The sequence below is a fragment of the Zalophus californianus genome, chromosome 4, assembly GCF_009762305.2.
Source record: "Zalophus californianus isolate mZalCal1 chromosome 4, mZalCal1.pri.v2, whole genome shotgun sequence".
In the NCBI taxonomy this organism is placed as follows: Eukaryota; Metazoa; Chordata; class Mammalia; order Carnivora; family Otariidae; genus Zalophus; species Zalophus californianus.
In genome coordinates, this window is record NC_045598.1 from 18,087,882 (window position 1) to 18,230,713 (window position 142,832).

The following is a 142,832-nucleotide window of genomic DNA, read 5'->3' on the forward strand; positions in this document are numbered from 1 at the left end:
AACCTCTGTCCCTGGCCCGTCCTCTGATGGCAGCTCATACCACCCCACGCCCCAGAAAAATCTTGCACCAGCCACGCTGTCCTTTGGGTAGTTCCTACGAAATGCCAACCTCGTTCTGCTCTCAGGTGTTCCCTCTGAGCTCTCTCTGCCTCCAGATCTGAACCAAAACTGGCTCTTTCTCCTCCTTGGGGTCTGGGCCCAAATGATCTGTAAAATGGGCATGAGGTCAAAGTCTCACTCAGGGGGTTATTGCGAGGATCTGAAATGAGATGCGTGTAAGTGAAAAAGTGTAAGCTCCAAGCACGTGTTGATTACATTTATTGCTTACTGTATACAGTTGTACATTACCGAAGCACTCATCAAGTGCTAGGCTCACTAGGAGACCTTAGGCATTGCGGAGCGGCGGACGCGCTGGGAGGGTTGGCACATAGCGCAGCCAACAGGCGTTAGGGGAGGGCCCGCAAGGGAATTGTATATGCACCCCATCCCACCCCCCGAGTACTCAAGAAGGCTTTGCGGGGAGCCGGGTCTTGAGGGACGTAAAGGATTTGAAGGCATGGTGAGAGTATAAGGTGGAGGAACAGCAGGAGCAAAGCCCGGGAGGTGGCGCTGAGAATTGGAAGATGGACTCCAGGCAGGCTGCCCACCTGTCGGGCAGGGGAGGTGAGCAGTCACCCGAGCTCTCCGGGACAGGCAGAGAGGGGGGGAGGTTGTTCCAAGGTCCTTGGCGCGGCCACTAGAGGGGATCCCCTCCAGGTGAGCGCAAAGCTCGAGAGGGAGGCCCCGCCCCGAGGCGCCCCACTACGCTTCAAGCAAGCTTTGCGGCGCAGCCAATAGCCGGAGGCTGTCCCGCCCACCCACTCCTCGCAGCCACTCGCCTGCAGGAAGTCCCCGCCAGCTTCTGACTGGCAGGCGGCCTGGCAAATCAAATCGTGGCCTTTGAAAGCAAAACACTGCAGCACTCGGGCAGCTCCTGAGTTGAGGAAGGAATGAAGGAGGCTGTGCCTCCGGGTTGCGCGGAGAGTCCAAGTCATTTCTCAGAAACCTGAGATAGGTGGGCCTTAGAGGAGACACCGCCCGGTGAGTAGTGATTAAACCTGAGACAGGGGGGACTTCAAATCAGCCTTCGTTTTTTCAGGAAAGGTAATGCATTTGGAATCATCTGACGCCGCCTAGTACAAATACCCTTCCTTCTTGCTGTCACCAGCCTTGCGGGTCTGAGTCTCGCTGCCTCGGAATGGTTTTTTTCCCCGTTTTTGCAGGGGGGCATGGGTTTGCCTTAATATAGGTGATGGCAGGCTTTACCAAATCAGGAAGTGAAATGCAGTAACTTTGCCAAAATTATTCCTCTACACGCCGGCTCGGGCTTCCTGGCAATAGCCGATGGTGGAGTTAGCAGGTGGGATACGGGGAGGCATTCTTGATCTACATTGTCTGCTGGAAGTTATAGTTTCCAGCTCAGTGGGAGGGGAGGACTGTAACCCAGGAAAAGGAAAGGGCTTGGCGTAACTGGCACTCACCACCAGCCAGAAGCCCAATCGTCAGGTGGTGGGAAAGGGCGTGTTTTACTGATTTTTTTCAGATAGAGCCAAATTCTTTTTTTTATAAGTTTTTATTGTTATGTTAATCACCATACATTACATCATTAGGTTTTTTTTTTTAAGATTTTATTTATTTATTTGACAGAGAGAGAGACAGCGAGAGAGGGAACACAAGCAGGGGGAGTCGTAGAGGGAGAGCAGGCTTCCCGCCGAGGAGGGAGCCTGATGTGGGACTGGATCCCAGGACCCTGGGATCATGACCTGAGCCGAAGGCAGACGCTTAACGACTGAGCCACCCAGGCGCCCACATCATTAGTTTTTTTTTTTTTTAAAGATTTTATTTATTTATTTGAGAGAGAGAGAATGAGAGATAGAAAGCACTAGAGGGAAGAGGGTCAGAGGGAGAAGCCGACTCCCTGCTGAGCAGGAAGGCCGATGTGGGACTCGATCCCGGGACTCCAGGATCATGACCTGAGCCGAAGGCAGTCGCTTAACCAACTGAGCCACCCAGGCGCCCCCCACATCATTAGTTTTTGATGTAGTGTTCCATGATTCATTGTTTGTGCATAACACCCAGTGCTCCACGCAGAATGTGCTCTCTTTAATACTATTCACCAGGCTAACCCATCCCCCCACCCCCCTCCCCTCTAGAACCCTCAGTTTGTTTTTCAGAGTCCATTGTCTCTCATGGTTCGTCTCCCCCTCTGACTTACTCCCCTTCATTCTTCCCCTCCTGCTATCTTCTTTTTTTTTTCCCTTAACATATAGTGCATTATTTGTTTCAGAGGTACAGATGTGTGATTCAACAGTCTTGCACAATTCACAGCGCTCACCATAGCACATACCCTCCCCAATGTCTATCACCCAGCCACCCCATCCCTCCCACCCCCCACCACTCCAGCAACCCTCAGTTTGTTTCCTGAGATTAAGAATTCCTCGTATCAGTGAGGTCATATGATACATGTCTTTCTCTGATTGACTTATTTCACTCAGCATAACACCCTCCAGTTCCATCCATGTCGTTGCAAATGGCAAGATCTCGTTCCTTTTGATGGCTGCATAATATTCCATTGTGTATATATACCACATCTTCTTTATCCATTCATCTGTCGATGGACATCTTGGCTCTTTCCACAGTTTGGTTATTGTGGACATCGCTGCTATAAACATTGGGGTGCACGTACCCCTTTGGATCCCTACATTTGTATCTTTGGGGTAAATACCCAGTAGTGCAATTGCTGGATCGTATGGTAGCCAGATAGAGCCAAATTCTAATACAAACCCTACTCTTAGCAGCCATGAGCTGTGGTCCTCTCATCTGTCCAACCTGCTCTGTGGGTTGGTGAAATAATTCATTGAGATAAGGTCGGGGGGTGGAATGGAAGCAAGTACCTAGAATTATCTTTACTTTTTTGAGTCAATGACCCTGTTCTTATTGATGGCTGTGAGGGCCTCAGAATTAAGGGGTCGCTTGCCTCTTGGGCATATGTCTCAGGGTTGTGAGTTCAAGCGCCCATGTTGAAAAAAAAAACAGACTTTGTAGTAGAATCCAAATTTGTGTGGATTTTTTTTTTTTTTTTTTTTTTTTTTTTTTTTAATGTTCGAGGACTTCAGAGAAAGCCTTAGCACTCTGGTAAGGTGCTCTGGCCATGCCTCCCAGAACCCTAGGAGCATATACTTCATCTTTCTTCCTTATTTGGTAGAAAAGCTTGACCTGTGCTAAAAATTATCCAGCCCGATAAAGTGAACAATGACAGTCCGAATTAGTGTCATTGCCGATTTGTGCTGAAAAAGTGCTTTGAAGGCAGAAAAGGAGATTCACTAGGTAAACAGTGTGTGCCTTAAAAGGGAGAGCAACTTGCAAAGGTTCCTGCAAAGCTTTCTGTCCTAACTCCTACCTAGCTGAGGGAAAGCCTCCTGCCTTTGCAGGGGATGCCTCAGAGGCCTTTGCCCTGAGGCAAAGAGGGAAGCTGCTTTTTAAAAGGGAATTAAATGACTGCAACGACTCCACAAACAAAAGCAAAAACAGACGCCCACCTGAACAAAGCAGCTGGTCCAAAGAAGGTTAGGAGGCCTGGGTTTCCATCACCCCATTGGCATGTCCTCAAGGCCTGTTTGCTTTCTCTGGCATCCTGTAGGCGGGGCTGGCTACTGCTGTTGTATCTCTGGAGTTGTGGTTGATTAGGCCTGAGTGAGCCATTCCATTCTTGACCTCCAGCTGCCCCAGGTGTTCCACAGGCCTACCTTTAGCCAGTCAGTAGGTATGTTTGGAGGTCACCATGCCGGGCTCTGGGCCGGAACTTGGCAAGCTGCAACTGAACAGGGGATTCAGCAGACACCCTCCCAGTTTGGGCTCCAGTGCCCCCTTCAGGTCCAGGCCAGGTTGAAAGCCTGCAAGGGTCTCTCGGAGGTCTCTCCCCGGGCCACTCTTTACTATATTCAAAACATTAAAATACATAAATTTAACACTGTCATGCTCTTCACCCACACAAAGAAGTATAGTGAAGAATAATTACACTTTTCACGAGATTGCAAATATTCATAGGTCTTTACAGTCAGGGAGGTCTGGTTCTGGGATGTGAGTTATAAAATTGTCTGATGAGTGTACCTTGTATATATTGTATATATGTACCATATGTATATGTGTATATATATAATTAAGGTATTGAATATACAGCGAATGTATAATGTCATCTGGAGGCAGCAGCAATAATTTAATTTTGAGGCCCTTCAACAAAGTGAGACCTGAGCCAAATGGTCTTCTTGGCTGCCCCGGTGCTAAGCCCTGCATCCAGTGTCTCCTAGATGCTGGACACAGTGTTAGCCCTGTGACATATGACTGTGCTGTTCACCCCAGGAATGAGGATTCCTGGGGGTAGGGCTAGATAACAGAAGGAACTGGAAGTTACAGCACTCAGAGGCAACTTTCTAAAGCCTTAGGAGCATAGCAGAGGCTGCATCTGTTTGACACATAGTAAGCCTTCCATAAATATTTGTTGCATGAATCCATGAAAGAAAGGAATATCTGTGGGTAAATTCAATAATTAAACTGATGAGAATAAAATTAATACTAATAATAGCTGCCATTCATTGGCCATTTGCTGTGCATGCATTTTACACGCATTATTTCATCAAATTCTCACAACAACCCTGAGGGGTGAGATAGGAATGTTATTTGTATTTTACAGCAGAGGAAACTGCCTGGAAGGTTAAATGACTTGGCCAAGGCAAACAGGTAGCATATAACAGATCAAAAGCTGTAACATTTTTATATTAAAATAAACACTGAGTGGTGTCTGGGTGGGCTCAGTCAGTTAACCATCTGACTCTTGATCTCAGCTCAGGTCTTAATCTCAGGGCTGTGAGTTCAAGCACCCACGTTGAAAAAAGAAACAAACAGACTTTGTAGTAGAATCCAAATTTGTATGGATTTTTTTTTTTTTTTTTTTTACTGTATGAGGACCTCAGAGATAGCCTTAGCACTGCAGTAAGGTGCTCTGGCCATGCCTCCCAGAACCCTAGGAGCATATACTTCATCTTTCTTCCTTATTTGGTAGAAAAGCTTGACCTGTGCTAAAAATTACCAGCCCGATAAAGTGAACAATGACAGTCTGAATTACTGTCATTGCCGATTTTACTTGAGGCCACACTATTACCCCCACTTTACAGATGAGGCACCTGAGTCTCCCAGAGCTGATGTGATCCGGTTACATGGGTCTTCTCTCGGCACCCACTGTTACCTCACCTGTGCTCGACTGACCCTGGGTAGCAGCTCGGTTCTTCCACCACCCGCAGAGGTAGCTTTTCTTCTCATTCTTTCTTCCCTAAGTCAGAACACAGATGGTTCCTGTTTTGTGGCAGCAGGACATTTTTTTGGAGGCCCGCAGAGGTAGACAAGGGCAGTATCCCACCTCTTATGTGTAGGGGAGCCTCTGGAAAAGGGAGGATTTAAATCAGGATGTGATGGGAGGAAAGAAACAGGGGGAAGAGAAAAGGTGAGTTTTATGGGGGGGCGGGGGGGGGAGGAAAGGGTCTGAGGTAGATGAGCCACATCTTTATTAAGGGAGCCAAAGGCATGATGCAATTTTTTTAAGGGCTTCACTTCTCATGATAGGTTGGTTTTTGTCCTCATAGTATTCCCTCCTCGGGTAACAAGGATGGGCTCTGTGTCACATTGTACATGCATTTTTTTAATGCTCCTCCCCACCCCCCTAGAGCACCGCCAGGATAAGGAATTGCACCCTTGTCCGTCTGCTTGGGAGAGACAGAACTGGGCACTTCTCTGCGTGGAGGTGAGGGAGAAGCTGTCAGCCAGCCAGAAGAGCCTTGAAGTCCTCCGATGGCTGGTGGGAGGAGGTGAACACCGCCAGGGAAGATGGTCTCCGGTTGTGGCCCCGCGTAGCAACAGCTCCCCGGCCAGGGCCAGGGATGTGCCTCTAGAGCACCATGGACCGAGCCCACAGCGCAGCCCTGCAGCTGCACCAGCTGCCGCCCACAAGCAGCGCCGACCCGCTCAGCGAGCTTTCCTTCTCCTACAAGGCAAGAGCTTTTGTGGTTTTGAACTGTTGTGTTTTTCTAACAAGAGAGTAACGCAGCATAGCGCTGGCTAACAGATGTGTCCAGGGGCTGTGTGCCTGTCACTGGCAGAAACGGGCAGCGCCCCCCCCCCCCCCCGTAGGAGAACGTGTAATCCAGAGGAAAGACACGCTCATGGAAATACATAAAAATAGGGGGTTAGAGAAAGACATAAAAATTGCAAGGTAGAGAAATATTTTTAAAGGGATGCTTTCCCATTTGGAAGATCTGTTGTTGTTGTTGTTGTTTAAATCACCTACTCTGTTACTTGGAGACAAGCTTTGTTCATATTTCAGGATATTTCCTTCCTGTCTTTTTTTTGGTGTTACACATTTGGCACCAGATTGTACAGAAAGTTTTGCATCTTGGTTGTTTCACTTAAGCCTGTGTGTGGGGTATTTCCCCATGTGGTGATTTAACGCATACTTTTTTTAATTTTTTTTTAAAGATTTTATTTATTTATTTGAGAGAGAGAGAATGAGAGATAGAGAGCACGAGAGGGAAGAGGCTCAGAGGGAGAAGCAGACTCCCTGCTGAGCAGGGAGCCCGATGCGGGACTCGATCCCAGGACTCCAGGATCATGACCTGAGCCGAAGGCAGTCGCTTAACCGACTGAGCCACCCAGGCACCCCACGCATACTTTAAAAAATATATATATATTTTATTTATTTGACAGAGAGAGAGAGACAGCGAGAGAGGGGAACACAAGCAGGGGGAGGGGCAGAGGGAGAAGCAGGCTTCCCGTGGAACAGGGAGCCCGATGTGGGGCTCAATCCCAGGATCCCGGGATCGTGACCTGAGCGGAAGGCAGATGTTTAATGACTGAGCCCCCCCAGGTGCCCCTAAAGCATACTTTTTGAATGATTGCCCAATAATCTGTTGAGTTGCCATATCAAAATTTTCTGGACAGATTCCCTATTGCTGGCTGTTCAGGTTGTTTCTAAGCTGGGGTGACTGTAAACAGTGCTGCTGCGCATGCTCCTTTGCTATTTCTAAGAATTGGCTGGCCTGGCAGGGGGGGTCTGGTGCCTGGTGAGCGAGGCCACACATGCCAGAGCATCAAGCATACAGAACATAAGAAAATACAGTTAATACAGTTGGTTCTGTGATGAATGGATGCCAAATAGACAAAAACAGAATCTAAGAAAACACAGAACACTCTCCCAGATGAGGCTTCTAGTAAGTTTCCATTTTAATTACAAATTAACTCAGTTACTTATTACAGAAATACCTTCGTGCCAGAGCAGAGATAAATCAATCATGGTGACTCTACCAACAAGAAGAACTGAGGCGGGAGGAGGCGCCTGGGTGGCACAGTGGGTTAAGCTTCTGACTCTTGGTTTCGGCTGAGGTCCTGATCTCAGCGTTGTGACATCAGACCCGCGTTGGGCTCTGCACTCAGCATGGAGTCGGCTTCAGACTCTCTCTCCGCTCCCCCCCCCCCGCCCCTCCCTGCTGTGTGTGCACGCGCGCTCTCAAATAAATAAATCTTTAAAAAAAAATAAAATAAAAAAGAATTGAGGTGGGAGACAAGCACATGGGCAAAGTTAGGAACTAACTGAAGTTCCGGGGCCGGGGGGCGGATAAAGGGAAGAAGACCTGGGTTCCAGTCCCTGCTCTGCTTCTTCCTAGCTGTGTCATTGGACATATGGCTTAGCCTCTCAGAGCTTCTGTTATGGGTAGAATGGTGTAGTAATACCTGCCTCCATCCCGCATCCCTGCAATCATGTGGATCAATGAAAAAGCACCTAGCCCATGCAGGAGGCAGAAGTGCCTGTCGTTACAAAGAGGAGCAGATGAAGGTGCTTAAAGCAGAGGAAGGTGTACTTAATTCTGCCTGGGGAAGTTGTTTTCCTCCTCCTTGATTTTGTTATGGCTATTTTGGTTGCAAGGAATAAAAACCCATTTCAGAGGCGATGAGGCAAAAGAAAAAACTATTAGAAGACTACAGGGTAGCTCCTAGAACCAGAGGTAGCGAGGACAGTGGAGATTGGAAGGATCGGGACTCTTAGCCCACCTTGGAAGGAGGGAAGACCTGATTGGCCAGCTTGAGTCAGGTGTCTACCCTGGTCCAATCTGTGGCGGGCAGGGGGGTGGAGTCACACAGCGAACAGGTTTCTGGGGGTTCCGTGCCTGTGGGTGGCCCTCAGTGGAAGGTGGTTATATGGGCTGGGCAGGCTGCCCCGAAGTCATCTATCTTTGGGGCAAGGAAAACATTAAGAGGGCTCAAGTCCAACTCGATCAGTGGGGTGAAGTCAGTAGCAAGCCGTTTGCCCTGAATGGCAGCCCTGCTCTCTGCCCTGGTTGTTGGGATGGGGAGGGTGGGGGGTGGTGTGGTGTGGAGGGGGGATTTGTGAAAGAGAGGCCAGGAGGCCAGCTGCAGAAGGCAGCGTAGCCTGGGGTCCCTGGAGGCTTGGCCTCAGCCCGGAAGAGTCGGGCTTCAGTCTCTTCTATTCAGCAAACAGGCATTTCGGCTGAGCACCTGCTATCCATGCCTGGGAGGGGGCTCTATAAATAATTGAGCTATCTCTTCCCGGAAGGGGTTTACAGTCTAGGGAGGGGGAGCTATTTCTGTCAGTACCTTACCCTTCAGGACAGAATTTGATAAAAAGATGGGAGATACAACAGGTGTTAAGAGCATGGCCTTTAGAATCAGAGACCTGACTTCAAACTCCAGCTTTCTCGCTTTCTATCATTATAACTTGGGGGAAAGCTGTGCAGCTCTTCTGCAGCTCAGCTTTAAATCCATCCTACAGGGGTGGTTACGAGGATGGCCTGAATGTGCAGATGAAGGAAACTGAAGCTGCCTGCACCATCCCCTGTTTCTACTGATAGAAATCCTACCTATCCTTTCAGCTCCAGCTCAGGTATCACCTTTGGCAGTTTTCCTGGCAGGAAAATACAGGTCCTTTATCATGCTTCCGTAGCCAATTCCAATTACTATAGTAATCATCATGATCATAATGGCAGTGAACATTGGTTGAGTGTTTACTATATGGCCGGGACTGTGCTGATCCCCACAAAGCCCCATAAGGTAGATACTATTATAATCCCATTTTACATATTGGGAAGCTGGCACAGAGAGGTTAATTAACTTATCCAAGGCCACACAGTCAATAGGTAGTAAAGCTAGGATTCGAATTGAGTCTGTGCGTTGCCAAGGCCCTTGCTTTTATCCACCAGCTTTTATCCACCACTCCCCGCATTGTGCCAGCCATTCTGCAAGGCCCCTTCTCTCCCTGACATTGGTTATTAGGTGTTGAAATAGCAATCCTGGGGAAGATAATGCCTCCCCTACTGGAGAAGGTAAGTGTCAGGGAGCTGGCCTGAAGCCAGGTTACAGGGCAGCAGAGCCTGGTTCAACCAGACTGATGCATCTCTTGTATTTGAATGTGAGTAATCCTCAGAGCAAGCCAAAATGCAGTTTATACTTAGCTCTTGGCAGTTGCAAGCCCAAGGGATTGTGGGAGGTCAGTTTAAATAGCAAGTGATGACTGGTCTTATCACCGTAGTGTTTAAATAGAGGCTCTCGTTGGCAGATGTTGGAACTGGAGATTTGAGCTGGTTTCACTCAGATACCACCATCCAAGCAAGGTTTCCCGCCTCTGTGACCTTTGGCTGCTTTTCTGGAAACCGTTCTTTCCCAGAGTTGCAGCTGATAAAAGATCAATTCTTGGAGCCAGAAGGGTCCTTAGAGCTGTTGCTAATAATAGTGATAATAAAAAAGGAAATTTTAAAAATAATAGTCACGAGCTAGAATTGTGTTAGTATTTTTTATGTGCTGGGTGGTCTTTCAACACGTGCCTTATATCATGTAACGTGACAATCCGTGAGCGTTTACAGTCACTCCATTTTTCAGAGGGGCAGCTGAGGCCCAGAGAGTTACAGTAACTTTCCTGGAGTCACACAGCAGTAAGTGGCAATGGCAGGACCCCAGCCCAGAATTGCTGGTCTTCAACGTCGACGAAGTGACTTTGGTCTTGCTGCCCCACCCTTGACATTGAGGTCTGTTGACGCCACGCCGAGAAAACCCCTGAGTCTGAAACCTTGCTGCCTGCTTCTAGTGTTGCCCTGAGCCTACTTCCCTCACTAGTGGCACTTCCCATTCCGAGACTGCGCTATGAGTACAGTGGCTGGAAGTCCTGGCTTCATGTCCATGTATATTAATAGAGCCTCCTTTATTCTCACAGTGTCCCAATTGGGCCTACCTATGTCCCAAAGACAAGGTTCCTGAGAGTTGGGAGACCTCACTACTACCTCACCTGCAGTATATTGGAGACCAAAGTGTTGGGAGGACCTGATCAGGTCTGGCCTTTTCCCTTTCCTGCTCTGTGACTTTGGCCAAGTCTTGGTCCTTCTCGGGTAGTTGAGATCCTCCACTGACAGCAGCCCCCGCTGAGGTATTTGCCTTCAAAATGAGGATGGCCCTTGCCTCCTTCCCCCCCTCCCTTCCACCTCAGTGGACTCTGCCCAGTGAAGTCGAGAGCCAGTTGGGAGCCGGACTAGATGTGGCCTCAGACGCACCCTCCCCATCTGACATTGTGGGTGAAGGAACTCAAGAACCAGAGATATCGCAGGTGAGGGCGCTGGCCTAAGGCCAGCACCAGGTGGTTCTCACAGCCCGCCCCTCAGTGGGAAACCATTGTTTCACTCTGGGACAGAGTCCAGGGTCGAAGCCCTGCTCTGGGTTAGCCGTCCACGTACGTGTGCTTGTTGAACGCTTACCACTTTAGATAACTTCTGTGAACACACCTGGTGTGGTTCCTCTGCAGAAGAGGAACACGGTGGCTTGTCCAGAGGCGGAAGCCACCCAGGCAGGGGCCCTCACTTCCCTCCCTGCCAGCAGACCCAGACACCGCCATTTTACAGTTCTCAAGCTCTGGGCTCTGGAGGAGGGGCTTCATGTCAGGAGCTCTGCGCACCTCAACTCTTTGGCCAGACACTTGAGGGCTGCTAATAGGTGTATGTTCAAACTGTGTAACCCCTGGGCCGGTGGCATCGCCTTTGCTTGACTTTAAATGCTCATAAAATTGAACGAAGCACCACTTCACAAGGGCTTGGGGCATAATTAACATTGATGAAGCCCTTTGAAATGCCTGGATGAAAGGACATTTAATTATATTGCGCTGTTACTAACCAGGTCTGTCCGTAGCCAGTCATTATGCATGGAGATGACTATGCTTGTGGAAATGGCCTTTAAAAGAAACCTCAGCTGCCCATGTCACTGGTGGGAATGGAGCACTTACGAGGCGGGGTTATTTTTTTTCCTAATTCACTTTGCCACCTTTAAAGGACACCTGAGAGAACACAGCAGGAGATGGTCTGGAGGAGTAGTTACCATCAGGAGACTGGAAATCAGGCCTCGAGCCACACAAATCCTCCCCATCCCCACCTTGGGCAAGTTCTTGCACTTCTCTGGGCCTTCCTTTGTTCATGTGTAAAGTCCTTCCGACTTGTGTGCAGAAATTCAGACTCATAATAGTCCCCACTTCGTCAGTTGGTTGTGGCCCAAAGGCAAGGCATGGAAAGGGCTTTGCACCACACCTAACATGTAGATATGAAAATACTCCAGAAACACCCACCTTTATTATCATAGTAACCTTGCGGGTTAAGTCTTTCAACCATTTATCATTATCGTAGGTAAACTGAGTTTCTGCCTGAGCACCTGTCTGTTCCCCAGATCTCTGCCTCCGTGAGGCTGAGGTTCTTGCTCTGTATTCTTAATGAGCCACCCTTAGTGAAGGGCTTCCTTTGGGGTCTTCAGACTTGACCCTCTAAAGAAACACCGTGTATCGCCTCACTCATTCCTTTGGTTGACATCTGAAACTTAAAACTTGTGTTACAAGTTTATATTTGCAAAGTATGTCATTTCTGGCACATTTTAATACTAGTATTTTTTTTATAGCCCCTGGAATATAAAGCCCACTTGATACCTACCATCAGCCTTCTGAAAAAGCTCTTCCTTAGCAGTTGGAAATTTTACATCATTCCTTTTTCTCCTTAATTTTGTATTTCCCTTATGTTTCCCCCACAGGATTTTGTCCCCGAAGAGTGTCTATCTTTTAACACTTAAACATTTTATGGACACTTATCATACTTCTCTACAAGAAGGAATGTAAAATATGCACTCAAATTTCACTTTTTAATATTTTCTTTTGACATAAGGTTTGTGAAATAACAAAAATTCAACTAAGTAAATTTTGAAGCTCTAACTGGCTTTATTAATTGATTCATGAATCAGGCAGCATCCCATCTAGCAAGTGGAGGGGAGCTCCAAAGGGCTACAGAAAGAGAAGAGGTCTTTTTTTTTTTTTTAAGATTTATTTATTTGAGAGAGTGTGTGTGCATGTGTGTGCAGGGGGCAGGGCAAAGGGAGAGAAAGAAACTGCAGACTCCCGGCTGAGTCCAAAGCCTGGCATTGGGCCCCATCGCATGACCCTGAAATTATGACCTGAGCCAAAATCAAGAGTTGGACACTTAACTGACTGAGCCACCCAGGTGCCCTGAAAGGGAAGACTTTTTAAACTCAAGACAAAGTTATAAACAGAAAAAAGAATTACTTCAGGTGAAGTGACTTTCCTTTGGGGACAAAAGAGTCTTATTAGATGGATTACCTTATCTTCCTTTGGGGGATAGAGAGGCCCCATGTGACAGATTACCTTACTGGTGCTGATCAGAAGATTCCTGACCAGTTAAGATTACCTTCCTGGAGGAGGTTAGAACTTCAGTAAGGTTAGGTATTTAGGCCCAGTTTGGTGATTTGACTAAGTGATGCCATTTTGGGCCTCAGGCTTTCTTTTTAACAGGTTTGGAAGTACTGACTCAATCCAGAAGTTCTTTATTCATACAATTGAATAAAAGCAATTGGTGAATGCAATATATAGTTTTATAATAATTATTAAGCATAAAATAACATTGTATTAGGAATGAATATCTGAGAAGAATGGGACTTTTTTTCCCCCAATATTCAAGAAAAATGTTACTGATTGCTAGAATGAGACAGATTTTAACATCAGTTCTGTTGCAGGTTTTGGGCCTTATAGCTGAGGTGCTGAGAACGTGTTCACCTAAGTACCTGCAATGGAAAGAATGTTCTTATAGAAGCATCCCTAAATTCTTTCAAGTCCTCCCAAGTTATGTGCTAAAAATCGCATAGTGATGGGGCACCTGGGTGGCTCAGTCAGTTAAGCTTCCAACACTTGATCTCAGCTCAGGTCTTGATCTCAGGGTCATGAGTTCAAGCCCCGTGTTGGGCTCCGTGCTGGGTGTGAAACCTACTTAAAAAAAACACATAGTGATAAACTATTTTTATTGACTTATCAGCTAACAATATGAGTAGAGCATCCTTTATTTTTCTGCAAAACAAAGTACTGTATACAGTTAATTTAAAACAGGATTTATTTTGCTTTCACAATATAGGTTCCCTTCCCTTCTAGATTCTTCCATTCTAGATTCTGCTGGTCTAATAATTAAATTGACATAAGACAGATTCACAGGAGAAAAATATAATTTCATACATATGGGAGCCACAAAGATATGATGCTCAAAGAAGTAACCAAAGCAGGCAGCTTTTATACCTTTTAGACAAAGAAACAATAAATTTGTGACGAATTGAGAAAGGGGTTTGGGCTCGGGGTAATAAATTAATGAGGTAGTAACAAGGTTTGTTTATATAGTCTTCTTGACCCTAAATTTCCTATCTCTGGTGATAAGGATGTCTCGTTTCCTCCTGGTACATACTGGGAAAATACCTTTCACAGGGGAGATTTATTTCCTGCTTTCAGGGGGACAAAAGGGGACTCAGAGTACCCTTCTTGTACTGACTGTTTCTTAAGTAATTTTAATTCAAAATAATCAATATGCCAAAATGACATATTTTGGGGTGGTGTGTTCTCCTCAACAGTTTCTGTGAAGTTTACCAAAAAGGCATTATCAATTATGCTGATAAATTTTCACTTAGAGGCACATTGGATTAACCTCTCTAATCTAGAAAGGGTTGGGGAAATAGACATCTGTTAATTTTACTACACCATTGCCTATACTGTATTGCAATACATATATTTTATTTAAAAATATTTTTTTAAATAAGCTCCACGTCCAGTGTGGGGCTTGAACTCAAAACTCTGAGATCAAGAGTGGCATGCTCCACTGACTGAGCCGGCCAGGTGTCTCAGTACTGTTTTCAATAGTATACATACTATACATATAATACTATAGTATCTATACATACAATACATACATATAAATACTGTAGTATTTGTAGACACAAATGTAATTATAAATGCTTTATCACATGTTTGAATATGGTAATTATAATCCCCAGCACAACCACTAAGAAAATAACTCAGAAATAAGTAGTGAAGGAAATGATAAGGGAATTAAAATGGTACTGTAGAGGGGCGCCTGGGTGGCTCAGTCAGTTGAGTGTCTGACTCTTGGTTTCAGCTCAGGTCATGATCTTATGGGTTAAGAGATCAAGTCCCACACTGGGCTCTGTGCTCAGCAGGGAGTCTGCTTGAAGATTCTCTCCCTCTGCCCCCCTCCCTGCTCAAGTGTGCATGCTCTCTCTCTCTCTCTCAAATAAATAAATCTTTTTTAAAAAAATGGTACACTAGAAAATATCTGTTTAACTCAAAAGAAGGCAGTAATGGAGAAACTGAGGAACAAAAAGAGACATGACATGTAGAAAACAAAACAGCAGAAATCCTTCCTTATCAGTAATTACAGTAAATGTAAATGACTTAAACTCTCCAATTAAAGGGGAGAGATTGACAGAATAGATTTTTTAAGAAACATAATCCAAGTATATGCTATTTACAAGACACTCACTTTAGATTCAAAGACAAAAATGAGGGGATTGCCTGGGTGACTCATTCAGGTAAGCATCCAACTCTTGATCTCAGCTCAGGTCTTGATCTCAGGGTCATGAGTTCAAGCCCCGCATTGGAGCCCACTTAAAAAAACAAACAAACAGGGGTGCCTGAGTGGCTTAGTTGGTTAAGTGGCTGCCTTCAGCTCAGGTCATGGTCTCAGGGTCCTGGGTTCGAGTCCTTCTTTAGGCTCCCTACTCAGCAGGGAGCCTGCTTCTCCCTCTCCTCCCTGCTCATGCTCTCTGTCACTATCTCTATTTCTCTCAAATAAAAATTTTTTTTTAAAGGGAGGGTAAAAAAAGGCGAAAAGATATTCCATGCAAACAGTAACCAAAAGAGAGCTGGACTGGCTATACTAACATTAAACAAAATAGACTTTAAGATGAAAATTGTTATGAGTGACAAAGACATTATATAATGGTAAAAGAGTCAATCTATCAAGAAGATATAACAATAATAATATATATACCCAAATACATGAAGCAAAAATTGACAGAATGGAAAGAAGAAATAGGCAGTTCAGCACTTACCCCACTAGCAGGAGATTGGTAAGGAAATAGAAGACTCGAACAACACTACGAACCAATTAGACCCAACCGTCATCTATAGAACATCACACCCAACTGTAGCAAAATACCCATTCTTCTCAATGGCATATGGAACATTCTGTGGGATAGAGCATATGTTGGGCTACAGAACAAATGTGAATAAATTTAGAAGACTGAAATCATACAAAGTATGTTCCCTGATCACAATGGAATAAAATAAGAAATCAATAACAAAAGGAAATTCCTAACAATAAAGTGGGAAGTTGACAAATATGTGAAATTTATTTTTTTTAATATTTTATTTAATAGAGAGAGAAAGAGCACAAGCTGGGAAGGGGGGCAGAGGGAGAGGGAGAAGCAGGCTCCATGCTGAGTAGGGAGCCTGATGCGGGCTCGATCCCAGGACCCTGAGATCATGACCTGAGCCGAAGGCATACGCTTAACTGCTTAAACGACTGAGCCACCCAGGCAGCCCCGTAAATATGTGAAATTTAAACAACACACTCCTGAATAACCAGTGGGTTGGTGAAGACATAGGGGAATTTAGAAAATACCTAGAGACAATCTCATCCTAATATTCACATGGTGATGCAGAGAACCCCAAGTAGCCAAAGCAGTCTTGGAAAAAGAACAAAGTAGGAGGATTTCAACTTCTTGATTTCAAAACTTACTGCAAAACTACAGCAATCAAAACAATGTGGTACTGACATAAGGATAGACCTACAAATCAATACAGAGTCTGAATATAAACCAACACATCTATGGTCAATTGATTTTCTACAAGGGTGCTAAGACCACTCAGTGAGGAAAGAATAGTCTTTTCAACAAATGATGCAGGACCAACTGGATATCCACATGTAAAAGAATGAAGTTGGTCTCCTTCCTCACATCATGTACAAAAATAACTCAAAATAGATCAAATACCTAAATGTAAGAGTTAAAACTATAAAATTCTTGGAAACACAGATAGAGGCACACCTTGGAGACATTGCAAGTTTGGTTCTGGATCATCACAATAAAGTGAATATCACAGCAAAGTGAGTCAAATGAATTTTTTGGTCTCCTAGTGCGTATAAAATTATGTTTATACTATACTGTAGGCTATTACATGTGCAATAGCATTATGTCTAAAAAACAATGTACATACCTTAATTTATACTTTAGGGGCACCTGGGTGGCTGTCGGTTAAGTGGCTGACTCTTGATTTCGCTCGGGTCATGGTCTCGGGGTCCTGGGATCCAGCCCCGCATTGGGCTGCACGCTCAGCTGGGAATCTGCTTGAGATTCTCTCCCTCTTCCTCTGCCCCTCCCCCTGCTTGTGCACGCTCTCTCTGTCTGAAATAAATAAATAAATCCTCAAAGAAAATAAATAAAAATACAAATACTTTATTGCTTAAAAATGCTAATCACTATCTGAGCTTCAGCAAGTCACAGTCTTTTTGCTGGTGGAGGGTCTTGCCTCTGTGGTGATGGCTGCTGACTGATCAAGGTGCTGGGTGCTGAAGATGGAAGTGGCTGTGGCAGTTTCTTAAAATAAGAACCCCTCACAGTCAGGCACCTGGGTGGCTCAGATGGTTAAGCGTCTGCCTTCGGCTCAGGTCATGATCCCAGGGTCCCGGGATCGAGTCCCACATCGGGCTCCCTGCTCCTTGGGAGCCTGCTTCTCCCTCTGCTTCTCTCTCTCTCTCTCTCCCTCTGTCTCACATGAATAAATAAATAAAATCTTAAAAAAAAAAAAAAAAGAACCCCTCACAGTCATCCACGAGGGTGGGAATCAGTTTACTCCTGTGAATGTTGATATTTTGACCTCTTTCCATGAATGTTCTTAATGGCATCTCAAATGGTGAATCCTTCCCTGAAGGTTTTCAGTTTACTTTGCCCAGATTCATCAGAGAAATCACTCCCTATGATGGCTATAGCTTAAGAAATGTATTTCTTTTTTTTTTTTAAGATTTTATTTATTTATTTTAGAGAGAGCAGGGAGAGGAGCAGAGGAAGAGGGACAAGCAGACTCCATGCTGAACATAGAGCCTCATGTGGGGCTCCATCTCACAACTCAGATCATGACCTGAGCTGAAATCAGGAGTAGATGCCCAAACTGACTGAGCCGCCCAGGTACCCCAAGAAATGTATTTCTTAAATAATAAGATTTGAAAGTTGAAATTACTCCTTGATCCATGGGCTGCAGAATGGATGATGTATTAGCAGGCATGGAAATAACATTAATCTTGATGTACATCTCCATCAGAGCTCTTGGGTGACCAAGTGCATTGTCAATGAGGAGTAATGTTTTGGAAGAAACCTTTTTTTTCCGTGCAGTAAGTCTCAACAGTGGGCTTAAAATATTCGATAAGCCGTGTTGTGAACAGATTTGCTCTCATCCAGGCTCTGTTGCTCTATTTATAAAGCATAGGCAGAGTAGATTTTTTTTTTTAAAGATTTTATTTATTTGAGAGAGAGAGAATGAGAGATAGAGAGCACGAGAGGGAAGAGGGTCAGAGGGAGAAGCAGACTCCCTGCTGAGCAGGGAGCCCGATGGGGGACTCGATCCCGGGACTCCAGGATTATGACCTGAGCTGAAGGCAGTCACTTAACCAACTGAGCCACCCAGGCGCCCAGCAGAGTAGATTTAGTATAAGTCTTAAAGGCCCTAGGATTTTTGGAATGGCAAATGAACATTGGCTTCAGCTTAAAGTCACCAGCTGCATTAGCCCTTACAAGACAGTCAGCCTGTGCTTTTTTTTAAGTAGGCTCCAACCCCAGAGTGGAGCCCAGTGTTGGGCCTGAACCCACAACCCTGAGATCGAGACTCTAACTGAGATCAAGAGTCAGATGCTTAATCAACTGAGCCACCCAGGCGCCACTGTCCTTTGAAGCTTCTAAACCAGGCATTGACTTCTCCTCTCCAGCTATGAAAGTTCTCAATGGCATCTTGGTCTACATTGCAAATCTGTTGTTTTGTTAGCCACCTTCATCAATTATGAGCTAGATCTTCTGGAGAACTGGCTGCAGCTTCTACATCAGCACTTGCTGCTTCAGCTCCACTTTGTACTTTTATTTTATGGAGATGGCTTCTTTCCTTAAACCTCATGAACCAATCTCTGCTACTTCAGACTTTCCTTTTGCAGCTTCTTCCCCTCACTCGACCTCATAGGATTGAAGAGAATGAGAGCTTTGCTGTGGATGAGGCTCTGGCTTAAGGAATTTGGTGGCTGGTTTGATCTTCTAACCAAACCACTCATACTTTCTCCATATCAGCAATAAGGCTGTTTTGCTTTCTTATCATTCATGTATTCACTGGAGTAGCACTTTTAATTTCCTTCAAGAACTTTTGCTTTGCATTCACAACTTGGCTAACTATTTGGTTCAGGAAGCCTAGCTTTCAGTCCATCTAGCTTTTGAACATGCCTTCCTCACTGAGCTTAATCATTTCTAGCTTTTATTTTTTTAATTGAAAAAAATTTTTAAGTAATCTCTATACCCAATGTGGGGCTCAAACCTACGACCTTGAGATCAAGAGTTGCATGCTCTACTGACGAAGCCAGCCAGGCGCCCCAGTCGTTTCTAGCTTTTGATTTAAAGTGAGAGACATTTGGTTTTTCCTTTCACTTGAACACTTAGAGGCCATTGTAGGCTTGTTAATTGGCCTAATTTCATGATTGTGTCTCAGAACATAGGGAGGCCCCAGGACAGAGAGAGAGACAGGCAATCACTTCTTGATAGAGCAGCCAGAAGATACAAAGCATTTATTGACTAAGGTCATTGTCTTATATGGGCATGGTTCATGGCACCCCAGAACAATTACAGTTATAACATCAAAGATCACTGATACAGATTACCTTAACAAATATAATAATAAAGCAAAGTGCACTAAAGGAAAGCACAGTGAAACAAGGTATGCCTGTATAAATTTTTGTGAACTTGGATTAGGATTAGTTTTCTTTTCTTCTTTTTTTTTAGAAAAAGAAAAAAAAAACTGGTCTATGGCCATACCACCCTGAACACACCTGATCTCATCTGATCTCGGAAGCTAAGCAGGGTCGGGTCTGGTTAGTACTTGGATGGGAGGGGAAAAAAAAAAAAAACTGGATTATGACACCAAAAGCATAGCAACAAAAGAAAAAATAGATAAACTTCATCAAAATTAAAACTTACATACATCAAAGCACTTTATCAAGAATAAAAATATGACCCACAGAATAAAAGAGAATATTTGTAAATCATATATTTGGCAAAAGTTTAGTATCCAAATATATAAAGAACTCTTAAAACTCAAAATTTTCTTTAGTGTGCAGAAGGTTGCACAACATTGTGAGTGTACCAAATGCCACTGACTTGTACTCTTTAAGATGGTTAATGGTCAATTTTTATTATATGTGAGTCTTACCTCAATTTTTAAAAAATAGGCAAAGAAGATAAATGGGTAGTAAGCATGTGGAAAGATGCTCAGCATCGTTAGTCATTAGGGAACTACATTATCAAAACCACAACTGGATACTTCTGCATACCCATTAGGGTGACAATCATAAATTTTTTAAAAAGGAAAATAGTGGGGCACCTGGGTGGCTCAGTTAAGCACCTGACTCTTGATTTCAGCTCAGGTCATGATCTCGGGGTTGTGAGATCAAGCCCCAAGTCAAGCTCTGCGCTCAGTGGGGAGTCTGCTTGAGATTGTCTCTCTCCCTTCCCTCTGCCCTTTCCTCTGGTGTGTGCTACCCACCCCCTTAAAATAAATAAATAAATCTTTAAAAAATAAGTAAAAAGGAAAATAACAAGTGTTGGCAAAGATGTGGAGAAATTGGAGCCCTCCACTGGTGAAATTGTAAATAGGTACAGCCACTATGGAAAACCATTTGAGAGTTTCCCCCCAAAAGTTAAAATAGTTACTGTAGATACCCAAGAGAATAAAAAAATATATGTTTGTATGAAAACTTGTACAAGCATATTAATAACATTCTTTGCAATAGACAGAAAGTGGAGATCACTCAAATGTAACTGGTGAATGGATAAAACAAAATGTGTTATATCCATTGATGGAATATTATTTCACCATAAAAAGGAATGAAGTACGGGTACATATTATAACATATGAACCTTAAAAACATTATGTTCAGTGAAAGAAACCAGACACAACCACATACTGTAGGATTCCATTTATATAAACGGTCCAAAATAAGCAAGTCCCTAGAGACAGGAAGTAGATTAGTGGTGACCAGGGGCCCGGGTACCGGGGAGTGGAGAAGGACTGCTAATGGGTTTGGGGTTCCTTTTTTGGGATGGTGGGAATGCTTGGGATTTAGAGAGTGGTGTGGTTGTACAACACTGATGAAAACTGGTCATTTCGAATATTACGTTGCAAGTGTAGAAATCAGATCTTGCACCCCGTTTGTTGTTGCTGCTTGTTGTGGTTTGTTAGTGTTTCTTGTTTTGTGATTTTTCTAAACTCTCTTTGTAAAGTCTGTGTCCTCTATGTGGGCAGCCTGATGAAGTCTGTTCCTCTTAGTGGTCAGCTTGAGTTTTGACAGTTTCCTTAACCACTTAGAGCTGAAAAAGGGGGAAAAAAAAAAAAAGAGGAAAATACCTCCCCAAATTCTCCCAGTCTTTGCAGATTGGTTGTGTTGGGGCCTTCCACTGCTTAGCCAGGCTGTTTACCACTCACTCTGCCTTAGCCTTTGCTCCCTGCTTGTACCCCACCTGAAGGCCAGCCAGGGGTGAAGGCTACTGTTTTCTCAGGTGTTTTTGGAGCGTGCATCCAGCCCTGGCTACATGCTTGGCCTTTTCAATTCCTCAGTGTGTGTGGAGACTTAAGAAAGCTCTTATCCTCTATGTATCTCTTTTCCCAGACTGTTCCTGCCCAGGCTTTTCCTTCCATCTGTTGCTCATCCTGAGTACTGTCTTTTTCCCCAGGCTGTTACACAGCCTTTAAAGGCTTAGACCATAAACAGCCTAGGAAGCTCTCCCCAGCCCTGGTTATCCCTCCGTGTCAGATAAAACAAAGACAAGCCCTGTGCCAATCCTGCAGGGGTTACCAGACAGTAAAAACCCACAACCACGGTTTAAAAAAAATAATAATAGGTTTCATTTATTGCTCTCTCTGCATCCTTGTGGCTGCCACAGATCTGGGGTGTAAAGGAAGGGAGGCAGGCAATTTAAAATGCCACTGTGTTTTTGTACCATAAAGCAATGGCTTCTTTCTTCACCATGCCTTCCTCTGGTTGTTATACGTTTTTGGCTAGACTGCGGAGTTGTATAAAAATGTGATTCTGATGGGTTTGGCCAGCTCATTAGTTTTTTTCTGAAGGGATGGGTTCCTGAAATTCTCTGTGCCACCACTTTTTCAATGACATCACTCATAACATTGTGAATATACCAAAAACCACTGAATGGGATACTTTAAAAAGGTCAAAATGGTAAATTTTTATGATTTATGAATTTTACCTCAATAAAAAGGTAATGATACATATATATATATACCTTTATATATATATATCTTTATATATATGTACACACACACATATATATACCTTTATATATATATACCATTATACATATATATAATGGTATATATATGCACCTCAATAAATAAAGGTATACTAGGTTTATAGAACGGCCTTAAAGAACATTTAGAGGCAGGCATTAAAATGGGAAGACATTAAAATACCTTAGCTGGGCAAAGAAAGGGGTGGGGGAATTAAGCAGTAGAATCATACACACTTGAATCAGAGGGAAGATGAAAGTCGCCTGTTAGTGATTATCTGGGATAGAATCAGATCTTGAGTCCCAGACAAAAATTGCTGGATCGTTAAGCAACCCTGATTTACTAAGGAAGTGTGTCAGTTAGCTACCGCTGTGTAACAAACCACCTAAAAACCTAAACTTAAAAACAACAACCATTTTACTGCTCATAATTCCATAGGTCAAGAATCTGGACAAGATCCAAAAGAATTGAAATCAGGATCTAAAAGAGATACTAGCACTTCAATATTGATTGCAGTACCTATTCACAATAGTCAAGATGTGGAAATAACCTAAATGCCCATTGATAGATGAATGAAGAAAGAAAACATGATGCATACACACAGTGGAATATTATGCAGCCTTGTAAAAGAAAGACATCCTGCAATATGTGACAACATGGATGAATCTTGAAGACATAATGCTAAGTAAAATAAGTGCTGTGGGCTAAATGTTTGTCACCACCCCCCATTTATATGTTAAAGCCCTAATCCCCAGTGTGATGCTTTGGAGGTAGGAACTTTGGAGATAATTAGCTCATGAAGGTGGGGCCCTCATGAATGAGATTATGCTCTTTTTTTTTTAAGATTTTATTTATTTATTTGACAGAGAGACAGCGAGAGACAGAACACAAACGGGGGGGGGGGGTGGTGGGAGAGGGAGAAGCAGGCTTCCCGCTGAGCAGGGAGCCCAATGTGGGGCTCGATCCCAGGACCCTGGGAGCATGACCTGAGCCGAAGGCAGGCACTTAATGACTGAGTCACCCAGGTGCCCCGAAATTAGTACTCTTATAAGAAGAGATACAGGAAGGGGATAATCTCTCTCTGACATGTGAGGATACACTAAGAAGGTGTACAGCTGCAAACCAGGAAGAGAACTCTAAGCAGGAATAGAATCAGCCAAAACCTTGATCTTGGACTTCCCAGCCTCTAGAACTGTGCGAAATAAGTATTTATTAAGTCACCCAGTCTGTGGTATTTGTTAGAGCAGCCTGAACTAAGACAGTAAGCCAAATACTGTATGATTCCACCTCTATGAGCAGTCTACCAGAGTCAAACTCATAGAATCAGAGAGGAGGATGGTGGTTGCTGGGGCTGGTGGGGTGGGGAAATGGGAGTTGCTGATCCACAGGAATGAAGTCTCAATATGGAAGATGAATACGTTCTAGAGATCTTTGTGCCTATAACAGTACTACATTGTACACCTAAGTGGTTAAGAGGGTAATCTTATGTTAAGTGTTCTTATAATAGTTTTTTTTAAGAAACAAAGAATGTGGGCAGGGCTCAGCAGCAATGACTCATCTTTGCTCCGTATAGTATCGTCTAGGGTACTGGGCCGGGGCTGGGGCTGGGGCTGGAGAATCCGAGATGGAGTTACTCATGCTTGGATCCTCAACTGGGATGGCTTACTCAGCTGGCAGTTGGCTGAGATGGCTGGGCCTGTCTCTTCTCTGGGTGTCAATCAGGCCCACTTGTATATCTGTTTGGTCTTCCACAGGTGCCTCTCTCTTCTTACGCATAGACAGGACTTCTTTATATGTGGTTGAGTTTCCTTCTGTGCAAAAGTAGCAGTTACATGGCCTGAACCCAGAATTCCCCCCCCATCCCCTTGTCATGCTGTTGATCACAAACCCATCCAGGTTCAAGTGTTGGGGAGTTGATGGGAGTTGTGAGAGAAATGGTGGCCATCACTGCAATTTACTACAAATGGTAACCCCAGCTTCAGGACAGTGTAATTGTGAAAGTTAAGGGAAAAAATCCTGCCTCTCCACCAGGCCTCCACTGACACCACCCAGTAGGAGAAGAGTGTTTCATTGCTGCCAGCCAGGGGTAGAGGTCCAGGCTCCCCATGTGGGCTCTTTTCACTCTATGGGGCCAGGGGTGGGGGAGGCCTCATCACTGGACCCCAGATCCCTCCTTGGCTTTCTCTGATAGTCCCAGAATGTGAGTTGAGGTGCCTTGTAATAGCCATGAAAGGTTGGAAATCTAGGCCCCCTACTTGGCTTATGCTGGTGTGGAGTGGGTGGGGTATCTTTTTTTTTTCCTGTGATGTTTGAAACAGCACTTGTCCTAAAGTTTTCTGTCTTGCTTGGCTGCTCATCTCCTGGTCTTTTGATGGTCTTTTGACTAGAGAGCACAGGCTTTTCTTAGAGCTTTTTGATCTATACTCGTTGATACTCCCAGGTTGCCCATTTCTTCAGCTTCAAGTTTGAGGTATGTGAGGTAAAGAGAAGACCCAGGAACCCACCACCATGTCGTTCCTCAGGCCCCCAGCTCGCTAGCCTGTCTGCCTTCTTCTCTCTACCTTTCAGAGTTGTCTTGTGTTTGCTTTATATATAATGTCCAAGGTTTCCAATTGTACACAGCAGGAAGCATAGGAAAAAGTAAGTCTACTCCATCTTGCTGAAAGCAGAAGTTCTGTCATTTGCTTTTTAAATTGAAAGGAATAACAGAATTTATTGTATGTAAACAGCATTAGACGGTTTAAGAGATCAGATTCCTTATATTCGTAAGCGCAATTTATTAGACTTATAAGAATTTCTTAGTTCCTTGGTAAGATTTTATTAAAGGAAACTAGATTCATGAATCTGTTACTTTTATAGCAAATATAATTTTTTTAAGAAACCAAAGTCATGGGGCGCCTGGGTGGCTCAGCCGTTAAGCGTCTGCCTTCGGCTCAGGTCGTGATCCCAGGGTCCTGGGATCGAGCCCCACATCGGGCTCCCTGCTCGGCAGGGAGTCTGCTTCTCCCTCTCCCGCTCCCCCTGCTCGTGTTCCTGCTCTCGCTAACTCTCTCTCTGTCAAATAAATAAATAAAATCTTAAAAAAAAAAATAGAAAGTCATGCAGATAGCCTTTTTTTGCCTGCAAAAGCCATCCCTCTAAGAGGAGAAAGAAGAAATGAACATTCATGCTTAGTAGGAGTGGGACTAATTATAAACGTGTCCCCAAACCATGTGCAGTGAAGCATGGACTCAGGCTCTGTGAGGCAAGTAACAGAAACCAGGTCTTAAGCAAAAAAGACTGGGACTGCTCCCAGAATGGAAGGAAGAGCTAGAAAGGCAGGCTTCTGGAAGTCACGGGCACCAGGATGGCTCCTGGCCTCGCCCAGTCCCGGCCCTGGGCAGCAATGAGCCCAGACTTCTTTCAGCCTTCGTGCTTCTCTGTTCAAGATTTGGACCCCAGAGGGGCACCTGGGTGGCTCAGTCGGTGAAGTGTCCGACTCCTGATTTCAGCTCAGGTCATGATCTCCGTCTGGGTTGTGAGATCGAGCCCTATATCGGGCTTCATGCTGAGTGCGGACTGTGGAGCCTGCTTAAGATTCTCTCTCTTCAGGCGCCTGGGTGGCTCAGTTGGTTAAGCGACTGCCTTCGGCTCAGGTCGTGCTCCTGGAGTCCCGGGATCGAGTCCCGCATCGGGCTCCCTGCTCAGCGGGGAGTCTGCTTCTCCCTCTGACCCTCTTCCCTCTTGTGCTCTCTATCTCTCATTCTCTCTCTCTCAAATAAATAAATAAAATCTTTTAAAAAAAAAGATTCTCTCTCTTCCTCTCCCTCTGCCCCTCCCCCCTCCGAGAGAGATGCTCTCTCGCTCTTAAAAAAAAAAAAAGGGAGAGATAAATATATATAAATATCTCCCAGAGAGAGTTTCTGACCTGCCTGGCTTGGGTCAAGCTTGGTTCATAGGCCCACCGTGGTCCAGGGGAGGACGGAGCACTTGGAATGACAGTCCTAACAAGACCATACAAGGGGGAGTTGGGGGCATGGGGGAGTGCTCCACAGCAAAATCAGGGTGCTATGACCAAAAGAAAAGGAACATGGTTAAGATGGCAGGTATGAGCATCACAGATGCCTGCAGACTTAAGAGTTCTAGAGCCTCAGAGGTTTGGGACACCTGGGGTGGACAAGGAGACCTGCCTGTGAGAGCCTCTAAACTGCAGTGCACTGTGGGCCTCCAAGCAGTGGACCTAGGGTCCAGTGTTTCCCAAACTTATTTAACCATGATGTGCTTTTTGCGTCAGAACTCCATTGACATCTCTAGGAACCCAGTTAGGGAAACCCTGGCCTGGTTATCTCCAGTGACCCTTTCAGCTCTGAGATCCTGTAATCCTACAGGACAGACCTGGTTTCTGCTTAATTCTGTCTGAGAAGAGACAACAAAAACACATAAAACAGGGGTGCCTGGGTGGCTCAGTTGTTAAGCGTCTGCCTTTGGCTCAGGTCATGATCTCAGGGTCCGGGGATTGAGCCCCACATCGGGCTCCCTGCTCAGCGAGAAAGCCTGCTTCTCCCTCTCCCACTCCCCCTGCTTGTGTTCCCTCTCTTGCTGTCTTTCTCTGTCGAATAAATAAATAAAATCTTAAAAAAACAACAACAACACATAAAACAGAGATGGATAAGGACCAAGGAGGTGCAGCTCAGGCTATGAGAGCCGTCTTGGGAAGAAGTGGAAGACCTCTCCCTTGGGTCCATGAGATGCCCCCATTGACCTTCTATTAATGAGTTGTATAAAGTGAAATGAACATAAGTCAGTTTCCTGCCTGGCCTGGTCCTTCACTTGCTTTCTGTTGACAGTCTGGCCCTGACCAGGGCCTTAGGTGAGGGCTGGAAGGTCCCTTGGAGGTTATCTGGGCCAGCATCTACGTTTTCCAGACAGGGACATACAAGCCTGATGAAGGGAGGGGACTCATCTAAGGTCATGCTGTGATGAGGCAGTAAGGATGGACCTAGAACCCAGGTCTCCTGGCTCCCAGCTCAGCGTCTTTCCTTTATTCTGCAATGCTGCCTCTTGCTGAGGGCAAAGTCAAGGACAGCCATGGTGGTTTCCATCAGTAGACACCCCCTCCCTCCTTCCACCTTAACCCACAGCGGACTGCCTTCTTAGCTGTCTAGACCCTCAGCATTCCAGGGAAGAGGGGAGTAGAGGGTCAGAGGGTTGACTTCCTGCCCTACGCTTGCTAATTACCTGTCTTCCAGATGAATTGCAAGACTGTTTGTCTTGTTCACTCTTGATTTGCTAGCGCCCGGCCCAGGCCTTGAAGAACTGGCAGATTTCACAGGGAGGGCAGCCGGGTGGGAGGAATCTCTTGAGCAAAGGGGGAGTTGGAAAAGGCCCATCCTGGGCAGGGAGGATTCATATTTGGCTAAGATAGAACATTCTTTGGTGTTTAGTGGTGAAATAACACTGGAGGGTATGTGGGGGACATAGTATAGTATGGTTTAAATGCTGAGGCAAGTCCCTTTAACCCAGCAGTCCTCCTTCTAAGAATTTATCCCAAGGGAGTAATCCTCATAAATGCACAAAAATGCATGTACTTGGATATTCAATCACAGTGGTGTTTAAAAAAAAAAAGAAACAGACTAAGTGTCCAACAATGGAGAAGCAATGATATAAAATATGGCACATCCAAATGACGAGTTATTTGGTATTTATTTAAAATGATGAATTAGGGGCACCTAGGTGGCTTAGTCAGTTAAGGGTCTGACTTCAGCTCAGGTCATGATCTCAGGATCCTGGGATCGAGCCCCGTGTCAGGCTCCCTGCTCGGGGAGTCTGCTTCTCCCTCCTCCCCTACCCTTCCCCCCCAACTCATGCTCTCTCACTCTCTCGCTTTCAAATAAATAAATCAAATCTTTTTTTAAAATGATGAATTAAATATACCTGAAAGGAGAATGTGTTTATAATATCTTATGTAAAAGAACAGGTTATAAAACAGATAATCTTATTTTTATAAAATAAACTAACATTGTCATTCATATCTGAATTTATGGACAGAAAAAAATTTTATAAGAACAATAAAAGTTTACAAGAACAAAATGTTTGCAATAGTTAGCTCTGGGTTTAGAATTACGGGTGGCTTTTCTATTTTGTTGTGATTGTGATTCTTCCTATCATTTCTTTATATTTCCTAATTATTGTACAATGAATATATGTCTGGTAATTGTCTTCTAAAGTTAAAAGAAGATGCCATGCTAAAGGATCTGAACCTTATTCTTAAGGTTCAGAAGTTAAATGTTTGTAAATGAAATCATTAAAAATGCCCTAAGCAGATTAGTCAGTTTAAAGAGTCTCATTGAGACCCCTCTGGGAACACGAAGACTCCATTGATAAAATGGCAAATAGTATCCCCGCCTGTGTTTCTCTTTTAAATTCTGATTTCTGAATGTTGCTTTCCTGCACAAGACTGCAGTGAGTCAGTACCTTAAGGAAAGAGCAGAGCAGATTTAGGCCTTATCAGGTCACTGTGACCGGTGGACAGAGGACATTGCTTTCTGGAAGTGTCCAGCTCAGGGCAGTGTGTTGTAAACCAACAAGGCAGCCGCATTAACCTTGAGTAGTAAAATGTAAAAGTCCAATAAAAGGCCTGGGATGTAGCTTTGTGGGTGGTGGATGTTTTTCTGGTTTTGTTTTGCGACAGTGAACAGTGGGGTTTCCTATGCCGCCCCCCCGCAACCCCCAGCACCGCCCCGGGGCCCTTTAGCTTAGACCCAGCTCACATCTGCTTCTGTGAACTTTCCTTACAGGAAAACTTGATCGGCGCCCTTTTGGCAATTTTTGGGCACCTTGTGGTCAGCATTGCGCTTAACCTACAGGTAAGTCTCAGTCACTAGCACTGTCTGGGGGCAGAGATACAGCTGGTCAGCCGGGATGTCCAGTGCAGGCCCCGCTGCCTCCTCACCATGGGATGTTGCCTACTCCATTCCTGGGCTGGGCCTTAGGCAATCCCTTGCATGTTGTTCCAGAATCTCTCTTGATTCTTTGCCCCCACGTGATTCCCCCCCTCCCTTGACTCTGATCAGACAGCGCTGTCCCTGACTTAGAAGTTGCTGGGGTGCCCTGGAGCAGCTGAGCTGGCCTGTAGCTGTGGTTTGGAGCAGGCTGATAGATTGAGGAGCTCCTGAGGGCACTGCAGGAACTGGTTCCCGGGGTATGCAGATGTAACTGGGAAGCTGCATGTGGTGCTTATTGCCTCCAGGGCAGCTTTTGGCCAGTGGGGGACCGGAGTCTGTAGATAAATGCCCCAGGCTTCCATCCTCTCGTCGCATGGCTCTGAGCCTAGTTTGCAGGGTGTCCCAGAGGGTCCCCAGTGGGATGAGCCCCCGTTGCCCAGGGCACTCACTCTGCACCCTCCAGTGGTCTGCTCCCATCTCTGACTCACTTTCCCACACCCTTACTGTGCCTCCTGGAATCACCTCCCAAATCAACTACCTCCTCCCAAGTCGGGTCTCAGGGACTGCTCTGGGACACCGGGACTGAGACTTGACACCTGCGGACGAGTTAAATCCTACAGCACACTGTCCCACTCCTCTCTGCTGGCACTGCCCAGCTTCTGGTTACGGAGAAGCGCTCTCCCTCCCTGGATCACAGACGTGAACACACACGGGTAACCTGGTACATCTCGGCTCCACGCACGCCCATGTGCCAGAGTGTTCCCATGTGTTTCTGAGGCCACATGGTCTCCTGGCCACTCATCTGGTTCATGCTCTTCTTTCCACAGAGCGGTGTCTCTGCCTCCGCATCTGCCCCTGTGCAGCCCTCAGCACGGCCGCCCCTAAGTGGGAGCTGTGGTCCCTCTAAGTCAGCATGACTGCCTTGCTCGCCTTGGTCACTGCCCCACTTTCTATATCCCAACTGCACACTTCCAGAACAAAGACTTTTGGCCATACTTGGGCCAAGTATCCACCTGAGAGAGGGCAGCGTCCACGGATGCCCCCGGGCTGCCCAGCAGAGCTGCCGGCTCATCTACAGAAGGGAGTGCGGCCAAGCAGCCGCCCCGAGCATGGGGACTCTGGGCACTGCAGTTAGAGTGAGACGTTCAACCTGAAGCCGGGCAACCATGGGGCGGCGTCCTAGACCCCGGCTCCCACTCCGGACTGCACACTGCCTGTGCTGTGCATTAGAAATGCACATTCCCAGGCCTGCCCGGGGAGTGTCTGAGGCTTCCCAGCCAGTTTGAGAACTGCTTAGCGTGACAACCTGGTATTGAGATGGGGATTGCTTGCCTCTTCTCTGAGCCAGGACTCAAAAAAAACCTGACACATCTTCCCAAATAAATGTGGGGGGTAGATTTAGGTTACAGACATCCTAGCTTCTTTTTCCCAAACCTCTGGGCCAATCACCTTCTTTCTCGGATTTCTAGAAGTACTGCCACATCCGCCTGGCAGGATCCAAGGACCCTCGGGCCTATTTCAAGACCAAAACATGGTGGCTGGGCCTGTTCCTGATGCTGCTGGGTGAGCTGGGCGTGTTTGCCTCCTACGCCTTCGCTCCGCTGTCACTGATTGTGCCCCTGGGCGCAGTCTCCGTGATAGGTAAGACCGGCGCCCCTGCCACCACTCCCTGGGACCCACCTGCCTGTGCGACCACCATACTCGGTAAACGAAGCAGCTTCTGCTTGGTAATGTCACTAACACTTACAGAGGCCTTCATACACAGCGGCCCTGCGCTAAGCACTTTACGGATATGAATTCTTCTAATTTTCCTTTTTGAGGGCAACACTGTCATGATCCCCACTTTACAGTTGAGGAAATAGGGGTCCAGGGTGGCAGGGCTGGAGTACAGGATGGTCTGGCTCCCTAATCCATTTTAGATTCAGAAACTTTATCAGAATTGCTGTTTCTCCCATAGAAGGAAGATACAAACTTGCAGCTTTCATCCCAACACTGTCAAGACATCCTAAGCTTTTGTAGGATTCAGATATCTTACACCTCTAACAGATGCACATTCAATTTATTCTCTGATCTTTTTACATCAGCTGACACCACCTCTGAGGCATTGGTCACTTTCTCACCTGCCATTTCTCTGTGATCTCTGTAATCCCGGAACCAGTGTCTCAGAACATTTGAACCAAAGAAAAGACAAAGGAGCTTTGATGTCCGTGTTCCACAAAAAAGAGTAGAATTAGGAAAAAAAATTCTTTTCTTCTTAAATAAAAGATGTTCGTAGATTAGTGAACACAGGAGCGGGGACCGTGAACTTGCGCTGAAATGTTTCCTTCCATTTGCTGGCAGGCCCCACGTGGCCTGGAAGCCCTTCCCTGCTCTTAAAGGAAAAAGTGGTATTTTGAGTAGTCTTTTTCCTCCTGGAGTAAAGAGGGCCTCTTCTACCCCACGGATAAGCACGGCAACCACGCGCCCCGCCTGTGCCCACAGGAGACGTCATCAATCGGTCAGAGCATCCCTTCTTAGAATTCTCAGAGCTTCAGGCAGTCCCCCTAATTACCAGGAGTTGGCAAAGAAGTGGAAACCTATTGCTTTTCCTGATCCCATGAAGGGTCCCTCTCTTTCTTGACCAGGGTTTGCACCCTCGCAGCCCACAAGATGAGTAAGGTCCTCCAACATACTGTGTTCTTTTCCACAAATAATGTTTTAAAATATAATCTCACCATAGAGTTGAGGGCCCAGGGGGAAGGGATGATTGGGCGATGGGCATGAAGGAGGGCCCGAGATATAATGAGCACTGGGTGTTACATGCAGCTGATGAGTCACTAAATCGTACCCCCTGAAACTAACAATACAATATATGTTAGGTAAGTTTAATTTAAATAAAGAAGTTTTTTAAATAAATAAAATATAATATAATCTGAGTGCCTTTAGTTGAGGCAAGTAACCATGCCCAGTCCCAGCCTTTCCTTGTCTTCTCTGGCCCACTTTCTACGTGTGCCACCCTGACAGGGATTGAGGTTCGTCCTCTGCCCGTGACTGACCTCTGAAAAGGCTTCGGAACCTTTCCTTACAATGAGAAACAGGTGACCGAGTGACGAAGTGCTTTAAATATTTGCCTCCAAATTTGAATACTTTAGTAATTCACATAATCAAATTCTTGAAAATAAGAGACCGAAGTAGAATGATGGGTTCTCAGGTATCAGCCACTAGAAATTAAGGGGCTCTCAGAGCTTTGAAGTCACCCAGTAAAAAATAATATTAAAAATAAATATTAGATTAATCGCCACTCTTTGTTGGGTACCTATTACATATCAGTCGCTATTCCAGGGACTTCAGTAGTAATAATAGCTCAGTTATTGAGTATTTACTGTGGACACGTGATTTACATGCATCATCTCATTTAATTGCCCTTATAACTCAGAGAAGGAGGTGCTTTCGGTTGTGGGCTGATGAACCAACATTCAGAGAGAGGGAGAAAGTGAGAGAAGAAAAAGAAGAGAATGAGGCAGTGGGGGGAAGGGAGGGAGGGAGAGGGGAAGGAAGGAATGGACAGAAAAGCGGGAAAGGAGAAAAGGTAGACCCCATTTGTGGTGTTTCTGATTTATATGGTGTAAAGACCGCCACCGTGGCCACTCACACTACACTGGTTTCCTGAATACTTAACAAGCAGCAAGTTGGCCTGAGCTGGATGCAGACTGAGACCCATAGGTAGTGACTCGCCCCAGGACACACAGCCGTGAGGGAAAGCTGAGAACACCATCCAGGTCTGTTCATAGTAATGCCAGCCCCATCCCTCCGGGCAGCGACAAAGAAGTTTGAGAAGGAGAGAAGAACCAGGGGGAGAGCGTCAGAGGTAGTCATAGCCACGGAAGGAGTAAGAGCCGGGGTCCGGCACCCCTTACCAGCTGCGTAGTCCTGAGCAACTCCTTCACCTCTCCTAGCCTCAGTGTCCCATTTTTCAGATGGCACCCACCTCGATGGGTAGATGTGCCAGAAAGAACTTGTGCGAATCCCCTGTCACCCTGCAAGTACTCAACACCAGTGCTCCTGGACTTGTAGGAAATCCTCAGGAAGGCTCAGAGAGGAGCCTCCCTTTCTGAGATGGAATAACAGAGGAATCAGAAGGACTGAGTTTTGGGGAGCAGAAGGGAGAGGTTAGGAAGTCCCAAGCCCTAAGGCAAATGAGTCTACCCTAGGGCCTGGGCAAAGGGACTCCATCGGACTGATAGCAGCCTCAATTTTCTTTTCCCTGTGCTTTTATTTTTTTATAGCTAGTGCCATCATAGGAATCATATTCATCAAAGAAAAATGGAAACCTAAAGACTTTCTGAGTAAGTTCACTGATTTGAGCTCCTGTTCTTAATTCTGTGCTTGTGCTGTTTGTTCATTATAAAGCCAGCTCACCCCAATTGAGAGATCATCCATCTCCTGCTCCCTTCCGTGTTGTATATTCCACCCTCATCAGCTCCTGAGAGCTGGGTTTTTCCTGGGTAGTTCCCAAATCTGGCTACACAACAGAATCATCTGTGAGATTTCTTAAAAGGGGCTTGATTTCATTCCATTCAATCAATATTTATTGAGCATCTATTGTTGGGATTTTAGGAGGCCTGATGAAAGGCCCCCTCTTTACCTAAATGAGTTCTAAAGCAAATGGGAAACATGGAAGTCAGGAGTTATTCTTTATTACTTATGCATGCAGCCAGAGGAACTTGCTCACGCAGCCCGGTTTGGGAACCACTGTCCTGAATCATTGTTATAGGATAAGAGCAAGATGGAGCCAGGAGGCTGAAAAAAGAAAGAATCCTACACTGAAAAAAGCAGAGCTACTGCTCAGCAAATATACGATGCCAAGACCAAAAGACTCAGAGTGATTTGCAGTAGTCCTGATGGCAGAGGGGGCGATGCAGGGGTAGCGGGGCTGATTCTGAGACCAGTGTAGTTTTATGTCCCTTCCAGGCTCACTCTAGAAAGTCCTGGTATAAGAGACATGCTAGTCCAGGCAGTGCCCTATGTGAATTTAAAGAAGATGGCCCCTCTGGGCATCTGTGGTTCCATGGGCACATGCCTTGGTGAGCAGAGCATGGGCTAGATTTTAGCCCTCACCCCTTCAGCTAGGTGTTTTTATGCAGTGAGCAACTTATACAACTGTACATGGCTGTCCTGCCTAAAGTTTTATTAAATTCAGTAAACATTCACCCAATGCTAGACCTGTGCTGAACACCACAGGCATGGAGATGAGTAAGACCTTTCCCTGCCTGAAGAAAACTTAAGACAACAGTCTTGTATATCTTAGCACAGAACTTACTGTTGAGTTTAACCATGGTTCATTCATTCATTGAAAAATTGAGGGGAACCTTATAAGGCCCAGAATGAAAATTAAAGACATTTAATGTGGTATCACATTTTTGGGAGACAATGGAATGAAATATGTAGATAGTTCTATCCAGAAATATCCAGAGACCTGGGGTCACCATGTGTAGCTCAGAACTCACAGCCCTTTCCAGCTTGCCTGGGGCGAGAGGCTTTTCACGAAATCTACATAGTTCAGCTGGAGTGTGACAGGACCCAGGGCAAGAGTCAGGAGACTCCCAGGCCCCACTAACAGTCTCTGACAAGTCTGTGGAATAGAATATTGATAGTATTTGGACTGGTCCCTTGTGACTAGGTTAACTAGCAGATGGGAAATGATAAGGTCATTTTTAAAAGGTACATGGTAGGCTCTGAAGGTTTGCTTGTGAGATTTTGTTATATTTGTTTTTTTTTTTTTTATGTTGCCCATAAAGTGATTCTGACTTTCAAACCTTCCCTGTAAAATGCACACTGAAACTATGGTTCAGTAGCAGAATGGCTACTATGAAGAAGAAAAAAGAGGCAGTCTTACTCTAATACTGTCCCAGTGGGAGTAGAAACTGGTGCAACCAGTTTGGAAAACCATTTGACAGTAACTACGAAGCTGAAGGTCCACATATCCCCTGACCTGGGAATTCCCACTCCTAGTTTAATACCCAAAAGAAATACGGACAATGTGTTTTCCAAATGACATACTCATAGCAACAGTATTTGTTATAACCCTGAAGAGTATTTAAAGACCCATCAGCAGGCAGAATGGATAAATTGTGTCACACACCATAGGGGTGTGAGAATGAAGGAACCACCCCTACACTCCACACCAGGATACGGGTGAATCTCACAAACTCACAGACATCGTCTTACGTAAACACAGACACAAGAAATCATATAGTACGAGTCCACTTACAGAAAGTACAAAAGCAGGCCGACGCTCAGTTGCTGGTAGAGGTCAGCGTTACCCCGGGGCTGCATCTAGTGATTGGAAGGGGACACAAGAGAGGATGTTGGGTCCTGCTAACGTTCCCTTTCTTGATCTAGGTGCTGGTTACATGGGTGTGTTCACTTTGTGAGAATTCATTGAGCACTTTTTGGTCTACGTGCCATACCTCACTGAAATTTTTTAACATTAAATGTCATTTTTTAATTCTATTTTTTTAGAAGATTTTATCTATTTATTTGACAGAGAGAGTACAAGTAGGGGCAGCAGCAGAGGGAGAGGGAGAAGCAGGCTCCTCGCTGTGCAAAGAGCCTGATGTGGGACTCGGTCCCAGGACCCTGGCATCATGACCTGAGCAGAAGGCAGATGCTTAACTGACTGAGCCACCCAGGAGCCCCCCTAAGTGTTACTTTTTTAAATAACAATAAGGGAGATGATCTATTTGTGAAGTGAAGAAAAACCAAAAATAGCAGGTCATCATGTGTTGCCCTAAAAACACATAGGGGCCTGAAGCCAGCACCTGAAGTGAGCCTATGACAGCCTCCCCCCTTCCCTGCAGGGCGCTACGTCTTGTCCTTCGTTGGCTGTGGTCTGGCCATCGTGGGCACCTACTTGCTGGTGACATTCGCACCTAACAGTCATGAGAAGATGACGGGCGAGAACATCACCAGGCACCTCGTGAGCTGGCCTTTCCTCTTGTACATGGTAAGAGAAGCACTGGTCCTACCCGCTATGGCAGGAGGGAGTATCAGGTCCTAGAACCTGGGAACCTGAATCTCCAGCAACAGGGGATTCGAGTGAATCGTGACGTATTTTCCAGCACCGAGGACCGTGCTTATGGAAAATAGGTAGTTCACGAGGAAATGCTTTTTCCACTTATGTTCCGAGTAATGCCTAAATCTGCATAGATAATATGATAATTTTAGTTTTTAGAGATATTGTAGGTGTGTATATATAATGTATCACTAAAGGACTGGAAGGAAAAAACAGAGATTCCATCCATTGTTGTCTCTGGGAGCTGGAATTATGATTGAGTTTTCATTTCACCTTTGTCTTTATGCATCATTCGAAATTTCTACAGTGAGCATTTAAGACTTTTATGGTAAAAAAAAAAACAGTTAAAATTTTAAACAGTCATAGACATGTTATTTATTTATTTTTCCCAGCATCACACAGCTGGTAGAAGCTAATAGAAACACGGGAGACACTGAAACAGTCTCCTAAACTCCCAGCCCCCGTTACGTCCCATGTTAGGTCTACAGATAAACTGATTGAGGAAGCATGTAAGGCATTTGATATCACAAGCAACTACTATATATTTCTATTCCAAGACGGGCACTGTGCCAAATACTTTCTTACATATCATCTCAAATCCTCCCAACTGCCCTACAAGGTAAATATTTTCTCCCCATTTTATGGATGAGAAAACTGAAGCTCAGGGAGGTGGGCTGACGGCCCAGAGTCCCATGAGTGGAGCTGGACTCGCAGCCGGCTTCCTTTGCCATGGCCTGCTGACAAAGGCCGGCACTGTCTTTCCTCTGATACGAGCAGCCTGGCACTGCTCTACAGACCTGGAACATTCTTTTTCCTTAGTTTGCTCACAAGGCCGAGGATGGATTTCCCCAGGATTGGGACTGGGTCATCTCCCTACCTCTAGCCAGCCCCACTGCGCACCTGGTGGGCGTGGAGAAACGGCTGCAGGACAGAGCCAAAGAACCCCCCTCTTCAGGAAAAGCTTAACTCCAGAACACAGAATTTTCTCTCAGGGAGCCCTGGGCTTGAATCTGTCACGTGCTGTGTGGCCTCGGCCAAGTCACCTACCTGGAAGCTCTGCCTCCTTCTCTGTAAGCTGGTGGGAGTCACTGGACCGGGGCTGGTGGCTGGGGCGGGGAGATGCAAGGTGGTATGGGAATCACCCAGCACTTGGCAGGTGCCCAGTGACCCACTCAATTTGTCTTCCTGACTCATGTCTGCGAGGCAGTGCGGCTGTAACCAAATTCAAGGTGGGTGGCTGCTTGGGGTGCAAATGGAACACAACCAGAGGAAGTGTTAGAAAGCAAAGAACTTTCACTCCTTGTCACAAGTAAGGAGACAGGGAGATTGCTCTCAAAGCACTGTCTCCCCTTGGGGTGAGTGCGGAAGCTTTTATGTGGTGTGCTAGGGGGGTATGGACAGAGAGCTGGGTACATAAGAAACATACATTTTCTGCTACTTAGGCCCTTTGGTTCAACTGTACATGCTTAGCATGTCAACATGCTAGGGCAGACATTGTAAGTTCAAAAAAAATGGCAGACAACCCCTCCCATAGGAGGAGATCTTAGTATTAGGATGACCTAAAGGTAACTTTAGGGCAACAGAGAGGGCTTCTGAGCAGGCACTGATCTTTGGTATGGCTCCTGCAGGGGGTACCCAAGTGGAATCCCTGGCCACACCTCTCCTTGGTGGGAGCTGTTTGTTCTGCAGAACAGACACATTCTTTCCCTGCGTTTGTCTCCCCACCCCGCCCCCATGGCTTTCAGTCCTCTGGATTGAGTAACTCCCTTTTGTGCCCTAACACTGCCAGCTAGAGAGATCTGGCCAAATCAAATCCAGTCAATATTTATTGTCTGCCAGGTGCCAAACACTGTGGACATCGGGCTGACGGTAGGTACACTGGCAAGCATAGCAGTAACAGAGAGGGTTGATGGAGTTGTCCGGGAACCGTGTCCTACACCAGAAACTAATGTGACATTGTGTCAACTATACTTCAAGAAAGACAGAAAGAAAAACAGGAAGGAAGAGGAAGGAAGAGGGAAGGAAGGAGGGAGACATGCCCCCAGAACTCAAGGTCACCCACACAGCCATCTTGCAGCAGAAGGCCAAGCGCTATTCCAGCATGCATTTCGGCATAGTGAAGAATGACTGGAAAACCGGACCCCCTGAGTGCACGCCCGATGATTAGGAATGTTGATGAGTAACTCACCCGCTTGATGATGTATTCTGCAGCGATTAAAGATAATTATGACAACTTCATAAAATATGGGAATTGTTTTTGGTGACTAAAAACAGCCCAGCACAAAATTGTGCGTTGACTATGATGACAAGTAGATAAAATATGTATTCACGGCAACAAAGACAGGAAGAAACAGGAAAATGAAAACAGCTGGGTTTTTTTTATGGTCTCTAATTATGAGGAATTTAAAATTTTTTCAAAATGCCCATTAATGTTTCTGCATTTGTTGTTATGATAAATGCACTTTGGGAGGAGGTCAGGGTAGGCAAATGGAGCCAAGCCACTGTCAAAGTTCGCTGCTTTCATTTTACCGGGTGCTGGAGCTGGCCTGACTTCTTGGGAAAATGTTGCCGGATGTCTGGGCCCTTAAGGAGTGGAACGGACCATTGTTAAGGCAAGGAGGGAACTCCAACCTCACACTGACTGAGCGCCTTCTATGCCCCAGGCCCTAGGCCTCCCAGGTTCATGCAGTGTAGCCTAGTGGGAAGGTGCACAGGCCCTGGAGCCAGACTGTCCAGGTTCAGATCCTGGCTCTGCCCTTGTATTAGCTTCCGATTGTGGTAGTGCCTACTTCATAGACTCATTGTGCTGATTGAATGACTTTAATATAGACACAATGTTGAGAACGGTGCCGGGTGTATTTATGAGTTCAATAAGTATTAGCAGTGATCATGGCGTTAAAGGAAGAATCATTATCCCCATTTCACAGAGGAGGTAAGCGAGGTTTAAAGAAGCTAAGTGACTTGCCCAAGGTCACACAACTGTTTTAGAAGTGGATCCAGTTTCAAACTTGGGCCTCCCTGACTCCAGATGTCTTTGTCTTTCTCCCCCACCAAGCACACACTTTAGAGGCATGGTTAGGGGATGGGGGCCTGTATACTTGTCCACTTCTCCCAGAGAGCTCTTCTCCTCAGTGAGCAAGTATCTCCCTCTTTGACCGACCTTCAGGGGTCACCCACATGGGGTTCCCCGCAGAGCAGCGAGGTGGGAAGAAACCTTCTCAGCCTGATCCTGGCCATCCAAGACAGGGTGCGTGTGTGGCCAGCACATCGCCCTCAAAGCTCCGAGGTGAACTCCTTGTCGGTGTTCCCCAGGGGGTAGAGATTCCCGCAGAGTTCATTCAGAATCCCCTCCTTTTCCATGGAAGTCTGTCAGTGGTTTGGGAAATCTGGCTGTTCAGGCCCCTTTCAATCCTGAGGGTCCATGACTTCAGCAGCATCAACGCCAGCCAAGCCCGCCAGCGTCTCCCAGTCTTGCCCACGTCTGCCCCGCTGACCGCCCCGCTTGCTGCTTTCCACAGCTTGTGGAGATCATCCTGTTCTGCCTGCTGCTGTACTTCTACAAGGAGAAGAATGCCAACAACATCATCGTGATTCTTCTCCTGGTGGCATTACTCGGTAGGTGGGGGTCTGGGGGGTTGAGTGTGGCCGCCATCTGGTAGTGCCACAAGGTCCCCGTGGACGGGAGGTGGCTTCCATCAGTCCTGTCAGGCTGCTGACTGTGTCCGGTGTCCTGGCTCAAATACCCGGAGTCCCCTACGTGCCAGGAACAGTGTGGAAACCATCCACAGGGGTGAACAAGACAGACGGCCCCCTGCCTTCGGGGGGCGGGGGGGGCCTCCGTTCCGAAGGCAGGAACAGCCAGTAAGCAAGTAGACGGATGTATAGAAGAGAGACACAGTGGGGCAGTGAGGATCATGGTGACAAAGGGGAGAGCAGAGTGAGGGTGAGGCGGGGCAAGAAGATAGAGGCGGGCAGGCTCCAACAACTGAGTCCTTAGGATTTCAGGTAAACCTGTCAGGCTAGGAATGAGTTCTGGATTCAGAAGCAGGAACCGAGTTTGCTCTCTCATTTTTTTTATTTCTCTCTCCTCTTGGAGGGATGGGTGCCATGTGGGAGACGGCTCCTACCTCAGACGGAGGCGAGGCCTGACCCCTCACAGAGCCTAACACGCTTGATAGAGCTGTGAGGACCCGAGCTTCCAGGGGAAGAGGTGGGGGATGCCCTCCTGCTGCCTCCTGGGGACTCTGTGGCCTCGGGCTGGTGACCCCCTCCTGTTTAAGCCACACTGTCTTCTCAACCTGGGCACAGGAGAACGCCCAAATCCCAGGGGGCAGAGCAGGGTTAAATGAGATGGGCACGAGTGCCCGAGCTGTGTTGCTGGTCTTCTGTCCTTCCCACACTGAGCCCCCACTCCACCCCACCCCTCAGCCCTACAGATAGGGGCCACCATAGGACAAGGTTCCATTATTTTGATATTTTTAAAACAGCTTTATTGAGGGTGCCTGGGTGGCTCAGTCATTAAGCGTCTGCCCTCAGCTCAGGTCATGGTCCCAGGGTCCTGGGATCGAGTCCCACATCGGGCTCCCTGCTCGGCGGGAAGCCTGCTTCTCCCTCTCCCACTCCCCCTGCTTGTGTTCCCTCTCTCGCTGTGTCTCTCTCTGTCAAATAAAGTAAAATCTTTAGAAAAATAAATAAATAAAATAAAACAGCTTTATTGAGATATAATTTACATACCGTAAAATTCACCTGTTTAAAGTATACAGTATAAACAGAACCCTCTAATAGGTGGCTTTTGTGACCGACGTCTTTCAGGGAGCATAACTCATTAGAGGTTTGTCCCTGGGGTAGCGAATATCAGTGGTCCATTCCTTGGTGATCTTGTTTTCAAAGCAGTTTGGGACGTCACGGTCCCCAAATGTCCTCTCTGGAGAGTAGGGAGGCCAGAAGGTTCTAAGGAGCGTTGGCCGCTCTCCCTCTGTCCCCTTCTGACTAACAGGGACACACCCTCATGAAAGTGCCTGTCCTAACTGACAGCAGATGTTTGGAAACCGTCATCGAGGTCGTGGGGGGCCCAGAAGCCGCTGTGTGTGATGGGCTGTTAGCAAGAGGGAAAACGAGGAGAAGCGGAGAAAAACAGGAAAGCTGAGCCCTTCAGCCAGAATAAGGGGCTTCGTTCGTACCCGGACTTGGGGGTGGTTTCTTTTAACTCCTGCTTTGGCCGGGGAGATAGGGGGGAGGTCCGACAGTTGGCAGCCATTTCTGCACCACTGGGTAAAGCAGCGGTCTCCACGGTGAGGTGAGCAGTGATATCTCCGGCACCTGTTTTATAACGTGCATACCCTATAAGCACAGTATTACATGAGTATCATTTTAAAATGCACAAACACCTGTATTTTGGAAAAGATTGTGCATGTGCCCAGGGGTAGGATCCCAAAATATTTGGAGATCTATCTTTGTCTAATGAAATGTTTTTTTAAAAATACAAGTGAGTGAGCATTAAAAAAAAAGAGAGAGAGAGCGCGCTCTTGACGCACCACATGTTTGTTTTCCCTGTGATTATCATGAGAATGATACTCAAAGGAAATTCATGTCTCCATTCAAGGATGATTTTGACCTCCCACCATGGTCCAGGCACAGCGCTGATTACTCTGCTGTTGAGAGACTTAAACTCAACGCCCTTTCTTGCTGGAGTTCAGAGGCGACACTTGGAAGCGCCTGTCGGTATTTTGCCTCCCTCTCTTCTTGGACAGAGCACACAGATAGTGGGCAGCTCTCAGAAGTTCCGCCTCCCATGGCGTCTTTGACGCCCCGGGGTGGCCCTGCCAGTGCCCGCTCCATCTTTTTCACCCCACCCTTCAGAGTCATAAACTGAACCTTCAGGTCTGATGCCCTCGCTTCATCCCCGTTCGCCCCGCAGGCTCCATGACGGCGGTGACCGTGAAGGCCGTGGCTGGGATGCTTGTCTTGTCCACACAGGGGAGCCTGCAGCTTGACTACCCCATCTTCTATGTGATGTTCGTGTGCATGGTGGCCACTGCTGTCTACCAGGCCGCGTGAGTTGCCACTTTTCCTGCTGGGCCACTCCACGTTTGGGGGTCTCTTCCATTTCTTGGGCCTGATTTCATTTGTCTTTGAAGCTGTAGGGAAGGCAGAACATTCAAGCACAGCCTGTCACCAAGGCTCAGCATCCACTATGGAGAGAGGGGTCGCTGATTTGCTGGGTTGTACTGTGGAGGGACTCCGTGCCACTTGAAAGATGAAGCCTGGAGTGGGTGTGTTTTTCTCTCTGCCTCAAACTGGGAGAAGAGGCAGCCTCACTTTCCCTCTGCGCCAAGGCAGACGTCTGTTTGAGGGACTGTAGAAGAACCTGTGTGGTCCCCATGAGGCACCGCTTTGTTTGCTAGGTGGAACACAGCAAGTTGTCCTTTCTTGTCTGTCTCCAAGAATCTTCCCCAGAGAGTGACAGGCTCATTTCTCTCGGTGGTCCTGAGGGTAGGCCTGGGCCTTGTTCCCATCTGAGACCCGGTCATCCGCAGAGGGCCTGGGAGGGCCTGGGATGGCCCTGCGGGGGACAGGAGGGTGAACAGTGCAGAGCTCAGTGTGGCACTTGAGGCTGATCGATCCTGGGCAGGGCAGGCCCCAGGCCCCCAGCAGCCAGGGCTCACTGTCCCCTAGCGGTAGCCTCGAGCAGTTGTTGGAGTGACCGCTGCTGTGGGGGCATCAGGGGAAGCCACTCACACACCCCACTTTCACAGGAACTTAAATTCATTTGACGCCCCCCCCCCACAGAACCCCTTTGAAGCAGATGATACCATCCTCATTTTGCATTTGAGAAACCGAAGGGGCAGGGCTGAGATATGAACCCAGGCATCAGGCTCCCCATCCCAGGCCCCTCACCCATCGCCGCTCCGCTCCAGGCCTCTGCCTCAGCTTCTCTAGGATCAGGTTCCTTGTCCGCAACTGGGAATAACTGCAGCCCTTCCCTGAGAGAAGCATGAAGCCCTCCGTGCCGTCCCCAGGAAAACCTCCCGAAAATCTCAGCCTCTTTTATGATTAGGCCGACTATGATTATTACTGTCCTGAGTCCTACTACAGAGATTCTGGTCATCACCCTCGAGCCGTCCCAGCACCAGGCTCTGTGCTGAGCACTCCAGGGTTACAGAGAAGAGTCCAGTGCCCCGGCCGCCTCCTGGGGAGCTTCTCACTCACCCAGTCAGCACACAGCCACACAGCCACCGAGGGCCTCCTGTGTGCCAGGCCCCTGGGCCTTCCGCCACGGGGCAGGACCAATAGTCACTGTCCTCGGGGCACTGCCAGCCCTGTGAACGGATGAGTACAGCCGAGTGGGAAGTCTGTCACGATACAAGCAACTACGTAGTGATACCTAAAATGCTCCACAGAGAATGGACAAAGAATATATTCCGAAATGAGGGAGTGTAGATCGTAGATGCAGAGAGGAGGGATGATTCTAATTTTCTCTCTCTCTTTTGCCTGCATTTGTTGCAGTGAGCACATTATTTTTTCATTAAGAAAAAAATTTGTTTAAAACAAAAAAATGACAGCGACAGGCGGAACACTGTGAGTGCCGTAGGAGTTTCTTGGACTGTTCGCGAGAACAGGACGGCCCTTTCTAGGGGGGGGTGGGGATGCCGGGGACAGCGACGTGAGGAGGAGGGTGTCTCGGGTGGGCGAGAACCATGTGGCCAGAGGTGTGAGACCGGGAAGGCATGGTCCCCTTGGGGAACAGCGGTGGACCTCAGGCTCTGTGGACAAATGGGAGTGAAGCATGGACCCTAGACCCAGAGACGCAGCGGGATGGCATCTTTCTTCATGTGCTATCTTCATATTTCAAGCTAAGCCTACCGTCACCGGCTCGCACCTCAGCCTTTCTGACAGGCCCACTGACCAGAGTGCTCTTGTATTGAAGGTTTTTAAGTCAAGCCGCACAGATGTACGACTCCTCTTTGATCGCCAGCGTGGGCTACATTCTGTCCACTACCATTGCCATCACAGCAGGTAAGGGTGGCAACTGCTAGATTTCTGTCTCCTACCTTAGCAGCAGTGACGTTACCCCAGTGTGGAGGGATGAGGCTCTGCCTCTGTCAAAAGGCCGACTCTGCTGACGTTCTCCTGTCAGTTGTATATGGTTTCATGGAGAAAGTGCGGGATTTTGAGCCAGAGAGACCTGGGCCCCAGCACAGACACAGAGCTGTGTGGCTCTAACAAAATCACTTACCTCTCTGAGCCTCGGTTCCACGTTCATAAAATGGGAATAACACTCACCTCCCAGAATTGAAATATGTACAACATGTACTCCCGTACAGCTTGTACGAGGTTTCTTTAACAATTTTTGCCATCGTCTGCTAGCTCCACTAAGCGGCCACAGATTTCTTTCTATAATTTCTAGAGGTTATGACTATATGAACATCTGTGACATACGAGGTGGCGGGTAACCTGTCATCATTTTTATATTCCCCTTTCTTCTACTCCACCCCTACTTTTTTTCTTTCTCTAGGTGGCTTCAGAGGCTACAATCATATCAGATTGTGTTTGTTTTTAAGGGGCAGAGAAGACGAAAATCTTCAAAGTGAAAAGACCAATAAGAGCCAGTGCGCCTCCCGTGGAGGAAAGCCTGGCTGTAAGGCCGTATGTTTTGCACTTCAGACGAGCGCTGCTTGAATCCTGCCCGTAGAGGCAGGAGCACGGGAGGCACACAGCCTGCCAGGGGCTGCGTGATGAGCAGACCCGGGGATCCAGTGGGGTGTCCGCCCAGAGCAGCCAAAAAAGTGAACCCAGCGTGAAGATTTAAGTCCTGGTCAAGAACTTGGGTCCAGGCAAGGTTGAAAGGAATAGCCAACAGCACGATGGAGTCAGAAGCTGGGTGGGGATCAGGAGCTCAGGAATACAGCAAGAAGCCCATGGAGGTGAAAGAGTCCAGATAGAGGCTGCTGCAGGGCGGGTGAGGGTGGCAAGCCCATGTCACTCCCGCCTCATAGGAGCAGGCTGCAGGCCTGCCGTCTGCGGGCCACGCGAGGTTAGAAGGCTCTGACAGCTTGACTCGAAGCCTTGCTTTTCCATCTTAAGAAAGACTGGAGAGCGTCACTTGGGTGGCTCCGTTGCTTAAGCGTAGGACTCTTGATTTCGGCTCAGGTCCTGATCTCAGGGTCGTGGAATCAAGCCCCGAATCAGGCTGTGCGCTCAGCACGGAGTCTACTTGGGATTCTCTCTCTCTCTCTCTCTCTCCGTTTGCCCTTCTCGCATCCTGCTCACTAGCTTTCTGTCCCTAAAAAAATAAATAAATCTTAAAAAAAAAAAAAAAATACTGGCGAAGGGGGTTGTGTAAAAACTGGAAAATAAGGTCTGCAGTTTAGTTCTTAGTATGTTTCATTGCGGGGAGGCTGGGTGCAGGGTCCATGTGAACTCTGTACTATTTTTGTGAATCTAATATTATCTCAAAATAAAAAGAAAAAAAAAGATGGAGATAAAAGGGGTATAGGAGGAGAAAGAAGATAATCTGTCCCCCCAAATGACTTTTGTTCCACTCTCCTAACATGTACCCTTGCTGGTCATCAGGCTCCTGACCACTTTGGTTTCCTGCAGGGAAGAGAGCTCAGCCAAATCATAGACAGACTGGCAAGAAGGTGATTTGAAAGCAGCTCACCCGTATTTGCTATTTTCTGCCTCTCCAGGTGCAGTGTTTTACCTGGACTTCATTGGGGAGGACGCGCTGCACATCTGCATGTTTGCACTGGGGTGAGTCCCTGCTCTCTGGCCCCGTTACTGCTCCTGCCTCTCAGGCAGTCTTCTAGAGCCCAGGGAGCAGCCAGAATTCAGAGCTTTGTCCCCCAGAGATGAATGAGCATTTTACCCCACAAAGGGCTTTATCTCCTTCCCCCTTCTTCTCTTTTGGGCTTTAATCTCCTTGTCATTTCTAAAATATCCCACTTTGACACATGAAAAGACTCTCAGCCTCACCCCAGATCACAGAAATGCATTTTGAAGCCACATGAGATTGCCATCATTTTGCAAAAACTCACAGGATTGGTAGTATCCGTGCTGGCAAGAGGATGAGGAGACCAGCTCTCGCCACACTGAAAGGATCTGTGATGCCAGAGGATAGTTTGGCAATGTCAGTAAAAATTATAAATGAGCAATGTTTGATGCAGCCTTCCAAATGGGACACAAAGACACATGTGTGAGGCTATTTATTAATTTAAAAATTAATTGTAGGGATGCCTGGGTGGTTCTGTTGGTTAAGCGTCTGCCTTTTCGGCTAAGGTCATAATCCCAGGATCCTGGGATCGAGTCCCGCATTGGGCTCAAGTAAATAATCGGAAGTAGCCTAAATGCCCAGCAGTAGAATATAGGTTAAATAAATTACGGTATATCCATATAATAAAGCACCGTGCTGCCATTTTGAAAAATTGAGGCCATTCTATAGATGTTGACATAGAACCATGTCTAGGATACATTAAATGGAAAAAGTTACATTTTTAAAATGTATAGTCTACCCTCTGATCTAGCAGTTCCACCTCTAGATATATACCCAAAAGAAATGAGTACATATATTGACAAAATGACTGGTACCTGAATATTTATAGTAGCTTTATTCATCATGTGCTCAAATTGGTTACAACCCAAATGTCTATCAACAGGAGAGTGAAAAACAAATGATGTAGTATATTCAGACAATGGATTCAATATAATAATTAAAAATAATGAACTACTAATACATACAATAAAGTGAATGAACCTTAAAAATATTTACAAGTGAAAGAAACCAAACAGAGTACACACTGTATGATTTAACTTATAAGAAGTTCAAGAACAGGATGGGGCGCCTGGGTGGCTCAGTTGGTTAAGCGTCCGACTCTTGGTTTTGGCTGAGGTTGTGATCTCAGGGTCCTGGGATCGAGCCCCACGTTTGGCTCTGTGCTCAGCGTGGAGTCTGCTTAAGATTCTCTTCCTCTGCCTCTGCCCCTCCTCTCTCTCTCTCTCAGATAAACAGATAGATCTTTAAAAAATAAAATAAAATAAAAAAGAAGTTCAAGAACAGGCAAATCAAGTATTGGATGATAGTGGTCAGTGGCTTCCTCTGGGTTAGCATGGATTGGGAGGGGCACAAGGAAACTTTCTGGGGTGGAGGGATGGAAATGTCTTCCTTGCTGACCTGTGTGGTGATCACAAGATTGTACACACAGGTAAAATTCTTCAAGCACTACATTTAGGGTTTGTGCATTTTACTGCATGTGAATTATACCTCGCCTTTTAGAAAGTGTGCTTATTTAAGCTCTAGGGAAAAGAAAAAAAAAAAGGCTGTAGAAGAATATACCCCTACCTGGAGGAGTGGGACTAGAGGGAGTTTAGAAACTTTCTAACTTTTTCTTTCTCTCCTCCTGTATTGATTGAATTTAGGCCATAAAGAACTTTTATTAAAATATATATATATATTTTTTTTTTAGATTTTATTTATTTATTTGAGAGACAGCGAGAATGAGAGAGAAAGCACATGAGATGGGGGGAGGGTCAGAGGGAGAAGCAGACTCCCTGCTGAGCAGGGAGCCCGATGCGGGACTCAATCCAGGGACTCCAGGATCATGACCTGAGCCGAAGGCAGTCGCTTAACCAACGCCCAAAATATATATATTTTTTAAGGTGAAGTTCTAAGATTCAGGCTAAATGGAAGTAAAGAGCCGTGGGAGTTTTGCCCAGGAAAGTCTAATTTATTCTGATGAACGCGGTGCAGCAGGAAAGGCGTGTGCGGCTGTTCCTTCTCTCCTTTCTGCTCCCTGCCCATCTCAGGCCCGGCGCTGCTCAGCAACAAGCCCCCCTCTGCAGCCTGCGGCCCTCTTTTTCTCTTTTTCCCATTACCCAGGTTGGGAAGTGAGCCCTCCTGCCCTCACTCTGGCCTTTTTTCTCTCCCTCCCTTATCCCTGTTCCCCAGGTGCCTCATTGCATTCTTGGGCGTCTTCTTAATCACACGTAACCGGAAGAAGGCCACTCCATTTGAGCCCTATATTTCCATGGATGCCATGCCAGGTAATGTTCAAACCCCATGTGTCCCTCTGGCCAGCCCATCCGTATAGAATGACTGCGACTTCCTGTTCAAAAAGAGATACCTACTGCTGCGTTTGGTACAGGGAAGGTGTGCTGTGCCGTTATGGTGTGACCGTCTCTCTCTCCCCCTCCCTCTCTTTTTGTTTAAATTTCGCTGTGCCAAATAGGAGGCAGTGGTTGAGGCACCTCCGTTGGTTTTGAGCCCATCTTGCCAGGCCCCGTGTCTATTTTGGGATCTCTTAAAGACAGTCCTGATTCACACTGGATATCATTATGATCTGTACATCAGGCTTCATGCCTGCAAAAGGAAAAAAATCCATTCATCGAGTTGGAGTGGAATGACCAGAGAGGGGAAGGAAAATAGGATGGATGAAATTCAGAGACTATCGCCTCGCTTCTTAGATGCCACAGGAGAGTGGATTGTTCTGGAAAGCCCAATTTCCCAAGGAGCTGGGGGTTCACACTGAGAAGCACGGGCTCAAATGCCTTTAGTCCGTGATGGTAACGAAGGTGTGAATCCGCAGAGTATTGCACAGAAGGGAGTGGGGGGAGTTTGTGGAGAATCAGAGAGTGCCTGCCCAGCCTGAAGGGACCCAGATTAGGAAAGTTAATCCAGGTTTGCTGACCTAAATTCTATAGGTTGCCAGTGACCACTAGCTTCCACTCTTTAAGGCAAAATTAATTTTTATTTTAGATATAAAGATGGAACTCTCTCTAGAACATAATCCCCACCCTTCATTAAGACGCCCTAATGAGCAAACTATAACCCCACTGATGGCATAACAGTACTGTTTACTAAAGCCCTCTGGGATACAGGTGTGTTGTCAGAGCCGACTGAGGTGCCCCTACTTTAAATGGCCCCAAGGTTTCTGTGTCCACTTTTATATTATTTCCTCATCCCTTGCTATCAAGCTGTCGTCTGTCATTCATGCTCTTACCAGCCCGCCTGTGTATAGCAATTCCTGGTCAAACGTCTCATTTGACCCAACTTGTTTGAACTGTGTTTAAAATTAGAATAAACAAGCTCTGAGTCGGGGCCTTAAGCTTACTCCTAGGAGTTAAGTGCATGAGCCTTAGTGCATGGACTTTTAAAAACATCTTATCTGGCTGCTCAGATGCCTTTTTTGCTTACTTCCTTGTTTCTCGGCTGTGTCCCGGATAGATGAGGGCGCTGGATAGCTGAATTCCAGATAGGTGAGGTGTCAACTCTGTGTGTGTGCAAGTACGTATATGTGTCTGCGTGTTTGTGTGTTTACAAACTGTTTATGGGTATGTATCTATGTAAGTATTTGTATATGCGTATATACAAATATACACATGTGTGCGTGCTAGCGCAAAATAGAAGGTAACCTAAGGTAACCTTAGATACCTACATTCTGTGGTCTGTTCGTGGATGTGGCTCTCGGCTTCCTCTTTGTACCTTGTGACCGGTGGGAAGTCAGATCTTGACAAAAGGAGACCCTGCCCTATTGCTGTGGCATGTCAGGACACTTGGGAGTAGACGTGTTCTATACAATGAAAAGCGTGGGCTTGGAGTTCAGGTGGCCTGGATTCAAATCCCAGCTCTACCACCCACCTGCAGTGTGACCTTGGGCATGTCCTTGGACCTCCCAAGGCCTCTGACCCTTACTTGTAAATTGGGATTCCTTCTTTTGGGATAGTGGGATAATATGTTAAAAGGCCCCTTGCACAGTGTTTGGGACTTGGTAGATGCCTGGTTAAATTTGGTTTCACGTCCCTTTTGCTTTAAAAAAAAAAAATCTTCGAAAATTTCAAACATTTGTTTGACCTGATGCAGTGTAGAATATGAAAAATAAAACTGCTTAAAAAGAAGGGGGCGCCTGGCTGGCTCAGTCGGAAGAGCATAGGACTCTTGATCTCGGGGTCATGCGTTCGAGCCCCACATTAGGTGTAGAGATTACTGAAATAGATTTTTTTTAAACTTTAGAAATCAATTAATTAACTAATTAAAATTAAAAAAATAAAGCTGCTTCAGTAGAGTGTCTTTCCTAGCTACTTGGTTTCCCTGGTCAGCACTAGAACCTTGCTGTTGGTCCATCTAGATTGATAGCTTCACAACAAGACCAGTAGCTACAGTTCAAGAGGCATTCAATTTCCAAAAAAATGCACTGCATGTCACAATCTAGAGAGGTTTAAATAATTCTAGCACCTGAAAGACTTCTAAAAAATGAAAAACGAAAAAGCCCTGAGAGCTGGGAGCTGGCCTGGCACTCACATCTGGACCTCGGTGCTCCCTGGCTGAAAAGAAAGAGCTCCCTGGCACATCAGCCTCAAACGGGGGCACTCCGACCATGATAGATCAAGACACAAACAGGACCACTCCATTGTCATGTATGAACGTAGACCACCCCCCAACACTGTTTACCAGTTAACAGCTTGAGCCTCAACATAGCCTTCACTCTCATCTAGATAAGAATTATTAAGATGCCCAGTTACAAAATTAGTCCCACTTCCTGACAGCATCTAATCCAAAGCCAAGCCCTGCTTCCTTAAACCCTCCCCCAAATCGCCTAACAGAAATCCAAATCCTGAACTTTTCTAACACCCTCCTAACTGACACATCCCACAGTCCCCCATGGTAGACATCTCTCTCACTGCAGTGAATCAATAAAGCCACGTCTGTCAGACTCAGTGTAGTCCTGGTGCTCTTTGGCTGAGGAACTGTGAAAAAAATCCAAAAGCTAAACCGTGCCTAGTAAGCCAACCCTTTTTCCTAAGGAGCATGCATCCCTCAGCTTCTCCCAAGCGCCACCCCCCCCGCCTCCAAAATCCAAACCACAGATTCTTAAACTGTACCTTTCAAATGCCCATGAGCTAAGGCTTGCTATGTGAAAGCATAGAGTCTCCCCAGGCCTCTCACGGAGTGGACAAGGCCATGGGCTGTGGTGTCAGATCCCAGCTGTGTGACTTCCAGCAAGTACCTTCGCCTTTTAGAATCTGTTTTCTTGTCCAGATGATGAGGATAGGATTGGGGGGGCCGTTCAGTGGAAGTGCCCGGGGAGGCCGTACAGCATTCCAGTTACGTGTGGGCTTCCGTGTTCAAACCACCTGAGTTTAAATCCTAGCACAGCCACTTGCCCCCTTTGCAACCTCAAGCAAGGTACCTAACCTCTAAGTGCCTCATTTTCCTTATGAGTAGTTGGGAGGATCAGATGATATAGAACTTTTCAACTGGTTAGAACCGGTCTGTGCTTGCTGTTGTTACTGTCATGATCTAAACCCTCAGCCCAGAGCCTGGGCAGAGTAAATAGTCCAGCACCTGCTGTTGTCTTCATAGTTTCACGGAGGACACTTGGCATTCAGTTTCGTAGGACAGCTTGGGGGTAAGAGAATTTGAAGTCTCCATTCCCTGCCAGGAAGAGAGTTGGCCTCCGAGACCAGGTCCCACCTGACGGAGGAACTGTAGAATAGGGCTCACGGAATTAATGATAAAAGTCTTTGTTCTCAACTCTAAGTAGAAACCCGGCAAGCAACATGTGCCCAGGAGCAACAGGCAGAATCACACCTCCCCTCTCTGCGGATCCACGCTGTTCAGTGTTAAAGGTCAAAACTCTCCCTCTGAGTGTCACGATGCATGTGCCACCACCACGTGTCCGTGACACGAAGGTCACCTTCTTCTCTCAAGGGGATAATGATCCTGATTTAATTCAGCAGGAAAGTATTGGCATCTACCACGTTCAAAGCACAGTGCTGGTTCTGCTCCCCCTGGGGCCCAAACACACGTTCCCACCTCATTCTTCGCCAACCCATGCTTCTCTTGACAGTGGCTGGTCTGTGTGCATATTTCCTGAAGATTCATCCCTTGTTGCTTGGCAACCATAATATTGCTAGCATATATTTATGGGTGTTCTTTTTTCAATCTAAAGCATTCAGGAGATTGGCAGGGCACGTGATTAGCGCCGGAGCGCTGTAATTAGGCTGTAGTGGGGTAGAGGAAGATGCAGTCTCCTTTGGCCCCCATGTCCCATAATGATTTGGAGAAAATGGATTTCATTTCAGGTATGCAAAACATGCATGACAAAGGAATGACAGTTCAGCCTGACCTCAAAGCTTCTTTTTCCTATGGGGCCCTGGAAAACAACGACAACGTTTCTGAGATCTACACTCCTGCCACACTGCCAGTCATGCAAGAGGAACACAGCTCTGGGGGTGCCTCTGGGGTTCCCTACCGAGTCCTGGAACACACCAAGAAGGAATGAGCCCACCTTGAAGGAGACTCTCCTTCCCTCCATTTATAACTGCTCTCAAGCGAGGCCGACAGTGGTTCAACCCTGAATTCTAAAGTTTGCCTTTCAAGTCTTATTTTTTTTTTTAAACAGAGAACTCTCTAGAAGGGGATCTCGAAGAGCCTTAGTCTCTAGCAAAGAATCCATTATCTTGGTCTTGGAGATTTCAGATGACCGGGGTGGGGGGAATGAAAGCAGTATTCTCTGGGCAGGGTGGGGGGAGGCCGCGGGGTTCAGACTCTGCCTGGTTCTGCCCTGCCAGCTTGGGAAAGCCGTCGTCATTCCTGACGATGGTAACTGAGCTTCCTCCGGCAGTGACCAAAGGTTGCCACATTCCTCGGAGCTGAAGCAAGGCAGAGATTCTGCTCTCACTTTCCACATCCAGTGAAAGGTTAGAGACCTCTGAATCTACTCTTCCCTTGCCTGATCCTCCCCATCTCACTCATAATTCCAGATTTCCAATAACATCTGAGTTGTCATCACAAGGCATAGTAGGCCAGCCCCGGGAACACCCTATCATTCACCTGTAGGAAATGCACTTCTGCCTTCCAGTTGTCTGGGTCCTTCCAGTGAAAACATGTTTGGTGTGTTTATATTAGATCTGCTCTGAAAACTAATTTGGTTTTGGTTCTGTGAACTATGTAATTGCTTTTCTCCCCACCCCACCCCCTGCCGAAGGAACTGAGAAGTTAAGAGAAAGAGGGAAATAAGGACGGGAGCAGGGGTAATGATACCTTAGCCCATAAAGGAAGAAAAATCCCTTTTCATCTTACAAAAGGTGATTGCACCACTTATAAAGGGATAGGCGGAAAATCGGGCTGTTTCATGTGTGTGTTCCTGCACACCAGTGCCCTCTGGGAAGCTTGGGGGTGCTTACTGCAGAGACAGCCTCCATCATTTTCCTTCCGTCAAACCAAACTTGAATTATAGGCTCATTTCCTTGGAGTTGACCGCGACTCTTCGGGTCATCGTTCCCATGTGCATATGTCTGGGAAAGTGGGCATTCTTGGTAAGAGGTTGCTGCTTTCTTTCAGGCTACATACTTGACTGTCCTCCCCCAAAACTGACTATAGATTTTTGAGAATGGCAAGTAAGGGTTTGCAAACTTGAGCATAAGGATCCCCTAGGGAGTGTGTTTAAAATGCAGATTCCTACACCCCAAGCACAGACCCTCTGTGGGAATGACAGGGAGGAGCAAGAGTCTGCATTCTTGACTGGCAGCAAGGTCATTCTGATGCAGGCAATCCAAGGATCACACACCTCGAAAGCCTAATCACTGGGCTGTGAAAACCTCCAGGGGCCGACACACCCCTGCTGCAAAGTTGCAATTACCCTAACTTGTTTCCTGTCTAGGGTTCATGTAGCAGGTCAAATAATTCCCATAGGATCCGTGGCATTTATCCATCCTGTGATTCCTACTTAGAACTAAGCTTAATGTTTCCCTAGGCACTCTTTAACTAATAGGCGAGATAACAGTGTTAATAGACCAGTGTTGATAGATCATTAACCTTTATGGATTGTGCTTAATACCGATTTACTACCTTGACTTCAAAAAACTGGCATCTGTTCTTATGATAACCACTTCGGTATTGTGTCTTAGTGCCTAAGAAGGCAGCAGACAATGACCTTTTTTCTTCAGGATGCATTCAACAATATTTGTGACACATTTGCTGTGTGTTAGTAAGCATTTGGATGGGGGTACCTGGGTGGCTCAGTTGGTTAAGAGTCTGTCTTCGGCGCAGTCCCATGTCAGGCTCCCTGCTCAGGGGGGAGTCTGCTTCTCCCTCTCCTTCTGCCGCTCCCCCCCCCAAATTGTGTGCGTGCTCTCTCTCAAATGATGGGTAAAATCTTTTTAAAAAATAAATATAAATAAGCATCTGGCTGGTGAAGGCTACAAAGAACAGCAGTGGTCTCCGCCCTGCAGACCCGCAGAGGAAGACACGTACCCGGGAAACCACAGCAGGGCGGGCCATGAGAGGTGCACACAGCAACCATGGGCCACGGAAAAAGGATGGTTAGGGGAGCCCTGCTAAAGGTCAGGCCCTAGCCCAGAACAGGGTATTCAGAATTGATGATTTGGGGGCACCTGGCTGGCTCAGTCGGTAGGGCATGTGACTCTTAATCTCAGGGTCATGAGTTCGAGCCCCATGTGTGGTGTAGATTTTACTTAAACAAAAATGTTTTTTAATTAAAAAATAAAAAGAATTGGAGATGATTTGGGCTTCACCCATCAATGGGGGCAAATCTGATTTGAGCAAAGCATAGAAAGTAGGGTGACCACACACACCCCCAGTCAGAGGGGCTAGCATTTGCAAAGGCATGGAGATAGGGAGTAGGTGTTGGCAAGGAAAGGAGAGGGAGAGAGGGTCATGAGAAATGAGCCTGGAAAGATAAGCAGCGAACACCAAACCACCAAATCACAGAGGCCTTGAATGCCCGCTGGAGGAGCTCAAGGTGTGTCTTAGAGAGCATGGGAGCCATTGATGATTCATAAGGAAGAGAATGGCAGGATCAACACTGATTGGAAAGGGGGCTTTATGCAGAGTATAGAGAATCTGAAGGGATAATAAGTCACTTTTCAAGGTCAAGCTGTAAGCCCACCAGAACAAAACACAAAGGGGGAATTAAAATCTGGTTTTGCTGCTATTCAGATTTTCCAAGTCATTTTTCTAACGTGGGCGGGGATGAGGTATGAGGGCAGAGTGGATAAATGGAAGATGAGCAAGGAAGCCATTTCAATGTGTCAGACCCAGGTGATCATTTTGGGGTTTTACGGGCTCCCAACCTCACTCTGCACCTTCCCTTTTTGGGTTATGCACCTCTTAGTCTCAAGCCAGGCAAGGATGAGACGAGTGGATAAAAGTGCATTATAGTTTCAGGTCAGCTGTCATGGTTTCAGTGCCACCAGCCACTGCCTCTGGGCCCTGGGCCTCCTCTGCCTTCAGGTTGGGGGCGATGGCATTGTCCTATGAAGCTGAGCCACAGGAAGTCTGAGCAGAGAGCACTGGACACTTTCCTGAGTGGAAGCCAGGGGTAGGCCCCTGGGTACTCTGGAAGAACAGCTGATGTGGAGCCCTGGGCTCCAGAGTTCTGAATCTGTCTTGGGCTATCTTCTCCCACCCTTTGTCCCCAAGTGTAAATGGACTGTTTGCTGGTGGCACTTGCTGTTAGGACTGGGGGCGGGGGGGTAGGGCGTGGGGAGGGGCATCAACTTTCTACTATTTTTTTCTCTTGGCTCTGACATTCCCCAAGCCCTCTTGAATGCTCCAAGGCACATTAAGTAGCATGCCTCTCTCTCCTTCCTAGCAGCCAGTACCTAAAGCAAGGTCACCAAACTTGGGTTTAAACTTCCTGTTGTTCCCTCGTCTTCCTCTCCCCACTCCAGTCTGTCCCCCTCTTCTAAAGACTGGGACTCTGGGTTCTCTAATCAGACATTAGAACCAGTGAACCAGTTCAAAGACTGGTGCCTGTGGGCTTTGATGAGAGATCAGCCCCTCCCCCAAGCCCCTCCCCTTGAAGCTGCAGGTCTGATGAGGCCATTGCATTAAGCTTCGGGTCACATGGGGTTTTTGCGGTGTGGAATTGATTGCTGGGTAGGGAAGGGAGGACCTATGGTTCCACTGATTTTCTGGTGGAAACCAGCCAGCTTGATGGTACTGTGTGTATACAAGACATCCATCAGGGTAGTGTTAGAGACCCTCCACCCCACACTCTCGTGAATTCCAAATCTGGTCCAACAGTGGTTGATAGGCCAAAAAATGGACTGCGTGTTTCTCTGAGAAGCTGTGTAAATGAAGTCACCTTAGAATATATTCTATGTGGATGCTTATATTTTGTTAACTCCATGACTGATATAGCATGTCTTATTTTTCAAAAAATGTGTGTGTTAGGTGCAAATAACATTATGAAGTGGTATTTAATTAAAACAAATCCATGTTATACCTGTTTAGTTCGAGTCTCATGTTTGGCTAATGCTTTCTAAAGTTGTCTGGAATAGTGCTGTCCAATAGAACTTTGAGCAGTGCTGGACCAAGAGACTAGTGAAATGAGAGAAGATTCTCAACGCGGGGGAAAAACATTGCCGGCAGCCTTCTCCCATTGATGCTGAAATGTGAATCCTCAACAGCGCACCCTAGAAACATTTGTGCACTTAATTCTCAAGATTACTTTGTAAGTTAAAAAAAACAAAAACAAGAAAGCTGCAAAGCCCATCTTTAACTCTCCAAAAGCCAGTTTCTCATGAAAACAGGACCAGAAATCTATCCTAGCAGCTGTCCCTCACACTCTGTGTGATCTGTGTAAGCATTCCAGAATGATTCCGGCGACTAGATAGCTGTCTTATCCTTTTACCAAAATGTCACCTTCTATCGAAATGTTCAAGTCACTGATACTTCCCTTCACATGAATGACACTAAGTGTCTTTGCATGTGTTTACACACACTTGTGTTTCCTTTTCTGTGAACTGTCCACAGTCTCGGCCCACATTCTACAGCTCTGTGAGTCTCTGATTGACTCCAACGTGCAATTTGTATTTTGCATTGATTAACCCCTTCTTTGTGATGTGAACTGCAAATATGCCCCAAAGTTTGTTATTTGCTTTTTGATTTGCTTATAGTATTTTTTTTTTGCGATGCGAAAATCTTTTTGTTTGTTTTATGTATTTTATTTTACATATAATCCAATTATTTCTATAAAATATGTTCTTTTAGGGGCACCTGAGTGGTGCAGTCAGTTAAGTATCTGACTCGGTTCCAGCTCAGGTTGTGATCTCAGTTTTGTGGGCTCGAGCCCCACATAGGGCTCTGTGCTCAGCGGGGAGTCTGCTTGGGATTATGTCTCTCCTCCTGTCCCATACCTCCCACTCCTCTCTCTCTCTAAAAACTTTTAAAAAAAATTTTTAATGTTCCTTTGTATATAAGTATTTTATAAACATAATTGAATTGAGATGCCATTTCTATAATATTTTAAATTTCTGTAATATTCTGGACTCTCCACTCTGTTCCACTGAACTGTCAGCCTATCCATTCACCACTAATACGCTGTTTAAATTACTGAGGGTTTTACCTGAGGCTGTGCTTCAATATCTAGGAGGGCAAGTCTCCGCTTGTTGCTTATTCATACTTCTTATTTTGTCAAATAAGGACATTGAAAAGAAAAAATACCCTACTGTACTATTATTTCATTAAAACAGGACATTGACACCAAAATGGTTAAGAAGGGCAAAAGCTCACAATAAAGGATAATCCTTTAAGTTGAATAATTTAGCTTTATGAAAAATGTAGGAGAGTGTCATTATTTGCCTCGTTTTGCTGCAGGCCCATAAGATGACACCGGCATCGGGGAACCAGACTTGGTTTGATTGTGACTCAAATGTGGGATTACACATGTCGGGAAAGGGGGGTGCACAGAGGGGCTCGCTGGCCAGTTAGCTGCAGGTGCGGGACTAGAACCCAGGTCTTCGGATCTCCAGCCTCTTCCTCTTCCACTGCACCACTAAGCCTACGCTCTACGTCCATTTACTGAGCTTGTCCTCTAACCGCATCATCTCATTCCCTTCCCACAACAGCTCTGAAAGGAAGCTGCTCAGTCCTTGTTTGACAAACACCGAAACCGAGGCTCAAAGAAGTTCAGCAGCTTGCTCCGGGCCACTTGGTGTGTATGTGGCAGAGCCTGGATTCAAACCCAGATATAACTGACTCCAGAGTTTCTCTGGATATTTTAAACCCAGTCCTTGATATATCGATAGACAATAATTCTTTTACGTCTCAATCTTTATTCATTGTTTAGCACAGAATGTAACTGTCTCTGAGTCTGGGGTAGCATAAGAGCATCAGCTGGTCCATCTTCCCGGTTGCCTGGGATACGCCATCTTTCTTTCCCTTGGTGCACTTAGTACCTAATTTCTTAGGAAGCTCTTGAATCAATCAGGGTCCCCTCAGGAGACAGAAACCACACCCATTACTGGAACAGAGAATTTAATAGAAAGAATTGGTAACTAAGTAACTGAAAGGGTATGGAGAGAATGCTAAGGCATCACAGAGGCAGCAACTAACTGTAAGAGGCAGCTCCCACCCCGGGCTGAGGGAAGATGAGGAAGACGTTGGAATTTTTAAAACTTAGATGTTCTGTTTAAAGGAGGGGCCCTGTGGAGCCGAACCTCAGAGGTGCAGAAACCAAGGCTGGCTGTGCACTCTGGGTCGGACGGGAGGTCCGATGGAATTGGGACCCAACCCACGAGGCCATAGACAGCCCCAGCTCGCTTCCTCAGAGACAAAAAAAAAAAAAAAAAAAAATCACCCCTCACATCCAGGGCATAGTAGGCCTTGGTTTGGGTAAACAGACCCACACAACTGCAAAGGAAGTCCGCACCAGCTCTCTATAGTGAGCAATATAGTTCTTTATTCCTAACTGGAGGCTGTCTGCCAAGAACCACAAGGCATTTGCGGAAATCCATCAGCATGAAAGAAAGACAAATGAGTGAGATGAAACAAAATGCAGGATAATGTAGACAAAGAGGGCCATGGTCCACAAGGGTTGTTGGAAGTATCATCTCGATTTTTATGTATATTTGAAATTTTCATAATAAAAAGTGGGAAAAAAATTTTTAAGTGGAAAAGTGTTTCTGAGCACTGATTATGTGCTAGGTATCTACGTACAACAATGAACAAAAGAGAGACTCCATGCAAAGGAGTCCAAGCATGAGGCACACAGTAAAAGTGTGAGGACGTTGGAAGACAGGGAGCCATGAGGAAATCCCACAGGGTCAGGACTCAGGAGGAGCTGAGAGAACCAGGGAAGGTGGTGGAAGCATGGAGGGTGGCCCCAGAGTCTGGGCCTAGCGTCGCCCGGGGCCCAGGGTGGGCCATGAGGAAAGAAAAGAGTTCAAGAGAAGGCAAAGACCAAGGACTTTTCAATCCAAACTAGGATAGCCACAGAGCCAGCTCCCCAACTTTTGGGACCCGGCACAAAGTGAAAATGCAGGGACCCCTTGCGCAAAGAGCAGGCAAATTACCATCAGAGGGACAATTTTTTACCATTCATTTTTCATTTCATGCAACACCCATCTCACATGCAAGGAGAAAAGCACTTCCCTCGTATGGGAATCACTGATATTATACAATTCGTATTTCATAGCTTATACAAGAAGATGTAATTTGTTCTTATCAGGGCAGCAGAAACCCTGCACAAAACGAACTCAACTGTTGGTATTTTCATTTGTTGATACGTGCACATCCTACGCCTTCGTGAGTGGGATTAGTGCCCTTACGAGGAGAGGCCGGAGAGCCGGCTCGCTCTCTCCCCACCATGTGAGGGTACAGAAGAAGACAGCCGTCACCAGAAAGAGGGCCCTCATCAGAACCCGACCACGCTGGCGCCATGATCGCGGGCTTCCAGCCTCCAGAACTGAGAAATCAATGTCTGTTGTTGATAAGCCACCCGGTTTATGGTATTTTATTATAGCAACCAGAACCGATTAAGACAGCAAGTCATTAAGCTATTTTCTCTCAGCTCCAAACCTGCCCTTCAAGGGGATGGCATTGGGATGCTGGGGCTGGAACTCGGCAAGCCACCCTTCTGCCGGGCCAGCTGCTGCCTGGTCACTTGTGAGGGGGACGGTGAGGCTGCAGGAGGAAGGGGCTCGCTCCTTCCTGTCTATTTCCTGTCCCTGTGCACATCTCCCAGCGACACTGCCTCACCTCGGAGAGCAGCAGTGGAGTCTAGTTTTGCAGTTCTTTCCAACCCTGGCACAAACAGCTTCGTGGCCCCCACTTCTCAGAGACGTCAGCATGTACTCCCCAAGGTCGGGGGCCCCTCCTCTTGCTTTTTCTCAACAGCTTTATTGACATAATCCACACACCATGCGTCGCGCTCTTTAAAGTATATAACTCAATGGTTTTTAGTATATCCACAAATACGTGTAACTGTCACCACAGTCCCTTTGAGAACATTTTCATCTCCTCGAAAAGAAACGAACAGGTGTTAGCGAGGATGTGGAGAAGTGGGAACCCTCGTGCACGGGCAGGGGGAATGTAAAATGGCGCAGCCACTGTGGCAAACGGTGAGGTGATTTCTCACAAAACTAAAACTAGATTCCCATATGATCCAGAAAGGCCACTTCTCGGCATGTACACAAAAGAACTGAAAGCAGGGACTCATCTATGAACACACCTATGTTCAGAGCAGCCTTCTTCACGAGAGCCTGAAGATGGAAGCAGCTCAAGCTGTCCATCAGCAGATGGATGGATAGACAAGATGTGGTGTACGCATGGGCAGATTATTCAGCCTTAAAAGGAAGGACATACTGACATGTGCTAGCACATGGCCAAACCTCGAGGACAGTATGCTGAGTGAATAAGCCAGACACAAGAGGACAAATCCTGTGTGATTCCACTAATACGAGGAGCCACTAATCCACCTTCTCTGTCTATAGATTTCCCCCTTCCGGACTCTCACATGAATGGGATCATATAATGTATGGACTTACCTGACCGCCTTCTTCCACTCAGCATAATGTTTTCATGGTTCATTCAAGTTGTGGCATGTATCAGTACTTCATTCCTTTTTATGGCTGCATATCTTCTTATCCTGTAAGTTTTAATAAGTACAACCTCTTCCCTTGGTTCCTTTCGTCCTGGGAATGGTAGCTGCTTCCCTGCAGTTGCTAACACCATGATCCCTTTGAGTTCCTTTTACATGTTAGGTGACTAGTTAATAAACTTCTATCTAGATAATTCTTTCATTTTTTAAGATTTTATTTATTTATTTGCGAGAGAGAAAGAGCACAAGCAGGGGGAGGGGTAGAGGGAGAAGCGGACTCCCTGCTGAGCAGGGAGCCCGACTAGGGGCTCGATCCCAGGATCCTGGGATCATGACCTGAGCCGAAGGCGGACGCTTAACTGACTGAGCCACCCTAGCACCCCAGCAATTCTTTATATTAAATTCTTTCTGTTCAAATCACTGTTGTGATTTCTGTTCCCTGATCAAACCCTGACTGAGAGTCAAGAAAAATTAAAATAATTCGAATCCCTGGTTCGTTTATGCAGCTGCCCACTTTTTAATGTTCCATTTTTTTCTTTCCTCCATGTGCACCCCACCCATACTTCCTTCCTAATTATGGCCATCTAGCTCTTAGTCTCCACAACCCATCTGCAGCTCAAATTAATCAGGAAATATCTTCACTTAGCAAATTCAAGGGTCGAAACATTTAAAGGGCGGCTCCTTCCAGTGTGGCGCGCGGCACAGTGGCTCTTGAGCTGATCCGCAGTTAATTCAGCAGCCGCTGGGTCTGTAGGCGGATGGAGCTGAGTCTTTTGTCATTCAGAGCAACACAGCAAGATCAAATCTTAACGCGGCGTCCAGGCTTCAGAACACACTGAAAGACTTGTTCCCATACCCAATCCTCAAAATTATTTGCACGTTGTTTTTTTTTTAAACGACACGTTTCTCTTTATAAAAAATGTAATAGTTATCGATTGTCTCCATTTCTATTAAGCTTTGATCATTTCCCAGGAGCTTTCAATAAACAGTTCGTTTGAGCCTCCAAACCATTTTAGGAGGGAGGTACGCTGTTATTTTTATGTAGCTGAAGAGGAAAGCGTGTGAGATTTGCTCAAGGTTCAACAACTAGTCAGGAACACAAGCCAATGTGACTGCAGTTGTCCAGAGACTTTTCAGTAAAATGCCTGCAGTCCGGAGAATGGCACTCTTGGATCCTGCTGCAGTTTGAGGGGTGTGGGAAGGGGGAGACAGGAAGGAGGTGGTATAAGTTGGTAAAACTTTTCTGAAAAGTATTTGAAAATATCCATACCCTGACATTCCCTTCCAGATAATAAAACTACAATGATCAAAACAGTTTCTATTAATAGCTGGATCCGTGAAACAGAAGAAATAACCAGAAATATATATGTACTGTGTTTTTACATATACTAAATTGTATATATACAAGCAGTGGATTAAATGGATTCTTTAATCATTAACATTGGAATCACTGAAAAAAGAATTTAAGGGGCGGCTGGCTGGTTCAGTAGGTAGAGCATGTGACCCTTGATCTCGGGGTTGTGAGTTCAAGCCCCACGTTGGGTGTAGAGATTACTTAAAGATTAAAAAAAATCTATTAAAAGAATTTAAGTTAGAGTCTTACCTCATATTTTTATACATTTCACTTGAACTAAAATGGTAAATATAAAAAATAGAAATCATCCCCCAAAATGAAGGTCACTATTAGTTAGATGTCAGTAAGAGGGACAGCAAGGAAAGAAATTGTGAGGGTAAAAGATAGATACATTTGGGGCACCTGGGTGGCTCCGTCGGTTAAGTGTCTGCCTTCAGCTCATGATCCCGGGGCCCTAGGATCGAGCCCCACATCAGGCTCCCTGCTCAGCGTGGAGTCTGCTTCTTCCTCTCCTTCTGCTGCTCCCCCTGCTTGTGTTCTCTCTCTGTCAAATAAATTAGTAAAGATTAAAAAAAAAAGATAGATACATTTACCTTCAAACAAAAATTTTAAAATGTCTGTATATCAAGAGGAAGAAGAAGAAGTAGGAGAAGGAGAGGAGAAGAAAGAAAAAATTCAAAAGAAAAAACACAAACTAAGAAAAATGCCAACAGGGGCGCCTGGGTGGCACAGGCAGTTAAGCATCCGACTTTCGGTTTCGGCTCAGGTCATGATCTCAGGATCGTCAGATGGAGTCCTGCGTCAGGCTCTGGGATCAGCTCCGAGTCAGCTTGAGACTCTCCCTCTGCTCCTCCCCCTGACCTCTCTCTCTCTCAAATAAATAAATCTTAAAAAAAAAAAAAAAAGCGGGCACCTGGGTGGCTCAGTCGTTAAGCGTCTGTCTTCAGTTCAGGTCATGATCCCAGAGTCCTGGGATCCAGCCCCGCATCAGGCTCCCTGCTCAGTGGGAAGCCTGCTTCTCCCTCTGCCACTCCCCCTGCTTGTGTTCCCTCTCTCGCTGTGTCTCTCTCTGCCAAATAAATAAATAAAATCTTAAAAAAAAAAAAGGAAAATGTCAACAAGTATGACCATCACAGGGTTACTACCTTCAGTACATAAGATGTTCTTACAATCGATCATACAATGTTGCAACCTCGTAATTACACATGAAAAAACGTTCATCCTCTCCAGGAATCAAGATGTTGTGGGGTTGTTTCTGCTGACCAAAGAGGAAAGGCTTTTAAAAGTAAATACAAAACCTAATATTATTAAGGATGTGGTAAAATGTAAAGCGAGGATGTGGAAGTATATGATTTGTACAACTTTCTGAAATGCATTTTGTCAATTTCCAAGAAGGTTTTACAAATGTTCATGCCTCTTTGCCTAGTAACCTCTTCTGGGAATCTGTGCTAAGGAAATCATCATAAATGTAAGAATATATTTATATGTATTTGTTGGTGGCTCAGTTGGTCAAGCGGCTGACTCTTGATTTCAGCTCAGGTCATGATCTCAGGGTCCTGGGATCAAGCTCCCCATCAGCCTCTGTGCTCAGAAGGGAGTCTGCTTATGATTCTCTCTCTCCTTCTCCCTCTGCCCCTCCCCCCCCACGCATGGGCACACACTCATGCTCTCCTTCTCTCAAATAAATAAATAAATCGTTTTTAAAAAGGTACTTGTTGTTAATTATAGAAAATTCTAAAGAAATCTTGATTCCAACAATGAACGATTAGATGAATAATGGAATACACACAATGCAATATTATGTAGCCATCAAAAAAACATACTTCAAAATAGTATTTTAAAACACACTGGAACATTTGCAATATAATGTGAAGTAAAATAAATGGGAGATCCAAATTGAATGATTCCAATTATATACCTAATCTTACTAAAAAGATTGGAAGGAAGGGCACCTGGGTGGCTCAGTTGGTTAAGCGACTGCCTTCGGCTCAGGTCATGATGCTGGAGTCCCGGGATCGAGTCCCGCATCGGGCTCCCTGCTCGGCGGGGAGTCTGTTTCTCCCTCTGACACTCCCCCCCCCTCATGTGCTCTCTCTCTCTCTCTCTCTCTCTCTCTCTCATTCTCACTCTCTCAAATAAATAAATAAAATCTTTAAGAAAAAAAGATTGGAAGGAAATATACCAAAATATTGAATAGTGGCTTTCCCTAGACCATGAGGTTGTAAGTGATTTTCTTATTTATCCTTTGTTTTCAAATTATCTATACAGGACAGGACTAATTTTTATAATGGTAAAATTAAAAATATAAAAAATCTACACAATGCATCTCCCAACCAATGTTGAACGTGGTGCTGGTAAGAAGGTCCACTCCTCCAGTGAGCTATTGGATCATGTTGCAACTCTCTTGTTGGGGGCATGACTGATTTTCCAGGAGTGGGAGACAAATGAGGATGTTTGAGGGAAGCAGGTTAATTTAAGGCTCTTCAGTAGAAGGCACCATCTGTGAGACAAATCCCATAGGAGACCTAGAGCGTGAGGCAGATTAGGAATTTAAATATCGAGTAAGCCTGAGAGGTGGGAGGGAGAGGAGAGAGAGAGACCAGTTGAATTGGCAGGGGGGCTTCTATCTTCAGTCTCTTCCTTTCCCTCTACATGTTCTCTCACAATCATTAGCACTCTGTTTCCTCCCTCCCTCCTTCTCTTCCTCTCTTCCAATTTTATTGAACACTTACTATGTATCAGAACCAGATATTGTTATAGGAGCTAAGGATATATCAGTGAACAGACTAGATGGTGGGATGACTTACAGGGTATATCAGTGGGGATTAGGTTTAGCTGCAATAGTAAAGTAAGGTAAAGGCAGTCTAGACGTAGGCAACCCGGGGCTGGCATGGCAGCTCTAGTATCACAAGGGATTCAGGCTCCTTATCTTTTTGATCCACCAAACCAGCATTCGATCTTCAGGGTTACCTCCTGACCCAAAATGGCTGCTGGGGCTCCAGCCATCACATTCACATCGCTGGCTAGAAGAAAGAGAAATGGTAGAAGGGCAAAAAGGTACCTCTTCCCAGCTAATTCAGCTTCTTTTTGCTCCTGTCTCTTTGGCCAAAATTAAGTCAGACATGCCTGCAAGGGAGGCAAAATATTGCTGCCTTGAATAAAACTTACTTATAAACTGATTATAAACCAATAGTGTGTACTGAGCATCTGTAATGTGTCTGGCACTTTATAAAATAATCCTGCAAAGCAGGTATCATCGATGCCATTTGACACACGAGAAAAGTAAGGTTCAGTAGGTTTAATGAGCTTGCTCCATGGTCACACAACTAACTAGTTAATGGTGGAGATGACCCCCTAAATCCCAGGCTCTTTCCACTATATTTTGCTACCTTCCCATCAGCGACTAAAAAAGGTAGAAGAAATTTCCTCAGGCTTGTCATTATCCATAAGGACAGGCCACTTTTTTTCTATTTAAAATTCACTGAGGGGCGCCTGGGTGGCTCAGTCAGTTAAGCATCTGCCCTTGGCTCAGGTCATGATCCCAGGATCCTGGGATCGTGTCCTGCATCGGGCTCCCTGCTCGGCGGGGAGTCTGCTTGTCCCTCTGCCCGATGCTCCCCCTGCTTGTTCTCTCTCTCTCTCTAAAAAATAAATAAAATCTTAAAAAAAAATGCATTGATGCCATGCAGCCAATGAAAAGAGTTGAGGTAGATCTGTATAAAAGCAAGGCCTTGGTCTGTTCTGTTCACTGCTATATTCCCAGTGCCCTGAACAGTGCCTGGCAAATAGCAGATATCCAATAAATACGTGTTGAATGTATAATGTGGAAAGAAATTTCCCATAAGCCCCAAATGTGCTCTCATGCCCTTTCTACTCAATCCCACCCCTCAGAAGTAGTCACTATTCTGACTGTATCACCAGAGATGAGTTTTGCCTTCTCTTGAACTTCATACGAATGGAATCACGTCCACAACTCTTTGGTGTCTGGTTTCTTTTGCTCAATAATTTTTTTTTGAGATGTATTCATGTTGCTATGTGTATCAGTAGTTCATTTCTTTTTATGACTGTGTACTATTTCATCGTTTGAATATACCATAGTTTCTCCATTCTTCTTTTGACAGATATTTGGAATATTTCCAGTTTGAGGATATTATGAATAAAGATATTAAGAGCAGTGTGTGTGTGTATACCTATGCTGACATTTCTCTTGAGTGTATAACTAGGAGTAGAATTTCTGGGTCATAGGGTAGGTGTACGTTTAGATTGAAAAACTGGCAAACAATTTCCAAAAATGGTTGTATCCTCTTTTCCACCAGCAATGCATGAGTGTGAGAAAGAGATCTTTGACTACTTCTATTACTTCCATAATGACTTCTTGAAGTATTGACTTTTAAGTCTAATCAAACAAGAATCACAAAATCTGAAATGAAATCGCCTATCTGGAAATTCTCCTGAAAGGCAGGCGTTGAGCTGCTGAGGATCCATAGCATCATCTGACAGTTTCTGCTTGCATTTTCCAGGACAGCAAAATGCTTATCAACCTTGGCACAGCTTTCAGTGAATTGAGCCACAAGGGGTCATTTTCTCTTTCTTTTTTTTTCTCTGCCTATAATTCAGACCTCAGGAGAAGAAGGGAGTGTTAGAAATGTGAAACTGTGTAAAGTTCATTCATAAGAAGCACTTACTATACAGGTGTGCCCAGCACCTTGCTGGACACAAAATGGGAAAGAGGAAAGATGTGGAAGATGCCATTCTCGTTCTCGAGTTGCTCACAACCTAGTGGATAGATACGAGGTGGCAACCCTCTGCCAACCACGTAAAGACCTGATACTGTTCTGGATTCTGTCCTTTGCTCTTTCTGTGCTCTACTCCATTGCTCTTCTCATCTCATCCAAGCCCAGGATTTCAACTACCCATCACACCTCCCTCCCAAATCACCATGCCCAGTCCGACCTCACCATGGGCTCCAGACCTATGTCTTCCAACTGCTTCCATCCTCAACTCCTCTTGAAGGCTCATACTTACATATGATTCATCAGTAAATTTTGTTAACTTTGCCTTTAGTCGGCGGGGGGGGCGCCTGGGTGGCTCAGTCGGTTAAGCGTCTGCCTTCGGCTCAGGTCATGATCCCAGGGTCCTGGGATCGAGCCCCACATCGGGCTCCCTGCTCACTGGAGAGTCTCCTTCTCCCTCTCCCTCTGTCCCTCCCCCCATCTGTGTGCTCGCTCGCTCTCTCTCTCTCTCTCTCTCTCTTAAATAAATAAATAAAATCTTAAAAAAAAATAGAATACAGTCAGGATCAAACTATTTTTCACCACATGCTTCCCTGTGACCCTGGTTGAAGGCACTATCATCCCTGGTCTGCATTCCTGCCATAGCTCTACCAAACCAGTATAGCTCTCTTATTGCCAGTGCTTACTCTGTATTCATTTCCCTTTCTTTTGGTAGTAGACGCTTGAATTACCTTTGGTGAATGTAACCATCAGGGTTCCAGGAAAAGATTAATCAGAGGCGCAAGGAATGGAAGAGGTATGGTACCCTGTGGCTGCCAGTGGAGGGGAGCCATGACCACCTCTAGGCGAAGAGAAGAAAGACCTTGGCAAAACTAGAGGAGAGATCTGTAGGACACTTGACAGAAGCTTCAGTAGATGTATGCAGCCAACCTGCAGGAACCTGAGAGGGAAGGGGCCTGTAGAGTAATACCCTCATTTCATCTTCCTCCAAACCCTCTGATCTCCTACTAACGTCTTCTATTGGAAAAATTCAACTGGAAGCCAGAGGAGATGGGACCCGCTGAAGCCATCTATGCAGGTCGGCCTCCTGAGATACAAATCAGGAAGGAAAAGGGCGGAGAGTGCATCACCTAAAGGGACCAACAGAAAATACCCTCACACAGGAAGCCACCTCTCCTCAATCCTCAGCCTGTGAGATTTGAGAGCTACGGACCTCACTGCACCACAGCTCCAAAGGTGAGAGCATGCGCCCGCAGGTCTGGGCAGTCAGAATATCCCAGGCCCCTTCTCAAGGGGATGGTTTGGTTTATTGATGCACCAGTAACCCAAATCCGAACAAGAGGCAGTGCCAGGACTTTTGTTGACAGCCACGAGGAAAATAAACTCTCTTTCTGTTGGTAAGGACGTGATGTGAAGTTGTAAGCAGCCATTCTGCCATCTCACGGAGAAAGGCAGCCTGAGAGTGAAAAATCAACACAAAGGAAAACAGGAAGTGGTGAATAAAGACTGAATCCGGGGGTACCTGGTGGGCTCAGTCAGTGGAGCAGGCGACTCTTGATCTTGCGGTTGTGAGTTCGAGCCTCATGTTGGATGTAGAGATGACTTAAAAATAAAATCTAAAAAAAAAAAAAAGACTAAGTTCTGATGTCATAGTTTTAAGCCCCCAGATCTAGTCTGCCTGGAGCCCATATCTTTTCTGTTACATGAAGCAATGAATTCCATTTGCTGCTTAGCCCAGCTGGGTTTACTACATGCAAAAAAAAAAAAAAAAAAAAACCCTCTTGAATAATACTTAATACCGATCCCCAAAGACCAACCCAAAGGTATACTTATATGTCACTAAATATGCTGTTGTTACTATGAAATGCCCTTGCCCATATTCTCCACCTAGAAAACTCCTACTCAAGTACTGTCTTATCTGCATGTCTTTCCATTTTCCCAGTAGAATTGCTTACTTCTTCCTCTGTTTTGTCAGCACTTTGCAAATGCTCTATTTGTGCATGTATAAAACTGTCTCACAGTTACTTGTTTGCTCATCTGTCTCCTCTATCTGTGAGCTCCTGATAGGGTAGATCTGTGTGGACATTACCCTTAACAGCCCAGGGCCCAGCCTAATACCTTAAGGAGAACTCTGGGTTAAACAAGGCAACACGGTCTTTTTACATAAGGGCCTCTCAGAACCATTTCTGTGTTGACAAGCATCATGGATCCTCAAGCAGTGCTACAGAATGCAGCAGTTCCCAAACTCATTTGACCTAAAAACTCAATTTTTTGCCCAGGTTGCTGGGTTAGAGGCACCTAGAGAAGAAAAAATTCTTGCAGTTTCTTTGGGTGTCTTTGATGAAAGAAGTGGCTCTCAATAAATATTCGTGAAATGGATAAAAGGGAAGATCTTGGTTAGGTCAAGGCCCGGAGCAGGGTTGGAAACAGCAGAAACAACAGAAGCAATGAGCAGTAAGCAGGAAGGGTGATCTCTCTGATGGCAGAGGCTCAGTCGTTAGGGTGATTGGGACCATAATCCAACCCCGTCTCCTTAGAGTAAATCTAACAGCCATTATTTGTATTCCAGACACTTTAATCCTTCTTCCCGCCCCGTGCTCAGGGTGCTGAGTGCCTGACAACACTGCCTCCTGGATTTTGACCTTCAATTTGTTTTACCTTGCCTCTGAGGGGGCTAGGGGTGGGTGATCAGAATTAATTTTCTTCCAATTGCACACCCTTAAGATAAATTCCTTTCCTGTTTTCTGCCTCTGTTTCCCTCTCCGGGAGCTAAGGGAAGAGCCACAGGCTAACTTCCAAGCTTGGCTCAGTTGCCTTGTAAAAAGAAAACATAATAATAATAGCCAAAGAGCCCCAGGCCTACCATTGTAACTTTGGATAATTCATTGACTAGCTTAGATGCTTGCTCTGTTTGTAAAAGGAACATAATTACGTCCCACTGTCTCCCGGGGCTTCTGAGAGCAGCAAACAAGACTGTGCGTGAGAAGTATTTTGTAAATGGAAAATAAAGCACTAAAAATGTAAATATTATTAACATTGTACATAATGTTAATATGTACGGGGTAGGGGGCGCCTGGGTGGCTCAGATGGTTAAGCGTCTGCCTTCGGCTCAGATCATGATCCCAGAGTCCTGGGATCGAGTCCCGCATCGGGCTCCCTGCTCCTTGGGAGCCTGCTGCTCCCTCTGCCTCTCTCTCGCTCTCTCTCTCTGTGTCTCTCATGAATAAATAAAATCTTTAAAAAAAAAATATGTATGGGGTAGGAAGAAGAGCGAGGGGAAAGAGGCGGGTGGGGGAGTAGTGGGGGTGGGGGAGTAGTGGGGGAGGGGGAGTAGTGGGGGAGGGGGAGTAGTGGGGGAGGGGAGTAGTGGGGGAGGGGAGTAGTGGGGGAGGGGGAGGAGGCTGCGGCAGCGGCGGCGGAATCCCAACGCGGTGAAGAGACGAGGCTGCGGAGCTGCACACCCGGTCTACCTAGACCTCAGCTACCTTCTAGCTGCTGCCTCTCCTCGGGCAATTCAGCACGTCTATAAAAGCTGGCTAATAATGTCCGGTTCGCCGGTCACTGTGAGGTTAAACGGGGTAAAGCTCGCCAAGCCCGCGGCGCACTGTACATAGTAACGGGCGCTCAGTAAATGTCCCTAATACTCCCACTAACTACTCTTGTGGCCGACACATGGAGCTAACCCGAGAAGGAGATAAACTATTTCTGGCTATGGTGGGAGACGAGAAGGGGGCCAAAGATCCTGTCGTCCGGTACCTAAAGCCCCGCTCCAGCGCAGCAGCCCCACCGCCCCACGGCCCGGGAACCAACAAACCCAGCCGTGCACTCCAAGGCCGCGCGCACGGCGCGCCCGGCCCCGCCCCCCCGCCCCCAAGGCCAAGCGCGAGGGGCGGGGCCGCTTCCTGCTGGCGTCCGGGCCCGGCGCGCCCCCGCATGCCGCCGACCTCGGGCGCCTGCGCCGCGCGCACTCCGCCGGGCGAGGGGGAGGGGGCGGGGACACGCGCGCGCGACGCCGGCAGCCCGGCTGGGCCCTGACGCCGCTCCCGCCCCCGGCGAGGCTGCGGCTCCCGCGAGCGTCGAGGGCGTGGCGGCGAGGCTGGGGGCGGCCGGAGCCGCGCGGACTGTGTCCCGGCCGCCGCCCGCCGCGTCTCCCCGGGCCGCGCTCCTTGCGGCGCCCCGGCTCCCGCGTAGCCCGTCGGGCCGCCCCGGCCTCGCCCCTGCCCGCCTTCCCTCCTTCCTGCAGCGGCGAAGCGCGCAGGTGAGTCCCCTTCGCAGCGTGCGGCCGGCGCGCGGCTTCTCCCAGACGGGTCTGCAACCAGCACTGGGGAGCGTGGGGGGGCGCGGGGTGCGGAAAGTTAAAGAAAGAAAGATAGAAACAGTCCGCAGATACCCGAGAGAGGTGAGTGTTCTAGTGCCCGAGACCCTAGAGATGCTGCGCGTCCAGGGTCCCGTCCCTCGCGCGCCCTGCGTCTTCTCCGGCAGCTCTGGGGTGGTGCCTCGGAAAACAAAACCAAGGAAATTGTTCTCTCCTGTCCACCACCAGTTTTCTCGGAACAGTTTGACTCTTTGAATAGCTGACAGGCCCAGCTTTCCTGAAGGCAGGAAAGGTGCAGTCGGGAAAACAGGGATGGCCAGGAGTTCGAAGCCCCTCTCCACCCCGTTGCCCCTTGGTAATGCACGATTGGCCATCGCTTTACTCGCTAACTTCGTGAAACTTGTCTGTCTGCTTCCATCTGCTGTCTGGACCGGTAGAGTGATAGTGGTCTGTTTTCAGATTGCTTCACTCCAGCTTCGATGCAAAATCTGATCATCGCCCTCAGGGATTAGGAGTCTAGTGTAGGGAGCAGGTCAGACCCCTGTTTCAGTGACAAACCAGGATTCGTTAAAGTGTTGTTTTAGTGTAGTGTTCAAAGCCAGAAATATTCTCTCCCCTGTATTGAAAATTACCTAGCACACCACGTTTATTTGCACTTTTCATAGAATTCTCTGCATTTCATGGAAGTCTCTGATGTACTCTTTGGTGAGAGAAACAACTGACGTATTTGTAGCTATGATTCAAAATAATTGGAGACTATTTCATTAGCTCTGGTTCAGTTTATTTAATTATAAAAAATACAACATTGAGACTCAGGGTATAGATTTTTGTGCCTCACACAAATTTGCAGTTTTTTGACAGGGACATTTTGTTGGTATTGAGGAATTTTTGATGGAGGAAGAAAGGCTTGAGGACTGTGCCCCTTCTTCAGTCATACCGTCAGCTTTACATTTAACTGCCAAGGGCAAACCTTTTCTTTCCTGGCGTGGGAAGAGATTTCATTGCTATTAGGGAAAACAGGATTTTTCCCCATTATTGAAGTGTAACATTTGTAAAGCTTTGAAACATGTGGGATGTCAGGGGTTACAAATGAAAACACATTTTGTATGGTGCCAGAGGATTTGTTGGTTGAAAGACTTAAGCAAAACATCGTGATAAATAGTGTGATTTGGAAATCCATTAGGCATGAAGCCTGTGAAATAAGGGAAGCTCTAAAGTTTCAATACCATTTGTTATTTAGACCCCCCAAAAATCCCCAGAAGGTGGGGGTCAGACAGTGGATCTCCCCTCTCCCTCTAGTATGTAGAGATTCTAGTGAGGGAAAATGCATTATGTACAGCAAAACAAATAGCATCAGTCTTTTATATCTCTACCGTAATAGGTCTTTAAAACCTATTATTTTCATATGTTCCCACAGTTGATTTTGTTGTTGTTGTTGTTTGTTTCTGTTCTCTCTTTCACACTAAGAAATACCACTATTCCTGGTGGAGCACTGAAGCTCAATAATTATAATAGGACCAATTCTAAATTATCTGTGAAAAGAGGGCATAGGTCATTGAAACATAAAAAATACAAAAATCTAATTTTCACCTACTTTAGTTTTGCATCAATTTTTTTTTTTTTTTTGCCACAACTACTAAAAAGCAGTAAAAGTCTACCTATAAGTAGTAAATAAGGAGGGAATAGAAGTCGGAGACTTACATGATAGCCATTCAGGGCCCCCATATTGACAATTCTGAGGGTTTCTTTGAAAAAAGAAATTTAGTCTAAATTCTAATTTAGAAGGTTTTAAAAGGAATTTAGTAGTTCAACAACATCTGTGAGTATTGTCCTTATTTTATATATGAGAAAACAAATAAAAAGCCAAATGACTTACTGCAAGGTTATTCAGCAGGGCACATGTAGAGCTGGAAAGGGAGTACCTGTTTACTTCCAGTATTGTTCAGTAGCATTTTGAATACATCAAAAAATAATAAAGTGCATCTAGCTAAGGCATTTTAAAAGTTCACCAAGTTGAGAAGCGTACTATTTTGAAAAATTATTTTTTTTTAAAGATTTTATTTATTTATTTGAGAGAGAGAGAATGAGAGATAGAGAGCACGAGAGGGAAGAGGGTCAGAGGGAGGAGCAGACTCCCTGCCGAGCAGGGAGCCCGATGTGGGACTTGACCCCGGGACTCCGGGATCATGACCTGAGCCGAAGGCAGTCGCTTAACCAACTGAGCCACCCAGGCGCCCTGAAAAATTATTTTTAAAAAAATCCTGGAGGAGGAGGAATTTACCTTTTCTTGATCAAAACTTAAAATGCAAAGTCAAATGCACATGCCTTACATTTTGCCTTGATGGATTACTTTTTTTTTTTTTTAAAGATTTTATTTATTTATTTGAGAGAGAGAGAGAATGAGATAGAGAGCATGAGAGGCAAGAGGTTCAGAGGGAGAAGCAGACTCCCTGCTCAGCAGGGAGCCCGATGTGGGACTCGATCCCGGGACTCCAGGATCATGACCTGAGCCGAAGGCAGTCGCTTAACCAACTGAGCCACCCAGGCGCCCCTTGATGGATTACTTTTGTCACAATGCTCGTAGTAGAGCGGATGGTCATGCTACTTGGAGTTTTCCACTCATTTGATATTTCCATGAAGAAACAATTTGCCAGAAGCCAGCCACAGCTACATTTGCCCTGAGATGATGCTAAACCATGATTAGCACAGACCTTTGCTTACAGAAGCTGGAGGATATTGGGTCAGCCCTTTCTGTTAAACCAGTCAGGATTTCCCTGGGTTAGTAAACTTCAGGACAGCTTGGTCTTGTAATAGTTGGAGTGGAACAGAGTTAGCAACAACTTCAGGACCAACAGTATAGAAACAATGTACTTTTGCAACTTTTTTTTTGTCTTAATAAAACCAAGCTACTTGTTAAACATCAGCAGAGTCACTTTATAAGATGATTTCTTTGCAGATGTGCTAAGATTGTCATTTCCACTGGTTGATTTTGATCATCTCTCTCTCTTTGTTCAAATCTAACTGCATTTATGATATCAGAAAATCATGAACTGGTTGATGATGTTGACTTAAGCTATATCCAAAAAAATGTCCTGGCTTGCCTTCAGCAAGAGAACCATCATCTGAAAGATAATATCTCTAATATTGTGTGCACTGAATTACAACATAAAATTCCATGAAGCCAATAAAAAAGGAACTATGGCCTTTTTTTTTTTTTTTCCAGCTAGCTGTCTGTTTTTAAATCTTTAAATGTGTTCTTCCTGGAGCCAAATTACTACTGCCAGTGATGGCTCTGAGCTGGTTTCATTGTCCCATCTGCCACTGAACAGTTTTCTTGAAATGATACAAAGTATTCATTGTATTTCTTGTAGCCTTTTTGTTGCTTGGAATTGGATTATTTGGTTATGTATTTTTTTCATTTTATTGTTTTAGTATCTTTTCCACTGATGGTTCTGATATTATTGGCATCCTTTCAACCCAACAATGCCTTGATGTAGACTGTGCCTGTGTAAAAATAATGGTTGAGCACTAATGATATGCAAAGCGTTGTTCTGTGCACTTAGCATTTCATCTTTCTGGCATCCTTATTGGTTAAGGGTTATTATTTTATAATTCTATTTTACAATTGAGGAAATGGGAAGGGAAGCAAAATAATTTGCCTAATACAGAGTACTGGGGGAGCTTGAATCTAGAGTTTAAATCTAGAAAATTGATTGTGGAGCCTGAATCTTCCTGAGATATACTTAGAGACTGTTCAGACTTGTTTGCGGTTACTGTGATATTTCATCAATCCATCCTTTTATTTTTTTAATTATTACTTCTTTTTTTTTTTTTTTTAGAGAGGGAGAGAAAGAGAGAGTGAGGGAGGGGCAAAGAGAAAGGGAGAGAGAGAGTCTTAAGCAGGCTCCACACCTAACACAGAGCTGATGCAGGACTCGATCTCATGACCCTGAGATCATGCCCCCAGCCGAATCTAGAGTAGAGTCAGGTGCTTAACCAACTGAGCCACCCAGGCACCCCAAAATCCAATCTTTTAAAGTGGATCAAATATACAGTAACGTGTATGTGAAGAAAATGTAGCAATACTGTAAAGATTATTGAAATATCTTGGGACAGAAGGCACATTATTTAACAATAATCTAAAAAATTTGAAGAGAAAATAACCATAAGGACATTATTGGGATAACTGACAAAATTTGAATATAGATGCTGATTTAGGTAACAGTATTATATCAGTGTTAAATTTCCTGGTTTTGATAATTGTACTGTAGATTGTGTAAGAAAATGATCTTGTTCTTACACAGTGAAACACTTGGGAGTAAAGACAACCATTTGTCTTACTTTCAGTGGTTCAGGGGGAAAAGTATATATTTAGAAATAGAATGATTTTAAAAATGGGCAAAAATGTAATTAATTGGTAACTCTGGGTAAAGAGTATACAGGAATTCCTTGTACTGTTCTTACTTTTCTGTTTGAAATTTTGTGAAAAGAAAGTTACCCCAAAGTGAAGGTAGAAAACAGGAAATGAAGGTATAACATTCTAAGAATCTTTTTTTTTTTTTAAGTCAAGTGAGGGATTGTTTCCTGTGCTCTGATTTTTTTTTTCTTTTTAGAGGTTGGAGGAAGGATCTTGAAACAAAAAATCTTATCAAAAATAGTTTGATTTTCTCATATTTCCAAATCTACCCATTCAGAACTCCCCAACTTTCCAGCCTCCAAAATACCAGGCACAGTATTTTCCTCACCTCTTTAATGGATTGGAGTGGGGCAAGATTAAAAACATTAGTGCCTCTAAGAGATAAGATATAAAGACAGTCTACTTTTAGTGATATTGAAAGTTGAATTGGGTTGGTTGTATCATTTCCCTGCCTAAAAGCCATCATCGGCATGCTGACATTGACTGGTTTTTATATCAGGACTCTGTAACTCTACTTTCAAGGGAGCTTGGCCCATGCCACTCTTTCTAACTTTGTCTCATGCCACTCCACCAAATACAGTACCCTCTGGCCACATCAGATCTTTGTGCACACTGATCCGTCCTGCCTTTGTCAATGAACTGTTGACTTTGCCCGGAATGCACCCCGTCATCTTTCTCCTGAAATTCTGTTCATCTTAAGTCTCTCCATAACATCCATGGGGAAACTGTCTCTAATCTCAACGCAGAATTAAATTTTCCTTTGTCTGCATATCAGTAGGGTAAGCACAGTGCTGTCTATCTGCTTTCATTCAGCAGTTCTTATTAATTTAGCATATACTGTGAGCCAGAAACTGTGCCAGGGCCTGGGGATTCAAATGCACTCCTGGTCTGGTAGCTGGGAGTGATTCGTACACAAATAGTCATGGATAAGTATGTAACAGAGAAATGAACAAAGTGCTCTGAGAGCTATGAACTCTAAGTGACAACTTAGTCTTGAAGAAAAGATTACAGTGAAGACCCCAGTGAGATGCCATTACCCCTCCCCACCCAGGCCCCTTTCCCGATTGGAGACTTCCAGCACAATAATCTAATTAGTGGCGTAAAGTTTAAAATAATGATGGTACCTGTGGGCTACCCAGGTAGATATGTGTAACAGCTAAAAATACAAGTCTGGAAGTCAGGAGAGAGAGGTTGAGTCTGGATATATGAATCCTACAGATCAGTGATTTTCGGTGTGTGGCGGCAGGAAAGAGGTAGAGGCAGATCAGAATTTCTTGGCCTCGTGTACTTTTTCCAAGCTCTCCCCTCCCCTTCATTGCCCAAAATTCTGCTCCTGCTCTGGTGACATCCTTCCCAGCTTACAATTCGTTGTGGAAAATGAGAGGCAGTATGGTGTGTGTGAAGCATAGGGTAGGCAGGAAACACAGTGGAGAAGCCCTGGTGGTTAAGTGGTTAAATGCTCGAGTGTGGGTGAAACCGCCGGAGCAGAATGAGATGAGGAGGAAGGAAGGGGATGAAACCTCAGAGAGACGAAGTTGTAGAGGGTAGGTGGAGAAAGAGACAGGTGGTAAGGAGGGAGAGCAGGAAGGACGGAGACCCGATGGCAGAGGTTGCAGGCTGAATGATGGGTGGGCGGCAGTGCCTGGTGCTGCAGACGCAGGCCTGTGAGGCCGGTTTCAGCCCAACGGCAGTGGCACAAGCCCAGTGGCACCGAATTTTCTGGTGACTGCAGTTGAGGAACAGAACACAGCAGAACAGGTTACTTTTTCCAGGGAATTGGTAGGAAAGGTGAAGGAGAGGCAGGCGGAGAGGTAGATGTAGGGGAAGGTAGAATCCACAAGGAAAGGTGTTCTTTTTTTTTTAAGATTGAGTGGGTGGGGGTGGGGATCTTGAATAGGTGTGTGGTTACCAAGGAAAAGGAACAGAAGGAGGAGGAGAAATTGAAAGTATAGGAGCGAATTCATGGAACGAGATCCTGTAGGAGTGGTTAGCATTGTGGAGGAGAAGAAATTCTGCTTTGGTGGGGGCTCCTTGAGGTTAAGAACTATTTCTTACTCATTTAATATCCCTAATAATACCTGGCATGCAGTGGGCATTCAGAAAACGTTTACTAAAATGAGTAAGGATTTTACTTTTGGGGATTAATCTTTCCTGATGGGTGTAGTTGAATAATGAAAGGGGAAAAAAAAAAACTTCTGCTGTTTGTAGCCTATCATTAATGTCTGTTGTGTACTCTGTATGAGCAATATATTTACAGCATTGTGTTCTTTGAAATAACATGGAAAATCACAAATGAAGTAGTATAGCTAGTAAAAATCATGATCACTTAATTTTTCTGTGCCTGATTTGTATTTCTTAAATTCCATTTCAGCATCTTGAAAGGTGTTATGCTCAAGGCACTGTGCTTAGAATTCATCAGAGGAGACAGACATGCATATAAAGTCCATATAAGACAGACTTTGTGCCATTATTTAACAGAGGGACACTATCCGCTCCATGCCTCGATTGATTTTTATTTTTTTTTATTTTTTTGTTTCTTTTTTTTTTTTTAAAGATTTTATTTATTTATTTGAGAGAGAGAGAATGAGAGATAGAGAGCACGAGAGGGAAGAGGGTCAGAGGGAGAAGCAGACTCCCTGCCGAACAGGGAGCCCGATATGGGACTCGATCCCGGGACTCCAGGATCATGACCTGGGCCGAAGGCAGTCACTTAACCAACTGAGCCACCCAGGCGCCCTCGATTGATTTTTAAATGCTCAGAAAAAGGACATCTCTTTGATTGTTGTCTGTGTCAGATTTTGACTTAAAAAAAATTTTTTTTTTTAATTTATTTATTTGGTAGGGAGCGGGGAGAGGAAAAGAGAGAATCTTAAGCAGGCTTCTCACCCAGCACAGAGCCTGACACGGGGTTCGATCTCACCACCCTGAGATCCTGACCTGAGCTGAAACCAAGAGTCAGACCCTTAACCGACTGAACCACCCAGGTGCCCTAAATATTTCTAATATTAACAAAGACCTACTTTATATAGAACTTCTGGTTCTGTGGAACTTAATTCTTTGGGAGTATATTCAAAAAGAACAGATTGGTTAAGAAAGGTGAAGTCGTGTCATTGCAGACAGATTTCACGGTACAGATGGTGAATGGATCGTGTGGGTTTTAAAATGCTGCCAGTTTCAGTGTTGTAGACCAAAAACCCAAAACAAATATGTGAAGGCAGTTCTGGTTCACATTTTCCTTCCTACTGCTTGTAAACTAGTGTACAGATTCATGCTAGCTCATTTTGTATTGCCCCCCCTTTTTTTCCCAATTTCCCTAGAAAATTTTTTGCCTTTTTTTGTCATACATCATTGCCAGTGAAATATATCACATAAAATATGCTAAGCAAATCAAATTAGAATATATAGATGTTATTTATGAGGACTGTAATGAATTGATTTAAACTCTGGTTAATCTTTCCTGAATAAAATTGCTTCTGTTGATGAACTGCTGTCATGAGAATTGACTGAAACAGTATTTGGCCTTCAAAGTCTTATGTTTATGCTTTCTTTCTTTCTTTTTTTAACACCAGATGCCTGGTGGACACCTTAGGACTTTAAAAACGGAAAAGACCTGCTTTTAGGGGATAATGCTGAGGGACACTATGAAATCTTGGAATGATAGCCAGTCAGATCTCTGTAGCAGTGACCAAGAAGAGGAAGAAGAGATGGTTTTTGGTGAAAATGAAGATGATTTGGAAGAGATGATGGATTTCAGTGATCTGCCTACCTCACTTTTTGCTTGCAGTGTCCATGAAGCTGTGTTTGAGGTGCAAGAGCAGAAGGTAGGCTCATATCCTGCCTTCCCCTGCATTTGGTAGCGGGTTCAATGTTTGTGGCTACGGGGGAACAGTGGATTGCTGCTGCCCATTTGCAAAGTTCGTTCCTGGCCCATGACGAGTACAAAAAGCGCGCGTCAAGCTTTAAACAATGCTGCAGCATTTTAATTGTATTTTATGAGAGTACTGGTCTGCAACACATAGCAAGTATTTCACAACCAGTCCTTTCCCACAAATATTTTGAGAAGCACCAGTTTATAGTGAACTCTGAACCAGGTCTTATGAAGTCCTGATTCATTCATTCATTCAGGTCTTATTAAGTCCTGATTTATTCAATCATTCATTCATTCATTCATTTTTGGAGCCTGTGATTAAGGAAAAGCTAGTGATTTTTATCCTGGCTTCCTGTTACTTGGGAGTAAATTCACATAAGCCAGAAGTATTTTAAGCTTTTTTCTGAGGCTAATGACATAATTAGGACTATTTATCAATTCACTGTAACAGAATTGTTAACGTTTTTTGTATTACTTTCTACAGTTTGGGGGAAAATGATTGAGTTTATTTTTTAAGGTCTACTCTCCTTTAGTTCATTCATTATTTACCTGGAAAGAGAGATTTTGTGTGTGGCTTCTTTTTTTTTTCCATCATGACCTCACAAAAGCCTATAGGTCTTAGTTGTACCAAAGTAAAATATTCTTGTCATTGGTAGAAATTTTGCATGTGCAGAGACTTTTTCTCAACATACCAAACCTAATTTTCTGTCTGTGCACCCAAAGTGTTTTCCTTCCAGTGGCTTTCTTGGAGAAAACTTGGTGTGGTTTGACTCACTACATACTGAGTGCCTCGAGTGTGTAAGACACTGTGTCACTTGCTTCCAGGGATAGAGTAGGAATGAAACAGCTTCTACCTCAGGCCAGTTACAGTCCTGCCGTGGAGATGATAAGTAATTGGGAATAAGATGGAATACTAGGGCCTTTAGAGGCACTTGAAAGTACACTGAGGTGTCCGAGGACAGGAGGACAGCCAGCTGGAGTGAAAGATCTTATGGGGAGACGGCATTGGAGAAGAGCGGTGAGCCGGGTGGGAGGTTAGCAGGGAAAGGAAGGGGAATTCTGGCCAGAGGGAACAGAACGAGCCAACGAGCTGACTCCCGAGAGTGTGGTCACTTCAGGGAGGAGCTCTTGGTGGCTGGTGCACAGGTGAGGCGGAGCCAAAGTGAAGTTAAATCCAGCTGGAAAGGTGAGTGTGGGACATCCTGCAAAGCTTAAGGAGCTGCCTTTCTTCCGGAAATAGTCTTCTGAGCAAAGGGGTGACGATCAGAAGCACGTATTAGGAAGGTCCGCGGACAACGTGTGAAGAGCAGAGCGAGGGGGAAAGATGACCGCCGCCAGTTCTGTACCTTTCAGGTTTGTTTTCATTGGCAAGTGTTGTTTTCTTTCTCAAGGTCAGCCATGATGCCGACCTTTTGAAATCGTCCTTCCTAGTTTTCTCAAAATTTTTAAGAGCTCTACATTTTCGTATAATAATTACATTAACCTTGCCGTTTATTTGTGATCCATGAAAAACCACACGTACTACTAATTTATCTTAAAATTATATTCCTAAGGATTCTTTCTCAAAAAACCTCACAATGGTATCTGTTCCAACTTCTTCTTTTTTTTTTCCCCTAGAAAACTAGGAAGTTTTCTTTAACTTGCCAAAGTGGTACGTTCTTGGTTTTCATTTTAAAAACCATTTGGGATTATATCTAACCTAAATTAAATTGGAAATCATATCAGCAGAAATTCCACTAGCAATTCAGTCAGTGGACTTCATGTTATACATAATTCTTAGTTGTGGTAAATTTTATATAAAAGCCTTAATGGTAATATCTGAAACTGCAGAATATTTATTTTATAACTGGAAGTTTGTACCTTTTGGCCACCTTCACCCATTTTGCCACCCCATTCCCCCTGCCCCTGGCAACCACCAGTCTGTTCTCTGTATCTATGAGTTCATTTTGTTTGTTCTGTTTTTTAAATCCCCCATTGAAAGGAGATCATATGGTAATTGCCTTTTTCTGTCTGACTTATTTCACTTAACATAATGCCCTCAAGGTCCATCCATGTTGTCCTAAATGGCAAGATTTGATTTTTTTTTAAATGGCTGAATAGCATTCCATTGTGTGTGCCTGTGTGTATATATGTATGTGTATACATGCACACACGCAACACACACTACATTTTCTTACCCGCTCATCCATCGATGGACACTTAGGCTATTTCAATGTCTTTGCTATTGTAAGTAATGCTGCAGTAAACATGGGGGTGCAGGTATCTTTTCAAGTCAGTGTTTTTGTTTTCTTGGGATAAATACCCAGAAGTGGAATTGCTGGATCATATGGTAGTTCTGTTTTTAATTTTTTGAGGAGCCTCCATACCATTTGGCACTGTGATTACCCCAATTTTATTCCCACCAGTAGTGCACAAGGGTTCCCTTTTCTCTACATCCTCGCCTACACTTATCCCCTGTCTTTTCGACAATAGCCCCTCTAATAGGTGTGAGGGTGATATCTTCACTGTGGTTTTATCTGCATTTCCCTGATGATTAATGATGTTGAGCATCTTTTGGTATGCCTATTGGCCATTTGTATGTCTTCTTTGGAAAAATGTCTATTCGGGGGGGCGCCTGGGTGGCTCAGCCGGTTAAGCATCTGCCTTCGGCTCAGGTCATGATCGCGGGGTCCTGGGATCCAGTCCTGCGTCCAGCTCCCTGCTCCGCGGAGAGCCTGCTTCTCCCTCTTCCTCTGCCTGCCACTCTGCCTATTTGTGTACTCTCTCTCTCTGTCAAATAAATAAAACCTTCAAAAAAAAAAAAAAGAAAGAAAAATGTCTATTCAGATCTCCTGACCATTTTTCAAATCAGATTGTGTGGGTTTTTTCTATTTAGTTTATGAGTTCTTTATATATTTTGGGTGTTAGCTCCTTACCAGAAGTATGACTTGCAACTACTTTCTCCTATTCAGTAGGTTGCCTTTTTATTTTGTTGGTTTCTTCTGCTGTGCAGAAGTGTTTTAGTTTGATGTAGTCACGCTTATTTTTGCTTTTGTTCCTTTTGGTTTTGGTGTCAGATTAAAAAAATCATTGCCAGGACCTGTGACAAAGAGCTTATCACCTATTTTTTCTTCTAGGATTTTTTATAGTTTCAGGTCTTACATCAAGTCTTTAATCTGTTTTGAGTGAATTTTTGTGTATGGTGTAAGATAATGGTTGAGTTTCATTCTTTGTGTGTAGCTGTCCAGTTATCCCAGCACCATTTATTGAAGACACTGTCCTTTTCCCATTGTATACTCTTGGCTCCTTTGTTGGAAATGAATTGACCATGTATGTGTGGGTTTAATCCCCGCTCTCTATTCTGTCTCATTGATCTGTGTGTCTGATTTTATGCCAATACCATAGTGTTTTAATTATTGTAGCTTTGTAATATGGTTTAAAATCAGGGAGTGTGATCTTCCAGCTTTGTTCTTCCTCAAGATGGCTCTGGTTATTCAGGGATTTTTGTAGTTCTGTACAAATTTTAGGATTCTTTGTTCTATTTCTTTGAAAAATGCCATTAGAATTTTAATAGCAATTACATTGAATTTATAGATTGCTTTGGGTAGTATGGATATTTTAACAATAATGATTCTTCCAGTCCATGAGCATGAATATCTTTCCATTTATTTATAAATTCTTCAATTTCTTTCATTTGTGTCTTGTAGTTTTCAATATACAAATCTTTTACCTGTTTGGTTAAATTTATTCCTACGTATTTTATGCTTTTTGATGCAAATGTAGATGGGATTGTTTTCTTAATTTTCATTTCTGGCAGTTTGTTATAAATATAAGAAATACAACAGGTTTTTGTGTATTGATTTTGTATCCTGCAACTTTACTGAATTTATTCGTTGGTTTTCTTTTTTTTTATTAGTTTTAACGGGATTTCTTGGAAGTCTTTAGGGTTTTCTATGACGTGTATATCCTGTCATCTGCAAATAATGACAGTTTTACTTCTTTTCCAATTTGGATGTCTTTTATTTCTTTTTCTAGGCTAATTGCTCTGGCTAGGACTTCCAATACTATGTTGAATAAAAGTAGTGAGTGTGGTCATTTTTGTCTTGTTCCTGATCTTAGAGGAAAGGCTTTCACCTTTTCATCATTGAGTGTGATGTTAGCTGTGGGCTTGTCATATAGCCTTTATTATGTTAAGGTACGTTCCCTTAATACAGAGCTACAGTAACCAAAACAGTGTGGTACTTATATGTCAATTATATTTCAATAAAAATTTTTAAAAACCATGTGGTTCTGGCATAAAGACAAATATATTGACCAATGCGATAGAATATAGAGCCCAGAATGAGCCCCGGCACATGTGGTCAAAATGGTTTTCAACCAAAGGTGCTGGTAAAACTGGATATCCAGAAGCAAAAGAATGAAGTTGGACCCTTATCTTGTATCTGATAAGAAAACAGAGGGAAAGCTTCTTGACATTGGATTTGGCAATGATTTCTTGGATGTGACACCCAAAGCACAGGCAACAATAGAAAAAATAAGTTGGATTTTATCAGAATGTAAAATGTGTACATCAGAGGACACCGTCAATGAAAGGGCAGCCTACAGAATGGCAGGAAATATTTTCAAGTCATATTATCTGATATGGATTAATATCAGATAAAGGATTAATATCCGAAATCTATAAAGAAATCCTAAAACTCCACAACAAAAACCAAACAACTCAGTTGAAAAATGGGCAAAAGACTTGAATAGGCATTTCCCCAAAGATATACAAATAGCCGGTAAGCACATGAAAAGATGTTCACCATCACTAATTATTAGGGAAATTCAAATCAAAATCACAATGAGATGCCACCTCACACCCATTAGGATGGCTACTATCATAGAAACAGAGAAAGTGTTGACAAAGATGTGGAGAAATTGAAAACCTCTGTGCATTGTTGGTGAGAATGTTAAATGGTACAGCTGCTGTGGAAAACAGTGTAGCAGTTTCTCAAAAAATTAAGCATAGAATTACCATACGATCCAGCAATCTGCTTTTGGATAGATACACCAAGAATTGAAAGCAGGGACTCGAGCAGGTATTTGTGCACAAGTGTTCATAGCGGCATCCTTCACAATAGCCAAAAAGTAGAAACAACCCAAAGGTCCATCAATGCCTAGATGAATAAATAAAATGTGGTATATACATACAATGGAATATTATACACCCTCAGAAGTGAATGAAATTCTGATACGTGCTATAGTATGCATGACCCTTGAAAGACATACTGAGTGAAATAAGAGCCACAAGAGGACAAATATTGTATGATTCCACTTGTATGAGATAGGGCAGTCTGGCTCATAGAGACAGAAAGTAGAATGGTGGTTGCCCGGACCAGAGGGAGTGGGGGATGGGCAGTTACAGTTTAGTGGGTCCATAGATTCAATTGGGGATGATGACAAAGTTCTGAAGATGGATAGTGGTGTTTCACAGCAGTGTGAATATACTTAATGCCACTGAATTGTACACTTAAAAACGGTTAAAATGGCAAATTCTGTGTTTTGTATATTTTACAATTGTACATACATTACAATTGTAATAAAAATATGTAAAAAAAAGTTAAAACATTTTTCTTGAGTTTAACATTCTTTTTTTTTTTTAAGATTTTATTTATTAGAGAGAGAGAGAATGAGAGAGAGAGCACGAGAGGGGGGAGGGTCAGAGGGAGAAGCAGACTCCCCGCCGAGCAGGGAGCCCGATGTGGGGCTCGATCCCGGGACTCCAGGATCATGACCTGAGCCGAAGGCAGTCGCTTAACCAACTGAGCCACCCAGGTGCCCCGAATTTAACATTCTTTTAATATGCTTTTATATATACATATGTATATTATGTGCATATACACACCCGCACGCATGTGTGTGATCTGTATGAGACACCTCTCTTGCCCCACTTCACATCTTCGTGGCCCCCCTTTTCACTCCAGCTGTTGCTAGAGCAGCCCCCCTGTGCGCAGGTGGAACCTCGCAACCTCTGCTACACCCTGGATAGCATTTCGTCCCGGCGTTTCTCTGCTGCTTGCGTGAGGTGCCTCAGCCATCCTAATGCCTGTGCAGAAAGGGAAATGGGAGGGAGTTCACATTCCCACAGGCCAACCCTTGGCCAGTGGGGGACTAAAGCCCGTGAATGAACCCCCCCTTCTCCTGCCACGGAAGCCAGCTCTGAGGGTCTTCTCACCGCCTTCTCCGGGCTCCCAGCCAGATCACACCCTGGCTGGCCACCGAGGTGACCGGCTCGATAACAGAACCTGGACAGGAGGTGGACTGGCTTTCCGTCCTTCCCTGTTTCACGGTTACCACTCTGTCCCATGCAGTCATTTCCCCAAACAAGCTCCCTGTGTGCGACCTTTCCTTGGCCTCCGCTCACCCAAGGCGTCCAGGTGAGACACAGGTGAATAACTTCCAAGTTTCGTTATTTCTCTTGTGTGAAGGCACCATCCCAAGCTCTTAAACAAAGGGCAATTTTTAGGTCATTTGAAAAGGATAAAGACTAACATAAAGAAAACCCATGTACCCACCCAATTTAGCTAATAAAATTTTACTAATATAATTGAACCCCTTGTGTCTCCTCCCACAGATAACCATTATCCACCATTATCCTGAACTCAGTGCTTATGATTTCCCATTCAATTTCAACTTTTTTATTAAGTCTAACCGTATGAAATTGCTGTATTTATAAAGGTCAGATAGTCAAATATTGGTATTTCTTCTGGTTCAACTTAACTGTGTGTGTGTGTGTGTGTGTGTGTGTGTGTGTGTGTGTGTGTATACATGCTATGGTTGACCCTTGAACAACGCTAGGGTTAAGAGCACTGACCCTCCATGGAGTTGAAAACATTGGATTCCCCAAAAATTTAATGACTGATAGCCTGCTGTTGACCAGAAGCCTTCTCAATAACATAAATAGTCGTTATTTATACTTTTTATGCTATTTATACTTTGTATGTTATATGTATTATATGCTGTATTCTTACAATAAAGTAAGCTAGAAAAATGTTATTAAAACCACAAGAAATAAAATACATGTACAGGACTATACTGCATAAAAAAAATCCACGTATAAGTGGACCCACACTTCAAACCCATGTTCAAGGGTCAACTGTATTTTTATTTTTTATTTAAGATTTTATTTAACTGACAGAGACAGCGAGAAAGGGAACACTAGCAGGGGAGTGGGAGAGGGAGAAGCAGGCTTCCCACGGAGCAGGGAGCCCGATGCGGGGCTCGATCCCAGGACCCTGGGATCATGACCTGAGCCGAAGGCAGTCGCCTAACCAGCTGAGCTACCCAGGCGCCCCAAGGGTCAACTGTATTTTTAAAATTTTCTATTTGCAATTGATATGATTGTCCATTTGGAAAGGAATTGACATAGAAACTGTCAGAAATAATAACTGAGTTCAGAAAGATTGTAGGATATGGGGTCAATATACAAAATCAACTGTACCGTCTATATGCTAGCAGTAAACATTTGGAAACTGAAATTTAAAAAACATTACCATCTACAGTAGCACCATGAAATGTTGAAGTATAAATCTAAGAAAATATGTGCAGGATCTGTATGCTAAAAACTGTAAAACACTAGAAATACGTCATTTTACATTATTTTAAATTTTATATAAATGGCATATGGTATGAATTCTTTTTTCCCCCAACATTTTATCTGTAAGATTAATCCATGTTGAAATATGTATTGTTTTGCTTGCTGTCTAATGTCCCATTCTATAAATTTACCTTAATTTGTTTACCCCTTCTTCTGTTGGACATTTAGGTTGTTTTTGATAGGTTGCTGTTGCAACAGTGATGTTAAATGTTCTGTATATGTCCTGTCTGTGTGGGGGGGCAAGGCGGTATAACTAGGACTGATATTGCTGGCTTGTAAGGTTGCATTTCTTCAATCCTAGCAAATACTGTCAAATGGTCTCCACATTTGCTGTACCTGTTTGCATTCCTACCAGCCATGTAAGACTTCCCCTTGCACCACAGCATCACCGATACATTCTTTTTTTTTTTTGTAAGTCAAAGGCGCATTTTTTTATTATGTTAATCACCATACATTACATCATTAGTTTCTATTTTCAGAATTTAAGATTTTTGCCAGTCTGGTCATTCACATTTCTACTGCTTTTTAGTGAATTTCTGGATAAACTATAAACGGATGCTTCTCAAACTCACTGCTTAGTGGAGGACCAGGTTTTTCCTCCAAACTATCACAGACTGATGTTTTCATAAAATGTACTAATGTCACAGCAATGTAAACTTGCCAAAATGTTTCTAGACACTTCTTCTCAACTTCTCTATTGAGCCTTATCGTGGACTGGTAGCAAAGTTCATGGACTCGCGCTCGGTCCTCAGACCACACACGACAGTATATTGTAACATTTAGGGATTTTCAAACTTAGGAGCTTTTGAAATAAAAAAGCTATCTCCACTTACCTTCAGTTATATTTCTGGTTTCCATTATGAATACATTATCTCAAAACCTAGAGTTAAAAAGGACTTTGAATCATTTCATTAGGTAATTTAGGCATCCTGATTATCAGCAATATTAAGATATCACTGAATTATAAGGGGCTTCGCTGTCATGGTCTTAGACATCATTGGTTTACAGATTCCGCATTCTGGCTTGGTGCACATACGCAGTGTCTATTGAGCACTGTAACAGCCACGTTTATTATAGGTCCTAGGGAGACCATGGTGAACAAGGTGCCAGCCCTTGTGGAGCATAGGGAGAGGAAAATTAACACGCAAGCGAGTAAGCAGTTCCGATATAATATGTACTGTGAAGAAAATAAAATAGTAGAGGGATAGGGAGTGACTTGATGGGTGGTCATTTTTAACGAGAGTGGTCAAGGCAGACCTGTCTGAAGAAGTGGCATTTGAGCTGAGACCTGAGAAACCTGAATGATGAGAAAGAACCAGTATAATATTGAGTCATCCTTGGCTTCCTATAATTTAACTGAAATTTGTCCTACCATCATTCAAATAACTTTTCTCTAATGTGTACATAGAGTCAAAATGCCTTCTAGTTTACCTTTATCAACATATAAAGGCACCTATCCTGCATCAAAGATTTTTTTTTTCCCCAATAATCTCATTTCAGTTGGGAAAGCTCTGCCATTCCCCAAATCAAGGCAGGACTCAAGGCTCTTGGATTCTAAGAAACAGCTGGACTACCCATGTGTGGATGTTCCTAATCTGTCCAAAGCAGGGCTCCTGTGGGTGCAGAGAACTCAGGAGTGAACCAGCTCGGGAATGGGCACGTGTGTCACCACCACACGGCCTGGCCCAGAGCCCAGCTTTTGAGCTTGCTGCACATTAAGTATGTGCTGAATAAGACTGGGAGCATCATCTACGGGGTCAAGATACCAATACTCCCCAACATTTATGTTGAAGCTTCATAAACTAATTTTGGTAACCATGTCCTTTCTGTTTTCCTAATCTGATTGACATTCCATTTTTACAAGTTTTATAGATGAGATAAGGGCAGCAGAACATGTCTAACATGTATGTATGTGTATGTGTGTGTGTATATATATATAAATAAGTAGATGCACAATTAAAATATATTGGGAGTACATATCAAAATATCTTTACTGGTTTGGGAGTACAAAGAACTTTTTTTTTCCTGAACCGTTTTGAGGTTAAGTTGCCAACAATGATGGCCGTCACCCCAATACTACAATATGTGTTTCCTGCAAACAAGGGCCTTCTCCTAGCAGAAGACACAAAATTCAGGAAATTAACACTGGCATATTACACCCTTCTCATCCTCAGGCCCCCATTCAAGATTTGCCAGTTGTCTCAATAATGTCCTTTATATAAAAAAAAATCCAGTTCTTTTGAACCATTGCATTTAGATGTCAGACGCCTTTAGTCTCCTTCAGTCTGGGAGGATTTCTCGTCTCCCCTGGTCTTTGTTGGTGTTCACGCTCAAAGATTATAGGTGGGTTATTTTATTGCATGTCTCTCAATTTGGGTTTGTGGGATGTTTGCTCGGGATTAGATTCAGGTTGTGCGTCTTTGGCAGGAATATCACAGAAGTGATGCTCTTGTCACTACATCCTGTCAGGTGGTGACATTTGACCTACTCCCAACAAAATTCACTTGGAGCCCTTGACTAAGGTGTTGTCTGCCAGGTGTGGCCACTGTCAAGTTACTCTCTTTCTCCTTGTAATTAATAATTATTTTGCGGGAGGTATTTGTAAATGTCCTATTTCCCCATCAGAGTTTTAACATAACCATTTATTTATACCCGTACAGTTCATGATTTCCGATCTTCTTCCTTGGTCATTACCTGTTAACTGTCATGACTGTGATTTGTCCCTGGTTCAGCCAGTGGTGGCCCCTTCAAGATGGCTTCTGTGTCTCTTTGACACGTACGCATCATTCTTTGTGTACACCTTTAAACTCTGAAACACAACATGATATTCCAGAATTACCTTGTACCTTGCCTGCCCCAGCCCTAGATCCAGCATTTCTCCAAGGAGCCCTGACTCCTTCCAGCGGAGAATGGTATTTAGAAACCAGGATATGCGTGCGAGTTAACTATCACTGTCCCTGGGCATCTTGGTGGACGTAGCCAGGAAATATCTAGATACGTGCATATGTGTGTTTCTAGTTATACTTCCAACTCCAGTCTAGCACTAAAGAATTCATTTCTAGTTTTCTCCCATTCCACGTTTTTAACTCCTATTTGACAGAAAACTAGCTTCCATTATCTTATTATTTACTTATGCAGTCGCTCTCTCTGCATATAACTGCCACCATCCACCGTCTTTCCCATGTGGACGCCCTCCTTACACTCCCTGTGTTCCAGTGCCCTGCACCCAAACCCCCCACATGAAAGTCCTCTGCACCCCACCCAGGTTCTGATAGTCCCACAGTGCCATCCTCACCCTGCTTGGGATCCAGTATGCTGTGCTGGGCCACCCTCCCACACAGACACACCCTGACCCCACTGGGGCGCCACGACCCTACACTGGATTGCCCCCCTGTGCAGACCTCCCTCCTTACCCTTCTCCCTTCACTTGGGCTTCGACACCCTGTCAGCCTGCCCCTTTGCTGAGATACCTTTCCTCTCCCCCTGCTCTGGGCAGTCTTCCCACACGGGCACCCTCCTCAGCCCCCTGAGCTCGCACGCCCTGTGCTGGGCTGTCCCTCATGGGCACACTGTCCTAACCCTGTTGGGTTCTGGCGCCCAGCCTGCCTCCCAGGTGGCCTGCCTCCCAGATGGCCACCTTCTTCACCCCACTGGGACTCTGACACCCTGCTCAGGCCACTGAAGCTCCCTGCTCCCCATCAGCATGGACACACCTACTTTACTTGGCTTTGCCTAAAAGCTTCTAGACTAAATGTTCAGCAAGAAGAAGGCTACCTTTTTCTTTTTAAAGAACAAATAACACACATAAGTTCCTTCCCATGGCTGTTTGCGACATTCTTTCAAGTTTACATTGTCTTTGGAAGCATGGGTCTCTTTCAAAATGATCTTCACCCTCTAACGTCCTTGAAGAAAACACCACCAGAAAACAAACTTGTACTGGAACAAATCACAATAGTATGTGGTCCTTGTAGCCTCAGCACCTAGGGTAGGACCAGCCTTATTGAATGAGTGAGTGTGGATGAACAGCGAGGAAGAGTCTAGATGGAGGTCACATGGGCAAGCCTAGGGATGGAACATTCTTGATCTTTGTGCATAACTGACCTCGATTAAAGAGAATCCTGTTTTTCTGCTTCACATTTTCCTTCTGTACTTTAATAACTTCATATCAGCCATTTCCATTTGTTTTAAATGGCTTTTCATTCCCCTGTGCTAGCTTGGCACCATGAACACATGCATAGCAAAGCATTTTCAAGGCCATCCCCAAACAGTTAATTTTAAGAAATAGCAAACAAAGCAAAAGGATAAAGCCAGGGAAATGAAAACTATGTATTTTTTCAATATAGAGAATTCTGCTATAACTACAAAAAAAAAAAAATTTCCTGCTATTCTCGCCCTCAGCTCAAGTCCCATGTTCATAGCAGAATAACCCAAATTCCTCAGTGTCATAACAGAGAACCAGCGGTCTCTGCTTCGAAGGGTCAGGGGGTCAGGTCAGGCTCAGAAGATCCCAAGAAGACGGACACTGATGTCATTAATCAGTGGTGCGCTGTGTCACCCCACCCCCCCCCCACCCCCCCCCCGCATAGCCAGGTCTCCTGGGAGGGCATGTCCCCAGGTGACTGCTCCAGCAGTGTGGGGCATCTGAATCACTAAAGGACTATTAGGAAGGGTGGATTCCACCCTTCCAGTGGCAGCCTTCACAGTACGGGCCATCCGGTTCATGCTGTGTCATTGCCGTGCATTCACCTCTTTCTTGGGGAGTCCACATCATACAGAAGAGCAGCTATTTTTTGTGACCACGTAATAGCAAGTGGGCTGCTGGCAAAGCCCTGCCCTGTTTCCATCAGCAGCAGTAATAGTACCCACTGTTGTCCTTCTAAGAGCTGTGAGTATTCACTCTGTCCTCCACAATAACCCAGTGAAGTGGGTACTTTTACTGTCCTCAATGAACAGGTAAGGAAACTAGGCATAGCAGACGTAAGCAACCTGCCCAAGGTCACACAGCTACATAACAGAGCCAGGAGTCAAATCCAGGAAGTCTAGCTCTAGAGCTCCCTGTTACTTGAAAAGATAAATGGTTGGTAGAAGCCGTCAGACCTCCTTGAAGTTTTCTGTCCAGGTTGTGGATTCCTCCTGAGGTCTTCTTTTGTGGTCTCATGTTTGAAGAAGGGAACAGTCTCTATTAAACTGGATGAAGAAAGGAGTATTTACCCATGATAAAAAGCTAATGAGCAGAGAGCTTCTGTTGCTCAGGAATGGATGGGGTGTCTACTTGGGTCCTCCTCTCAGACAGAGGAAGGTTTGGTATGTTCATCAAAGCTAGTGCTCTGTCACCAAAGTCACAGGAAAGAGACCACCGTGGTGATGAGCTGTCAGAGCATCTGTAGCCTGGCCCGCACCGTTTTCCTGACTCCGAGAAGCTTGAGGCTGGATATGAAGTTCAAGCCGAACCTGGGCTTCCCTAATCTTTCCTATTTCATCGATGGGGAGACCAGGAAAGAGGAAGTGAAGGTTCAACTGGACATCCTGGAGAGCAGAGTCGTGGGTTTCCTTGTGCGTTAATGTACAATCCTGACCTTGACCACTGAAGCCTGGGTACTTTGAAGAGCAGTCTGGATGCCTGACCCCATTTCCCGTGTGCCTGGGGAAATTCACATGGTTTTCCGGAGAAGAACTCACTTGTGTGATTTTTCTCATCTCTGGTGTCTCGAATCAAAACAACGTTTAAGCCCCAGCACCTGGACGAGCTTACAAACCTGAAATGTTTCATGGGCCATCTTGAGTCCTTGGCTTACATAATGCTCGGCGGTAACCGGACTGCCTCTGCAAGATGCCCAACAGCACAGTGCTCGGTGGGGCAGGAGAGGACATGCTGAGCGGGACAGAATTCTCTGCTTTTCTCCTTTATCTGCTCGCTCCACAGGTTTGTTCCATCTGGCCCTTTCCTCCAGGGGGCCTTGCTGTCTGCTTCTCTGTCTTCTCTGCTCTTTTCAATAAACAGCCTACCTTTAGGCTAAAGAGAAAAGGCCATCACTGCTGCTGGGGGACTGTCAAGATCTGAGATCTCATTGGACGTAGGGGCCCTGCCTGCCACCTAACCAGCTTCACTGTTAGGGCCACAATTAGGTGTGATAGTGTGGTTGTGGATCTCATTCCCCTCCTAAAGGGACAAACTATTTTCTAGGTGTTTGGAGGCTGGTGATTGGCCACCAACCTGCTTGAATGTGGCCTCTGCATCGGGCACACATCTTCTGGAAAGGCACAGTCACACACCCACATCTTTCTCAACTAGCCATGGAAGAAAAAAGAAGTTTCTAGAACCAGGATGACTACTGGTGACTAAGGATGCGTTGTCCCAAGTGAAGATGGAAATAGTAGCCTTGCTGTGCTCCTGGCCAGGTCAGGGGCTGACACTGGTATGCAAGGCTCTGGCCCTGACAGGCTGCACTCAGCAGTGGCGAGGGCTTCGGGGCCACCTCCACAGCTGGTCCACAGCTCACTCCAGTAGCCACCTTCTCCCGCCCCATCCCCCCTCTTGTTTTCCCTCTTCTTTTGTTTTTATTTTTTTAACATTTTTTAAAAAGATTTTATTTATTTGACAGACAGAGACACAGCGAGAGAGGGAACACAAGCAGGGGGAGTGGGAGAGGGAGAAGCAGGTTTTCCGCGGAGCAGGGAGCCCGATGTGGATTGGAGCTCGATCCCAGGACCCCGGGACCATGACCTGAGCCAAAGGCAGATGCTTAATGACTGAGCCACCCAGGTGCCCCTCTTCTTTTGTTTTTAATTCGGTGATACTTGGCCTGCAGTAAAATGTACAGATCTTAACTGTGCAGTTTGGTGAGTTTTGACAGTCTCTACCCGTGTAGTTGACACTCCCCCATCAAGAATATTTCCATCACCACCCTAGTACCAATTTGTAGTTTGTTACCATCAAAAATGATTTATCATTGGTTTGACTACTTTTCTTGTACATGGTGTAAGGTTATCATAGATTTGGGGGAAAAATCCTAGCCCTCTAAGAACTTATGTTCCAATAAGGCAGAGTATGTATCTGTAAACATATAAACCATTAAAACCTAAAAATCAATACTGAACAGATAGTCTCCCATATTTTCTTGAATTTTAATTCAGTTTCATGCCTCTTTCTGATCTGGAAAGGTATTGAAGGCAACATGAATGCTATGAGTGAACAGTTATAGAAGGTTTTTACATTTTCTGTGTGTTCTTCTCCCCTTTGGCACTTTTGAATTTAGGGCCCAGAACTATTATAAGTACTCAGATGATCAAAGTTTTAAATTCACCATGCCCAGGAGTTTGGGGGCTTTCTTCCTGGTAGTCAGCAGTGATGTTGAGGAGAACCAAAGGCACTTGCCTTTCCCCAGGTGGAAATGGAGGCCTCGTCTCTGACATCTGTGAACCTGCTGGAGAGATGGAATTTTCTATTTTGCATTTGTAGACAGAGAATGTGAAAAATCTTTTGCCGTAGGACTCCAAAGATAATTTCACAGCTGAGTGGATTGAAGCATTGCTGCTTCTCAACACTGAAAGTGTTCTTAACGTGCAGACATGGTGGGCTCTTCAGGCTCTTATGTCCAAGGCAAAGGGGTGCAGCAAAATCATTTTCTTAATTTATTCCTCAGTGAAATTGATAAGCCTCGCCTTCACTGTTTTGGGATGGAGGATAGGGCAGTGGTGTTTCCAGAAAGGTCAAGAAATATACACCTAGCCGCTGCCCTCACCTCCCTGAAACCAACCTTCCCATAAGACCTTTTCTATTCCTCTCTCCTCATGACTTTAGTCAGCTTGTTACCCAGCTGGAAAGTACTTTTCTGGAATTCCTAAGAAAGCTATTGGTTACATGTCGTCTTTACATCTTTTAAATGCAAAGTATTTGTAGTCCTTTTTACTGCTGACTAATTGCATGGGTGATTTCAGCATGTGAAGGCAACTTCTGGTCTATATTTTGTGGAAAAGTTCTATAACAGGAAAAGCCTTGGGGATTGATTTTTAGGCACTATTAACTGTCTTATTCCTATAGATGTACTGCCCGAAGGGATACTAAGAGACTGCTAGAAAAAGAGAGTGGTCCGTGGCAATTTGGATTTTCTGGGATCTTCCTTTTCTTGTCACAAGCAAATGTGCAAACATCACCCTTTAACAGGACGGTGTTTGTTTTAATATTGCTCAAGAATTCAGAAACATATAAAAGTGAATTATCTCTAAAACAGTTTTAAGGAGAAAAGTAATACTTTTGTTTCTGAATGAATTGTTTCTCGCCAGTTATTGTAAGTGCATGTCGATAGATTATGACCTCTCTGCCGTCGTCGGAACCCTTGTTGTGCTCACGCTGGGTTGTCAGGGGCAGCCTCAGGAATCCACCTGTTGGTACCTGTGCGTTCACAGGAGGGTGGAGCTACCAGCCAAGGGCTCTCACGTTGTTGCTCACAAGGAAACGGTGATCATTTTGCCTCTACGTTAATTCGTATTCTGTACTGCGCCTCATGGCGAGAAGTCACACATTTCTCAAACTGTGTTATGCTCCATGAAAATGGGAGAGAAAGAGAAGGATCTAACAAAACTTAGAAGAAGCTTACTGATTGGCTTTGTTTTTGTATAATTCTGAATCCATTCACAGGTATTTGAATTTAGAAGAGAGAGACCCATAGAACCCATGGCTATCACCTGCATGTTACATTCGGTTACAGTATATTTCTGGAGTGAGAAAAAAAATGTTTTGAAAGGAAATAGGATGTAATTAGCAAGTAGCTGTTTCATTTGCGAGATAGTGTGTTATTGTAACTACAAAAAATTCATTGTTGTGGGAATTAGGAATAAATACATGGTCCTTTTACCCTCAGCAAGGGAAATTGTTTAATGTACAGCTTGACAGAATACAAATATAAACCATGCTTAATTCGGTCTTCCCTACTTTCCATTTCCCCTGCCTTCAGTATTGATCCATCCTTCCTTCCTTCCTTCCTTCCTTCCTTCCTTCCTTCCTTCCTTCCTTCCTTCCTAGGCTCCATGCTGGCCCTACTCATGAACACAGGGCTTGAACTCATGACCCTGAGATCATGACCTGAGTGGAGATCAAAAGTCAGATGCTTAGCTGACTGAGCCACCCAGGTGCCACATTTCTTAACTATCTCACGTGGGAATTTTAATACTCACTTAGTATTCAAAATGTGAGCATCCACCAAGAATTAAATGAAATGTAATTTCACAAAATCTCAATTCTAATTTTTTTAAAAAGTGACAAAGCCAACCACCCTTGAAATGGATGCTGAGGAAACTCTGAAATGTGCCTAGAAGTGTTAGTAATTATTAGTATTTAATATATTTGCCTGTGCACATTTATTTTTAAGAACCGATGTGCTATGTGAAAGTCCTTACTATATCTCTAATACGTATTTGTCCGTATTACTCTAATATGTAGAGATAATATAATAAATAAAAACAGACTTGATCTTAAAGTTCACCTTCCTTTGAAGCAGCTTGTGATAAGTTGGAAGTCCAGCACTTAGTGTAAAGGTCTGACATACAGTTGGTTGCTTAATACATATTTTTTAAATGAATGAGCAAAAATAATATAATTTTTAAGCAGATGGTGTTTTCTGAATTATAAGGGATATTTGAACATTAAAAGAATATATATTTGATCACAAATCATTTTATATTTTGTCAAACTGAGGAGTGTTGCAAAGTGGTAGGAAAATATTCAAAGTGAGAAAAGTTAAATGATTTTTACTTCAGTATCAACAAATAGTTGAAGGATCTTCACAGAAACCAAAAACAAAGCTAATTTACAGGTTCCTTTATTATGTTACTACTGGCAAGCCTAAGGAGTATTTCTTAAGGTATTGAGAATTTTCTTAGGTCTATTTTGTTACTTATCATTTATTAAACTTTTGCATAAAGGTGACCAGTAAAGAGAATTTAATGTTGCTATTCTGGTAATTAAAATTAGCTTTTCTCATTATTCTAATTTATTAACAAATGTGAATAGGACCATTTTTTTTTTCTCAGCCTCATAAAATGACTCCCTCTTTCCTGCTCTGTTTTATCCCAAAACATTTAGGATGTACACACACACACACACACACACACACACACACACACACACACACACAATTTTACTTTTTACCAAAAAAAATGATATTTTTGTGGAATGACATATTCCCAAATAAACCTTGAGAAAAAGATCTCATTGTTTTGCCTCTGTCAAAGATGGACTGTGGCTGTAGGATATAATGCATCTTTAGAGAAGGTACTAAATGCACATTAGCATCTTTCATAGAAATTTTATCCAGAGGGGGTAAATAGAAAAAAAAGAGAAAAATCAATTGAAAAGAAGGTAAAAAAGGGAGAGACTATGAACACAGAAAATCTGAGAAAAGTAGATAAAGCAAGATGGTAGACATCCAAAAATATCAGTCATCACAACAATGGAATAAGTCCTCCAATTAAAAGCCAGTGATGTCAAAAGGGCACATTTATATAAAATGTTCCACTGAGGCTAGATCTCAGGGAACTCTGCCATTCCAGACAGACCTGGGATATACAATTCTAGAAAATACAGTCTAATGTAGAGTGATAGAAAAATGGTAGTGGTTGCTGGTGGGGAGGGGGGCACCTAGTACATAAACATTGTTTGTGCTGAGGAAAGACTTCAGTGGGAAAGGTAAAACCATAATCCTTTGAGAAAGCAACCCAGGAGAACATCAATGTGATCTCAGAGTATAGAACGATTTCTTAAGACACAGAAAACACAGAAGGAAGAAAGTGATAAATTCAATAATATTCAGATTTAAAACTTCTATTTCTCAAGAAAAAGAAAAAAACCCACAATGAGAAGAGCTGGGAAAAAATAGTTAATGGCCATTTAATTGACAAAGAATTAGTATCTCTGTGGAACTTACATGACTCAATAAAAAATGCCAACCCAGTAGAAAAATGGACAAAAGATACAGGCATATCACATTTAGAGGCATCCCAAATGGCCAATAAGCATGAAAAGAGGCTCAATCTTGGGATGCCTGGGTGGCTCAGTCGGTTAAGTGCCTACCTTCAGCTCAGGTCATGATCCCAGGGTCCTGAGATCAAGCCCCGCATCGGGCTCCCTGCTCAGCCTGCTTCTCCCTCTCCCTCTGCCCCTCCCCCTGCTCTCGCTCGCTCTCTCTCTCTCTCTCTCACTCACTCACTCACTCTATCTCTCAAATAAATAAAATCTTAAAAAAGAGACTCAACCTCATTATTTAGAGAAATGTGAGTGATAGCCAAACTTAAGAGCCCATTTCATAGTCTCTATCTCCCATTGATAAAAAGTCTGTATCAAGTGTTGGCAAAGATACGAAGCAACTAGAACATGTATCTGCTGGTAGAGAGTAGACTGGTACAAACACTTTGGGAAACTATTGGTCATTATCTCCTAAAGTTAAAGATGTGCCAACTCTAAGGCCCAGGAATTCCACTTACAGGTATGTCCAGTCAGAGAAACTCATGCATTTGGGTACCAAGAGATGTGTGCAAGAATGTTCAATAGCACCACTGTAGTAGAAAATACGAGGCAGTCCAGATTCCAACGGCACTAGATAAATCACGGTATGGCTTTACAGTGGAATAGTCTAGCAGCAGGAAGGAATGACTTACAGCCTCAAGGAAGAATCTTAGGAACAAAATGTAAGGAAAAAAGCTTACAAAAAGTTAACAAAAGAATACATGCAATGTGATTAAGTCTTCAGGGATACAAACAAATGTAAAACTCTACAGAAAAGCAAGGGAATAATAAGCACAAAATCCAGAAATGGTTGCTTTGAAGGAAGAAAGAGATGGGTTGGGAAAAACAAGTCTGCTACACTGGGGACTTGAAAATGGTACAGTGTTCTTGTTCTGTGATTGGGCATGTTTGTATCTCTGTTTATATCTTATATTTATTTCACAATACTTTACATTTGTTCATTTTATAATTTGAACCTATACCATACTTAATAACGTTAATTACTTTTAAAGTAAGTGCAAGTTGCAGAATTTAGCATATGACAACGGGTTACCTGTTCTTGTACACCTGCAAGAAAAGTACTCTTTTTTGGAAAAATGGCAAATCATGAGTTCCATCCCATTACTTATGTTTAATGATTTAAATTTCCTTTGGCTAAAGGTTTTCCTCCCCTCCCCCCCCGCCCCGCCCCACCTCCCCTGCCCTGCTGCTCCTCAATTTTTAGGAGAGATTTGAAGCACTTTTCACTGTCTATGACGACCAAGTGACATTTCAGTTGTTTAAAAGCTTTAGAAGAGTCAGAATAAATTTCAGCAAACCCGAAGCAGCAGCAAGAGCACGAATAGAACTCAACGAAACGGACTTCCACGGGAAGAAGCTGAAGCTGTATTTTGCACAGGTACCTCGTGACGCTGTTCTCTCAACCTCTTTTCCTCCATCCCAAAATACTATCAATCCTCCATTTTCCTGATGAGTATATCAGCAGTCTTTGAAATAAACAGTCCTAATCAGGAAATGATATAAAAATATTTTCCTTTATTTTACAGATATATAAATATTAAGGATATTTGCCCCCCCCCCACTTTTTTTTACTTATGCTAAACGTTAAAGGAATTCCATCTTTCTGGCAGCTTTTCTCAACGGGGTTACATGAGGGGGGGAAGCCCTGACACCTTAAGATCAGTGAATTGACTTTCCTCCTGTGCATCTAGAATCTGGCATTTGGGATGTGACAGCCTTGGGAGAATTGAGAAAATAGTCGCTGAAGTCGTTTCTGTGTTCTGGGATTCAGGAGACACCCCATTGAAAATAGCTGCCAGCCTGGGGGCTGACCAGGGAGGTGGCACAGCACTGCGGAAAGGTTGGCCCAGGCTTTGCAATTGCAGAGGAGCTTGTTGGTTACCAAGAATCACCTATGCTTATTATTCTAATTCTGCCTGGGTAGCACTTGCAAACCAATTTTTCCTCAGAAGAATTGAGGACATAAAGGCATTAGACCTCTACTCATTTATTAAGTGCGCTCTTTTATTTTCAACGAAGTATTTTGGTCTTAGCTTTCAAACTTAAAAAAAGGGGTTTGTTTATTGTCTCATGCTCCAAATGAAAATGTAAATGAAAGTTGTCAGGATGTTTCTTGGTGGAGCTATGGAGACGATATAACCTAATCTCTTCTAAAACGAGTTCAGAAAAAGACATAGATAAATACAATCGGAATTCAGGTTTATTACGATTCATTGTTTGTTCCTCTCCTTATCGGTTCATGTTTTCATTCGGTGGTCGTTTATTGGGCACCCGGGGTGCGTGGGCTCTGTGCCATGCACTGTGCCCTTGGCCGTGAACCACACAGACCCAGCCGCCGCTGCTGGGAATTACAGACTGCCAAGGAGAAATCTTTCCTTTTCTCCAAAGAGGTGTAATGGTTAGCCTCACGATGAAAATGAAGAAACAGCCCAGTCACAGGCTGGTTTTGAGCATCTCCTTGCCCACAGGTACAGATGTCCAGTGAAACCCAGGACAAGTCGTATTTACTGCCCCCGCAGCCGGTCAAACAGTTCCTCATCTCCCCTCCCGCCTCGCCGCCTGTCGGGTGGAAGCAGGGGGAAGACGGAATGCCTGTTATAAACTATGACTTACTCTGTGCGGTTTCCAAACTGGGACCAGGTAATATACCCTTACCTTTCCTAATTTTTTTTCCCAAGAAACTTTTGAATTAAAGACCATATTCCGCGATCTGCGTTCTAGCCAACCAGTGGCAACATGATCAGAGTGGAGGATAAAGTCACACAAACCTGGGTTCCAACTCTAGTGTTTGCTAACTTTGTGATTTTTTTTTTAAGATTTTATTTTTTTAAGTCATCTCTACACCCAGTGTGGGGATCGAACCCACAACCCTGAGACCAAGAGTCACACGCTCCACAGACTGAGCCAGCCAGGTACCCTGCTAACTTTGGGATCTTGAGCAAGTTACTTAGCTTCAGCTTCTGAGCCCATTTTCTCATCTAAAATAGCGATCATAATAGCTACCTCTCAGTGTGGTTAATAAGGATTAAATGATACATACTTGGTGATAAACATAACCGCAATTCTAACTGCTGCACATCGTCAGTGAATGTTAGCTACCTTCTCCCTGGTCCCATCAGAGGACCAGATAGACTTCTATGTTGAATACTTCTTTCAAGGAATTGATGGCAATGCTATATTATTCCTTCCAAATTCTTCTCTTACAGTTATTGTTCATTTCTTCTTTTTCTTCTCTTTGATTTCTTTCATTCCTTTAAAATAATCTAGGAAATCAGTGCCTGGCTGGTTCACACTAGTTGCCCACCTACAATAATGTTATGTCTCTTAGGGATACAGAAGGCATTTTGAAGGGAAGTGGCTTGGTGGTGTTTTTAGACATTAGAGCAATGTCGTGCATGTGTGAGGTCTTATAATAAAGAGGTTGCTGCCTGGAGCCGTACAGGTGTCTCCCGAGGGAAGACCGAAGCCGTTCTGAAGTTAAACGGGCTCACGCCTGCCGTCCGTAGAACAGTCGTTAGCATCTCCGTTTTAACTCCCGAGACCTCAGTCCTCCCCACCAGCTAATTTCTTCAAAGGGCAAAACTGTATAAGAACCTTGAAGGCGAAAGCGAGGTAAAGTGCTCTGGCATAGGATCTAAAAGCCAATAATTGGCAGTTAAAGTAAGAGTAGAACAAAGTTTCAAGAGACAAACTCCTCTTTCTGCTGCTTACCTCCCCAGGAGAGAAATACGAGCTCCATGCTGGAACGGAGTCAACGCCGAGCGTGGTGGTTCATGTCTGCGAAAGTGAAACTGAAGAGGAAGAAGAAACAAAAAACCCCAAACAGAAAATTACCCAGACGAGGCGCCCCGAGCCTCCAGCCACAGCACTGAGTGAGCCCCAGACCTTCGATGGGGCACTGTGAGGCCTCTGGCTGGTGCCAGGCAGCCGCCCCCGGGGGCTCCGCGCTGGAGGTCCCTGCCCCTTCTGGCGCACCGTGGCTCGGCGTGTGTGGGTGAGGCTGGGGGCGTGTGGGGGGGGTGAGGCTGGGGGCGTGTGGGGGGGGGTGAGGCTGGGGGCATGTGGGGGTGGGGCTGGGGGCATGTGTGGGTGGGGCTGGGGATGTGTGTGGATGAGGCTGTGTGTTGCCACCACACCCGCACTGAGGACATGGAGGTAGAGAGTAGCAGCTGATTTTACCTGTTCAAAGTTTTAACAGCTATTCTGAACAGCACTTTAAATGAAAGGATCAGCCCCCAACATATTGTAACTCTTGACCATTTTTAAGCAGTAGCAAATTAGGAGATTTGATTCCTGGCTCCCTCCAGCACTGTTCATTTCCCTGATTCCATGTAGCATGGCCCCCCAAAACTAAAGCTGTAGTCCCCCGGGTGCAGTACCATTTCTATGAACTCAAAAATAGTCTCACAATTTTAATAATCTCATGTGGGTATTTGGTAATGGTATAATAGCTTCCAGCTAATCTATTGATCAAAGGTGGTTATTCCACATACATGAAATTTTTTGCACAAGAAGAGATCTGAAATCTAGAATAATTCATAGAGAATCATTTTTCTCCAGTCGTTTTTTCTTTAGCTTTGGGGAGGAAAAGCCAAATTCACTTTGACCATTGGACTCAAGTGACACAAATCCGTGTACATGTTACTCTCTTCCCTGTTACTCTTGCTTGAGAGGAAAGTGCCGTACAGACCACTGTCCCTGATGCGTCGTCCCTCCCAGAGAACTACTTTGGAAGCGGGACATGCCGCCCATAAGTTTGACTGATTATGACCTCAGGGGGCCATGGCGGTCTGCTGTCTGTGACCGTGTGCTAAGCCCGTGGCATCCCCAACTGTCCTCAGCCACCGGTTGAGTTTTTTAATGTTATACATGCGTGTGTCATTCAGAGACTGCAAATTAGAAAAGGTAATGATAAGATTTTCAGAAGACCATTTTTTTTAATTGTCTCTTTATAAACATTTTCCAGTTTGCTCTGAAAGAAAAGGCACACATATTCTTTTTCTATGAATCAGGGAAAGATGGGGGACATCAAGATCATTCTGTTCATCAGGCTTTGTTTTTGGTGCAATATTTTACCCTGGCTGACAGTTGGCGTTTTCCCCTAAAACAGAACTGTTTCTTACTGGTATTTCAGGAGTGGATAGTTGAAGCTCCTAAAGCAGAAACAAGCGTCTTTTTACCTTTCTGTGGTCTGCTCAGACCTGGCAGTCCCTTTATAGAAAAGTCTCATAACGAAGAAAACTTTGCTTTGGTCACTTGCCTGTCTTCTCTGTATGTCACGTGTCTGGAGCTCCCTGGTATGTGTGCGAAGGGGCTGCACACAGGAGTTTGGACTGATAAACCAATGTGGCCGCCACTACCCAGAAGGAAGAATACAGAAATTCACGCCGTGGTGTCCGTACATTTTTGGTAGCATGTTTTGTGGTTTAGAGGTTCTTATTATGGTAAGTTTTATTTCTGAGGACTTAAACCATATTGCCAAAAAGTTTTATATTTTTTCTTGCCCTCAAATACTCTGAGATAATAAGCTGTCCTATTTATATATGTCTACCCCGGCTCATTCTCAATATAAATTCAGTTGAAATTTGTGATTCCATAAGCAGTTTATTAAATTCAGATCATCATTTGGCAATTTAACGACAGCCACTTCATAAATTTACTTTGCACTCCAAATTCACCATTTTGCCAGTGTTTGATCTTATCTGGTTGCAGTAACTCATCATTTGCAGAATGGACCTTGTAAGTCAGGAAATGTATGTATTTTCAACAGTTGAGAATTTTAAAATTTCCTTTTAGGTAATATTTATTAGCTAATTTTCTAAGTGATCAAAATCCATAATGTTTTGTTATTTGGCTTGGCTTTCATGGTCTTTCTTCCAATTAAAGAATAGTCTATTCCTAACTTACATAACCTGTTTTTAAAGTCAAGCAGTGCAAGTATTTCTTTTCTCTGTATTTATTTTTTTGAGAGTATTGAATAAGTTGAAGAAAAACTTAAACCAAAATAAATATATATTAAATACAAAATATATATTATTTAATATATACACATATTAAAGTTTTCTGAATGGAGAACATTAATATTTTCATTCTTTCCATAAGGTGAACTCTAAAAGAAAAAGTACTAAATGCCCATTAACTTTTGAATATGGTGAAATCAACCAGGATCTCAACAAGTATTAGGGTCTCTGTCCTTGGCAATTTTATATCCAGCTCACGTAACCATCTTGTAAGAGATGAGTCTCGTGTACTTTTTTAAAGTTCCTTTTAATAAGTTTAGCTACATTTTCTTTTTGGAAATTGAGTTATTACTTAGATTTAACTCTGATAGTGTAGTAGCCTTGCTCTCTTTAGAAATCGTAACTTCATCTCAGGAATCAAATTCATTAGAGCATTGTGAGGAAAGAAGATGATGCTTTGTGTTAGGAAAAAAGCATTTGTGAAGCATAAGGAAATCCTAACACTTTATAATAAGGATAGTCAACAGACCCTGCAGTGCAGTGGTGCTTTGGCTCCTGTGTTCTAAGCTCTTTCGACATACCCGCCTGACAAAACTGGAAATAAACCCATTTAAAAAGTGCGCTCGTGTGAGCATCAACTCGTTGAAGGTGCTAAGAGACAGAATCAGTAAAAACAGTTCCCTTGCCTTAGGGAGCTGAACATCAGGAGGAGAGCAAACTCATCTTCTTACATTTTGCTTCTTCATACTTTATACACTAAACCTAGCCACAGAATGGAGAGCCCAGGAAGTTTTATGTTCACCATAAAGGTTTAAATGGAACTTGGTGTGTTCAAATCAGAGCTGCCAAGAGACAGGGCAGGATCAACCATCCTTCTTCTAGAATACGGGCCTTTTGTTTCCCACTCACAGCCACTCTATCTCTTCAGAACGTTGTGATAGAAAGCGAAGACCTTAGATTTCCTTAGAATCCCAGTCATAGTGCCGAAGGCGACTTTGGGGATGACGTAGTCTACTCCTCGTGTGACACAGATGAGAAAACAGAGCTGACACGTCTTATTACGGAGGCCACGGGGACTAGATTGGCATTCCCAACTCCCGCGCTGGGCATTTTCTCCTTTATAGACAGACAAAAAAGGGGAAAAGAATTCTATCTCCCCTGAAGGGATACAGTGAATTAGAGACATCTGGTGAAGGCAGTGACTCAGTCTCATGAATGAAATCGATGTTCCACGTTTTATGTTTTTGTTAGCATTTTACTGTTGGGATTGGAATCTACTTAAATAATGTTATTTTGGTAGCCAGCAGTCATGTTGACATTTTATGTGGGCCTTCATAGGTTTTAGTAGTAATGAGATTAAATTACAAATAGTTATACTTGAGATGTGACTCTAATGAAGCAGCATGAGCGCTCCCAGGATTTGGAAATAGCTTGCAGTGGAACGGCACCGTCACTCAGTGCTTCTAAAATGGAGCTCTGGTAAAGACTGAAGACTGACTTATATAGACTCTTTTACAGACCATAGCTTTATTCTTAAAGGGGAAGATCTCAGACATAATTAAGCAGTGGAAAATGTATGAGATTCTTCGGTGCATCAGAGTTCCCTGTCTGTGGGTAGCTGTCTTTGCTCTGGAGGCCTAGACTTTGGTCAGCCTTCCTTTGGCCACTCACTGTGCTCCTTTTCTACACACTTGCATTTACATCCTCCTGTACAAAAACAAATTATTTATAAATGTGACAGAATAATGGGATGAGGGAATTAGTTGCCTCCTAGCCGGGGAGGGAAGTCCATTGTTAAAGAAGCTCACTTTTTAAAAAGTTAAGTAAACGTGAAGAATAAGGTTTATGAACCCTGTTCAACAACTTAGTAAATACTCATTTATTTTATAACCTCCCCTTGGGGTATGGGTCTGCCAGATGCCATTGTTGTCTCTACCCAGGAATCAGGGGAAAATGTTAGTAACTTGAAGGGTGTTGTTATTAATACCAAATACACAAGCAACAAAGCAACAGAAGATTGTAATAACTGCTAGGTTTTACTGGCCAAAAAGATTGTAAAAATGGTCATTTTCAAAGTAGACGTTTCCAGCCAAGGTTAAGAAGAACTGATGTGGGGCTGAGTCAAAGTGTCTCCATCCATTTAAGTAAAAGCGTAAGGACCTGTTACTAAACTAGGCATGCGTGGTCTGTCTTGTGAACTGTGTTTCCTTTTGAAGCAAAACCATGTCCCGCAGACTCCTGGGAGTTCCTGCATAGCTTTGACTGAATGTTCATTCTCGTCATATGGAAGATTTCTATCTATGCAGAGAATACGTGTTTTTCCCGTCCTGTTTTCTCTGTAGTGCCCAGTCTTCCTAACCCGTACTAGGGACTGAGGAGAGTCAAGGTGGCTAATGCTGTTGCTACCATCCCCCTCCTGCTCCTTCTCCCCCGAGGTGGGGGCCCCAGAAGGGCGCCGTCCACGTTTCTGCTGTATCGTGCATGTCCTCCAACTTGAAGAAAAATTTTTCACTCATTTCACTTCTCTCTTCATTGAACTCCAGGAGGTGAATTTATAATTTTATCTGAACATGTTTGCGATCTTGTGTTATATTCTGGGGAACATTACTTTTCTGGTACTATAAATTGTAGTGAATATTCATTGTACTTTGAAAACCTGGTCAGTAATTTATATATATATATATATGTATTCTGTATTTTAGTGCGCCTGATGTGACAATCCATAGTTTGTAGTAGTTCGTTATTTGTCAACTTTGGCTCTCCTGTATTTTTAGGACATTTAAATGCTCCCTGTTCTCTCAAAGTGACAAAAGCAGAAGGTAATGTTTTTTGGAATCCTTGTGATTACTTGTAACAAGTTTTGTTTTTAAAGCTAATAAAAATAAAATTAGGGGTTTTTAAAAAATCAATCCGTTGAATTGAGTTCTCTGTAGTATTTTCGATAAATATCATTTACATTTAGGTAATAGCATAAAAAAGACAGAAAAGTGAACTGCGATGTTTGTTCCTTTAACTAGATTCCAGTTGAGAGTTAATACGGACCTGCGTCAGAGCTAGAGGTGGTGACTCACTCACTGCCAACTCTGGAAATAGCCACAGTGGTTTGAGTTCTTTATCAAGAAAAGTTTCTACCCTGGTTTATCCTCAGTTAAAAATGATGCATTCCAGGTAAAGGCTTATGTGCTCTCATGGTTTAAAACAAATCTCCAAATCCAAATATCAAAGCTAAAAATGACTGTAAAGTTTATCTAGTGTAGTGATTTTTTTTTAATATATACTTATTATTAAGCCATGGAACTCTATTCTTTGTTCAGTGAAATCTTACATAAAGTTTAGTGTACTTTACCAACAAGAGGGTAAGCAGCTGTTCTCTTTGAAGGGGGTAAGGGAGAAGTGGGGACCCAAAGGGTATCTATCCTCCAACCGCCAGCCCCTGTGAGAGCTCAGCAGCACAGTTCCAAGCACCCCCCACATCCCCACACGCGCCTTTACAAGTAAATGGTCCAGGAAGCATTGCCAAATTCACACATCTGGATGGTAGCTAACCAGGGACTAGAAACATAGTTTCTGGCCTCCATCCCAGGTGGACCCTGCTCCACTACTCTGTTAAACTGAAATCATTAATTTTTCAGGAGAGAAGTATTAGGATTCAAAGGTTCTTAGAATTGTCAGTGTTAATGTTCGTTTCAGTAACGCTAAAGCAGAGCAATTGGGGACATTTCTCCTCTAACAGATGCTTTTCCAAGATGTGTTCCTGGGCGCTGCCTCCAGGGGGAGCTGGGCTCCCAGTCACTGGGGCCTTGCACGCCGCTTCAAGCCCAGTTGTATTCCTGGTGCAGAATGGTCTTGGCATGAGATTGCACTTGAGCTGAGGATTCCTGGGCTGAAACAGCAAATTGTAGAACCACTGCACATAACCAGAGGATAAAGTGATTTTTTAAATGAAGAATAGAAAATACAAGAATAAAGGTTTAAGTAATTTGCCTCATTAAAATAGGCTGACTTAAATATTGAATTAAACAGTGTAGGTGTCAGAGGCCAATTATCACCGAGACACATGTTGAACTGGATAGCAGGACTGAGCAGAAATTCCCTCCGCCTTCTCCGAACACATCACAATATGGTTCGAATCTAGAAGGAGAAAGGATTAAAATTCTCGTACACATGGGCAACATCTCAAATCCTGCCAAACTTTCCCCAGTCTTCGGAGACATAGAAGGTGTAAATATAAATAATTTGTAGAGTAAGTATTTTGATAGGTTATCTGGGAAAAGCTTGTGGTCAAAATGTTTGGAAAAGTTGAACAGTTTCTGTATTGCAGTGCTCCTAAGACCTTTTTAATTTGTGCATTCTGCGTCTCCAAAAGGATATACTGTGTTTATCAAATCTAATTAGCTATGGAACCCTTTTGTCCAGAAGCATTTTATTGTACAGCTCCTCGAGGAATTTAGAGAAACATTCTACTAAAATCTTGGGGCCTGATTAAAGGATAGGTCTATGAATTAAAATTTCTTTATTTCTCTAAGCAAGAGAACTATAAGATTGGGCATCAGAAGGAGCCTTCCTGATTTAATGAATGGGAAAACCAAGTTGATAAAACTATTAGAATCTATAAAAGCTCAGCAAAGTTGCCAAACACAAGAATAACTTAGAAAAATCAGTAGCATTTCCTTATACCATCAATGACCAAAATACAAGAAGCAATAAGCTAACACTCATAATTGCAACAAAACATCAGCATAAACAAACTTTCAAACTCTAATAAGGACTTGGATAATTTAAGTACACACTTTTAAATGGGATAACTTCATATTTTAGGAATGTCAAAGTTTTTCCAAATTATAAATGCATTGGAATCTGTCAATATTCCGGCTATATTTTTATAATACACATTAAACTTATTCTAAAACTTGGATGGAAGAATAAAGAAATAAGTAGTTAAGAAACCTTAAAAAGAAAAAAGATGGAGGACTTGTCCTGCCAAATACTAAGACAACCTACAAACTTACATGAGTTTAATGCAAGAAAAATCAAATTTTTTAAGAAGAGTAGAGACCCCTGTGTCAACACGAGAAAGTTAATGTACAACAAAGAGCCATCATAAATAAATAGAGAAAGCCTACACTGTCTAGCCGATGGTGTTGGGAAAATGGGCTTAGTATATGTAAGTCAATGAACCTTGGTTCCCCATCAAACACTGCATACAGAGATGGACTCCAAGACGGGTTAAAGACTGGAATATGAAATGTAAAACTATAGAGTTAATAGAATGGTTTGTAGGAGAATACCTTTGTGACCTAGAGGAAGGGAAAGATGATAAAACTTTAAAAAGCATAGGCTATATGGTAATAATTTGATTACATCAAAATGAACAATTTAGAGTCAATAAAGACTGCCATGGACAATGTTGACAACAGGGAGAAGATATTTTGCAATCTTAATATGGAAAAAAAACTATAATATGGGGCGCCTGGAGGGCTCAGTCGTTAAACGTCTGCCTTTGGCTCAGGTCACGATCCCAGCGTCCTGGGATCGAGCCGCCATTGGGCTCCCTGCTCCGCAGGAAGCCTGCTTCTTCCTCTCCCTCTCCCCCTGCTTGGGTTCCCTCAATAAATAAAAATTTTAAAATCTTTTAAAAATTTAAAAAAAAAACTATAATATACGAGGTGATTTGGCAAATCCAAAGGAGAAGCAGCCCAGTAGGAAAATGGGTTTAAGGATATGAACAGCAATTGACAGAAAAGTAAAGTTAGCCTGCGAGAGACATTCAAACCCAGTAATCCGATTAGTGTAATTAATGCAACAAGATGCCACTTTACACCTATTAGACTCTCAACAATGTGAAAAGTAAATAATGCCCAGTATAGCCAAAAGGTGGGGATATAGGACACCTGATGTAACACAGGTGGGCATGTAGACTGGTTTAGTTACTATCTGGCAGTACTTAATCATATCAGTAAGAACGAAATCTCTGACTCAGCAGCTCTGCTCCTGGAGTGTGTATGTATCTATCCCAAGGATATCCCAAAGGTATTCTCAGACAGGTCCATCAGGAGACATGCTGAGAATGTTTATTGCACCATTATTTAAGGAAGCAAGCTGGTGTCCCCTCCTGGGAAACTGACAGTATGGAGAACTATACAACAGAGTAGCCATATACCCAGCTACATGGATGGATCTTAAAAATAGACCCTAGGTGACAAAAGTAATCAGTGAGATGTGTGTAACACTTGCATTACATAAAACACATAGTAGTGCATTGTGCAAGAATATACAAATCAAAAGATATACATTGCACACATATATACATACATAAGAGGCATCTTATATGGATCAATGATGATGGTGTGCTGTGAACTGAGAAGTCTGATTTACTATTAGACTTTATATAACCTTTCTAAAGTTATTAAAAAACTATCAATACCAGCCAAGCTGAGAACCAGAGAGATGGCCGAGACTGACCCCAAGACCGTGCAGGATCTCGCCTCAGTGGTGCAGACACTCCTGCAACAGATGCAAGATAAATTTCAGACCACGTCCGACCAGATCATTGGAAGAATTGATGACATGAGCAGTCGCATTGACGACCTGGAGAAAAACATTGCTGACCTCATGACATAGAGCTGGAGGGTGAAAACAAGATCCCTGCCACACCAAAGAGTTGAAGCAGGTGGCTAATTCCCCCTGAAGTCCAGAACACCATTTTTACAAGCCAAGAGAAGACCGAATGGCTTTCTGAAGCAACTGCTGTGTGTAGACGGGTTTTCTACCTTAAAATGTGTGTTCTTCTCACCACGTACTATATAGTTAGTCTGTAGAGTGATTCTCCCCACCAGTTTCTTGAACATGGTAACTCCACATCTTGGACCTTGGTCAGTCATGCTGTTAAATATTAAACACTAAAACTTTCGCGGTTCCTTAATAAAATTGTCACATTTAAAAAAAAAAACTATCACTGTCTCATTCTCTTTCCTCCCCTGATTCTACATTAAGTTTAGTTTTAAATTGTGTGTTATTTCTCTCTCTTATTGCTCTAGAAGAAAATATTTTGCTGTGATTTATTTAGGTGAAATCCAGATTTTATTGGAGATGTTTATGCCCTTTCGGATAAATATTTCCAGAAAAATACTAGGTGCCACCTGTTCTGTTGCTAGATGTGTATATATAAGTGCTTTCTCCAACTAAGTTATATAGATTCTTTATTAAATGTACTCCCACGTGGAAGGGAAGAATACACGTATCACTCACTCTTCTCTGAGCTACAAATTAATAAGCATTGCATGTGGTTCGACTCTAGATTCACCATTTTCTTTTGCTTCAAAGAAGTAATCAAGTTCATTCTTGGCCTGGTGCTATCTTCCTTTAATGTGTTTTCAAATAATTGAGATCTTTAATGGGAAATTATACAATCCTTTGTCCTAGAAGATTTTACCAGGCCTCTTGGCCCCAAAGGAGGTAATCAGACCAAAAATGATTTCTTGGAAGTTGCCTGAGTGAATCCTGTGAATAAAAGGCATTTTAGGGGCAAATTTACTCATTTTCTATTACTTACTTCCTTGATACCTTTGGTCACTTCCCAGACTATTCATTAGAAATTTCTGGCAACTGTTGGAAAGTCTGGAACGGAGATTTCTTCTCCTTTGCAAACGAGGAGCAGCCCCTGGGCGTTGATTTAGCTGTTCCACCTTCTCCCAATGTCAAAGACTTGGCTGCTTTTTGTTCTGGGATTTACTTATCAGGCACCCAGAGGATTAGGTGGAAATAACCCGGTCACCCAAGTGTGTTGAAGGTCACAGAACTGTAGTTGGAGACTGCTCCCAGAATGGGCGGGTTAGAGGATTGTGTGGGTGAGCATCTTATCCTATCCCTCTCTACAGGGTGAACTGAATTCATCACAGAGCAGAGGGAACCCTGCCTGTGGCAGCCTGCGTGGTTCAAGTCATATTCTCTGCTTCTGTGGCATTTATATAGCTCACGGGGGCTCATTGACTCCATTATGGTGAAAGGTTGGGACGAGGGGGGGGGGGGGCGTTGAGCCAAGTTTGGGCATCTTAACGCTGACCAGCCACGCTTGCCAAGTGCTTCCTTACTTCTTGTGTCATTTATTCTTTTTTTTTTTTTTTGTAATTTTTTCCCCCAGTTTTTTGAGAAATAATTGACATGGGTCATTTTTTCTGAACAGTTAACCTGTGAGGCAGGTCCTGTCCTCAGCTGGTGCTAGGAAAGCCACATCTGTAGAGTCAGCCTCCAGTGAAAATTCTTTTAGTTGATTGGTTTGTATCTTTTACTTCTTGACTCCTTTTTGGTTTGGTTTTGTTTTATAGCCAAAATATAATCAGGAAATGTGTAATGATGAAATATCTTGCTTTCCCTGAAACAAGACTCAAATTGGGGAGATTGTCCTTCATCCTGTTTAGATTCCATAAATCCCTGCATTTTCCTGGTTGCTCCGGAGAGTCAGCCACCTAGGAAATACCCGCTGATGGAGGCAGGCTGATACTAAAGCTGAAAAGAACCACAGGGTATCGAGGACATTCTTATCCAGGAAAAAAAGACATTTGTACTTTGGTCCTGGTTGTGGGTAACTTAAGATAATTCTGGTTTGCTTATAGCTCAGGCCCTTCTACAGGATGGCAAACCTTTACAAAAAAATTTTTTGAAGCGATTAGGATTCCAATAATAAAGAGAAAAACATGAGAAGTACAATAAAGCTAGCTTTAGATGATAACATATGTATCACAGTATTTCATTTATTTAAAAAAACAAGCCATGTTTGCACACACAGGAAAGATTGGAGGGCTATACGTTGAAATATTTTTTTTTAGATTGATTTATTTATTTTTAGAGGGAGAGTGAGCGAGTGAGCACGTGGAGGGGAGGGGCGGAGGGAAAGAATCTCAAGCCGACTCTGCCCTGAGCATGGAGCCCCACACGGGGCTCGATCTCATGACCCTGAGATCACCACCTGAGCCAAAACCAAGAGTCGGATGCCTAACTGACTGCACCACCCAGGTGCCCCACCCACACTGAAATATTTTTAATAGTTCTGTTCTGTCTAAGGGAATTATGGATAATCTTTATCTTCTTTTGGTTTATATTTTATATCTGTTTTTTAGAATGGACAAGTAGGTAATAAGATTTTTTAAAAGCATTTATAGGGGAAGCAGGAAGTGGTAAGGGGATATATGGAAACTATACTTTCTACTCATTTTTCTGTAAACCTAAAACTACTCCAAAAAATAAAGTCTGTTATTTTTTTCAAAGGCTGTTCAGATAATAACCTCATGACCTACCGACTTTAAAGCTTAGTACTGAATTTGATGCGTTAGTTTTAGTAAAGGAACCTAGGAAGGGGAAAGTAATTGTTTTATTCTGTTTAGGGTGTTTTAACAAAATACTATAGACTGGGTGCTTGTCGACAGCAGACATTGATTTCTCATGGTTCTGGAGGCTGGAAGTCCAAAATCAAGGTCCCAGCACAACTGGTTTCTGGTGAGGACTAGCTTCCTAGTTCATGACGGTCGGCCAGCCTTCTGCTATCGGCTCACCAGTGGAAGGGACTAGATAGCTCCACGGGGCCTCTTCTATAAAGACACTAATCCAATTCTTGAGGCCCTTACTCTCATGACCTAATCACCTCAAAGACCCCACCTCCTAATACCATCATGTTGGGCAGTAGGCTTTCAACAGATGAATTGGGATGGAGGGATCACAAATACTCAATCTATAGAAATAACTAATTCTGTGAGTGATGGTAAAATATCTATTTATAGGTCAGGTTTCCCCCACAAAATACATGCTCAAGGGCAGAGTGGATGCCTTTGTCATCTATTGAGAAGACACACAATAGATGCTTGTTGTATAAATGAATGAACAGATGAGCGCCAAGAACAGAGTAAAGCATTTACTCAAAGACACTTGGCCACATGCATCCTCTCTCTTCTTCCTTTGTTTCCTTACAAGTTGTGACTTTTCCTAACAAAGATAAGAATATGTGTTTAAAGTCAGTGCAAGGAAAAATAAACATATAAAATCATTCCAAGAATAGGAGAACAAGTGGGGGGGGTGATTAGACATAAAGAAAAATGCATATATGCAGTCCTTTTAAAGCCAAAATACAAAAATTTGCTTTTGAAGTTAGTGATAGAAATCAGACTCTTGTTAAAAAACATAACTGTAATGAAGGAATTAAGTCACATGCATTATGCTCTGACTCTTAAATTGAAGTTGTAACAAGACAAATAATCCAATTTAAAAATGGGCAAAGGAGCTGGTGATAGCTTCCTAGAGTGGACAGAACAAATTACCACAAACTAGGTGGCTTAAAACGATAGAAATGTATTCTTTCACACTTCTACAGGCCAGAAGTCTGAAATCAAGGTGTCAGCAGGGTTTGTTCCTACTAGGGGCTCCGAGGGAGACCTGTTCCATGCCCCTCTCCCAGCTTCTGGTGGTTGCTGGCAATCCTTGGCACTCCTTGCCTTGTAGGACATTGTTGCAATCTCTCTGTGTAGTATTCTGTGTGTGTGTGTGTGTGTGTGTGTCTGCGTGCAAATTTTCCTTTTCTTAGAAAGACACAGACTGGATTCAGGGTGCCCCCTAATTACATCTGCAAAGACCCTATTTCACATACAGGCCACATACACAGGTTCCAAGTGGACATGAATTTTGGGGGGACATTATTCAACCCATCAAAGAGCTGAATAGACATTTCTCCAAAAAAGATAAACAAATAGCCTATGAGTGCATGAAAAGACGCTCACCGTCATTAGTCCTCAAGGAAAGGTAAATCACAACCACAATAAGATAATAATATTCCATACCCACTAAACTGGCTAAAATAAAAAAGATAATGAGCATTTGTGAACTCCTGGTATGAATGTAGAATGGTGTAGCTGCTTTAGAATACTGGGGGCAGTTTCTCAAAAAGTTACGAATAGAGTTATCACATGCCCTAACAATTCTGCTCCTGGGTATATGTATCCAAGAGAATTGAAAACATATGCCCAGGGCGCCTGGGTGGCTCAGTTGGTTAAGCGACTGCCTTCCGCTCAGGTCATGATCCTGGAGTCCCGGGATCGAGTCCCGCATTGGGCTCCCTGCTCGGCGGGGAGTCTGCTTCTCCCTCTGACCCTCTCCCCTCTCGTGCTTTCTATCTCTCATTCAATAAATAAAATTAAAAAAAAAAAAAGAAAAGAAAACATACGCCCAGGGCGCCTGAGTGGCTCAGTCATTAAGCGTCTGCCTTTGGCTCAGGTCATGATGCCAGGGTCCTGGGATCGAGTCCCACATCAGGCTCCCTGCTCAGTGGGAAGCCTGCTTCTCCCTCTCCCACTCCCCCTGCTTGTGTTCCTGCTCTCGCTGTGTCTCCCTCTGTCAAATAAATAAATAAAATCTTTAAAAAAAAAAAAAAGAAAAGAAAAGAAAACATATGCCCACACAAACACCTGTACAGTATGTTCATGGCAGCATTATAGATAATAACCAAAAAGTGGGAACATCCCCCGTCCATCAGTTGTGAACGAATAAACAAAATGTGGTATATTCATACAATGGAGTATTTTCAGCCACAAACAGGAATGAAGAATTCATGGATGAACCTTGAGAACATGCTAAGTAAGAAGCCAGACACAAAAGGCCGCATGTTGTATGATTCCATTTGTAAGAAATGTCCGGAATAGGCAAGCCTGTAAGACAGAAAGTAGATCAGTGGTTGTCAAAGGCTGGGGGGTAAGGGTGCAGAGAGTGGGGAGTGACTACTTATATGAGTACAGGGGTTTTTTTAGAAGTGATTAAAAAGTTCTAGAATTTGATACTGATGATTTTGCAATCTTGTGAATAAAAATTTAAGAAAAAGGAATGGAAGGATAAAGTATGTGGGTAAAATTTTCTGAAGTCAGAAAATCTAAAGAAAAGTTAAGTTGTGGTATTATTTCCTTCTCTGGATCTTTAAGTATTTAAATAAATGCAATACCAGGAAACCATAATAGCTTACCTTATCAAAAATTTACGGGAGTGATAAAATAATGTTCTTTACAGATTCTGACTGTAGCCATGTGTCTCTGAGTGCGACAAAGAAGACTCTCATGCTGATGTTATCTGTCACTCAGCATCAAGATCATAAAGTTCTGTGATAAATGTGGAAGATCTGTGTCAGTAACGTCTATTGCCACCAGTGATTTGGGTATATTTGTAAGACACACTTAAGATTTACTCCTCATATCTCACCTTAAAGTTGGATGGTGAAAAATGAAGACCAAATTTTTAAAAAAAATGCTTATTTACTAGTTTGCTAAAATCTGACCAATTCACCAATTAGTAAAATGCTTTCACTTTTTGAGCTTTATAAAGTTCATCAATACCTTGAAGTACACTGTGTTTTTGTCTGCCCCTCTCCCAATTCTCTTATCTGAGGTAACAAAACTTGCCCACCTGACCATGGGGATGGGCATGTGACCCAAGCTGGCCAATCAGAATCTTCTAGAATGGAACTCTAGAAAGAAGCTGTCCTTCCACCTGAGCTGTTGGCTACCATGGTCTCTCCTCTGAGGGGAAGGCCTGTCTGCAGTAAGGGGGGAATGAGGTAGACACTCAAAGAGACAGAGAGATAAGGAGAACTAGAGATGGAGAGTTCTAATCCTATATCCCTCTGGCTGCTTCTCCCTGTCCTGCCCACAGCTGGAAAGAAGGGCAGAGGGAACTATGAGGCCAGTGAGTTCATTTGGCAAATCAAACATATTTAAAAAATCTATTTAACATGAGTACTCTGGGAAATAGAAAGTCCTCGGCCCTGCCAGAGCCTTCACAGAACAGGAGAGATGGATCTGCAAATAGCCTTGCTGTAGGGTAAGGTGGAATCAAGGCTATGGTTCAGGTGCATACCCAGGACTAGGGCACCCCAAGAAGGGGAACATGACTTTGACTGGGGGGGATCAGATGGGGCTTCAGGGAAGGATGTGGGATCTTGACGGAAGGCCATTCATGGAGAGAAGGGGCAGGAGAGCGCAGGGTGCATTTCTCTGGGAGGAATGGCCCAACTCTGACCCAGACATGGGAGAGTACGGGGCAGGTTTGAGGAGCAGAAGTTGTCCCCGAGGCTGGGGTGGTGGGTGTGGGAAGGGAGGAATCCAGATAAGGTTGGGAAGGATGACAGAGCCAAAGAATGGTCTGTGGTTTGGGAAACCAAATGGTCAGGTGATGAGTGTTAGTGAAATTGAGAAGATGAAGGGCATGTGTCCCCAAAAGTCTAGTGCCATCTGGAGCTCCAGACTAGAGAGCCTCTTTCTGGTTCAAACCCTACCATAATGCTAACCCATAGTGGATATGCCTGAAACCCCTGGGGCCAGACTATCTGGGTGAACTTGGGCAAATGATATGTCCCGTCCAAGCCTCAGTTTCTTTATCTGTAAAATGCAGTAAATACTAGTATCTAGTTTATAGAACTGTCTAGACAATAAAGTAACTTATGCATGTAACGCATGCCCCCTAAACGTGACCTAAAATTTCAATTTTTATTCTTCGCCCTTCTCTGGTGATCCAAGAAACCATGGTCAAAGGCTGTGTTTCATCAAGTCATTCATGACTGTTCCCTGGCCATCTATTAGGTTTAGGTAATTATGCTTGGTGCTATGGAGGACACAAAGATGAACAGGTCATGAGAAGCTCACAATCTGTCAGGAGAGTAAGGTAGGTCCTTTGGCAGGTAAGGGTACTCTGGGAATTTGAGCTTAGTCTTGAAACATGAAGGGTGCATAAGGTTCACTGACTACAAGGGAATCAAATCAAGTTGTCTTCTCCTTCCAGTGCCAAACGGGACTGGAGGTCCTGTGATGTGACAATGACAAGGATGTATTAGTCTGCCAGGGCTGTCAGAATGAAGTACCACATTAGGTGGCTTAAACAACAGAAATTTCCTCACCCTTCTGAAGTTTAGAAGTCCAACATCAGGGTTGGTTTCTTCTGAGAGCCTCCCTCCTGGGCTTGTGGATGGCCGTCTTCCTAGGGTCTTCTCTGTGTGTGTGTGTGTGTGTCCTAATCTCCCCTTCTTATAAGGACATCAATCAGATTAGATTAGGACCCACCCATTGTGACCTCATTTTACTTTAATTACCTCTTGAAAGGCCCTATCTCCAAAAACAGTTACATGAGGTACTGGGGTTTAGGACTTCAACCTATGAATTTGAGGGGACACAATTCAGCCCATACCAAAGGTTGAATTTGGAATGATCAACAGCCTGGTCAACACAGAGAACAAGAGTCACACCGTTTTGTAGCCCTCAGGTAAGAGAGACACACACCCAGTCAGCAGGAAGGTGGGGGGAGGGGCCGGATGCCATGACATCCCTGGGGGGGCTCCCAGCGCTGAGGGGAATGAGGCGCTGAGTAGCAGCAGGGACATCGTGCCTAGATGACAGCTTGTGGGCAAGTTGCTCTCTCTCTCTGTGGTCTCAGGCCCTCATCCTCAGCAGGAGACTCCTAACCCTGGTCACACATTGGCAACACGTACACAGCTGGGGGAAAAAAGTGAGTATCTAGCCCTGCCCCCAGAACTCTGGTTCAATGGGGTGACCTTGACATCAGCAGTTTTTCAAAGCACCCAGGTGATTCTAAGAGGCAGCCAGGGCTGAGACCCCTGGGCAAGAAGATCTTCACATTCCCTTCCAGCCGCAGACCATAATTCAACCCTAGACTTGGGATCTGGATCCCCTGGATCACCACATTCTCTGGCCCTTGGAATCTCTGCAAATGCTTTCATTTAATAAAATGTCCATTTGCAATATTATACTTACTCTTTAAATTTGCATAGCCCATTACAGTTCGATGAAGTAATTGTATGGGCATTAACTCATTTTTTTTAATTTTTTATTATTATGTTAATCACCATACATTGCATCATTAGTTTTGATTGGCATTAACTCATTCAATCCTCATCACAACCCATGGGTGGGTGGTGGGCAGATATCACTATCCCCCCTCCCCTTTATTTCTCTCCAGAGCACTCACCACCCTCCAGCATGCCAGATCATTGGCTTATTTACTTTTGTCTTCCCCACATAAGAATGTCAGCTTCATCGGGGCAGGCATTACTGTCTCTTTCGTTTGCTGCTGGCACATCACAGGCACTCGGTAAATATTGGTTGAATGAATTAATGAATTATAGAAGAATAAACTAAAGCCCAGAGAGGTTAGAAGATCTGCCCCAGATCACACAGCAAGTAACTGGAGTAGCTATTGAATTGCCTCTTCTGTGTTCTTTCTGCTCTGTCTACCCTTGTTCTGGGCTTCCTAGGGTACTCTGGTGTTGGAATGGACCCAGGAGGTACCAGGGGACAAGGAATTCAGAAGTTGACATAGTTGCAGACAAGCTAGCTGCCACCAGGAAGAGTTCTTAGAATCCTCGAGATAAAGCATAGATTCTTTGCCAAGGTGAGGGAGAGCAGCTTCTGCTGATGGCCAAAGGCTTAACTTAATTTACAGCCTTTCATTTTCATTCTGGGAACAGAAGTTTTCCCTTGTAATTACCTGCAAATGGTTTGTGCTAATGCACTGAATCATGGGGCTTCCTAAAAACAGAGCATCAAAATGAGGAAGCTGCCTGGTAATCACCAGGGCTGGATGTCTAAAGAGGCAATCAAGATAATCAAACTTACCACAGAAGAGGCCTCAGAGACCAAAGGGTCCAACCTGCCATTTTACAGATGAAAAAGAGGCCCAGAGAGATCAAGTGGCTTACGGGGCTTACAGCCGCCTCTAACTCTCTTCTTCCCTTACTCTCCATCACGAGAGATGAAATGGGAATTAACCTGAATGCAGGACAACAGCTCATGGGAAGGGATGCTTGCCTCTCCCGGATCTTGTTAACCTTAACAATAATACTATCAGTTATTTTACCAGCAAAATAGGCTTATTCAGGAATAATGCAGATGAATTGCAACCCAGGACACACAAACTATGACAAACCTTATAGGCAAGTCAGGAGAACAGAGGAGAAGAACCTTCTTTTAGAGAGGAAGGGAGGAGGGTAGTTGAGAGGGGCTGTTATACACAAGCCCACTGGAGGAAACTGGAAGTTCAAATTGTAATGGCTTTTCATTGGCTGAGCTGTGACAGTCTCTCATTGGCTGGGCTGTTGCCAGGCCAAGAGAAAATCTTCCTTTCTCATGCTGGGGTAGTAAAATACAAGCTTCTTCCTGTTGGTTCTGCAACTGAGGACTCTGGTAGGAGGTGAGATCTACCCCTTCTGGCCCCCCCTCTCCATTTCATATGAGCTTTCCTTTACTCAGTTTCACAGTGACATCCCTGGGTACTACACAGTCCACTTTCACCTGGGGAACAGCTACGTGAAAAATCACATTGTGTGCCCTGTAGATCATTAAGAACTATGATTTCTGAGTCTTTTGGACTTTGCTTCTCTCTCCACCTCTTGACTGAGAGACAAGGAATTGATTTCAAAATCAATTGGCCTAGGTCTGTTTGCTTCCTTTTTTTTTTTTACTGGATTAATTGTGTGGGTTTGGATTTCTCTGGATTCACGATTCTCTTCTTTTTCTCCCCCCTGAAATTACATTCTAATCCTCCATGACATTTGTCTGGTTTCCCCGGCACCCATCTCAAAAGCCATAAACAGCAGATTAAGGCTTTGAAGGGAGAAGTGAGAGCTACACAGTTCTGGACAGGAGGTAAAAATCTCAGCTGCTCAGGAGGCTGGTTTGTAGCAATAACAAAGAAAGGATGACTCGGGGCATTTGAGTATCTTCCATGTGGAAAGAGCAGCTTTTTGTTATTTTTAAATCTCCAAGCACCTAAGATACCAACTGAGCCAGCCAGGTGCTCCTCTCTTCAAATCTTAATCAGTATATGGACATACATTTTATATAGTTGTCAGAGTTGGCACATGCTATTTTCATTCTCTACTTATGGATTCTCTCATGGATAAACACACTCTTGTGTCTCCTCTACTCTCAATAAACTGCTTTACTTCTGACAGTTCTGGCTACCAAATGTGTGTGTTGGGGGGGGTCCCCATATCAAGCAATTCTGTAACACCTGCTAGGTGTCCTATAATTTAACTCGATTCTGACACTATCTACTGGGAGTTAGCATCAGATCCCACAGGTTAAGGACTCAGTCCCCCCAAACTATCTCCCTCTCCCCACAGTTGCCAGTCATAAGTCCAGATTGTTACCTCTGCTTCAAACCAACTCGTATAAATCAGAGGTTCCCACGGTCCCTCCCAAGGTTCAATTAATTTGCTAAAGCAGCTCACAGAATTCAGGCAAACAGTTTACTAACTAGGTTACCTATTTATTACAAAGGATATTAAAGGATACAAATGAATAGCTAGGTGAAGAAATATGTAGGGTGAAGTCTAGAAGGGTCCTGAGCACAGAAGCTTCTGTCCCCATGGAATTTGGGGTGTGACACCTTCCTGGAATGGGGACATACTTTTGTTCACCAACCTGGCAGTTCTCCAAACTTATTCTTTTGGATTTTAATGGAGGCTTCATTACACAGGCATGGTTGATTAAAATCACTGACCGTTGGTAACTGATTCAACCTCCAGCCTCTCTCCCCCCGCTGGATGGAGAGGGGCAATAAAGTTCCAACTCTCTAACTTGGCTGGTTCCGGCAAACAGCTTCCATCCTCAGGTGAACTAGAGACTTTCCAAAAATCATTTCATTAGCATACACTCAGGTGTGATTGAAAGGGGGTTGTTATTAATAACAGAAGACACCCATTTCACCCCTATTACTCTGAAGCCATTTCAAGAACCGAGGACAAAAGCCAACTATTATAACAAAAGATGCCACTATTGCTCTAATCAGGAAATTATAAGGGTTTGGGGAGCTGAGAGCCAGGAACCATGGACGAAAACCAAAATATATATTTCTTAAAATAAATCACAATATCACATCCACACATCTCCATAAATTGCAAAAGCCTGAGTATTTGTATGCCTGATGCCTGGGGCCTCTGTTATGAAGCACAGTTGGCTTGGCCATTCTCTGTCACTTGGAATTGTGGTCATTCCTAGTTTTTACATGTGGACTATCACTTGATAATCTTGTTCCCTGTTGCCCTGATGTGGCACCTTAGATGCCCTGTTCCTAGTGTTAACCTTACAAATAAAACTGTCAGTTATTTTACCAGCAAAATAGGTTTATTCAGGAAGAGCAGAGAATTGCAACTCAGGGACACTCAAGCTATGGCAAAACCATAGGGAAGTCCAGAGAACAAAGAAGAACCTTTTATAGAGGCAGGGAGTTGGGAAGGGCTGTTATAAACAAAAATTCCACTGTAGGAAACTGGGAGTTCTAAGTGTAGTGGCTTTTCATCGGCTGAGCTGTGACAGTCTCTCATTGGCTAGGCTGTTGCCAGGCAAGGAGAAAATCTTCCTTCCTCATGCCGGGGAAGGAACATCCAGGCTTCTTTCTGGGGGGAATGCAAGGTATTGCCTCTTCCTATTGATTAGATGAGGAGTGGTAGAGGGTGAGAGCTTCCCCTTCTGGCCTCCTGACTCCATTCCAAACGAGGTTTCCTTGATTCAGGTTCGCAATGGTTTGCCTAAGAAATAAATGAAAGCCCATGGTCAGGCCAGTTCTGGACCGGGAGCTAGGAGACCTCTGCTTTTACCCAGGACACGGGCAGGTTTCCTCATCCTCCTGGGCTGGGGCTCCATGGGTGTAACATCCCAGGGAGACAAGAAGGTCTCCAAGTTGTGTCCAGCTCAGCCAAAAGGAGGGTCAATGATTCTGGTCTTGAAAGCCTCCACTGCTCAGGGCATGAACTGACTCCTCAGCGGTCACCGCATGGCCTTTGAATCTTCCTCGCCCTCAGCAATTCCTGTCTGCCCGTCTTCCAGAATATATCCCAAATCTGACCACTTCTCTCCACTCCCACTGCCACTCCATTATTCCACACCACCCTGCCACCTGGGCTCCCTTGGTCTGTTCTTCCCCGCAAGCCAGAAAGGTCTATTAAAAACATAGGTCAGATCAGGTCATTGCCCGTCTTCAAACCCTTCCCTGGCTTTCTATGGTCCATGAAATGAAATCTGCACTCCTCACAGTGACCTATGAGACCTCACAGGATCTGATCTCTGCCTGCCTCCGACCCCATCCTGTCTACTCTGCCTTCAGCCGCTCCTCTGGTCAACGACATTGGCCTTATGGGCTTTCCCTCCTCCAGGCATTCTCCAGCTCCAGTGCTCCCTGCACCTCCTTGCTTGTCCTGGTTTAAAAAAATTAAAAATAAAAATTCAATGGAGTAAAGTTAAAGCTCTAATTGGCTTTATTAATGATTCATGAGTCAGGCAGCATCCCATCTAGCAAGCAGAGGGGAGCTCTGAGGAGTCATACAAAACAGAAGGTTTCTATAGGAAGGAGGGTAGGGAAAGGAAGTTATTAGCAAAAGAAAAAAAGTATTGTTTCAGGCAAGGTCATTTTCCTTGTGGGGGTGGGGAAGAACAGGGGGTTTTATCATGCACATTACCTCATCTCCCTTTGGGGGATAGAGAGGGCCCATGCGACAGATTTCCTCACTTTTTCTGGTGCTGACCAGAAAATTCCTGACTGACCAGTGAAGACTTCATTTCTGGGGGAGGTTGAAACTGCAGTTAGGTTAGGTCTAAGCCTGAGTTCGGTGACATGGCCTAGCATAAGTGACTCCATATTGGGCCTGTGGTTTTCTTAACATCCTTCAGGCCCAGCTCACCTGTCTTCTCCTAGCAGATGGTCCTTACCCTCCCTCCCTTCCTGAAGGAACCCCTGTCTCCCACTTACAGTGATCAATGACAGCATGTTATTATTTCCTTCAAAGGACTTTTCACAGATTGTCTTTCTCTTGTGTTGCCATTTTTTGTGCTAGAGTATCAGCTGTTTCCCCCACCCCCACTGGAAGCTGAGATCTATAGGGTGGGGCAGGACCTCCACTGACTCTGCCCCACCTTGCAGAGTGCAGAATGCATTCAGTAGGACTTAATGAGTGCATACCTGGAAAGACGGAAGGTTGCCTTGAGCCCTTTCATACTCCTGCCTCGCTGGGCTGGGCTCAGATGACCGACCATAGTCAACTCTTTACGGGGGAGGCTAGTGACGGTTCTGTTCCTAAATCCCTCACAGTAGGTGTGGGCAAAGGCAGTCTGATGTGGCGGGTGACCTATGGCTTGGTTGGCCTGGGTTAACAGAGAAAGCAGAAGGTGGGGCGAGCCATGGATGGCAGAAGGCTGAAGACCATCAAATCCCATGATGCCACCCAGAGATGCCAAGGTCCCCTTTGTGTGAGCACATCCCCCTCCCTAGCCCCTATCACTTAGCATAACAATTCTCCCATTTATCCAGCATTTTACAAACATTATCTTTTTTAATCCTCATCACAACTATACTGAGGTAAGTATATTATCTTCATCTAACCAAAAGAAATGGAGTCTCAGAGAGGTTTAAAAAATGATCCTGTCTTGCAGTGCAGTCAGGATTAGAACCTGAGACCACTGACTGCTGAGCCGTTGACCCCAAGCACATCCCAGCAAGAGCTTCTCGTTGCATCTGGAAGTGGCCCCAGAGATCTCAGATCTCAGGGCCTGAGCAGTCTCTCCCTGGGCTCCCCTCCCTTCTTCATGGCTCCTGCTTTGTGGACAGGTCTGCCTCTCCCACCACATGGAAAGCTGTTTTTGAAGCCAAGGATTGTCTCATGTTTTTGGTGAGGAAGTAGAAACTTCTTGATCTTTGTTAATAAATACTACCATGGAGTTTCCTGTGAAAACACAGTGGACTCTTCGTTCTCAGCCAACTGGAGAGGACGTTGTCAAGGCCTGGACAGCATCCCAGAGGGAGCCCATGGCAACACAGTGGCCCAGAACCCTAGTTTTCCGGAAATCATTTGAAAGCAGAATGAGGAAACCTGACTGTACTCCTGGTTCTGTCACTAACCTGTGTGACTTTGGGCAACTCACCTCTGCTTCCCAGGCCTCAGTTTCCCCATTTATAAAAGGAGAGGGTTCGGGATTCTTCTAAGACCCCTTCCCTCTTTCTGTACATATTGGTTGTGGTGTGGCCGGCTTGGGGGGGCGGTGCTGGGGGAATGGAGGGGTTTGGGGGTGGCATATATACAGCAATGAACCACGCAGTCTGATAGAGAAGATGGGCCTTGATTCTACAGGGCAGAGTTTTTGACCCTTGCCAGCTAAACACCCTGTGACAGGTCTACACCCCAACCTGCCCCCAAACCTTTCAATCAGGCTAACGCAGTCCCACTTTAAAGACACCTACCTGCATCTGTCCCGGGGTATCTCGAAGGTCCCTTATCCCTTTCTGCCCTTGGAGAAGTCTGACCTGGCATAGGTGGCCTGCTGGACTGAGCGTCCCCGAGGTGCCAGACCCGGAATCCCAAAAAGGACCCAGGCCCGGGAGAGGCGCGAGGACACCACGGGGAGGCGCCGCCACTCCAGTGTCCCGACCCTGACGCCCCCGGGGCGGTCCCCAAGGCCCCCGGGACCGAGGGGCGAGCGCGGCCTCTCCCCAGGATCACCTGCGCCGGGCGGGGCGGGGCCGGGGGCGGGATCCCGGGCGGGTAGAGCCGGGGCGGCAGCGGTGGAGCCGGCGGGAGGGCCAGCGGGCGGCGGCGCAGGGCGGCCGGCTCGCCTGGGCAGGTAAGAGGCCCCGGGACGCCCGGACGCCCGGGGCTGCGGGGAGCGCGGGCGGCCCGGCTCAGGCGCGGCGGCTCGCGGTCCACCTGCCGGCCGCGCTCGGCGAAGGAGAGCCCGGGCGTGGGGGATGTGGGGTTCTCGGTGTCGCCCCACTGTCGTTGGAGGCAGGGCCTGCGGTGTGCGCGCGAGGGCAGCGGCCAGAGCCGGTGGGAGGAAACTGATCATCTCGCGTGGGTTTGGAGATGGGGATGGGGCCTGCGTAAAGGTGCGCAGAGTGCCAGCCCCGCGCCGCGGAGCGGAGAAGCGCCCTGAGAACCAGCCTGCGTCTGCGGGGGGGGTGATATTCCGGGGATCCAGTAGGCAGGTCATTCCCTTTCCCGCCCCCCACCAAGCCTCTTTCTGAGAGCCTGAGACTCCCCGGAAGAAAGGGGAGCTGACCTGGCCAGCCAGGAGGTAGAAGGGACTCGGAACCATTCGGGACCTGGGTTTGCTTCATCTGTGAAATGGGCATCTTGATGGGTCTGCCCTATGCGGAGACCTCTCTGGGAGGAAGATCTGTGATTCTACGAGGAATAGAACAGGGGGAGGAACCCAGGGTTCCCCAGGGTTCCCCCTGAATTTGCTGATCTGGTTCAGATCAGCAAATTCGGTAGACACGTGGGAGCAGCTGCTGGGTGGCTCACTGGACAAGCTGCTCCAGAGGAAAGACGCTATTCTATGGTCTGGGTCCCCTGGTGGGAGGAGGAGATGGGTGTGTCAAATACTAGGGCTCCTTTAGAGGGTCCAAGGAAGTCCTCTAGTCTGGGAGGGGGATCCGGAAGGCTTCTTGGAGGAGATGGGGTTGAGTGGAGCTGGGAAAGAAAGCACAGTGTTTAAGGGCCGGTGCTTTGGCATTAGTCGACCTGGGCGTTGGAATCCTTGCCTTGCCGCTTAGCTGGTGGCTAACTTAGCCTGAGGCAAAACCTTCATTCCTGAATGGTCCCGTTTGATGTACTCCTTAAAAGAAGCAGTTTTTCTGAAACATTAAGTCAGATAATCCATGTAAAGTGGGCGCCTGGGTGGCTCAGATGGTTGGGCGTCTGCCTTCGGCTCGGGTCATGATCCCAGGGTCCTGGGATCGAGCCCCGCATCGGGCTCCCTGCTCCTTGGGAGCCTGCTTCTCCCTCTGCTTCTCCCTCTCTCTCTCTCCCTCTCTCTCTCTCCTCCTCTGTCTCTCATGAATAAATAAATAAATAAATCTTTAAAAAAAAAATAAAGTGCTTAGTACAGAGTCTGTATGTAGTAGACTCTCAACAAACATAAACTATTAATTTCCACTAGACTGTAGCTCCTTGGGGGCAGGGACAGTGTCTATTTGGTTCTATATTCCTGGCACCAGTATGGTGCCTGGCATATAGCTGGTCTCACTACATATTTGTTGAATGAATGAACGATGAATGAGTATGTAGTCAACAAATAGCGAATTTAGAGATGGCCACATGCCAACGGATGGGTATGGATAGAGCAGGTGGTGGTCCAGGTGGGTGAAACAGTGTAAACATAAGCCCAAAGTACAGATCGGGAGTACCTCCCTCGTATGGGGCAGAAGGTAACATGATGAGCATATCCAGAGCATAGAGGTCGGGAAGGGCACTCAAACTCCTGGGATCCTGAATCCCAGCAACCACACAGGGTAAGGGAAGGAGCCGGTGGCATAGGTAGGTCGGATAGCCTTCTCACGTCCTCTAAGTGTCCATCTCAAAGTCATATGGGTAAGGGGAAGAAGGGGTGCTGGGTACCTCATGGGAGCAGAAGATGACAAGGGAAAGGAGTCCCTGGCCCCCTTCTCGTGGTGGGGCATTCCTCACCTTGTCCCTGCTGGTCTCTATGCAAGCTCATGGTGAGATGGTAGAAAGGGGCAGCATGGTGCCAAGGAAGCCAGCCACTGGGTGTGTGTGATGAGCTAGGCACACAATGAACCGGGTTAGAAGAACGTGCTCCGTCTTTCGGGGAATCTGCTGTAATAGTTTTATATCAAGAGGAAATCCTTGTGGCTGGCTCCCAAGCTCCCTATTGCGCTATGGACTGTGGCCAGCCTCAGGCCAGGAGGGAGCTGTGTCTTTGGGAGTAGAACCATCCTCTAAGCAAAGTGAGGGGACGTTTGCTTTTCTAAAGACCTGGAAAGGCAGCGTGTTGGGTTTCTCTCTCCCCGGGGTGACCAGGAAGGCATGAGAAGCAAAGGTCTGAGGTGGAGGCAAGGGGTTGGGGGAACGTATCCACAGGAGATAGGAGGCACTGTACCCCTCAAAAGAGCCAGGTTCGAAGCTTCTCCTCATAGCACTTTCCGTAGTTGCTCATAATCTAATTTGCCATTTGCCCCGATACATCAGTGCCCCAGAGACCCGCGGGGCTCTGAAGAGCTAAGCGACATGCACGCTGATCCCCATCCTACTGCCCTTGGGACGCAGGGTCATAGTGTGCAAGGGCTACAGGGACCCCGGACGGTAAAAGAGGGCACCTTCCGTTTGAAGGTGCGAAAGCAGGGGTGAGATGTGCTCAGCCATGGAGCATGGCAGGGGCGGGGCCCGAGTCTCCTGATTCCACGTGCTCCGTCACTACAGCGGAAACTCTGGGGATTGAAGATGCTGCCACACTTGCCTTCATTTTCTGATCTTCCAATAAAATGGAATGGAAAGTTAGAAAAAGAAAGGTGGATTTTAAGTGGCCCAATGAAATCTTGTAGTTAAAAAAGAAACCCTCACATCTGATGACAAGAAAGACAGAAAGTCCCATATGTTCACTTTGTCTTTTTAAAGATGTGTTTGATCTTGAAGAGAAATCATCAAAACAGGGACCCCCTCCTCTAGCCTAGGCTGAACTCTTGCTGTCAGAAGTGCCTGTGTGGAGATGCATGCTCTGCAGGCCTCCACAGAAGGACCTCTGAAGGCCGCCCGGAGGCAGCGGCGTGTTTATTTGTCCTGGACAGCCACCAGGCCCCGTGCAGCCTGCCCCCATCGCCTTCCCCACCTGCATCCAGCCTGCTCATGGTCGTCGGTCGGGTCGTCGGCCTCTTGGCTTCTGGCAGCCCACTCTTTGCTTTGGGATCTGGCAGGACGGCTGCCTCTTTGTTTTCTCTCAAACAAATGCCTTATCGGAATTCTAGATCCTAGGCAGGCAAGAGGAGGCAGGAAGAAAGGAGGGGGACCGAGCCAGGGTGAGAGAAAGAAAGAGAGAGAGGCTGTGGATTCCTGAGCAGGGCTGGGGTGTGTAAAGCTGGGGAGTGTGGCAGCGAGTCTGGAACTTCTCATGTGGTTTGAACCTCCCGGGGGGTGGTGGCTGCAGTTTGGCCTAAGGAAGGAAAAGAGGGTGTGCCAGTCTCTAAGACAGAGAGGCCTGTTCTTCAGCCAGCTTGAAGGCCCGTCTGAGGGGCCTTCTGCCAGGGCTGGCCACTCCTGAGCCGCGGGGGCCCTCGGTGGCACTGCCAGGTCCCGTGGGAGCTGCTGGGGGCCTCGAGGAGGTGGAGCAGGTGGTGCGAGAGGTCTGGCATCTCGAGGGCTGTGCCAACCCTGGAGGACCAGCGTGCCCTGCTCCAGGGCGGCATCGGGCTGAAGTCAGCAGCAAGCCTAGGCAAGGAGCAAGGACTTGGGCCTCTGCTTTGGAGTTGTGGGATCTTGTTCCAGCCACGGCACCTCTCTGGGCCTCAGTTTCCTAATTTATTAGAGAGGATACTTGCCCCAGCAATCACTTAATGGATATCCGTTTCCTTTCCCCTTTAGAGAAGCTTGTGTCTTGGAAACTGTTGAGCCAACCTTTCAGGCAAACAGCCTCAGAATTTTTAAATTCCTCCACAGTTCACACTCCATTCATTCATTCACTCCTTCCCTCATTCCACTCGGGGCTAACACCTGCCCCTGGCCTGTGCTGGCGATTCAGACTTCGCTCTCTCTGCTGCTGGGCACCCGGCTCCTTGGAGCCCCCCAGCGTGGCGCAGGGGCCTGGCTTTGAACCTTCCATCTGTGGCGGGCCCTGGAGTTCTCCCTTCAGTCTGTTGTGCAATAAAAAGCAATTGTGTAACCTGTTTCCCCAGTGCAGTACCTCATCCCATTACCCTCCCCCCGATTTCCTAGGGTTTCAGGCTGCCGGTCACGGAGGGAGACAAAGGTTCACTCCTGCTTGCCGAGCGCTTAGCAGGTGCGCCCACGGTGCTAAATGCTCCACGCGCCGCAGGGCCTGTAACACCCTCAGTGCCCCGGAAGCCAGCAGTGGTGTGCCCCAGTTCCGTACCAAGGTTCAGAGACAGACGCAGCTTTGCAGGTTGTCACAGAGGCAACCAGGGATGCATTCTGACTTCCCTGGGCCCGAGGCAATTTTGCCTTCAAGGGCCCCTTCCTCCATAAAAAATACTAAAAAGTTGTATTTATGACTGCCTGCGTATATTAAAACATTTCCTTTGGGGTGCCTGAGTGGCGCCGTCAGTTGAGCATCTGACTCTTGGTTTCGGTTCAGGTCATGATCTCGGAGTCGTGAGACTGAGCCCTTTGTTGGGCTCCACGCTCAGCACAGAGTCTGCTTGAGATTCTCCCCCTCTCTCTGCCCCTGCCCTGCTTGCACTCACGCTGTGTCTCTCAAATAAATAAATTTAAAAAATTTTTTTCTTCAGCCTAAAAGTTCCTCTTTTCTTCTGATTTTGAAAGAAATGAAAACATTTTTGTGGGCCCTGAGCACATTTTCCCGCGGCCGATGGCAGCGTGGGCCCCAGACCTGACAGGGCTGGGATTCCAGCAGAAGCTCATCGTTGGGGCGGGGGGGCGGGGGGAGGGGTTCCTAGCCTCCTCATTGCACTGCTCTTTAGCAGTTAAAAAAAAAAAAAAAAAAAAAAAAAGCCCGGGGCGCCTGGGTGGCTCAGTCGGTTAAGCGTCTGCCTTCGGCTCAGGTCATGATCCCAGGGTCCTGGGATCGAGTCCCGCATCGGGCTCCCTGCTCAGTAGGGAGCCTGCTTCTCCCTCTGCCTCTCTCTCTCTCTCTCTCTCCCTCTCTCTCTGTCTTTCATGAATAAATAAATAAAAAATCTTTAAAAAAAAAAAAAAAGCCCGGTTATCTGAAATCTTAGCACCTGGAGCAGCGTTCATAGTTCTCTCTGGAAAAGGGAGACTGATTTGTTTATCCTCCCACTCCCTGCCTTGCTGTTTTTTGACCTAAACTTTTTAAGGGTCAAGCCCACTGAATCCTCCTTCTCCAAAGCTCTAGATGCCCCACGTGGGCCTCCTCTCCAATCACAGACCCTTAGGAGAACCGGTTTGCCCAGAGGACATTTATCTTTTAGAAATAGCTCCAGGTTCCTACTTAGCCCCCAGTATCAGCATCATTGGTCATAATAATAATAACAGTAATTAACACATTTGTGTCCTCTCCGTGTGCGGGCGGGGGGGGGGGGGCACTGTGCTAATCCCTTGGCATACATTGTCAGTAACCCTATGAATAGACAGTGTGATCATGATCCTCTCCATTTTGCAGATGAAGAAACTGAGGGTTAGGAAGACTATGTGAGTTCCCCAAGTGGCAGTGCCAGGGTTGGGACTGGGGTCTGCTAGTTGGTTGTCAGAGCATAACCTCCATGAAGGCAGGGACTGTTTCCCACCGTCTCCCCATCACCTGGCACAGTGCCTTGGTATGTACGAGCCTTCGGTGTGGAATGAATGAATGTTTGAGCCTGACCTCTTAACCTCTGCTCTGGCCTGCTCTTTAGGGAAGCTGACCAGCTTCCGGTCCCGCTCCTGTGCAGTGGTCTGGGACAGCTCAAAGCTGGGGTTAGAAATTGAATAGAACAGGTGAAGGCCCAGACATTCACTGTCCCATCAACACTCCTTGTACCACCCTCACCCCGAGCCTGGGGAATCCCACTCGGAGAGTCCACCCCCTGCCCAGGCTGCTGTCCCCCTAGGAACTCGAAGGTGCAGCCTGACAGTCATACGGGCAGAGTGCCAGCCAGAGTGACCAAGGGTGTCTGTGGGGCTCTCTGCTCTGCGACACATCCATTTTCCTCTGCTGTTGTGCCTTTGGCCCTTCCCCAGGGTGCATTACCAGAGAGATAGCTGGTATCCCCAGGGGAACTTGAACTCACCTGACAAAGTAATTAGACACCTAAAAAATACAGCTACTGGGGCGCCTGGGTGGCTTAGTCGTTAAGCGTCTGCCTTCGGCTCAGGTCATGATCTCAGGGTCCCGGGATCGAGCCCCGCATCGGGCTCCCTGCTCCCTGCTCCGGGAAGGCTGCTTCTCCCTCTCCCACTCCCCCTGCTTGTGTTCCTTCTCTCGCTGTGTCTCTCTCTGTCAAATAAATAAATAAAAATCTTTTAAAAAAATATCAGTTTATTTGAAACAAATTTTCTATCACTTCTGAAAATAGAAAAAACAGTATCAATTGCCATGGACAAAAGATAAACAAAACAACTTACATGAAGCAGATGAGTGTCATTAAATTCTTGCTAGACAGCTACCTCCCCGTGCCTGAGCCCAAGGCTGGCCCTCTCTTGGTTGAAGAGATGAGCAAGGGTGTCGCCAACACTGGAGCCAGACTCTTGAGTTCTAGGATCAGCGCAGGGACAGCTGATCAGCTTCCAGATCCCGATCACACAGTTCTGGCCACCGTGTCCTTAAATTCAACAGTTTGGGGCAGCATTGGGAGTCTCCCATTTTCCTGATTATGGCGGGTGCTGTCCATAGCTCCCCAGTCTGGCCAGTTCTGCAGTGTTGTGGAATTCTTCAGCCTTTCCAAAACGTTTAAAGAATCAGGTGTAGGGGTGCCTCGGTGGCTCAGTCGGTTAAGCGGCTGCCTTCGGCTCAGGTCATGATCCCAGGGGTCCTGGGATTGAGCCCCACATCAGGCTCCATGCTCGGCGGAAGCCTGCTTCTCCCTCTCCCACTCCCCCTAGTCTATCTCTCTCACTGTCTCTCTCTCTGTCAAATAAATAAATAAAATCTTTAAAAAAAAAAAAAAAGAATCAGGTGTATAAACCCCTTCCTACCTCAAATGCCGAGTACTCTTTCCGAGGCTTGCCCTGAGCTTTGCCTGAATCGCTCACTTCCCTTAGTTCTTGCAGAGTCTCCTGGGTTTCCTTCTTTTATTATCTAAGTATTTCCTCCAAGAGGAGTTTCAGTGTGGGCCTGTGTCTTCGACCTTCTGCAGCTTTATTTGCCTGAGAATATTTTTATTATGACCTCATGTTTGAATGACACTTTGGCTGGTTTTTAGATGCTGGATTGAGAGTGTTTTCAATTCGTAATAACATTGTGACTTCCTTTTGTTACTGAGGGGTAGAATGGCAAAGGATGTTACTATGTTACTTCTCTCTGTCCCTGCTCCCCCTCTTCGTCTTTCATTGTCTCAATGTCACCCCATATCAGTGTGGATTTTTCCTTATTTCTACTGTTGGCTACTCTAGGAGCCTTTTCAATCTGAGTCCATCCATGTTTATTTAATTCTGGAACGTTTAATCTCCATCGTTTCATTCCTTATTTCCTCTCTCCAGTTTTATTTTCCTTTCCTTTTCGGACCCCTACTTTCCATCTCTCTCAGCTTTTCTTTTTCCTTTGTTACCTCTTTATCTTTTCCCGCCTTTCCGGGACAGTTCTCAATGCGATTTTGCTCTTGACTAGTGAATGCTTCAGCTGTACGCGTCTTGGTATTTACACCATCTGTTGTGCCCTTTATTTTAAATGTTGTATTTTGCATAGCTCACATTCTGACCCGGTTCTCACCTATGACTCCTTGTTCTTGCATTGTTTTACACATGTCTGCTCCTATCTTCTTAGTATAGTTACCATGTTTTACTTTAAAATCTTGGTCCCCCTGCTTCAATAATTCCGCTTCAGATGGAATATGTGGTTTGGTTTATTGTCTTTCTTTTATAGTAGCTGCATTTCTTTTTTTTTTTTTTAAGATTTATTTATTTGAGAGAGAGAGAGAGGGGAGCAGGGGGAGGGGCAGAGGGAGAGGGAGAAGCAAACTCCCCACTGAGCAAGAAGCCCGATGCAGGGCTCAATCCCAAGACCCTGGGATCATGACCTGAGCCGAAGGCTGACACTTAACTGGCTGAGTCACCCAGGTGCCCTAATATTTCATTTTTTTAAAGATTTATTTATTTAAGAGAGAGTGAGGGGGAGAACGAGAGACAGTCTTGAGCAGACTCTGTGCTGAGCATAGAGCCCGATGTGGAGCTCAATCTCATGACCCCGAGATCATGACCTGAGCCGAAACCAAGAGTCGGGGCCTAACCAAGTGCACAAACCAGGTGCCCCTAAACTGCTAAATATTTTAAAGGAAAAGTAGGTCCAGAAATCTCAATACAAAGTCATCATGATTGGTGCAAACAATTATTAAAAGTGGTCAGAGGTGGCAAAGGTGGCCTGGGGAGGAGGCGTAAGTTAGGTCTCATCATCGAGGCAGGTTTAGCTTAGTAAAGGCGGGAACACAGTCCTGGAGTCGTGGGCTGGTTCTGTGTTGCTGGGAAGCCAACGTCTCCAACACCAAGGCGCTTCAAACAACCGTTTATTCTTTTTTGTCTCATGGCTCTGTAGGTGGACCAGGTTCAGCTGGGAGGTTCTCACTTGGGGTCTCTCCCCTGGTTTCGATCAGATATTCAGGCATCTCGGCTGGCCTGGGTGTCCGAGGTGGCTCCCTCCCACGGCCGTCCATTGAGACTGGCTGACAGCTGGGAGCACGACTGGGGCTGTCCACTAGAACATCTACCTGTGGCCTCCCCATGGGCCTGGGGGCTTCTCACGGCATGGTAGCTGGGTTCCAAGAGGGAGGTTTCCAGGAGCAAGCACTCAGGAAGCAGAAGCTGCCACTTAAGGGCTATCCACCATATTCTTGTGAGCCTAGCGGTCACAGGGCCCGCCTAGATTCAAGCAAGTGGAGAAAAGTAGACCCTGCCTCGTGGTGGGCGGAGTGGCCAGGACACACTGTTTAGGATCACGAGGGATGGAAGATTCTGTGCAGCCCCTTCCCAGGAATGGGAAGCACTGAGTTTGGGAGAAAGGAAGTGGCTCCCTTTGCCTGGGATGTGAGGGAGGGAGACCAGTGTTGGTGGAGAAGGCTGAGAAAAGTTCACGCAAGATGTTGGTCGCTAAGACCACGTCAGAAGTGACTGATGGGATTGGAGCAGCGGAGAGACACCATGCAGAAAACTAAGGGCTTGGCAGCTCTATACTTTGAATTAATTTTGCAACAAGTGAGTCCCCAGGGAAGAGGCTGGTAGCTTCTGTTCCTTCACCATAGCATATCCCAGCCCCACGATGGAGTAAAAAACACTCTGTCCCCAATCCACTGGGCAGTAGTTGGAGAGTTATTGCATGCTGGGTGCGTGGCCAGGCCAGATACTATGCAAATAAGTCTATGATTCATAAGCCACTGGACTATCCTAGAAATTCCAGTATTTCTACCTTCATTCTGATGCTGGCAGGCCAAGTCCGGGGACCCAGAGGAGGTCCTACAGGACCAGCCAAGAGGGAGGGCCTTGGCTTCACAAAGGATAGAAATTAAACTCAAGCCAGTAGAAGGTGAAAACAGAGTTTCTGGAAGATAGAGAGAGAGCAGATACAGATGGACTGTCTGGGAGATTCAGAAAAGAAAGGAGGGGGTCTCGTCTTTGTTCAGGGCCTGGGGGGTTTTATTGAGGGCAGCGGTCTGGTGTACGTGTCCTCTCAGGCATCCGGGAACCTGTTAGAACAAAGACAAGGGCCCAGGGGTTAACTCTTTGGAGCCAGGGGGTCTTGGCGTTCCAGGTGTCTTCCAGCGCCAGTGGTCTGGAATACCGATGATAGCTTTGTCCGGTCATTCTCACCTGGTCCTTCCTTAGGTGTTATCTCTTCTAGAAGAATCCTTAACTCCTTGTCCCTTACAAGGAGGATGTATGCTATTTGCATCACAAAGCATATTAAAGGGGGGTGGGGGGTACACGTCCTAGCAAGAAAAGATGCAGGGAAATGAGTGAAAGCAGATTTTTAGGGAGTCCTTCAGTTTCCCTGTCTCAATGCCATTGCTTCCAGATCCCATCTTGGACTCTTCATGGCCCCCAAATCCTTTGCAAGGCCAAGTATCCTGGTTTTTTTACGAAAAAAATAGGGTCCAAGTCTAAGCAGTGGAGGAGGTCTGCGTGGAGCTGAGTGGGAAGCTCCGATGGCCATTGCTAGAACTCAGGGAGCCAGTCGGGAGAGCTCAGTGAACATTCAGAGCTGACCCTTCCTTAGCATTTGCTTAAGCCCATCTCTTCCATGAAGGCTGTCTGTGTGCGTGCATTCATTCATTCATTCACTCAGGTGTCTTCTTAAATGGCAGCCCCCCCCCCCCCCCCACCAAGTGCTGAGTGGTGACAATATGGCTCTACGGCAGGCTTTGTCCCCCAGGGAGCTCCTGGAGTAGAAGGGAAGGCACACCTGTCTACTAATTACACTTTCGTGTGCTGAGTGCTCTAACCCAGGTCCCTATGAGATGCTGTGAAGATTCTCAGAAGAGACTGACCTACTTGAGATTGATGGAGAGGCTTTGGGCAGGCCTTGGAGGACAAGGAGGCCAACATTTCTGGTGCCCACCAAGCAGGCGCTCTGCTAGGGTTTGGCCTTCTTTGCTAAATGACTTTTATATGCAAAACGCTTCCACATTCCTGGTTTATACAGCGAGGCTAAGTGACTGGCATTTATTTACTATTAACAATTCTTCTCATTTGACTGTTGCAACCAGGAATTGGACAGGAAACACCAAACACAGCTTGCATATGAGGAAACAGGCTCAAAAGAGGTGAAAGTCACAAGGCCAAGGTGACTCCACTAAGCCGGAATCTAAGGCCAGGGTAACCCTAAAACCCGTACGTCAGTTGGCTCCAGCACACTGCCAGTTCACAGAGGCAGAGTACCTTCCAAGAGAGGGGACAAACCCTGAGGGGAGGAAAGCTCAATATTCCCAAAGGGCCACGGTACAGAATGTGTGGGTGCCATGCTGGGATGGGAGAGGGGGCAGGAGAAGGTGTGAAGGGCCTCAAATGCCAGGCCAGGGGAGGGGAGGGGGCTTTCTTCCGTCTGTGAGGACAACTGACCGAGGGTTTTGTGGCTCCCACCCCTTGCTGGAATCTTTCCTCCCGGGTCACTCTCCCATGAAAGCTCATCCCCTACTGTCCACATCCTTTGAGGCAGAGCTGGGCCCGGAACGCCAGTCTCCTGACTCCCAGCCCAGAGCTCACTCCTTGCCGGGCTTCCTCCCTGTCACGGCCTCCGTGGCTGATGCAGGCTGTGGTGTTTGCTCAGAACCTGAACCTGGGGGCAGAGAGCACAGAAATATTTATTTATGTCACGGCCAACCCTGCCTCATGGAGGCCCCTAACGGGAACCTCACAGAGAGCTTCAGTTATATAATCCCAAGTTGACATAGCAGGAAGGAGAAGGAACTACGTTATAATTACTCTTTTTTTCTCAGACACATTTTTGAAGCTGGATAGCTTGAACTTTTCCTCTCTTCTTCTTCCTCCCTCATCTTATTGACTTGGGATCTCCAGGGACCTGGGTGGTTCTAGATCATTCGTTGATTTTAGCCTTGGTTCTGGTGAGACTGGGGGTTTGGGGAGATCTTCTTGGAGGTGGGGGTGGGGAGAGAAGTGAATATATTCAAGGGCTGCTTCCTGCCAAACGCTACACCAGAGGCTTTGTAGTCATGATCTCTCTCTTTTAATTTAAATTTTAGTTACTATACAGTGCAATATTGGTTTCTGGAGTAGAATTCAGTGACTCATCACTTCCATACAACCCCCAGTGCTCATAACAAGTGCCCCCCTTAATGCCCATCCCCCACCTAGCCCATCCCCTACCCACCTCTCCATCAACCCTCAGTCTGTTCTCAGTCATTAAGAGTCTCTTATGGCTTGTTTCCCTCTCTCCTTTTTTTCTTTTCTCCTTTCCCCATATGTTCATCTGTTTTCTTTCTTAAATTCCACATATGAGTGAGATCATATAGTATTTGTCTTTCTCTGATTGACTTTATTTCACTTAGCATAATACACTCTAGCCTCATCCGTGTCATTGCAAATGGCAAGATTTCATTCTTTTTGATGGCCGAGTAATATTCCATCACACACACACGCACACACGCGCGCGTGCGCGCACACACACACACACACACACATCTTTATCCATTCATCAGTCAATGGACATTTGGGCTCTTTACCCAAACAGCAACCCTATGGGGGAGATCGCATTTATTACTTTGATTTTACAGAAAGGAATGGAGGTGCAGAGAGGTTAAGTAACTTTCCCAAGGGCACCCAGCAGAGCCAGGTCAGAGTGGCTTTGATGCTTCTAGTTTTCAGACCCCTCCCTTGGATCTTTAACAGGGATTCTTGAGAGAGCAGGAGTGCTGGCTTCTCCTTATGGAGGAAGTTCCTCCAAGCTTAATCCCAGCACTTTCCTCACATCTGATGTCCACTCTGGCCTTCCCTAGGTACTCAGCTCCACTGCCCCGGGACCCTCACTGTCCAATCCCCTCACCAAATTATACACTTCCCTTCCTGAATGTGCTCACCCCCACCCCTACCCCCTTGCTGTTCTTGCCAGCTAGAATGTTACTTCTCCCTCTCCACCTTGCAAAATCCCAGTAAAATACAATAACAACAATACTGACAATGCCCATTTTTTGAGCAGGAGCAGTGAAGTGTGGTGGTTGACAGCGTGAACTCTGGGGTGTTTCACCTGGGCTCCACCCAGTTCCACCACCTCTGTTGGCTATGTGATCTCAGGCAAGTTACCTAACCCCTCTGGACCTCAGTTTCTTCATCAGTAAGATAGAGGTGATGGTATCCACCTCAGTAGGGTTGTTATGGGATGAAAGGAGTTACAAAAATAAAAACTATATGGGGCACCTGGGGGGCTCAGTCAGTTAAGCGTCTGCCTTCAGCTCAGGTCCTGATCCCAGGGTCCTGGATCAAGCCCCACATCAGGCTCCCTGCTCAGCAGGGGAATCTGCTTCTTCCTCTGCCCCTCCCCCTGCTTGTGCTCCCTCTCTCAAATAAATAAAATCTTTAAAAAAATAATTAAAAACTCTACAAATAAAAACTTGTAAAGTCTTTAGAAAAATGCTCGGCCCATAGGAATTACTCATTAAATGCTTTTTAACATCAAACCCTCAAAATGTGGGGCCGACTCTATGTCAGATTGCCTGGGTTCACATCCCATCTCAATTGGTGACCTTGGCCAACCTATTTACCTTCCTTGGGCCTCAGTTTCTATATATAAAAAATTTAAATGCTAAGATGCTTTCCATTTCAGGTGGATGAGACATTCAAATAAACATAAAGTACTTAGTAGAGAGCCTAGCACTTAGAACCAATATAAGCTCTTATTATATTCCTGGAATTCAGACCCAGGTCACTCTGCCCCCCAGCCCAAGAATTCAGTGACCACATGGTGCCACTCAAACTCCACCCCACGCCCCCGGCAGCCTGCCCACCCCGCCCCCAGCATTCTCCTCAGCACTGTCTCTCTGAGCTACATGGTATTCACTGCCTGTCTTGTGTCTTCGTGTCTTGTCTGCATCACCGTGGCAGCCCCATGTGGTGGGAAAGCGTGAGCCAGATGATCTTGCAGCCAGCAATTACTGAACACCAGGGCTCATTCACTTAGCTGGTTTATTTCATTCAGCAGCTATGTGTTCATACCTGCGGTGTGCCAAGCAGTTTTCAAGGCTCTAGGGATTTAAAAGGTAAATAAAAAGAGACACAGCCCCTGAACTCGTGGACATGGGACACGACCATCCATCGAAGGGAAGATGCTCACTAACCAGTGGGGAGAGAGGGACACGGAGCTGTGAGAGTGCACACACAGCACAGGGATTTGAAGTGATTCTTTTTTTTTCCTTTTTTTTGAAGTGACTCTTGGGGTAAAGTATCAGACATGTCAGTAGGTGAAGAGAGCATGCTCAGCCCATGCAAAGGCCCTGTGGCGGGGATGGGAGACTAACAGGGCTGAGCTCAGACAGAGAGGAGGGTGGAGCGATCTACAGGATCCGGATACTGTACAGAAGACTTGTTGACCTCTGTAAGTTCTAGTTTGGAGTAGACTTGAAGTTTTTTGCGATTACTGTGACTGCATCATGAAGGATTGCAGGGGCCCAGGGCAGAGGCAAGCTGGGCCTGTTGGGAAGTTATGGCAGCATCCAGGGAAGAGAACATAAGCCTGGGCCTGAGCAGGGATGGGGAGGAGGAGGGAGACGAGAAAGAAAATCTGTAAGAAATGAAGCTAAATCTGAAAGGCCTGGGTGATGAAGGTGGCGGATGGGTGACAAGCAGCAACTCTCAGTTTCTGGCTTTGGAAGCTTCAGGGGTGCTGGTATCGTTTCCTGCAATAGGGAACCCTGGATGAGACCAGCTTCTGTGACCAAGAGACTGCCTGGGGCCTCATGAGGCTGATAGCCTTGCGGGTTAGCTGCCACGTCATCATGACGATGATGACAGCAGCTAATTGAGTCACTTGACAGTGCTTGTAATAGCTAATCAAGCACAGGATTTGAACCCTGGTCGTCCAGTGCCAGAGCCTCTGTGGTAGCATCCTGCACCACTGCCCACATGCCATCATCTTCGTCTCTAAGTGCTTCCCAGGTGCCGAGAACAGTGCCAAGCCCAGCACGGGATGTCAGCTCTGCATGAAAGACAAGTGCCCTGTTCTCACAGAGCTTCAGGTCTGGGGAGATGGATGGGTTACAAACAAGACAGTTTGAGCCGGTGAAGAGCATTAACGAGGGTAAGTGAGACAATTCCTGGGGCTGGGGGAAAGGGAAAACCTTAGACAGATTGGTGACATTTAAACTGACACAAGAATGAAATCGCATAATCACGTAGTTAGTAGTTTAGAACTCCAGCAGGGCATGGGGGCTGGAGTGACAAACTTCATGAAGTAGCAATGTGGGGGTTTTTGCGGAAACATTTGACGTAAGTTTCTGATATGTATTAGAAGGTTTGGTTTTGAAGTATAAGTAGGAGTTCACCAGGCAGACAGGGTCAGGAAGTCACCTTAGAGAGAAGCACGAGTATGAGCAGAGGCAAGTAACATGATGGGATGTGTGTGTGCAGCACAGAGTGCTTGGCGTTTCGGAAGTGTAGTCCATAAGCTCCATGTGGGCTCAGGTGCCGGGCCTATATTGTTTCCTTTTTGTCTCCCCTGTCTAGCGCCATCTCCAGCACACAGCATACGATGAGTGACTATTTCCCGAATGAATGAATGCACGAACACATGAATGAGTTAGTGGTGGTAGGAGCGGCAGCAGAGAGAGGACAGAATGTAAATCAGTGTTGTCCAGTGTAATGTTAGGTGAGCCACTCATGTCATTTTAAAAGTTCTAGGAGCCACTTTTAAAAAATGCTTGGGTGGCTCAGTCGGTTAAGCATCAGACTCTTGGTTTTGGCTCAGGTCATGATTTCAGGATCATGAGATTGAGCCCTGCATCGGGCTCTGCGCTGGGCAGGGAGCCTGCTTAAGATTCCCTCTCTCTCGGGGCGCCTGGGTGGCTCAGTCGTTAAGCATCTGCCTTTGGCTTGGGTCGTGGTCCCAGGGTCCTGGGATCGAGCCCCCTCACCGGGCTCCCTGCTCAGCGGGAAGCCTGCTTCTCCCTCTCCCTCTCCCCCTGCTTGTGTTCCCTCTCTCGCGGTGTCTCTCTCTGTCAAATAAAATCTTTAAAAAAATAAAAAGAAAGAATTAAAAAAAAAAGAAGATTCTCTCTCTTGCCCTCTCTACAACAAACTTAAAAAATAAAAAAAAGTAAAAAGAAAAAGAAACAGGTTAAATACACTTTGAGAATATATTTTATTGAACCCAATATATCCCAAATATTCTCAAGTAATCAGTGTTAAAACATTACTAACAAGATACTTTCAGTTCCTTTATTTTGTACTCAGTCTTCGAGATCCCATGGGTATTTTACGGGCACAGCACATCTCAGGTCACAGCAGCTCCACTTCTGGGACTCAGCAGGTGCAGTGACCAGTGGCTACCATATTGGAAAGCGCATGTCTAAAGGCTGCTGGGCAGTGAAAAACTCCAAGGGAGTTTGGACTTGATTCCTCTGGGCTGATGAGCGGCTGCTGAAGGGCCAGGCAGAGGAGAGCAGGGTCAGGTTTGTTGCTCCCAAGGTCTCTCAGGTGGCCGTGCAGCTGATGACTTGTGAGAGCGGAGAGGTCCATTCCATCCACGCCACTGCGGGTGGAGAGTCACACTCGGGGCATGTCTCCCTCCACCTGGCTGTGGGATGACTGGGGTGGAGATGGGGGGCTCTCCCCAGCTAGGAGTTACCCTGTTGGTGAACTCCAGAGCCTGAGGCACCTGCCCCCAAATAGCCACTTCTTCTGTGACTCTGCACCCCTTTCCTGAGGCCGTCAGTGGTCTCTGAACCGGGCAGGCTTTGGCTGAGCGCGACATCTGCTATAATCCGTGGGTAAACAGATGGGGTTCTGGGCAGCTGGGCAAGGAAATGAAGCACCTCTTAGCGTGTTTAGCAACAGCCCCACCTGGCCTAGCTCCTTCGGGGCCACCCGGGGACACACTGGCCCATGGAGGCCCACTCTCACACACTCACTCCCTGCCCCATGCTGTTCAGCACCCCAGGAGTATGCGGGGGACCCCTGCACACCCCTTCCACCCTTCCTACTCATTTTTTCTATTTCTTTGGACCCCAGACTCACGCTGCCTTGCACATTCTGCACACCCTAAAAGTCATTTGCCTTTTGTCTCCATGTTCCCTCCAACTCTGGGGCTGGAGTGCTGGATGCTAGGGGGCTCCTGGGGGCTGGGAGCCCGCTGGTTTGGGAAGCAGAACACCAAGTCCCACTCCTGCTTCGGTAGCTCTGTGACTTTGTATGGGTTACTGGATCTCTCTGAGCCTCAGTTTCCTTGAGTGTAAAGAAGAAAGTGTGCAATGAGGATTCGATGAGGTTGTGAACACAAAGGCCCAAGCACAGTGGTAGGCACAGAGGAGGGACGGGAGCATAATGACTGTCTGCTAAGTGTCCATTGTCCCCCACCCCAGCTCCTTGGGAGCCAGGCCCGGCTCACACACCCGG

At 45.3% G+C, this 142,832-nt stretch overlaps 3 protein-coding genes and 1 pseudogene across 10 annotated transcripts; 3 read left to right on the top strand and 1 right to left on the bottom strand.

The window, feature by feature from the left end:
- Positions 1–955: 955 nt before the first annotated feature.
- Positions 956–68,520, top strand: NIPAL3 (NIPA like domain containing 3). Of its 6 annotated transcripts, XM_027575916.2 has the most exons (14): positions 956–1,080; positions 5,211–5,338; positions 5,757–6,080; positions 28,789–28,857; positions 30,405–30,576; positions 33,201–33,260; positions 35,775–35,920; positions 39,508–39,604; positions 41,907–42,042; positions 43,917–44,005; positions 45,679–45,742; positions 47,934–48,028; positions 49,209–49,240; positions 52,067–52,190. In XM_027575916.2, the coding sequence occupies exons 3-13, from the start codon at positions 5,988–5,990 to the stop codon at positions 49,223–49,225; spliced, it is 1,038 nt and encodes a 345-aa protein (XP_027431717.1). In that variant the 5' UTR covers positions 956–1,080; positions 5,211–5,338; positions 5,757–5,987; the 3' UTR covers positions 49,226–49,240; positions 52,067–52,190. The 6 variants fall into 6 exon arrangements, with proteins under 6 accessions (XP_027431717.1, XP_027431779.1, XP_027431536.1 ...); XM_027575978.2 differs by lacking the exons at positions 49,209–49,240; positions 52,067–52,190 and adding an exon at positions 67,634–68,520; XM_027575735.2 differs by lacking the exon at positions 49,209–49,240 and having other exon boundaries at positions 52,067–56,241.
- Positions 68,521–70,968: 2,448 nt separating this feature from the next.
- RCAN3 (RCAN family member 3) lies at positions 70,969–107,025 on the top strand. 2 transcript variants are annotated; one of them, XM_027577745.2, is made up of 6 exons: positions 70,969–71,176; positions 79,220–79,471; positions 99,361–99,534; positions 100,625–100,796; positions 101,876–102,150; positions 103,291–107,025. In XM_027577745.2, exons 2-5 carry the CDS (start codon positions 79,277–79,279, stop codon positions 102,058–102,060), a joined length of 726 nt encoding a protein of 241 aa, XP_027433546.1. In that variant the 5' UTR covers positions 70,969–71,176; positions 79,220–79,276; the 3' UTR covers positions 102,061–102,150; positions 103,291–107,025. The 2 variants fall into 2 exon arrangements, with proteins under 2 accessions (XP_027433546.1, XP_027433634.1); XM_027577833.2 differs by lacking the exon at positions 70,969–71,176 and adding an exon at positions 77,752–77,769.
- Positions 107,026–109,853: 2,828 nt separating this feature from the next.
- LOC113914186 lies at positions 109,854–111,038 on the top strand (annotated as a pseudogene).
- An 11,230-nt stretch (positions 111,039–122,268) lies between these two features.
- Positions 122,269–125,667, bottom strand: LOC113914070. Of its 2 annotated transcripts, XM_027578911.2 has the most exons (4): positions 125,384–125,667; positions 124,109–124,290; positions 123,609–123,710; positions 122,269–122,681 (listed from the first exon to the last, which is right to left on the bottom strand). In XM_027578911.2, the coding sequence occupies exons 1-4, from the start codon at positions 125,387–125,389 to the stop codon at positions 122,579–122,581; spliced, it is 393 nt and encodes a 130-aa protein (XP_027434712.1). In that variant the 5' UTR covers positions 125,390–125,667; the 3' UTR covers positions 122,269–122,578. The 2 variants fall into 2 exon arrangements, 1 of the variants encoding a protein (XP_027434712.1); XR_003517383.2 differs by lacking the exon at positions 123,609–123,710 and having other exon boundaries at positions 125,384–125,652.
- Positions 125,668–142,832: the final 17,165 nt, after the last annotated feature.

Bases quoted from the DNA above. Each gene is read 5' to 3' on its own strand.
- NIPAL3 (XM_027575735.2), top strand. From the start codon at position 5,988: ATGGACCGAGCCCACAGCGCAGCCCTGCAGCTGCACCAGCTGCCGCCC. The intron at 44,006-45,678 runs GTAAGGGTGGCA...CTGCCTCTCCAG, and splicing joins TACCATTGCCATCACAGCAG to GTGCAGTGTTTTACCTGGAC. The intron at 45,743-47,933 runs GTGAGTCCCTGC...CCTGTTCCCCAG, and splicing joins ATCTGCATGTTTGCACTGGG to GTGCCTCATTGCATTCTTGG.
- RCAN3 (XM_027577745.2), top strand. From the start codon at position 79,277: ATGCTGAGGGACACTATGAAATCTTGGAATGATAGCCAGTCAGATCTC. The intron at 79,472-99,360 runs GTAGGCTCATAT...CTCAATTTTTAG, and splicing joins TTGAGGTGCAAGAGCAGAAG to GAGAGATTTGAAGCACTTTT. The intron at 100,797-101,875 runs GTAATATACCCT...TTACCTCCCCAG, and splicing joins GGTTTCCAAACTGGGACCAG to GAGAGAAATACGAGCTCCAT.
- LOC113914070 (XM_027578911.2), bottom strand. The intron at 123,711-124,108 runs GTATGCACTCAT...AACCTCCCCCAG, and splicing joins GCAACCTTCCGTCTTTCCAG to AAATGAAGTCTTCACTGGTC. The intron at 122,682-123,608 runs GTAATGTGCATG...TTTATTTCTTAG, and splicing joins ATCCCCCAAAGGGAGATGAG to GCAAACCATTGCGAACCTGA.